We start from the raw sequence: 144,179 nt of genomic DNA on the forward strand, positions 1-144,179 counted from the left end.
CTGGGATAGTGAGGAGAGAGGAGGTAAATGGGCAGGTATTACACCTCCTGCGATTGCAGGGGAAGGTGCCCTGGGACGGGGACGAGGTGGTGGGGTAATGGAGGAGTGGACTAGGGTGTCGCGGAGGGAACGATCCCTTCGGAATGCTGACAGGGGAAGGGAGGGGAAGATGCGACTGGTAGTGGCATCACGCTGGAGGTGGCGAAAATGGCGGAGGATGATCCTTTGTATATGGAGGCTGGTGGGATGAAAAGTGAGGACAAGGGGAACTCTGTCACGGTTCTGGGAGGGAGGGGAAGGGGTGAGGGTAGAGGTGCGGGGAATGGGTCGGACACGGTTGAGGGCCCTGTCAACCACAGTGGGGGGAAATCCTCGGTTGAGGAAAAAGGAGGTCATATCAGAAGCACCGTCATGGAAGGTAGCATCATCAGAGCAGATGCGTCGGGGATGGAGAAACTGGGAGAATGGAATGGAGTCCTTACAGGAGGTAGGGTGTGAAGAAGTGTAGTCGAGGTAGCTGTGGGAGTCGGTGGGCTTATAATGGATATTGGTAGACAACCTATCCCCAGAGAGGGAGACAGAGAAGTCGAGGAAGGGAAGGGAAGTGGGACTAATGCCCCTCCAGATCCTCCTTCCGCTTCACTTCCCTCTGACCCCACCCCTTCTGATCTGACCCCTTGCCGTGTATTCACTATACCCTCTGACCTCCCCCTCTCTGATGCTGAGCGTTCTGTACTCAGCAAAGGTCTCAGTTTTATCCCCTTACGCCCCCACCTCAATGAATTTCGCGCTCGGCATGATGTTGAGCTCTTCTTCCGTCGCCTCCACCTCCGGGGGTCTTCGACCAGGAGTCCTCCCCCCGACCAGCAGACCCATTCACCCGCCTCCAGCATTCTCCCTCTACCTGGACCCCTCCCCCTGGCCTCTTACCCGCTCTTGATCTCTTCATTGAAAACTGTCGGCGAGACATTAGTCGTCTCAATTTCTCTGCCCCCCTCACTCACTCTAACCTGTCCCCCTCTGAACTTGAGTCACTCCGTTCTCTCAGGTCTAACCCCGACATGGTCATCAAACCTGCAGACAAGGGTGGTGCTGTTGTTGTATGGCGTACCGACCTCTACCTTGCAGAAGCTCAACGCCAACTCACAGTCACCTCTTCCTACCTCCCTCTGGACCATGACCCCACCACCGAACATCAAGCCACCGTCCAAAGGACTGTCACTGACCTCATCTCCTCTGGAGATCTTCCCTCTACGGCTTCCAACCTCATAGTCCCACAACCCCGGACAGCCCGCTTCTACCTCCTTCCCAAAATCCACAAACGGGACTGTCCCGGCAGACCCATTGTGTCAGCCAGCTCCTGCTCCACTGAACTTATTTCTTCCTATCTAGACTCTATCTTTTCTTCGCTGGTCCAGTCTCTTCCCACCTACATCCGTGACTCTTCTGACGCCCTACGTCATTTTGACAATTTCCAGTTTCCTGGTCCCAACCGCCTCCTCTTCACTATGGACGTCCAATCGCTCTACACCTCCATCCCCCACCAGGATGGTTTGAGGGCTCTCCGCTTCTTCCTGGAACAAAGGCCCAACCAGTCCCCATCCACCACCACCCTCCTCCGCCTGGCTGAACTTGCTCTCACATTGAACAACTTCTCCTTCAACTCCATGCACTTCCTTCAAGTAAAAGGTGTCGCTATGGGTACCCGCATGGGTCCTAGTTATGCCTGTCTTTTTGTGGGATATGTTGAGCATTCTTTGTTCCAGTCCTACTCAGGCCCCCTCCCCCAACTCTTTTTCCGGTACATTGATGACTGTATCGGTGCCGTTTCCTGCTCCCGCCCCGAACTAGAAAACTTTATCAACTTTGCTTCCAATTTCCACCCTTCTCTCACCTTTACATGGTCCATCTCTGACACTTCCCTTCCCTTCCTCGACTTCTCTGTCTCCCTCTCTGGGGATAGGTTGTCTACCAATATCCATTATAAGCCCACCGACTCCCACAGCTACCTCGACTACACTTCTTCACACCCTACCTCCTGTAAGGACTCCATTCCATTCTCCCAGTTTCTCCATCTCCGACGCATCTGCTCTGATGATGCTACCTTCCATTACGGTGCTTCTGATATGACCTCCTTTTTCCTCAACCGAGGATTTCCCCCCACTGTGGTTGACAGGGCCCTCAACCGTGTCCGACCCATTCCCCGCACCTCTACCCTCACCCCTTCCCCTCCCTCCCAGAACCGTGACAGAGTTCCCCTTGTCCTCACTTTTCATCCCACCAGCCTCCATATCCAAAGGATCATCCTCCGCCATTTTCGCCACCTCCAGCATGATGCCACTACCAGTCGCATCTTCCCCTCCCTTCCCCTGTCAGCATTCCGAAGGGATCGTTCCCTCCGTGACACCCTGGTCCACTCCTCCATTACCCCCACCACCTCGTCCCCGTCCCAGGGCACCTTCCCCTGCAATCGCAAGAGGTGTAATACCTGCCCATTTACCTCCTCTCTTCTCACTATCCCAGGCCCCAAACACTCCTTTCAGGTGAAGCAGCGATTTACTTGTACTTCTTTCAATGTAGTATACTGTATTCCATTTCAACACTCCCCCCCTGCTCTCATGCTCACATCTCTGTCCTGAGATTGCTGCAGTGTTCCAGTGAACATCAACGCAAGCTCGAGGAACAGCATCTCATTTACCGATTAGGCACACTTCAGCCTGCCGGACTGAACATTGAGTTCAATAATTTCAGAGCATGACAGCCCCCCATTTTACTTTCATTTTTAGTTAGTTTTTCTTCCTTTTTTCTTTTTTTACATTCTTTTTTACATTTTTTACAATCCTTTTTTTTGCATTTATTTCATTTCATCTTAGTTTGTTCAGTTTGCTTACCCACTGTTTTTTTCAGGTTTGCACTTGCTGCTGTTCAATATTCAGTGTATTTACACCTAATCTGTACTAATGCTTTGTCTTTCAACACACCATTAACATATTGTTTGCCTTTGCTCAGTGATCTTTTGGTCTGCTATGTGGTCTGGTCCAATCTAAACCTTCTCCTTTGTTATCTCTTGCCCCCACCCCCACCTCACTTGCTTATAATCTGTGACTTTTCTAATATTTGTCAGTTCCGAAGAAGGGTCACTGACCCGAAACGTTAACTCTGCTTCTCTTTCCACAGATGCTGCCAGACCTGCTGAGTGATTCCAGCATTTCTTGTTTTTGTTTTAAACACTCTGTGTTTTGAGCTCCCCCTTGGTGAATCTTTGTTCACCGCTTTCCAATTATAAGGCAAAGAAATTAGCACAAACAGGCTTTCTTAGGTTTAAAGAAGAAAGGTTGAAAATTATTAAACTTGCCTCTAAACTCTAATTTGGTTAATGCCAACAGATACATGATGTAACTCTGGTGGGTGATTCTAGTATTTGCATTTATATAGGAGGATGTGGGGTCTAATTTTTCACATTTTTCGGGTTGGTTGACTGGACAGTAGGGGTTTTCATCCGGGATTCCTCCCGGATTCCCTTTAACCTGCCCTCTTGGTTGCTTTTTCCCCTTCTCTTTCTAGCCTTTTGTCAGCCTTGTGCCTGCCTATCCCTTTATTCTCGGCGAGGGTCTCTTACAGTTCACCAGCCCTCTGCTGGACGGTCCTCCTAACACCGGTTCAGGACTTACAGGTGCAGGTTTCACTGCAGGTTGGGGTTTCCCTTCAACCTAGCACATGTGGCAACTCCTGCAGTACTCCACCACATCCTTGTGGAGTTTTGGCCAGTCAAACTGTTGTCTTATGCGGGCTTTGGTCTTTCGTATGCCAGCATGTGTAGCCACTATAATCTCGTGGGCCCTTCCTAATATATCTCCCGGTGCCTCTGTGGCACCACTAACTGGTGAACTACTGTTCACTCCTGTCCCTCAGGTCTGTGAGGAGGACTCTATTTCCTCATCAGTACCTCATTCTTTAAATAGTAGCAATCAGGGACTCCCTCTGCTTCACTTTCAGACTGGGCAGCCTGTGCTAACTCTTGCAATACTGGGTCGGCTCACTGAGCCTCAGCTAGGGAAAATCCATTTAATTCATTCCCTGGGTCTCCTAATTTTCCAAAGAAAGTCTCGGACAGGCAGACCTCATGGTCATCTACCTGCAGTGCCAATTCAGTCTCCTCTGGGGGAGCTGATTTGATCATGGCCTGATCCACTGCACATTCAGGGAAACTGCAGGGGTCCGACTTCTGCCACTGCCCTGTCTCTCTGACCTCCTGCGGTCTTTCTTTCATTACTGGAGGGGCTACCACCTTCAGCCCCGCCAGATCATTACCGAGGAGCAGGTCAACCCTGTCCACAGGCAAACTAGGGACAATCCCTATGGTCACCGGTCCTGAAACTGGGTCACACTCCAGGTACACCTGGTGTACAGGTACAGGCATACACTGCCCTCCAATACCATTCGCCACCATTTTGGTGTTCACTGCACTCTCTGGGGGAAAGGTCAGGCCTTTTCCCAGTAAAAGTGGCCCCTGTGTCCCTGAGAATTACTATGGGCTTGCTTGCCCCACTCGAGGGGTATGGATTACTTTCCTTTCAAACACAAAACCCTGATAACCTTCAGGAATCCTATTAATTTTTCCTGCACCGGCCGTAGTAAACTTCCTGGGTTGCACTCTTACTGCAGTTAAAGCTATAGCATGTTCTGTTGTGCTATCCTCCCGGATTCCTTCTTCACTGAGCGGATGTGTCCTGATTAACCCTACAGTTTTGCCCTTTGGTTTCCAACAGTCAGCCTTTAGATGATCTGCCTTCTTACAATGGAAACACAAAGGTCTCCGGGTCTCACTCCTGCTCACAGCACCTTGCTTTCTGGCGAGAGGAGGGCCCCTGTGTCTCCTGCTTTTCTTTCTCTCCCAGGACTGCTTGGGCTCCTATTACCTTCCCACCCTTTTGGATTTGTGGGGGTGATCAGGAAAGGTTCTTCCCCTGGGAAAATGACTTATAAATTAAAGCAAACTCATCAGCCTAAACAGCTGCTTGCCAGGCTCTCTGGACCTGCTGCTCCTCTACATGGATCTTTGTGGAGAGTGGGAGAGAGTCATAGAGTGCTGAAACAGGCCCTTTGGCTCACCGAGTCCATACCAACCATTTATATTAATCCTATCTTTCCCTCTCACATCCCCACCTTCCCTCAATTCTCCTACCATCTACCTACATTAGGGCAATTTTTAAAATGGCCCCAATTTACCTATCAACCCACAAGTCTTTGGCATGTGGGAGGAAACCCAAGCACCCAGAGGAAACCCACAGAGTCACAGGGAGAACTTGCAAACTCCGCACAGGTAGTACCCAGAACCAAACCCGGGGCCGCTGGAGCTGTGAGGCTGCGGTGCTAACCACTGTACTACTCTGCCACCCTTTGTTTAAATTCCTTTAACAGAATTACTTCTCTGAGATTTTCATAGCTGATCTGTACTTTAAGAGCCCTCAACCACTGATCAAAAGCCAGCTGCTTACTTCTTTTAGCTCCAGATAAGTTTGATTAGCTTGCTTCTTGAGGGTCTAAACTTTAGGCGATAGGCTTTGGGTACTAATTCAGATGTCCCTAGGATAGCACTTTTTGTCAGTTCATAATCTGATGAACTGTCATCTAGCAACAGGGAATAAACCTCATGGGCTTTTCCAGTTAGCTTGCTTTGTAATAAAAGAGGCCAGGTCTCAGCTGGTCATTTTAGCTGCCTTGCCAATTTCTCAAAGGACACAAAAATTCTTCTCCATCTTCTTCATTGAATTTTGGGATTAGTTGAGCTAGTTTTAACAACTCTGTACCCAACACTCCTCCATACTGGCCAAGCTTTCACTGGGTTACTATGTCACCCCCTAGTTAACTCAAGCCGCTTCAGCTCTCTCTTTTCACATTCCTTCTAGAATATTCTTTCTCTTTCTCTCTCCAGTCTCTCTTGTTCCTTCTCCTGTCTTTCTTTTTCTTCACATTCCTTCTGGAAGGCTTTCTCTTTCTCCCTCTCCTGCCTCTCTCTCTTTCTCTTTCCCTGTCTTCTAATGCAAGTTTCCTCTGTTCCAATTGTATCTTTGCTAGCAGTACCATCTCTGGGTCTGCTCCTAACTTTCTGCTTCTTCAGATTCAAGGGAAAAATGGTTGGCCACTAGTCTTAGGAGTTCAGACTTCCTAGCCTTGCCATGTACAGTGATCTCACACTGCTCAGCCATTTTCCTCAACTCCTCCAAAGACAGCGCTTTTAACTTATCCCAAGTTACTTCACCCTGGCGTGAAGAGATACTTGCTTCAGTTGCAGACATGTTAGTATTCAATCACAAATCACACACAACCACAAGAAAACCTGCATTGAAATCTTGATCTTTTTTGCTTGGGAACAATTTGGCTTCCCACTTCCAATTTCTCTCATTTATCTGTGGGTCAATCCCATATGCTAACACCCAAATTTCCATTACGACCAGGTGAGAAAGGTGTCTATGATTCCTCCTCAGCCTTCCACCTGGTCTCACCCTAACAGGGTTTAATTTTAAACACACCGTGTTTTTTAGCTCCCCCTTGGTGATTCCTTGTTCACTGCTTTCCAATTATAAGGCAAAGAAACCAGCACAAACAGGTTTTCTTAGGTTTAAAGAAGAAAGGATGCAATTTATTAAACTTAAACCTAAACTCTAATTCAGTTAACACCTACGGATACACAATGTACCCACGCTAGCATGCATACGCGATACACACATGCAGATAGAGACAGAAAAGAGCAGAAGAAAAATAAAGTGGAAAAGTTTGATGCAATCTCTGAAGAGGGTTTTTGTTATGGTTCTTTGAGCTCACTGTAGCTTGATTGGAGATAGATCTTGTTCTTCGTTGGGGCCCAATATTTCTCATAAACCTTGTTCGCTGTAGGAGACCTTTCTCTCTTGGGGTTCATGTCCCTTCAGTGGATTTGGAGTTATGTGAGAAAGAGAGGTAGAACCAGACAGGAGCGGTCTACTTCAGTCCTGGAACATACTGCAGTCTCTCAGTTCAAACTGATTGTACAATTCAGAAAAACCAGGTTGCCAAGCAGGCTAGTCACGTGACCAGCTGGTCTGACCACATCTGTTTGTGGATTCGGCCATCCCAGCAGTCATCCTGAAATTTGAGCTCCCTCACCTTCAATGTTTGGCGCTCACAGTCCATTGTGGGTTAAATTGGATAAGGGAAGTAATCCCTTTGTCTCCACAAGCACTGTCTGTTAATGTGCAAATGTCTTTCCAGCCAAGGGCCTGGTGATTTTTTTTAATCAAGTCCTTTCTTCACTTCAGCAACAGTTTTCAAATCAATGTTCATATGACAAAATTAATATGCCTCATTCTTGGCAGGTGGGGAGGGGTGGTCCGCATGACAATGTGACAATGACTGTTGTGAAACAGTTTTCAGGAGATGCAGCAGAACACACAACCCAAAAGGGCATGTCTTGTCTGGTGCACTCAACCTCTGGACCTTTGATCCTTGGTCATAATCAGGTTAAGCGATGTGGACTGGGGATTTTGAAGTGTTTCATTAGATCTCTCCCATTCAATTTCACTATGTCAATATCTGTAAAAGCTTGGATCACAGGGGTTGCATACAGTGAGCTCCCCCAACATTTCAAATCATCCAAAGCTGGCATTCAGAAAAAAGGAAAATGAAGTATTGCACGCAGATGTTTGCAGCTGCTTTTATCTCTAATGTGTGTCAAACATCTACGCCATTCAGTAACCAAGGATGTGAGGCACTCACAACAAGGATGTGAGGCACTCACAACAATCAATAGACACTTGCACTCTGCTTTTCATATAATTTTAGCAAAAAACAGACAAAAGGTTAAAGTTCACATGCATACCCTGCGCGAATATGAATACTGAGATCATACGGTCAATGACACCTGGAGTATTGTGTGCGGTTTTGGTCTCCTTGCCTAAAGAAGTACATACTTGTCCTAGAAGGATTGCAACGAAGGTTCACTAGACTGGTTCCTGGGATGAGAGGATTGTCCTATGAAAAGAGATTGATTAGACTAGGCCTAGTTTAAAGGAATGAGCACAAGATCGTTGCGATTGACTCTAGGTTTCAAAGAGATGTGAGGGTGAGGTGGAAGAAAGGGAAGAAAGGCCCTCGGATATATAGGGCTGGATTTTACCAAGCTCCCGACGTCGGGCTCCATGGCTGGTGGTGGGGAGGGGGCACGGAAGATTGTTCCGGCAGATGCCCGCCACAGAGTCCGATGCCAGGAGGGCGGACCCGATCTTCCTGGTGGCGAGGCTCCGTGGTGGCCACCCCCACCGCTGGGTGACAAGAACTGCATCTAAATATGTAAATGAATAAAATGAATACATTAACATGCAGTATGGCGGCCGGCATTCCCGCACCTTAACTTTGCTGTCTGGAGAAAGCAGGCATGAAACTGGTGGGGGATGGGCAGAGGGGTTAAGATTTTTAGTGCTGAGGGGGAAACAGGATCAAATAATCATCATGAGTGTAGAGGTTGGTGGGAAGGGATGAACTTTAAACCTTGTACAGTATGGGGGGGAAGGTCATATTTCAAAGGTAAGTGTTTAGACAGTGAAGGGCAAATATTTAATGTTATTAGTTTGGGGGGTGAGAAAGCGGTGATAGAATTTTTATTGCAACAGTGGGGGGTGGGGGGTGTAGGTATATTCACCGGCAGGGCTGGCTGCCCTTTAAAAATGGTGCCAGCGCCTGTGCACAGGAAAGTGGCGCCATTGCCGGAGTCGGACAGCTCACCCCCTCCTTGTGATGGGGAGGAGTGGGGGCAGGCCAACCCGGGTATTTAAATGCATAGCCCTGCAAATCTTTTTCTCTTCATATAATTATGCAGTTAGAACCTTAGAAAATTTACAGCACAGAAAGGGGCCAGTCAGCTCATTGTGTCTGCACTGGCTGAAAAAACTAGCCGCCCAATCTGATCCCACCTTCCAGAACCTGGTCCGTAGTCTTGCAGGTTACAGCACTTCAGGTGCACGTCCAGGTACCTTTTAAATGAGTTGAGGGTTTCTGTCTCCACCACCGTTCCAGGCAGTGAATTCCAGACACCCACCACCCTCTGGGTGAAAAAGTTTTTCCTTATGACCCCTCTAATCTTTCCACCAATCACCTTAAATCTGTGCACCCTAGTAATTGACCTCTCTGCTAGGGGAAACAGGTCCTTCCTGTCTGCTCTATCTAGGTCTCTCATAATTTTGAACACCTCAATTAAGTCACCCCTCAGCCTCCTCTGTTCTAAGGTAAACAACCCTAGCCAATCCAATCTTTCCTCATAGATGCAACTTTCAAGCCCTGGCAACATTCTTGTAAATCTTTTTTGAAAAGTTTTGGAAAAGAGATCAGATAGAAGAATTCAAAATTATGAAGGGATTTGAGAAGGTTGATAGGAAGAAAACATTTCCACTTGTGGGTAATTCCAGAACAAGGAGACATAAATATAAGATAGCCACTACCTCATCAATAGAACAAAGAACAAAGAACAAAGAAAATTACAGCACAGGAACAGGCCCTTCGGCCCTCCAAGCCTGCGCCGATCCAGATTCTCTATCTAAACATGTCGCCTATTTTCTAAGGGTCTGTATCTCTTTGCTTCATGCCCATTCATGTATCTGTCTAGATACATCTTAAAAGACGCTATCCTGCCCGTGTCTACCACCTCCGCTGGCAACGCGTTCCAGGCACCCACCACCCTCTGCGTAAAGAACTTCCCACGCATATCCCCCCCTAAACTTTTCCCCTCTTACCTTGAACTCGTGACCCCTAGTAATTGAATCCCCCACTCTGGGAAAAAGCTTCTTGCTATCCACCCTGTCTATACCTCTCATGATTTTGTACACCTCAATCAGATCCCCCCTTAACCTCCGTCTTTCTAATGAAAATAATCCTAATCTACTCAACCTCTCTTCATAGCTAGCGCCCTCCATACCAGGCAACATCCTGGTGAACCTCCTCTGCACCCTCTCCAAAGCATCTACATCCTTTTGGTAATGTGGCGACCAGAACTGCACGCAGTATTCCAAATGTGGCCGAACCAAAGTCTTATACAACTGTAACATGACCTGCCAACCCTTGTACTCAATACCCCGTCCGATGAAGGAAAGCATGCCATATGCCTTCTTGACCACTCTATTGACCTGCGTTGCCACCTTCAGGGAACAATGGACCTGAACACCCAAATCTCTCTGTACATCAATTTTCCCCAGGACTTTTCCATTTGCTGTATAATTGACTCTTGAATTGGATCTTCCAAAATGCATCACCTCGCATTTGCCCTGATTGAACTCCATATGCCATTTCTCTGCCCAACTCTCCAATCTATTTATATTCTGCTGTATTCTCTGACAGTCCCCTTCACTATCTGCTACTCCACCAATCTTAGTGTCGTCTGCAAACTTGCTAATCAGACCACATACTTTCCTCCAAATCATTTATGTATATCACAAACAACAGTGGTCCCAGCACGGATCCCTGTGGAACACCACTGGTCACACGTCTCCATTTTGAGAAACTTCCTTCCACTGCTACTCTCTGTCTCCTGTTGCCCAGCCAGTTTTTTATCCATCTAGCTAGTACACCCTGGACCCCATGCGACTTCACTTTCTCCATCAGCCTACCATGGGGAACCTTATCAAACGCCTTACTGAAGTCCATGGATATGACATCTACAGCCCTTCCCTCATCAATCAACTTTGTCACTTCCTCAAAGAATTCTATTAAGTTGGTAAGACATGACTTTCCCTGCACAAAACCACGTTGCCTATCACTGATAAGCCCATTTTCTTCCAAATGGGAATAGATCCTATCCCTCAGTATCTTCTCCAGCAGCAGTCAGGCTCACTGGTCTATAATTACCTGGATTTTCCCTGCTACCATTCTTAAACAAGGGGACAATATTAGCAATTCTCCAGTCCTCCGGGACCTCACCCGTGTTTAAGGATGCTGCAAAGATATCTGTTAAGGCCCCAGCTATTTCCTCTCTCGCTTCCCACAGTAACCTGGGATAGATCCCATCCGGACCTGGGGACTTGTCCACCTTAATGCCTTTTAGAATACCCAACACTTCCTCCCTCCTTATGCCGACTTGACCTAGAGTAATCAAACATCTGTCCCTAACCTCAACATCCGTCATGTCCCTCTCCTCGGTGAATACTGATGCAAAGTACTCGTTTAGAATCTCACCCATTTTCTCTGACTCCACGCACAACTTTCCTCCTTTGCCCTTGAGTGGGCCAATCCTTTCTCTAGTTACCCTCTTGTTCCTTATATATGAATAAAAGGCTTTGGGATTTTCCTTAACTCTGTTTGCCAGAGATATTTCATGACCCCTTTTAGCCCTCTTAATTCCTCGTTTCAGATTGGTAGACTATAGAAGGATACAGGACATGGTGGGAAGAGATAATTTGCGTGGAAGGATAGCTCAGCTGCACAGGGGGGGAGGAAAAGGAGTGGAAGGGCTATCGTGATAGGGGATTCTATCGTAAGGGGTACAGATAGGTGTTTCTGTGGCTGCAAACATGACTACAGGATGGTATGTTGCCTCCCTGGTGCTCGGGTCAAGGATGTCATGGAGCGGCTACAGGACATTCTGAAGGGGGAGGGTGAACAGTCAGAGGTCGTGGTACACATTGGTACCAACAACATAAGTGGAAAGAGGGATGAGGTCCTGCAGCAAGAATTCAGGGAGCTAGTTAGCAGATTAAAAAGCAGGACCTCAAAGGTTGCAATCTCTGGATTACTCCTGGTGCCACATGCTAGTGGGTATAGGAATAGGAGGATATAGCAGATGAATGCGTAGCTGAAGAGATGGTGCAGTAGAGGCTTTAGATTCCTGGATCACTGGGTCTGTTTCTGGTAAAGGTGGGACCTGTACAAGTTGGACAGGTTGCACCTGACCCGGAACGGGACCAACATCCTTGCTGGGAGGTTTGCTAGTGCTATTGGGGGGGAGGGGTTTAAACTAATTTGGCAGGGGGATGGGATACAGAGTGGAGGTACAGTAGGGGGTGATGCACAGCCAAATATAGAAGAGAAACCGAGTCAGTTTGGAAGGCAGAGCAAATATAGACCTGTTGAGGCACAAGTGAAAAATGCAAGGCTGGATTGCATCTATTTTAATGCAAGGAGTCTTACTAGTAAGGCAGATGGATTGAGGGCATTGATTAGCACATGGGAATATGATATTATTGCTATCACGGAGACAGGGTTGAGGGAGGGGCAGGACTGGCAGCTCAATATTCCAGGGTATAGAATCTTTAGGCGAGACAGGGGAGGGGGTAAAAGAGGAGGCGGCATTGCACTATTGATCAAGGAGTCAATTACTGCAGTAAGGAGGGATGATATCTTAGAAGGTTCCTCAAATGAGGCCATATGGGTAGAACTTAAAAACAAAAAGGGGGCAATCACTTGGCTGGGTGTGTACTACAGGCCTCCAAACAGTCAGGGAGAGATAGAGGAGCAGATATGTAGGCAAATCTCAGAGAGGTGTAAAAATAGTCAGGTAATAATAGAAGGGGATTTCAACTTCCCCAATATCAACTGGGATAGTCTTAGTGCAAAAGGCTTAAAGGGAGTGGAATTCTTAAAATGCATACAGGAGAGCATTTTGAGCCAGTACAGAGAAAGTCATACAAGAGAAGGGGCAGTACTGGACCTAATGCAAGGGAATGAAGCTGGACAAGTGATAGAAGTGTCAGTTCGGGGATAGTGACCATAACTCTGTAAGATTTAAGGTGTTATGGAAAAGGACAAAGACGGGCTGGAAATAAAGGGACTGAATTGGGGGAAGGCTGATTTCAATATGATAAAACAGGATCTGGCCAAAGTGGACTGGGAGCAGCGTCTTGTAGGAAAGTCTACATCAGACCAGTGGGAGTCATTCAAAGAGGAAATAGTGAGAGTTCAGGGCCAACATGTACCCGTTAAGGTGAAGGGTAGGACCAACAAGTCCAGGGAGCCCTGGATGTCAAGGGATATAGAGGATTGGATCAGGAAAAAAAAGGAGGCTTATGGCAGATTCAGAGCACTGAAAACAGCAGAGGCACTAGAGGAGTATATAGAAAGTGTAGGGTGGTACTAAAAAAGTAATTAGAAGAGCGAAGAGGGGACATAAAAAAACACTGGCGGGAAAGATAAAGGAAAATCCCAAGACGTTTTATCAGAATATTAAGGGTAAGAGGATAACCAGTGAAAGAGAAGGGACCACTATTGACCAAAGTTTGCCATCTGTGTGTGGAGCTGGAGGAAGTAGGTGAGGTTTTAAATGATTACTTTTCATCTGTGTTCACTATGGAGAAGGACGATGTAGGTGTAGAGATCAGGGAGGGGGTTTGTCATATACTTGAACATATTAGCATTGAAAGGGAGGAAGTATTAGCTATTTTAGTGGGCTTAAAAGTGGATAAATCCCCAGGCCCAGATGAGATGTATCCCAGGCTGTTATGTGAGGCAAGGGAGGAGATAGCAGGGGCTCTGACACAAATTTTCAAATCCTCTCTGGCCATGGGAGAGGTACCAGAGGATTGGAGGACAGTGAATGTGGATTATTCAAGAAAGGTAGCAGGGATAAACCAGGTAATTACAGGTCGGTGAGTCTAACATCAGTGGGTGAGAAACTATTGGAACAAATTGTGAGGGACAGGATTAATCTCCACTTGGGGAGGCAGGGATTAATCAGGAATAGTCAGCATGGCTTTGTCAGGGGGAGATCGTGTCTAACTAACTTGATTGAATTTTTCGAGGAGGTGACTAGATGTATAAATGAGGGTAAAGCAGTAGATGTAGTCTACATGGACTTCAGTAAGGCTTTTGATAAGGTTCCCACATGGAAGATTGGTTAAGAAGGTAAGAGCCCATGGGATCCAGGGCAATTTGGCAAATTGGATCCAAAATTGGCTTAGTGGCAGGAGGCAGAAGGTGATGGTCGAGGGTTGTTTTTGCGAGTGGAAGCCTGTGACCAATGGTGTACCGCAGGGATTGGTGCTGGGACTCTTGCTGTTTGTAGTGTCCATTAATGATTTAGACGTGAATATAGGAGGTATGATCAGTAAGTTTGCAGATGACACAAAAATTAGTGGTGTCGTAAATAGTGAGGTGGAAAGCCTGAGATTACAGGACTATATAGATGGGCTGGTTAGATGGGCAGAGCAGTGGTAAATGGAATATAATCCTGAGAAGTGTAAGGTGATGCATTTTGGGAGGACTAACAAGGCAAGGGAATATACAATGGATGGTAGGACCCTAGAAAGTACAGAGGCTCAGAGGGACCTTGGTGTACTTGTCCATAGATCACTGAAGGCAGCAGCACAGGTAGATAAGGTGGTTAGGAAGGCATATGGGATACTTGCCTTTATTAGCTGAGGCACAGAATATAAGAGCAGGAGGTTATGATGGAGCTGTATAAAACGCTAGTTCGGCCACAGCTGGAGTACTGTGTACAGCTCTGGGCACCACACTATAGGAAGGATGTGAAGGTGCAGAGGAGATTCACCAGGATGTTGCCTGGGCTGGAGCATTTCAGCTATGAAGAGAGACTGAATAGACTAGGATTGTTTTCCTGAGGGCAGAGAAGGCTGAGGGGGGACATGATTGAGGTATACAAAATTATGAGGGGCATTGATAGGGTAGATAGGAAGAAACTTTTTCCCTTAGCCGAGGTGTCAATAACCAGGGGGCATAGACGAGGGAGGAAGAGGGGGGAAGTTTAGAGGGGATTTGAGGAAATTTTTTTCACTCAAAGGGTGGTTGGAATCTGGAACGCACTGCCTGAAGTGGTGGTACAGGCAGGAACGCTCACAACATTTAAGAAGTATTTAGATGAGCACTTGAAACGCCATAACATACAAGGCCACGGGCCAAGTGCTGGAAAATGGGATTAGAATAGATATGTGCTTATTGGCTGGTATGGACATGATGGGCCGAAGGACCTGTTTCTGTGCTGTATAACTCTATGACTCTAAGGAGGCCTATGTGGAGTATAAACACTGGCAGAGACCAGTTGGGCCGAATGGCCTATTCTTGTGCCCTAGATTCTGTGTAATTCTATCCCAGTTTCTGATCATCCTGATACTTAAGGATTAGTGTATGTCCCAAGGTGTTGCTCCTGGTTGGTCCAGCAGTGTGGTGAATGAGAATTAATTTACAATTGCAATTTTACTCCATTGAAAGATAACCGTGATGGCAGTATTAACAGAGAAATGTTTCATCAGGAATATTGTTTGGATAACATTGGCATATCTGTTAAATAGTTGGTGAATAGAAATTGGGCTCTTTAAATAAGGAGGGAGAAACCAGGTAACTATAGATCTGTCAGTTTAATATCAGTTATGAGGAAGTTATTGAATTTATCATCAGGAACAGGCTGACTGAGCATTTGGACAAGTATGAGGTCATCAAAAAGAGTCAATATGGATTGTGAATGGTAGGTTATGTCTGACTAACATAGTTGAATTTACAGAACTTGAGTATTGCTGAAAATAGAGAAATGTGGTTGAAGCTTTTTGTCTTGCACTCATCAGGACAATTCGCAAGAATACCAGTGTAAGGGAAAACCTTTCACACCCCATACTGTACAAAGTTTAAAGTTCACCCCTTCCCACCATCCCTTACACTCATGACGATTATTTGATCCCGTTCCCTCCCATGCACTTAAAATCTTAACCCCCCACCCCCCCACCAGTCTCACGCCTGATTTCCCCAGATGGGGAAATGAAGGCACGGGGGTGCTGGCCGCTGCTCTGAACATCACTGCGGGCCCGTAATATCCCAGGTATGTGCATGTTAATGTATTCCTTTTATTCACTTACATATTTAGATGCAGGTCCCATCGCCCAACAATGGCCACCACAGAGCCTCGCTGCCACCTTGAAGATCGGGCTCGGCCCTCCCATGTTGGGCTCCATGGTGGGCATCTGCCGGAACAATCTTCCGCCCACCCCACCCCCACCGGCCATGGAACTCAATGTTGGGAGCTTGATGAAATCCAGCCCGATATATCCGAGGGCCTCTCTTCCTTTTCTTCCACCTCACCCTCACATCCCATAGAAACCTGGAGTCAATCTCAAAGATCTGGTGCTCATTCTTTTAAACTCCAGGGAATATAGGCCTCGTCTAATCAATCGCTCTTCATAGGACAATCCTCTCATCCCAGGAACCAGTCTAATGAACCTTTGTTGCACTCCCTGTAGGACAAGTATGTCCTTCTTTAGGTAAAGAGACCAAAACCACAAACAGTACTCCAGGTGTCATTGGCCATGGGATCTCTACATTCATATTCACACAGGGTATGCATGTGTGTTGTTGCTAAAATTATATGAAAAGCAGAGTGCAGGTGTTTACTGATTTTTGTGAGTGCCTCACATCCTTGGTTACTGAATGGCGTAGATGTTTGTTAAGTAAATATACACATATGAAGTGCATTTACCTGGATTGTACATGAACCTTTTTTGTACTAAAATGGTGTTGCAGTAGCCATACTTATGGCTAGTTTGCAATTTCTGTTGGACAACACTGAAGCAGAATAACTTCCAATTGTCTGGCTGGGTGGGAGAGATCATTCAGTCATTTTCCATTGAAAGCTAATGAAATACAGTGGAATTAACTTTCACCATTGTTTAGTGTGCCCAGATAACTTTGATAAGAAAATCTCACTTTCTAAAACACAAAGAAACCCTGCAAAGTCCTCCTTACTAACGTCTGGGGGCTTGTGCCAAGATTGGGAGAGCTGTCCCACAGACTAGTCAAGCAACAGCTTGACATAGTCATACTCACCAAATCATACTTTACAGACAATGTCCCAGAAACTACCATCTCCATACCTGGGTATGTTCTGTCCCACCGACAGGACAGACTCACCAAAAGTGGTGGCACAGTGGTATACAGTCGGGAGGAGTTGCCCTGGGAGTTCTCAACATGTACTCTGGACCCCATGAAGTCTCATGACATCAGATGAAACATGGGCAAGAAAACCCCCTGTTGATTACCACCTACCGCCCACCCTCAGCTGATGAATCAGTGCTTCTCCATATTGAACAGCACTTGGAAAGAAGCACTGAGGGTGGCAAGGGCACAGAATGTACTTTGGGTGGGGAACTTCAATGTTCAAGTGGCTCGGTAGCAGCACTACTGACTGAGCTGGCCGAGTCCCAGTGGGAGCAAAGCTTTAAAAAGTGCGCATAAAGGAACAGAGTCGGAGACAGAGAGGGTATTTTTTTTTAATTCATTCATGGAATGTAGGCATCGCAGGTCAGGCCAGCATTTATTGTCTATCCCTAATTGCCCTTGAACTGAGTGACTTGCTACGCCATTTTGAGGGCATGTAAGAGTTAACCACATTGCTGTGGGTCTGGAGTCACATGTAGGCCAGACCAGGTAAGGACAGTAGATTTCCTTCCCTAAAGGACATTAATGCACTTTTGAACTACAAGAAAGCCCCCAGCGATTTAACATCCGCAGCACTTAAAGCAGCCAGAAGTACTGCACAAAGAACAGCTAGGCGTTGCGCAAACGACTACTGGCAACACCTATGCAGTCATATTCAGCTGGCCTCAGACACCGGAAACATCAGAGGAATGTATGATGGCATGAAGAGAGCTCTTGGGCCAACCATCAAGAAGATCACCCCCCTCAAATCTAAATCGGGGGACATAATCACTGACCAACGCAAACAGATGGACCGCTGGGTTGAGCACTACCTAGAACTGTACTCCAGGGAGAATGCTGTCACTGAGACTGCCCTCAATGCAGCCCAGCCTCTACCAGTCATGGATGAGCTGGACATACAGCCAACCAAATCGGAACTCAGTGATGCCATTGATTCCCTAGCCAGCGGAAAAGCCCCTGGGAAGGACAGCATTACCCCTGAAATAATCAAGAGTGCCAAGCCTGCTATACTCTCAGCACTACATGAACTGCTATGCCTGTGCTGGGACGAGGGAGCAGTACCCCAGGACATGCGCGATGCCAACATCATCACCCTCTATAAAAACAAAGGTGACCGCGGTGACTGCAACAACTACCGTGGAATCTCCCTGCTCAGCATAGTGGGGAAAGTCTTTGCTCGAGTCGCTCTGAACAGGCTCCAGAAGCTGGCCGAGCGCGTCTACCCTGAGGCACAGTGTGGCTTTCGTGCAGAGAGATCGACTATTGACATGCTGTTCTCCCTTCGTCAGATACAGGAGAAATGCCGTGAACAATAGATGCCCCTCTACATTGCTTTCATTGATCTCACCAAAGCCTTTGACCTCGTCAGCAGACGTGGTCTCTTCAGACTACTAGAAAAGATCGGATGTCCACCAAAGCTACTAAGTATCATCACCTCATTCCATGACAATATGAAAGGCACAATTCAACATGGTGGCTCCTCATCAGAGCCCTTTCCTATCCTGAGTGGTGTGAAACAGGGCTGTGTTCTCGCACCCACACTTTTTGGGATTTTCTTCTCCCTGCTGCTTTCACATGCGTTCAAATCCTCTGAAGAAGGAATTTTCCTCCACACAAGATCAGGGGGAAGGTTGTTCAACCTTGCCCGTCTAAGAGCGAAGTCCAAAGTACGGAAAGTCCTCATCAGAGAACTCCTCTTTGCTGACGATGCTGCTTTAACATCTCACACTGAAGAATGCCTGCAGAGTCTCATCGACAGGTTTGCGTCTGCCTGCAATGAATTTGGCCTAACCATCAGCCTCAAGAAAACGAACATCATGGGGCAGGATGTCAGAAATGCTCCATCCATCAATATTGGCGACCACGCTCTGGAAGTGGTTCAAGAGTTCACCTACCTAGGCTCAACTATCACCAGTAACCTGTCTCTAGATGCAGAAATCAACAAGCGCATGGGTAAGGCTTCCACTGCTATGTCCAGACTGGCCAAGAGAGTGTGGGAAAATGGCGCACTGACACGGAACACAAAAGTCCGAGTGTATCAGGCCTGTGTCCTCAGTACCTTGCTCTACGGCAGCGAGGCCTGGACAACGTATGCCAGCCAAGAGCGACGTCTCAATTCATTCCATCTTCGCTGCCTTCGGAGAATACTTGGCATCAGGTGGCAGGACTATATCTCCAACACAGAAGTCCTTGAAGCGGCCAACACCCCCAGCTTATACACACTACTGAGTCAGCGGCGCTTGAGATGGCTTGGCCATGTGAGCCGCATGGAAGATGGCAGGATCCCCAAAGACACATTGTACAGCGAGCTCGCCACTGGTATCAGACCCACCGGCCGTCCATGTCTCCGTTATAAAGACGTCTGCAAACGCGACATGAAATCGTGTGACATTGATCACAAGTCGTGGGAGTCAGTTGCCAGCATTCGCCAGAGCTGGCGGGCAGCCATAAAGACAGGGCTAAATTGTGGCGAGTCGAAGAGACTTAGTAGTTGGCAGGAAAAAAGACAGAGGCGCAAGGGGAGAGCCTACTGTGCAACAGCCCCAACAAACAAATTTCTCTGCAGCACCTGTGGAAGAGCCTGTCACTCCAGAATTGGCCTTTATAGCCACTCCAGGCGCTGCTTCACAAACCACTGACCACCTCCAGGCGCGTATCCATTGTCTCTCGAGATAAGGAGGCCCAAAAGAAAAAAGAAAGAAAAGGACATTAATGAACCAGATGGGTTTTTACAACAATCGACAATGGCTTCATGGCCATCATTAGATTAGCTTTTAATTCCAGATTTATTAATTAAATTCAAATTCCACCTTCTGCTGGGGTGGGGTTCGAACACATATCCCCAGAGCAATACCTGGGTCTCTGGGTTATTAATCCAATGACAATACCAGTACACCACCGCCTCCCCCTATTTTAAGGAAGTAAAAACAGAGAGAAAAAAACAAAGAGTGACATCACAGGAAAAACATAAATTCATTGGTTGGTAAGTAATTGCTAGTTGAATTTCCTATTCTAAGTTGATTTCAGATTAAAGGTGAATAGGAGAAATATCTTACAGATTAAAAACTAAAGACCAGTCGGAAATTTAAAAAACAAATTAAAATCTAATTAAATAAAATAGAGATGCAGGGCCAGGTGATGTGTTGTACCTGCATGATGTGGGAGCTGGTGGACCCCATTGTGGTTCCTAGTGACCACATCTGTAGCAAGTGTTGGCTGCTCGAGGAACTCCGGCTCAGAGTATTTCAGTATTTCGGAAGGATAGGTAAGAAGGAAAAGGAGGTGGTGTAACTATGTTAGTGAAGGAAGAGATCAGTTGTGTAGTGAGAAACGATATAGGCACTGGAGATCAATACATTGAATCAGTCTGGGTAGAATAAGAAATAGCAAGGGAAAGAAGCCCCTGGTGGGAGTAATCTATAGGTCCCCAAACAGTAGTTCCGCAGTGGGGCACAGTATAAACCAGGAAATACTGGGGGCTTGTAAGAAAGGTACGGCAATAATCATGGGTGATTTTAAAATGCTTATAGACTAGATTAATCAAATTGGCAAGGGTAGCCTCAAGGGAGAGTTCATTGAATGTATTAGAGATTGTTTTTTTGTTGTGGAACCAACCAGGGAGCAGGCTATTCTAGATTTGGTATTATGTGATGAGGTGGGATTAATTATTGATCTAATTGTTAAGGATCCTCTAGGGAAGAGTGATCATAGCATGCTAGAATTTCAAATTCAGTTTGAGTGGATCCATTGGTTATAATATTCCAAAATTCCCTGGATGGTGGGAAGGTTCCAGTGGATTGGAAAAAAGCTAATATAACGCACTTATTCAAAAAGGGAGGGAGGCAGAAAGTAGGAAACTATAGACCAGTTAGTTTTACATCTGTCATTGGGAAATTGTTAGAATCCATTATTAAGGAAGTAATAACATGACATTTAGAAAATCAAAATGCAATCCATCAGAGTCAGCATGGTTTTATGAAGGGTAAATCGTGTTTGACTAATTTGCTAGAGTTCTTTGAAGATGTAACAAGCAAAGTGGATAATGGAGATCCTGTAGATGTAGTATATCTGGACTTACAGAAGGCATTTGATAAGGTGCCACACAAAAGGTTAATGCACAAGGTAAGATCACATGGGGTTTGGGACAATTTATTAGCTTGGATAGAGGATTGGCTAATCAACAGAAAACAGAGAGTTGGGATAAATGGGTCTTTTTCTGGTTGGCAAGTTGTAACTAGTGGGGTGCCACAGGGTTTAGTCCTTGGGCCCCAACTATTTACAATCTATATTCATGACTTGGATGCAGGGATAGACGGTACTACAGCCAAATTTGCAGATGACACTAAAATAGGTGGGATAGTAAGTTGCAACAAAGAAATAAGAAATTTACAAATGGATATGGATAGGTTAGGTAAATGGGGCAAGATTCGGCAGATGGAGTTTAACATGGATAAGTGTGAGGTTATCCATTTTGGTCAGAAGAATAGAAAGGCTAATCATTATCTAAATGGAGGGAAACTTCAGAGTGCTTCGGTGCAGAGGGATCTGGGTGTCCTCGTGCATGAATCACAGAAAACTAGTATGCAGGTGCAGCAGGTAATAAGGAAGGCAAATGGAATTTTGGCATTTATTGCTAAAAGAATAGAATATAAAAGTAGGGATGTGTTGCTGCAACTGTACAAGGCATTAGTGAGACCACACCTGGAGTATTGCGCACAGTTTTGGTCCTCTTACTTGAAGAGGGATGTAGTTGCATTGGAGGCAGTTCAGAGGAGGTTCACTAGATTGATTCCAGAGATGAGAGGTTTATCTTATGAAGAGAGATTGAGCAATTTAGGCCTTTACTCTCTAGAGTTTAGAAGAATGAGAGGAGATCTAATTGAGATATATAAGATGATTAAGGGGATTGACAAAGGAGACGTAGAGAAGATGTTCCCTCTGGTGGGGCAATCTAGAACGAGAGGTAATAGTTTTAGGAGAAGGGGTAGCAGATTTAAAACAGAGATAAGGAGAAATTACTTCTCTCAAAGGGTCGTGAGTCTGTAGAATTCACTACCCCAGTGTGTGGTGGATGCCGGGACATTGAGTAACTTTAAGGAGGAGATAGACAGATTTTTAATTAATAATGGATTGAAGGGTTATGGAGAATGGGCAGTAAAGTGGAGTTGAGGCCGAGATGCGATCAGCCATGATCGTATTGAATGGCAGAGTAGACCCGAGGGGATGAATTGCCTACTTCTGCTCCTAGTTCTTATGTTCTTATAGCTGCTCGACTGGGTCTGCGGCAGGTGGTGAGGGAGCCAACATGAAGGAAAAACCTACTTGACCTCGTCCTCACCAATCTACCTGATGCAGATGTATCTGTCCACAACAGTATTGGTAGGAGTGACCACTGCACAGTCTTTATGGAGACAAAGTCCCATCTTCACATTGAGGATACCATCCATCGTGTTGTGTGGCACTACCACTGTGGTAAATGGTATAGATTTAGAACAGATCTAGCAACTCAAAACTGGGCATGCATGAGGCACTATGGACCATCAATAGCAGCAGAATTGTATTCAAACACAATCTGTAGCCTCATGGCCTGGCATATCCCCCACTCTACCATTACCATCTAGCCAGGAGACCAACCCTGGTTCAAGAATGCAGGAGGGCATGCCAGGAGCAGCACCTAGCATACCTAAAATGAGGTGTCAGCCTGGTGAAGCTACAACACAGGTCTACAGCAGAAGCAGTATGTGATAGACAGGGCTAAGCAATCCCACAACCAACAGATCAGATCTAAGCTCTGCAGTCCTGCCACATCCCGTTGTGAATGGTGGTGGATAACTAAACAACTAACAGGAGGAGGTGGCTCCACAAATATCCCCATCCTCAATGATGGAGGGGGGGGGGTGGGGGGAAGCCCAGCACATCAGTTCAAAAATCAAGGCTGAAGCAACCATCTCCAACCAGAAGTGCAGAGTCGGTGATCAATCTCAGCCTCCTCCTGAAGTCCCCAGCATCACAGATGCCAAATTTCAACCAGTTTGATTCACTCCGCATGATATCAAGAAACAACTGAAGGCACTGGATACTGCAAAGGCTATGGGCCTTGACAATATTCCGGCAATAGTACGGAAGACCTGTGCTCCAGAACTTGCCGTGCCCCTAGCCAAGCTTTCCCAGTACAGCTACAACACTGGCATCTACCCAGTAATGTTGAAAATTGCCCAGGTATGTCCTGTGCACAAAAAACAGGACAAATCCAATCTGGCCAATTACTGCCCCATCAGTCTACTCTCAATCATCAGTAAAGTGATGGAAGGTGTCATCGACAGTGCTATCAAGTAGCACTTACGCAGCAATAACCTGCTTCCTGATGCTCAATTTGGGTTCTGCCAGGGCCACTCAGCCCCTGACCTCATTACAGCCTTGGTCCAAACATGGACAAAAGAGCTGAACTCAAGAGGTGAGGTGAGAGTGATTGCCCTTGACATCAAGGCAGCATTTGACCGAGTATGGCATCAAGGAGTCCTAGCAAAACTGAAGTCAATGGGAATCAGGGGGGAAACCCTCTGCTGGTTGGAATCATACCTAGCGCAAAGGAAGATGGTTGTGGTTGTTGGAGGTCAATCATCTGAGCTCCAGGAGATCACTGGAGGAGTTCCTCAGGGTAGTGTCCTAGGCCCAACCATCTTCAGCTGCTTCATCAATGACTTTCCTTCAATCAGAAGGTCAGAAGTGGGGATGTTCACTGATGATTGCACAATATTCAGCACTATTCGGCACAGTGGCGCAGTGACTACCTCTGCAGCCTCACAGCTCCAGCGACCTGGGTTCAGTTCTGGGTACTGTCTGTGCGGAGTTTGCAAGTTCTCCCTGTGACCGCGTGGGTTTCCGCCAGGTACTCAGGTTTCCTCCCACATGCCAAAACACTTGTAGGTTGATAGGTAAATTGGCGATTGCAAATTGCCTCTAGTGTAGGTAGGTGGGTGGTAGGGAATATGGGATTAATGTAGGATTAGTATAAATGGGTGGTTGTTGGTCGGCACCAACTTGGTGGGCCAAAGGGCCTGTTTCAGTGCTGTATCTCTAAATAAAAATAAAATAAATATTCGTGACTCCTCAGATACTGAAGCAGTCTGTGAAGAAATGCAGCATGACTTGGACAATATCCAGGCTAGGGCTTTTTTTTAAATTCATTCATGGGATGTAGGCGTCACTGGCCAGGCCAGCATTTATTGCCCATCCCTAATTGTCCCTGAGAAGGTGGTGCTGAGCTGCCTTCTTGACCTCTGCAGTCCATGTGGGGTAGGTGCACCCACAGTGCTGTTAGGGAGTTCCAGGATTTTGACCCAGCGACAGTGAAGGAACAGCGATATAGTTCCAAGTCAGGATGGTGTGTGACTTGGAGGGGAACTTGCAGGTGGTGGTGTTCCCATGTATTTTCTGCCCTTGTCCTTCTAATTGGTCGAGGTTGTGGGTTTGGAAGGTGCTGTCTAAGGAGCCTTGGTGCATTGCTGCAGTGCATCTTGTAGATGGTACACACTGCTGCCACTGTGCGTCGGTGGTGGAGGGAGTGAATGTTTGTAGATGGGGTGCCAATCAAGCGGGCTGCTTTGTCCTGGATGGTGTCGAGCTTCTTGAGTGTTGTTGCAGCTGCACCCATCCAGGCAAGTGGAGAGTATTCCATCACACTCCTGACTTGTGCCTTGTAGATAGTGGACAGGCTTTGGGGAGCCAGGAGGTGAGTTACTCGCCTCAGGATTCCTAGCCTCTGACCTGCTCTTGTAGCCACGGTATTTATGTGGCTACTCCAGTTCAGTTTCTGGTCAATGGTAGCCCCTAGGATGTTGATAGTGGGGGATTCAGTGATGGTAATGCCGTTGAATGTCAAGGGGAGATGGTTAGATTCTCTCTTGTTGGAGATGGTCATTGCCTGGCACTTGTGTGGCGCGAATGTTACTTGCCACTTATCAGCCCAAGCCTGGATATTGTCCAGGTCTTGCTGCATTTCTACACGGATTGTTTCAGTATCTGTGGAGTCACGAAAGGTGCTAACCACTGCACCACCCCCTTGATTATGGAAAATGACTATTTTGGAATCTGCCAATAAATGGTACCTATGAACTGTGTACATAATCGGCAATTGCCATTTAGCCTAACTATTTCATTCATCCTTTGCTGGTTTTGAGACTTGGTGATGCTCAAAATAAACATTAAAAAAAAATTCTCTGCATTTAATCCTGGTTTTTGAGCTGTATTTTTTCTTCTGACTTTTTCAGCTTTTGATGCCAAAAATAAAAAACTGAAAAACACCTGGAAAATCTTAGCAATAAAAACTAATTCTAATGGGTCCCTGTATATCCATTAGATTGGTTGATAAGTTCTGACCAATGGGTTTCAGCATGATCTATAAGGAGGTTCACTTTGAAATGTAGGAAATCACTGGCAACAATTAATAAAAGAAAACATTTTCTCAATGTACCTTGGGGATCAGTTCACCAATGTTTTTGTGTAAAATGTAACCTGTACAAACATCACAAACCATGTAGAAAGTATCTGAACACAAACAATATTAACATGAGCAACACTTAGGAAATATTTTATTGAATTGTGGCATTTAAATAACTCTAAAAATGTATTAATCTGTTTACATTTAGAACACAAAACATTTACAAAAGTCAGTGGTCCATTTCTTGAAACATTAAATAGTTCAGTTGATACATTACCAGTTATAAAACTGTACAAAAAAAATTCATCCAATGAATTCTTTAAGATCTTAGTTTCTCTTTGGTATTTCAAGTTAAGATGAAAAATGTACAAAAAAAACACACTTAAAAAATCTATGACCCCTATGCATCATAGATTACTAGATTTTTTAAAAATGTATCTGTTTATATACTTCAGTATTTACTAAAGGATTGGATCCCAACCCATCAAGTCTAGAAATGATGTAAGATGAAGTTTGGTCTTCAAAGCTGTTCAACTCCAACAGGTTTGCCTTTTTGCACTTAAAAGGCCACTAACTAAATTTCCTTGTGATTGCTGCAGTAAGAACTAAATAGTTCCCGAGCTCTCAAGATATTAAATAAGTACCCCAATACATCTTGATTGTATAGTGGGCCTTTACCTCCGCATGCTTTCAAGATCAGCTAAATGCCCCATGCAACAAGAAATGCAGCACAGCTTCAATGGGCATTATTATAAAATCTAGGGTCTGCTAGTGAACAGGCTACTATAGGCAGAAAACAGTAGGTTTTAGTGCTAAATAAGAACAGGGCCAATGCAAAATAGTGGTTAGCCACCAAGAACACTGTCTTATGTCTTTCTCACAACAGGAATAAATGCAGTTAAATGCTCCTGACTACTTATATCCCTATCAAATACAATAGTGTTACCTGAAAGAAATGGTCAGAAACAATTTAAGCTTTAAATTATAAATTTATTTATTTAAAAAGATTAATAAAACAAAACAGTGTTGAGGCTCCAAGACTTGTTCTCTTATTTGTTCCTTTTGTTTGTTATGTCAGTGTGGAGAGGGATATTCAAGTGTCAGACCAGGGATAGATGCATAAGGCATTTTGTATTTGCAAGGTGTGTAACATCAATGTCAGTGGTTTCAATGTACAGACATCTCAATATGGTTTTATTTGTTGTTGCTTTTTGCAAAGACAACGTGCAAAGGGATACTCAACTCAGTTAGTCACCAGGGACCGTTAACCACTACATTGCAGTATGTGACAGTTGTTACCACTGGCGTGAAAACAAATAAAAATGAAATAAACAAAATCATTTATATTTGCAAATAATAATATTACTGTATAGGGTTTGTAAACATGCAGCACGACCTCTAGTCATATTTTCACCTGAGCAAGAAAGGAGAGAGCAGACACAGGTACTAACACTGCTACGGGTTTAACAGAAGTTCCCTTCCTATCCCCAAAACCCCACACAAAACTGGCAAACAAAAAGTATAAAGTGTCTCTTACATCTTAGTGGCTAAAGCATATTCTTACCTTGGCTTATAATTTTAAAACCTACACTGTTGAGTCATAGCAATCTTTTCAACGAGTCTGAGACAGTAAGAAGATCCCACTGCTTATGCTTTTTTACTTTGCTGGGGATGGAGACAAAAAACAGCACAGAGAGGAAGACAAAGTAGTGCACTAGTAACCTTGAGTCTTACCAGCCTTAGAGAAAGCAGCCCCGCTTCCTTATGACTGAGTTGAGCATCTAACTGCAGTGTTGAATAACATTTATTAAGCAGAACAGAACTGTGCACTCAATTCTACAATAAACAAGATCATTCTCTCCATAACAATAGCTGTAATAGTTTGTCTTCTTTAATATTCTGGGAGAACCAAATAGAAATTCTTATTATTCTGTGTATTCTCACCAAGAATGACCTCAATACTAAAGCCGAGCTGACGGGCAAGGAGAAAAGGTGACTCATGTTTGGGTTTTCTGCTACATGCTGACCAGCCCCAGTTTCCCCGTCCTTTACAGTGAATGGGGAAAACTGTGGCTGAGAATACACAAGCAGAAAACCAGGGCCATCAATTTTTCCCTAGCAGATTCTGATTTTTAACTGACTATAGTTTCTTGGCTTCAACCATCCTGTCCCTTTCTAAAGTTTATAGTTTAATTAGGAAATGTAACTGTCACTGATATCTAGGTCCTGTTCAGAATATGGTGAGAAATACTAAACGTTTTGCTGAGAATTTGATGCAAGTGAAAGATATGATAATCTCAAACTTAGGCTGAATACAACATACATTAGAAAGTTGTACAGTTTTTTTTTAGGATGCTTCTACTTTTTCTGAAGCATCTCTCACAAGGACAAATACCACTAGGCAACTCACTGACATCTGTCTGTCTTCAGTGCTGTTATGACTTAAGCTGCTTGTATGTTTGAAAAACAAAAAAGAACAATGAACTGGCTGCACACATCATAACACAGCAATATAGAACTCATGGGAGTGGTCAGCCTACAATATAGGTCAAGTTATGAGGACCTGGTGTAGACAAAATGGAAAACGCCAATTCCAGAGCAAGACAAGTTAAGGGCAAAGTAAGTAACACAGAGGTACACTCGAAAACAGTACAAACTGATGAGAAGGCACCAAGGACAGAACAAAGCTGAGTGGAGAGAGATATTTATTATATGAAAATCTGTTTCTGATATACACGCTGGTCAGCTCTTCCTCCATCTCCCAACCAATCTTTCCAAGTTCAAAGCATCTACTGTATCTCAGCATGTCACCTGCATAGCCTAAGCACTACAGACATTATAACAGAGCATTACAGTGAAGGGCAATATAAGCAGTTTTGGGAGGGGTTGGAAAGAGAAGACAGAAGAACAGGAAACACTGCAATAAAAGCTCAAAACATACTGGCACCTTTAAATTTTGTTTCGCACCAAAACACAAGAGCTGGGGCATGGCAGACAACACACTGCAACATTCTGAGCTCTTACCATACTTCAGAACAGAGAAACAAAAATGGGTAAATGAATAGAATTAGTAAAGAGGGAGGGAAAAGATAAAAGGGCAGTGGAATGTCTGTTGGATAATGTAACAGATCATCTCAGTCAAGTAATCTCTCCCATAATCTGTTCCTTAAGCCTTTCGACTGCCTTAGTTATTCACACATCCTTCTGTAAACAGTTCTTTCTTTTACTTGACTGAAGTGCTCCAATACATAATTTGTTCATTCCACTGACTCCTCTCCCCAATTTGTTGGGCTGTTTGTTGTTTCCCTCTCCATTCCCCCCTTTTCCTGATATTAATATGCTGGTCTATCTCTTGCTTTTCCCTTCCCTCCAAAGGGAATCCCCTTTGTACTTGCTTAAAACCTGTTATATCTCTAACTTTTTCAAACTCTGATAAATGATCCGAAACATTAACTCTGCTTCTCTCTCCACCTCTGCTGCCTGACCTGCTGTGTATTTCCAGTGTTTTCTGTCAATCTTATTTTTCAGTTCTCGAAGGGTATGAGCCCAAAATGCCATTTCTCCACTTTTTCAAATGCTGAATGATCTGTGCGTTTCCAGCTTCTTCACTTTGTTTCAGATTTCAAACATTTGAGTTGTATCAGTCTTGATACAAAGTAACTTACATGTATATCAAATACATTTATGGATGTGTTCAAACAGAATTTCTTTGTAGCTTGTTCACTCTTGTTCTGTGACCTCTAGCATTCAAATGTCACCAGTTCCAGTTGAGCGAATCTTATAGTCAGTAAGTTAAAATAATTGAACATTACGTTGGAACAGAAGTCAAGTTGGAGAGAGGAAATAAGGAAAGTTTTTGAATTTTGCCAACTCAAGCGGTTAAGTATGTCAGCTTGGAACTTTTTCTGGATGTGAACACAGATCTTCCTGGAGCGGGCCAGTTACGTCAAATAAGACGAGTTGTTAAATTCGGAGAGGTATGGATACCCGTATTGACTTTAAATTTCATCAAACCGGGAATTGCATAGGATGTACTTGGGGCAAGGCAGCACCTACTTCTAACCCTCAAGACTTGAACTTTCAACATTCAAATGTCATCAAACTTGTGCTTCAAATAATCTTTCATGACTTTTGCAAGAGGAAGTTCATCCAGTCCTTTCAAATTCTGAAGGCCGATACACTGTCGGATCCTAATTCGGCACAGATCCTGTAAATTCCTAGGCTGTCCTAGAGAGGGAAAAGGAAATGAGAGAAGCATTACACTAATGTCTCATGACTGTCTTAATACATCAGATTAATATGAAGAGCCTCCTGTGTAGCCTTACAAGAAAGAATTAAGCCATCAGTAAGCATTAGATTTTCCTTGACTTAAGATCAGCTGAACAAATTTTAATGGCGGTAAATTAAACATGTCAGTTTGTTTTCTAGGATTTCCTGATTTCTTTTGTGGAGGTTGGAAGGGAGGGCTTGAGGCTTGCTAGTTGGCTGTAAGTATTTTCCAGGATCATGTCTACATTTAACAGTAACTTCAAAGATTCCACCAAACCAGTGTGTTAACTGCATTTTTCTAAATTTAAATAATTAAACTGCACATCTTCTGTGTGAACTGGCAATTTAGGAACTGAATATAAATTTCACATTTAATTGTACCTTTGCAGATTTTAAAAGGCTCGATTTTCCGTTGCAAATTTACAGTTAGTTGAAGGTATTGCTCCTTCACTTGTTTCAACCCCACACTGGAACTGAGACACACAATTTGAGAAATTCTGTAAGGATTGGTGAGAACAAACAAAATGTGTTTTGAAAACAGCAGTGGCACTTCTATTACATTACTAAATTATTAGAAGAGTTTGTGGATGTGTTCTACTCTCCCAGTGACTGTTACGACCACAATCTAACGGTTTCTTCAGGTGATCAGAGTATACACCATCGAGTCATTACGGCACAGAAGGAGGCCATTCAGTCCATCGAGTCCATGCTGACTCTCCGTAGAGCAACCAGTCAGTCCCATTCTTCCGCTCTATTCTTGTAGCTCTACAAGTTTATTTCGCTCAAGGGCATATCCAATTTCCTTTGGAAATCATTGATCGTCTCCGCTTCCACCAACCTCATATGCAACAAGTTCCAGGCAATTGTCACAAGCTGCGTAAAAACAGTTCTTCCTCACATTCCCCCTGCATTTCCTGTCCAAAACCTTAAGTCCTTGTACCCTCAGCTAATGGGGAACAGCTTTTCTTTGTCAACCTTATCTAAATCTGTCGTAATCTTGTACACCTCTATCAAATCTCCCCTCAATCTCCTTTGCTCCAAGGAGAACAATCCCAGCTTCTCCAGCCTAACCTTGTAGCTAAAATCCCTCATCCCTGGAACCATTCTGATAAATCTCCTCTGCACCCACTCAAGGACCCTCACATCCTTCCTACAGGTGACCAGAACTGGAGACAATACTCTAGTTGTGGCCTAACCAGAGATTTATAAATGTTCAGCATAACTTCCCTGCTTTTGTATGTATTTGAATGCTGGCTCTGGCACCCACTATGGAAGTGGTGCCAATTCACTTGTGTAAAGCCCAGATTGGTTGGTATAGAAAAATTGTGTTTTAAATTTATTAGACAATTAGAATTGACAATGCTGCAAAAATGTTTGTACAACTGGTGGCACAGAGCATACTTCAGTTGCATAAAACATTGCATTTCTGTGGCACACTACATATCTGGCTTTGTTTCAAAGAACTCAGGGAAAACAGAATCTGTTTTGGTAAATTAATAGTTCATAGTTTTAAAAAAGTGAATCCCTAGACAACTCTATAGGTTTTATAATGTCATAACCATAGAAATGAGAGGGCACCAGCCCATTTGTGCAGACAAAATTAACAGCTTTGGTTGTCCGAACTGAAAACAAACCCATCTTTCCAAGAGTCAGCATAGGCATGATGGGCTGAATGACCTCCTTTCCTGCTGCAAAGTTTCTCCGATTCGAGATTCCTAGGAACTCATACCACTACCTCTGAAATCTGTATCAAAAACAATGCAATAGTATGGGCGGCACAGTGGTTAACACTGCAGCCTCACAGCTCCAGCGACCCGGGTTCAATTCTGGGTACTGCCTGTGTGGAGTTTGCACGTTCTCCCTGTGTCTGCGTGGGTTTCCTCCGGGTGCTCCGGTTTCCTCCCACAGCCAAAAGACTTGCAGGTTGATAGGTAAATTGGCCATTATAAATTGCCCCTAGTATAGGTAGGTGGTAGGGAAATATAGGGACAGGTGAGGATGTGGTAGGAATATGGGATTAGTGTAGGATTAGTATAGATGGGTGGTTAACGGTCGGCACAGACTCGGTGGGCCGAAGGGCCTGTTTCAGAGCTGTATCTCTAAATCAAATCAGTATGCACTTCCTGGTTGCCATGCAACATTTCCAGTGTCAGGTACTTGGTAGATAATAAAAACAGAAAGTGCTGGAAATACAGAGCAGGTCTGGCAGCATCTGTGAAGAGAGAAACAGAGTTTCTCTGTTCTGATGACAGGTCACAGACCTGAAACATTAACTCTATTTCTCTCTTCACAGATGCTGCCAGACCTGCTGTGTAGTTCCAGACTTTGTTTTTATTTCAGATTTCCAGCATCTGCAGTATTTTGCTTTTTCTTTGCAGTTAAGGTTTGATATGCTCAAAATTTCATATTTTATAAATCATGACGCAGTGGCTCAGAAATGCAAACGAAATCTACCAAAGCAGAACTTGGACCAAATTACAAACAAAAATCCAAATCCTTCTATCCACAGCCAATGAGAACTCAGTAACAACTAGACTGAGCAAATTCTACCAAAAAAAGAACCAAAACTAAATTGTGCAAAATGTTTTTTGAGAATGTTTTAGTTCATTTTTCCCTCTGCCTGCCAGTACATCGACTTTTAAAAAGTACAATTTACAAAGTATGATATGAAGGCATCGAATATTTGCATATTTATTAATTTTTAAAATGCACCTATAAAATTGGCCAACTCATTTGGCATTCCTGATGACATTCTTTAGATAATTCTGCTTCTTTCCCACTCCTGACAGAATTATCAATAGGCAACTGGCAATTATCAACAAGCAGTCACCATGCCAGACACCAACTGTGTGAGGCACAGCCAATTTTAACTGCTTGGTATTTGATTGGCAGGTGGCCCAACTGATCACTGTGACAGGAAGCCTATCTACTTGTCCAGTAGAATTTGACATGAGCCTCATGGTGGCTCTTAAAACTGTAAATGCATGGATAAAATGGAAGTTGCATTCACATTACTGGAAATTGTCAGTGGCTTTGCTAGAAACTTCTTAATGTTGAAGATGAGTTGGAAGCAAGCCGTAACATTCGCAGATACATTGAGGATGTAAGGCACAGAGGGACATCCCGTTTCCATCTGGTGGAAAGAAACTACAGTCTTGGAGAAAAGTACCAGAGTTATGAGGCCAGATTTTCAAAGGGCCACAGGGTCAGGAACCAGAGCAGATGTGATTGAAAATTGTGGTCCCAAAGGTCGTCGCTGGAAACTGATGCTTATGATTTTCAATGTGAGGGCGGGGGGAAGGAATGGGGAAGCCACTCACCTCCAATTAAGGGCTCACGAAGTTCCTTTTGGAGACTGTTAAGGGGCCGGGGCATTTGGGAAGGCAATTTTCAATCATCATTTCAGCAATCCAGACCAGTCTGGCACATATTAGTGCACAGCTGTCGGGTCACTGCACAGCTAAATAAACTTTATTGGAAAGTGTGGTGGAAACAAATCTTAACGGTCAACTAGCGCCAGATTGAGCACTGTACCTTCACTTGGCCAAAGGTCACTTTCCATTCTTGTCACAGTCTTTCACGAACTGCCTGCAGTCCACTGCAAGGCAGCGGCAGCCCCCTACATGGCTATTACCTGCCTTTGCCGCAGGCCCCAGGCAAGCAGCTCTGCCTCCTGGAGACACTTGACTCCTCTAATTGGGTGCTGAGCTTGCCTCCTGCCCAATTAGGGTATCTGCATTTCAAGATCACGTCATGAGCGCAACGCAGCTGAAGTGCAGGGTCGGGACCTTGAAATGCTCCAGGTGTCGGGTTCCTGATCTTGGAACGACAATTCAACCCATGAACTCTTGAAGCAACGCTCACATCAGGGGCCGAAATTCAATGCAAGAAACGCTTCAATGACCTGACTGCAGCAGCAAAGGGGAGGTACAGATCTTCATATCCCCAGTTCTCTGCATTATACCTGACACCAGCAACCACGCCCCTCTTACTCCCAGCACTCTGAACACTTCCCAACACTGCACCAACATGTATGGCACTTGTGACTCAGGTGGTAGCACTCTTGCCTCTAAATCAGAACATTGTGGGTTCAAGTTCCACTCCAGGACTAGAGCACAAAAATCAAGGCTGACATTCCAGTGCAGCGTGAGGGAGTGCTGAAGTGTCAGAGGTGCTGAATTTCATGTGAGATGTTAAACCTAGGCTCTGTCCGCCCTCTCACGTAGATGTAAAAGATCTCATGGCACTAGAATCCTAGAATGGTGTTATGGCCACATGGTGTGATGTGAGTAATTCTCACTGCTCAATTCCCCACCTGACCACAGCAAGTGTATCTGTATTAGAGTTTAAGCCCCTTGGTGTTTTATTTCTCTATTAAACAGACAACAGGTTTTCTTGTAGGTTTTAAAAAATAGAAAGTCAATTGTTTATTGATAAATATGCCTTATCCTGAAATTGTGGCAACCACATTCACTCACACATGTGCGCGTGCACGGACACAGATACACACCACCCTCTCCCAACCCAAGAACAGACCGATAGAGAAGGGAAAAAGGAAGGTGGTTTTCAGTGGGGGGAAAGGTTACAATAAACCTTTTGAATTCTCTTGAGAATCAAGTTTTGGATGGATGTGGGCTTGAGATGAGTGTAGATGTCTCACTTGACTGAAGGTTCTGTTGAAGATGGTGTGTCACTTCTAACTCTCTCTGCTGTATATTGTAGATACTGGATTTTTTCAGCAGGGCACGTGCTTCCTGGCTTGGCTGGAACTTAAGTAGCTTCATCTTCTGGGTCAATCTCTCATGCTGTCTTTTTAAAAGATAAAACTGTGTCACTTCCTGGTAGGAGACATTGGGGAGGGTTTAAACTAACTGGGTAGGGATATGGGAACCAGGAGGAAATATCAGACAGGAATACCAAAGTGCACAGAATACTGAGAGAGATAGATAGCACTAGAATAGGGAATAGTAAATTATTTGATGGGATCAGAGTAAGGGAGAAAGTAATAAAGTCTCAATCAGGGCTAATGTTAAATGCACAGAGTGTTGTTAAAAGATTGATGAGTTACATGTGCAGATTGACATTTGGAAACATCATGATGTGGCTATAACAGAGACCTGGCTCAAAGGACAGGACTGGGTGTTAAATATTCCTAGATACCAGATGCTCAGGAAAGACAAAGGAAGAAAAGGGGGAGGAGTGGCAGTATTGATTAAGGAGAGCACTGCAGTGCTGGAGAGAGAGAATATCCCAGAGGAGTCAAGAACGGAATCTATTTGGCTAGAACTAAGGAACAAAAAAGGTTCAATTACATTGCTTGGTGTAGTCTATAGGCCACCAACTAGTGGAAAGGATGTAGAGGAACAAATTTGCAAGTGAGATACAAGAATTATAGAGTAGTTATAATGGGGGGACTTTAATTATCTAACATAGACTGGGATAGTTGTGGTGTAAGGGGAAGAGATAGGCAAGATTTCCTATACTGTGTTCAGGAAAATTTTCTACAGCAGTATGTTTCCAATACAATGGGAGGGGAGGCATTGCTGGACGTGGTTCTGGGCATGAGGTGGGCCAAGTGGATCAAATATCAGTAGGAGAACATTTAGGTGATAATGATCATTGTATCATAAGGTTTAGGTTGCTTATGGAAAAGAACAAAGAACAATCTAGAGCAAGAATGATAAACTGGGGGTAAGTCAACTTCAATAGGGTAAGAATGGAGCTGGGCCGAATAAATTGGCAATGAAGGTTGGAAGGAAAAACAGTAGCTAAACAATGGGCTACCTTCAAAGAAGTGATAGTTCGGGCACAGTCAAGGTATATTCCCTTGAAGGGGAAAGGTAGGGCAAATAAATCCAGAGCTCCCTGGATGACAAAAGAGATAGATAAGAAGAAAAAGTGTGCTTATGACAGATGTCAGGTAGATAATACAATGGAAAACCAGTCTGAATAAGGAAGGTTCAGAAGGGAAGGGAAAAAGCAAATAAGAGAAGCAAAGACAGAGTATGAAAAGAGAATGGCAGCTAACATAAAAGGGAATCCCAAAGTCTTCTGTCGGCATATAATAGTAACAAGTGCTAAGAAGTGAAGTAGGGCACTTTAGGGATCAAAAGAGGGATTTACACATGGAGTCAGGGCGAATAGCTGAGGTATTAAATGACTACTTTGTATCTGTCTTTACAAAGGAAAATGCTATCACCCAAGCCACAGTGAAAAAGTAATTAGTACACTGGAAGGATTTAAAATTGCTACGGAGGGGGTATTAGATAGGCTGTCTATACTTAAAGTGGATAAAGCACCAGGGCCGGATGAGAGGCACCCAAGAATACGAAGGGAAGTGAGAGTGGAAATTGTGGAGGCACTGGCTATAATTTTCCAGTTTTCCTTAGACTCAGTGGTGCCAGAGGACTGGAGAATTGCAGATGTTACACCCTTGTTTAAAAAAAGATGCAGAGATAAGCCCAGCAACTACAGGCCAGTCAGTTTAACTTCGGTAGTGGGGAAACTTCTAGAAACAATAATTCGGGACCAAATTAATAGTCACATGGACAAATGCCAGTTAGTTAATTAAGGGAAGCCAGCATGGATTTGTTAGGGGAAAATCATGTTTAACTAACATGCTGGAGTGTTTTGAAGAGGTAACAGAGAGGGATGTTGAGGGCAATGCTGTTGACGTAGTGTACATGGACCTCCAAAAGGCATTTGATACAGTAGCTACACAACAGACTTGAGCAAAACTATAGCTCATGGAATAAAAGGACAGTAGCAACATGGATGTGAAATTGGCTGAATGACATGAAACAGAGTAGTGGTTAATGGATGTTCTTTCAGCTGGAAGGAGGTTTGTAGCGGAATAAATGACCTAGACTTTGGTGTACAGGGCACATTTTCAAAATTTGCTGATGATACGACACTTGGAACAATTGTGAACTGTGAAGAGTATAGGACACAGAAAAGTTGGTTGAACGGGCAGACGAGTGACAGATGAAATTCAATGCGGAGAAATGTGAAGTCATTCATATGGTAGGAAGAGGGACCTGGGTGTACATGTGCATAAATCATTGAAGGTTGCAGGACAGGTTGAGAGAGCAGTTAATAAAGCATCCAGTATCCTGGGCTTCATTAATAGAGGCATAAAGTACAAGAGAAAGGAGGTTATGTTAAACTTGTAAAAGATATCAGTTTGGCCTCAGGTGGAGTATTGTGTCCAGTTTCGGGCGCCACACTTTAGGAAAGATGTGAATGCATTGGAGACAGTAGAGAAAAGATTCACAAGAATGCTTCCAGGGATGAGGAACTTCAGGTATGAAGACAGATTGGAGAGGTTGGGACTGTTTTCCTTGGAGAAGGCCAAGAGGAGATTTGATAGAGGTATTCAAAATCATGAGGGGTCTGGACAGAGTGAATAGGGAAAAACTGTTCCCACTCATGAAAGGATTGAAATGACAAGTCACAGATTTATTTCTTTCCACTAACCACAAGGCAACGATGCACCACCTCTTCTTCTCATTCCAATCACACACTCACTTCACTACTGCCCCCGCAACAGGCATTAACAGCATTCTGTTCTCACCTGATAGCAACTGGCAAACAACAATCTTCTCTGATGACTACTTTCTCACTTCACAGTCCAGTCACACTTTCCATTGAGCACTTCCTCATCCTACTTTCAACTTGCTCTTTCTCCCTCTCAGCACACACACCATACCAAGAAGCTCCAAACAGGCACAATGAGCCAAATTGCCTCCTCTGTGCTGTATCATTCTTTGATATGCAAATCCCTTTTTAACAGCAATTCACTAACACTCTCTCCACCACCCCCCACACCCCACCCTCTCTCTCAACAAAAAAGCTTAAATGCATAGGAGGGGAGCAAGACCAGGAAAGCAGCAACTAGCATTCAGGCTATCATATGGTTGAAACAGGCAGCCCCAAAGATAACATGGCCATCCAGAGCAAAGGGCACTGCAGGTAGCAAAGTTGGTGTGGATATTAAGCAGGTTGTATGTCTATACCTTGTATCAACAATGTGCAACAGCCCCGACAAACAAATTTCTCTGCAGCACCTGTGGAAGAGCCTGTCACTCGAGAATTGGCCTTTATAGCCACTCCAAGCGCTGCTTCACAAACCACTGACCACCTCCAGGCGCGTATCCATTGTCTCTCGAGATAAGGAGGCCAAAGATAGATAGTATGTCTGTTCCTTGTATCCTTCAATCAACCTCAAGAAATCGGACATTCAAGCAGCTTGGCAACTTGATGCTACATAGTGAAGCCCATCATATGCTACTATCTAGCCTGTCAGTGCCATACTAACTCTGATCTTTTTTCCCTTTTTCCAGCTCTTCAGCACCTAGACCCCTTCGTAAAGGATTCCAAGGAGGTGCTCCATCCCGTCCATGCACCAACATAGAGATTCGCACCCTGGCTGGATTAGTGAGTGCATTAGAGGGGTCAATACTTGGTGAAGCATTCAGCACAAATGAGTAGGAGCAGGGAAAGGTCAACTCAGGAGATGGTTTGTCAGGGATCCAGCCTTCAAAAGAAAGCTGTTTTTGGCTTAGATGCAGTTGTACGATGGAGTGGAAAGCCTGTTATAGAGTTACCATACTACTGGAGAAGCCCGCTTCTAGCTTGTTTTTTTGTTTTTGTTTTAGAGATACAGCACTGAAACAGGCCCTTCGGCCCACCGAGTCTGTGCCGACCATCAACCACCCATTTTATACTAATCCTACACTAATCCCATATTCCTACCAAACATCCCCACCTGTCCCTATATTTCCCTACCACCTACCTATACTAGTGACAATTTATAATGGCCAATTTACCTACCAACCTGCAAGTCTTTTGGCTTGTGGGAGGAAACCGGAGCACCCGGAGAAAACCCACGCAGACACAGGGAGAACTTGCAAACTCCACACAGGCAGTACCCAGAATTGAACCCGGGTCGCTGGAGCTGTGAGGCTGCGGTGCTAACCACTGCGCCACTGTGCCGCCCTTGTGTGGCATGGTATCAGCATTCTGCAGTCTACCTGGAGTATGACTTCACCATCATGGATGGCCCTCATACCAGCAGTCTATCTTACCAGCTTTTGCACTTTGTTGGAAGTTCAATTTGCTGCTATTCAGACTCTCGGCTCCAACTCTGCACGACCTTGGATCGGCTAATGGACCACATAGACAGGGGCTTTAAAAGGTGCCACTGATCGCTGAAGTCTTGCCTTGCCACAGTGCCAATGAGCTGCAGCCCCACAGAAGTAGCAATGGCACAACCAATGTGGCACATGTTGGCCTCTCTCAGGATGACAACACATCTGCTCCCTCAACATTCCCTTAACCAATGTTCACTAGACTGCCAAAAAGCCAGCTGGACCAGACTACCCTGGCAGCAGCCAAGGCAAGGTAGTTTGCAGCTGGGCCTTCTATACCTCCCAGATATCAACCAAGAGCATCTCAAGGATCCTCATGTGAGCAACAACACCCTTTCACCAGCTATGCTCAAGCCACTGAAGTAGCAGGACTAGTAGTAGGGCATTGAAGAAAGTGTCTGCAGATGCAATGGTGCATGAAGAGAAGCCTCTTTGCCTCTCACTCCAGAACGTCCATCCATTTATGAACAAGGCCCATGCCATCTATGAGCTTATTGTGAATGACTGCATCCTTGATAAAACTGGTCTCACAGGTGTTGGCATCTTCCCTCTTCACAAAGCCTCATCTACTATCTGGCTATACTTTCCATAATTTGCCCACCCAAACGATGTGGCCCTCATTACCAAATCACACCCTGGTCTGTCTCCCTACTCCTCTGGCACCTTCCCCTCCTTCGAGCATCTCACTTGCTGTACCCCTCGTTAAAATCCTCGTTCTCTACTGCCCAAGTACCACACCAAGTTTCTCAACAAGATATTGTCACTGTTTCCCTTCCACGGGCTCTGCAACTTCTCATGTTTCGTGATCTACACTTCCACCTCAACTGTTCATATCTTCTCTCCTGAGTTCACTGCCCTATCTTCCCTTAATCAGTCCCTCTATATAAACCCCACCACCCATATGCATGGTAACCCTCTCAATCTTGCTCCCTCGTGACCTTTATTCCCATTGTTAATTACCAATAAGATGATCTCTGATCACTTCCTTGTATTGCTACCACCCAGCCCATCTCCCAACCATTTCCTTCTGTGTCCATCCTAGGGGAAAAAACTCACCTCCAAGTCATTCCCAATGTCTCGCTTTGTTCCTCTATTCTTTATGGTATTTCTCCAACTATCAACCTGCTCAATCAGACTTTCACCTCCATCATTGATGCCGTTGCCGAGTAAAGTCTTTACTCTTTCTCACCCTGGTTGTTCCACTTGGTATGGCCCCCACTTCCACTCCATTAAGTACAAGGCCACAGACTTGAACATTTATGGCGAACAACTGGTTTAGCCATTCTTCGCCAGATTCGGCACTATTGAGTACTGCTCTCCCTGCAAATAACTGCTCACCATTCCAGGAGCATCGTGAAATGCAAAGATAATTCCCAGCTTCTCTTCTCGACCACAAATAGTCTTCTTAAATCTCTCCCTCCTGCCTCCTCTACCCTCACATACAACAACACAAGAAATAGGAGCAGAAGCAGACCATATGGCCCATTGAGCCTGCTCCGCCATTCAATATGATAATAGTTGATCTGGGGCTTCAATTCCACTTTCCTGCCTGCTCCCCATATCCCTGGATTCTCTGCGAGACCAAAAATAGATCTATCTCGGCCTTAAATGTATTCAATGATGGAGCATCCATAACCCTCTGGGGTAGAGCATTCCAAAGATTCACAACCCTTTGAATGAAGTAATTTCTCCTCATCTCAGTCCTGAATGATTGACTCCTTATCCTGAGACTGTGCCCCCGTGTTCTAGATTCCCAGACCAGTGGGAACAATCTCTGAGCTTCTACCCTATCAAGTCCTTTCAGAATCTTGTATATCTCAATTAGATCACCTCTCATTCTGCTAAACTCCAGAGAATATAAGCCCAATTTACTCATTCCTTGTACGAGTACCCCCAAGTCTCTCTGAATATCAACATTTACCAGTTTCACACCTTTTAAAAAATATTCTGCTTTCCTATTTTTACGACCAAAGTGAACAACTTCACACTTCCCTACATTATACTCCGTTTGCCATCTTGTTGCCCACTCACTTAACCTGTCTATATCTCTCTGCAACCTCTCTACATCCTCCCCGGAGCTTATCTTTCCACTGAGCTTTGTATCATCAGCAAACTTAGATACATTACTTTCTGTTTCTTCATCCAAGTCATTAATAGAGAGTGCAAATAGCTGAGGCCCCCGCACTGATTCTTGTGGCACTCCATTATTCACTGCCAATTTGAAAATGCCCCATTTGTGCTCAATCTTAGCTTCCTGTCTGTTAACCAATTCTCTATCCATGCTAATATATTACCCCCAACATCATGAGCCCTGATCTTGCCTATTAATCTTTTATGTGGCACCTTATCGAATGCCTTTTGAAAATCCAGGTACATTACATCGACTGGTTGCCCTTTATCTACCTTAGTAGTTACATCCTCAAAAAACTCTAATAAACTTGTCAAACACAATCTCCCTTTAGTAAAAGCATGCTGACTTGTACTAATCATATTCTTTTCCAAATGCAACATTAAGACTTCTTTAATAGTTTCCTGCATCTTCCCAATGACTGATGTTAGACTAACTGGCCTGTAGTTTCCCGTTTTCTCCTTATCTCCTTATCTCCTTTCTTGAAAAACGGCGTAACATTTGCCAACTTCTAATCTGATGGGACCATTCCTGCATCTAAGGAAAATTCTGGAAAATCATAGCCTGCGCATCCACTACCTTTGCAGCTATCTTTTAGAACCCGAGGATGTCGGCCATCTGGTCCTGAAGACTTGTCAGATTTTGGTCATTCATGTTTCTCCAATACTTTTTCTCGACTGATATCAATCTCCTTAATTTCCTCATTCTTTCTAGCCCCTAGGTTACTGCCTATTTCTGGTATCGAACTTGTCTTCTACTGTGAACACAGACACAAAATATTTGTTCAATGCCTCTGCCATTTCCTCATTCCCCATCATGATTTCTCCTGTCTCTACCTTTAAGGGACCAACATCTACTTTAGCTACTCTCTTCCTTTTTATATACTTATAAAAGCTCTTGCACTCTGTTTTTATATTGCTGGCCAGTTTATTCTCATTCCATTTTTTCCCTTAACTTTTTGGTTGCCCTTTTCTGGTTTCTAAAACACTCCCAATCCTTAGACTTGCTACTATTTTTTGCACCATTGTAAGCCTCTTCTTTTAGTCTAATACTCTACTTAACTTCCTGAGTGAGCCACGGATGGGTCTTTCTGGACGAGTATTTGTTTCTGAACGGAATGTTATTTGTTGAACCCTTTGAATTGTTTCTTTAAATGTTTCCCACTGTTCATTTACCGCCATACCTTCTAGTCTATTTACCGAATTAACCTTAGCCAGTTCTCCCCTCATACCTTCGTAATTGGCTTTAAGTTTAAGATTCTTGTTTGCGATTGAAATGTGTCACTTTCAAACTTAACATGAAATTCAATGGTATTATGATCACTATTTCCCAGTAGATCTTTTACGATGACATTGCTCATTAACCCTGCTTCATTACACAATACGAGATCTAAGATAGCTTTATCCCTAGTTGGTCCACAACACATGCAGAGTTCAAGGACTTCTTTATCACCAAAATTGAGATTCTGTTCAGCTGACTCTTCCGCTTCCCTCCCTTCCGCATTACCCACTAAGCCAAACTTGCCCCCTTTCCCCATGACCTAAGCTTGAACTCTCATCATGCTCCAGTTTCCCTCCCATTTCCCTCATGCTCTCTTTGAGCTCATCTTGTCCAAGAGATCCAACTCTTGCTCACTTGATCCTATTTCCACCAAACTGCTTACCACTCAACTTGCTTTTCACAGAACACACACTCAGATGAGCTGATCTTGTTAAACTGTCCCTCTCCTTAGGCAGTTTCCCTCTCCTTCAAATCTGCCATCATCACACCCTCCTCAAAATTATGCCTTATCCAATATTGGATGAGCAAAAATTTCCTGCAATTAAACAGTGGGAAGACTGAAGTCAGTAACCCCCCACAAACTCCATTCCCTGACCACTGATCCATTACTCTCCCTGGCCACTGTCTGAGGTTAAAACATTCTGTTTGCAACCTTGGCACCCTATTTTCCTCAAGTTGAGCTTCTGAATCCATATGCTGCCCATCAGCAAACCTCCCCTCTTCCTCTGCCTCAGCTCATCCTTAACTGAAACCCTCAACCATGCTCATTACCTCGAGAATTGATTACTCCAATGATCACTTGGCCGGCCTCCCATCTTGCACTCTCTACAAACTTAAGTTCATCCAAAACTCTTGCAGCGAATCCCATTCACCCATCACAAGGGCAGCACAGTGGTGCAGTGGTTAGCACCGCAGCCTCACAGCTCCAGCGACCCGGGTTCAATTCTGGGTCCTGCCTGTGTGGAGTTTGCAAGTTCTCCCTGTGTCTGTGTGGGTTTCCTCCGGGTGCTCCGGTTTCCTCCCACATGCCAAAGACTTGCAGGTTGATAGGTAAATTGGCCATTAGCAATTGACCCTAGTATAGGTAGGTTATAGGGACAGGTGGGGATGTGGTAGGAATATGGAATTAGTGTAGGATTAGTATAAATGGGTGATTGATGGTTGGCACAGACTCGGTGGGCCGAAGGGCCTGTTTCAGTGCTGTATCACTAAACTAAACTAAACCTCTGTGCTTGCTAACCGACATTGGTTTCCAGTCTGGCAAGCCCTCTAGTTTTAAATTCTCACGCTTCAGTCAGATTTCTCCACGGCCTTGCCCCTATCTCTGTAACTCCCTCCACCGTACAAGCCTCATATCTGTGCTCCTCCAATTCTGGCCTCTTGCACATTCCTGCTTTTCATCAATCCACCATTGGCAGCTGTGCCTTCAGCTGCTTAGGCCCTAAGCTCTGAAATTGCCCCGCTAAACCTCTCTGCCTTGCTCTCCTCTTTTAAGCCCAACCTTTTGACCAAACTTTTAGTCACCTGTCCTAATCGGCCATTATGGAGTTTGTGATAAATTTTGCCAGATAATGCTCCTGTGAAGTACATTGGGACATTTTACTACGTTAAAGACACTATACGTTGCAAATTGCTGTTGTTGACTGTTACGGCCACGTGGTGCGATGTGGGTGGTTCCCACTGTTCAACTCCCCACCTGACTGCAGCAAGCGTTTTGTTATTAGGTTTAACCCCTTTGGTGTTTTATTTTTCCAAATAAACAGACAGCGACAGATTTTGGTATGGGTTTTAAAAAACAGAAAATCAATTGTTTATTGATCAATACGTCTTATCCTGAAATTGTTGTAACCGCATCCACTCGCACAGACACAAGAAGAAACAGACAGAGAAAACCAGGAAGGTGACTTTCAGTGGAGGCAGGGGGAGGGGATCCGGGGCAGTAGGGAACTCACGTCAAACCTGCTGAATTCTCTTTGAAGTCAAGTTCTCGATGGGTGCGGACCCGAGATGATTGTAGATTTCTCTCTTGATTGAAGGTTCAGTTGAAGACAAAGGGACACTCTGGTTCACTGCTGTTTAATGTAGATGTAGGATTTTACAACAGGAAATGTGTCCTCTGGCTTGCTGGAACACAAGCTGTTAGATGTTGCTTCTCTCTGTCTTTCTGTGGCTTTAGGCCGTCTTTTTTTAAGGTAAAGCTAGGTTCCTTCTCACCTCCCGGTAGGAGACATTCTCATCTCTTCCCCATGGTGATTGCACTATGGCCCAGGATGTGACTACTTCATACATCCTTTGTTACAAAAGACGACATTCAATTCTGGAATGTTTTTAGGATTGGGTGCAATTGGCGCTTTGAAGATTTTTTCAGTCAGTTTGAATAAACAAAGGCCAATCCCTTTGGCAGCCATTTTGGACCATTGTTCACTTTTTAAAAGAAAGGTTCATTTTTTAAAAAGTGATTTTAACTTCCATAATATTGACTGGGACAGCCTTAGTGCTAAGGGATCAGATGGGGAAGAATTTGTTAAGTGTGTCCAGGATATGAATGAATATATATATATATATATATATATATATAATGTGAAGGGGCGACATGATAGAGGTTTACAAAGTTATGAGCGGCATGGACAGAGCGGATAGTCAGAAGCTTTTTCCCAGGGTGGAAGAGTCAGTTACTAGGGGACATAGGTTTAAGGTGAGAGGGGCAAAGTTTAGAGGGGATGTGCGAGGCAAGTTTGTTTTTTTTTTTTACACAGAGGGTGGTGAGTGCCTGGAACTTGTTGCCAGGGGAGGTGGTGGAAGCAGATACGATAGCGACGTTTAAGAGACATCTTGACAAATACATGAATAGGAAGGGAATAGAGGGATATGGGCCCCGGAAGTGCAGGTGCTGTTAGTTTAGGCAGGCATCAAGATCGGCGCAGGCTTGGAGGGCTGAATGGCCTGTTCCTGTGCTGTACTGTTCTTTGTTCTTTGATAGTTTTCTGAAGCAGTTTATGGATGGCCCTACGAGATAAGGGGCAACACTCAACCTCTTCTTAGGAAATGAGGCTGGGTAGGTGGTTGATGTGTCAGTGGGGGAGCACTTTGGGACCAGTGACCATAACTCTATTAGCTTCAAGATAGTTATGGAAAAGGATAGGACTGGTCCTCAGGTTGAAGTCCTAAATTGGGGGAAGGCTAATTTCAATGGCATCAGACAGGAACTCTCAAAAGTTGAATGGGAGAGGCTGTTTACAGGTAAAGGGGCATCTGGCAAGTGGGTGGCTTTTACAAGTGAGATAGGAAGAGTTCAGGGCCGGCTGGTTCCTGTTAGATGGAAAGGCAAGGCTGGCAAGTTTAGGGAACCTTGGTTGACGAGGGATATTGAGGGTCTGGTCAGGACAAAGGAGGCATATGTCAGGGATAGGCAGCTGGGATTAAGCGAGTCCCTCGAGGAATATAGGGGATGTAGGAGTACACTTAAGAAGGAAATTAGGAGGGCGAAAAGGGGCCATAAGATTTCCCTGGCAGATGAGATAAAGGAGAATCCTAAAAGATTCTATAAGTATCTCAAGAGTAAAAGGGTAGCTAGGGAGAGAGTAGGTCCTCTTAAGGATCAGTGTGCTAATCTATGTGTAGAGCCACGGGAAATGGGCAAGGTCTTAAATAAATATTTCTCGTCTGTATTTACCGTGGAGAAAGTCATGGAAGCTAGTGAGTTCAAGGGAGGGAACAGCGATATCCTGGAGCATATCAACATTACAAAGGAGGTGATGTTGGAGGTTTTGAAGCGCATTAAGGTGGATAAATCCCCAGGGCCTGACCAGGTGTATCCTAGGATGCAATGGGAAGCAAGGGAGGAGATTGCTGGGGCCCTGGCAGAGATTTTTGTATCATCGTTAGCCACGGGTGAGGTATTGGAAGACTGGAGGATAGCTAACGTTGTGCCTTTATTTAAGAAGGGCAGCAGGGATAAGCCAGGGAACTACAGGCCGGTGAGCCTTACATCAGTGGTGGGAAAGTTATTGGAAGGGATTCTGAGACAGGATTTATATGTATTTGGAAAGGCATGGTCTGATTAGGGAAATCATGTCCCACAAATTTGATTTGAGTTTTTTTGAGGTCACCAAGAGGATTGACGAGGGCAGGGCGGTGGACGTTGTCTCCATGGACTTTGGCAAGGTCTTTGACAAGGTCCAGCATGGTAGGTTGGTCCAGAAGGTTGGAACACATGGGATCCAGGGTGAGCTAGCCAATTGGATACAAAATTGGCTTTGTGATAGGAGGCAGAGGGTGGTAGTGGAGGGTTGTTTCTCAGATTGGAGGCTGGTGACCAGTGGTGTGCCGCAGGGATCGGTGCTGGGCCCTCTGTTGTTTGTCATATATATGAATGACTTGGATGTGAATGTAGGGAGCATGATTAGTAAGTTTGCAGATGACACCAAAATTGGTGGTATAGTGGACAGTGAAGAAGGTTGTCTAAGGTTACAACAGGATATAGATCAACTGGGAAAGTGGGCAAGGGATTGGCAAATGGAATTTAACGCAGACAAGTGTGAAGTGATGCATTTTGGGAAGTTAAACCAGGGCAGGACATATTCAGTGAATGGCAGGGCCCTGGGGAGTGTTGTTCAGCTGAGAGACCTTGGGGTGCAAGTACATAGTTCCCTGAAAGCGGTAACACAGGTAGACAGGGTGAAGGCGGCATATGACATGCTTGCCTTCATCGGCCGAGGCATTGAGTACAAGAGACGGGACATGTTACAGTTGTACATAACGTTGGTTCCGTGCACTTGGAATATTGTGTGCAGTTCTGGTCGCCGCACTACAGGAAAGATGTGATTAAGCTAGAGAGGGTGCAGAAAAGATTCACAAGGATGTTGCCTGGTTTGGAGGGCTTGAGTTACAAAGAGAGACTGGATCGGCTGGGTCTGTTTTCCCTGGAACGAAGGAGGCTGAGAGGGGACATGATAGAGGTATTTAAAATTATGAGATGCATAGATAGGGTAGATAGCCAGAGTCTGTTTCCCGTGGTTGGGGTGACTAAAACTAGAGGGCATAGATTTAAGGTGAGAGGGAGGAGGTTTAAAGGGGATCAAAGGGGTAAATTTTTCACACAAAGAATAGTGGGTATCTGGAATGAGCTGCCAGAGGAGGTGGTGGAGGCAGGAACAGTAGCAACATTTCAGAGGCATCTGGACAGGGACTTGAATGAGCAAGGCATAGAGGGATATGGAATTAATGCAGGCAGGTGGGATTAATATAGATAGGCATTATGGTCGGCATGGACGCGGTGGGTCGAAGGGCCTGTTTCTATGCTGTACGACTCTATGACTCTATAAAGTCAGTTTTTCATAATTCGTTGGAGTTAGTCCATAGTTTGTATCATCACACTTCTGGTGTGTGTGACATGACACATGGGTAACAAAAGAGGTTAACCATTAAAAGGACTGTCTTTTCCTAAGGTACATTTATATGCAGTGTAGCTTTGTAGGATATTATGAGTTTGCAAAGTCAGGATAGCAGTTGCATTATAGTTGGTTCAAATGGTTCTCTCCGTATTATAGAGTTCAAGGACTGGCAAAGGAGGTAACAAGGACAGTTAATGTGAGGGGGAAATTGGGGAATGTTCAATGGCAAAGAGGTTAACTGAAGAGTCATGCAATCAATTGGGCCCTGGCATCTCTGACTAAGGTAGTGTCGGGGCCCTCGCTCTTCTGTTCCTTGTTCACTTTCAATCAAATCTTCCTTATTAAATGAGGGGAGGTCCTCTTGCTGTTCCTCCTTCATGTGCATGTGAGCCTCGATGGATTGCAAGGCTACGTAACACATAGCACACTACAACAGTGCACGAGGCTCCCGTGTGCTGTATTGAAGCGAGCTCCTAGCCGTATCCAGACACCGAAGCCATTGCTTCAGGGACTCAAATAAGTGCTTGATGATCATCTTGGTGGTCCAATGGCTCTGCTTACCTAATTCATGTGGGCATGCTGGGGTTACAGAGGGTTATCATAAGCCATGTGTGCAGGGGGTAGCCCTTGTCCTTTGCAGCCATCCTGCAGTGTTGTGAGAAACATGGAAATAATGAGGGGATAGTTGACTGATGCAAAAGAAAGGAATTATGACAGCTGTCAGGAAATCTAGCACAGATCTGTATTATTCTGGGGTGGCATCACTAGTTAGCTGAACACAGATGGAATGAAATCTTTTCCTGTTAAGAAATGCTCTCTGCTGGTTTTCTGGTGCTCTAATGGTTACATATATGAGGGAAATGGAAGCATAGTGGTAATGTTACTGGACTAGTAATTCAGAGGCCCGGAGTAATACAAATCCCACCACGGTAGCTCTGGAAATTTAAATTCAATTAATTAATAAATCTGAAACAAAAATCTAGTCTCAGCAATGATGATCATAGTGCAAAGACTCATCTGATTCACAGATTTCCTATCTTGAAGGACATTAGTCATACTTAACTAGCCCAGCCTACACGAGACTCCTGACTACAGCAATGTGGTTGACCCTTAACTGCCCTCTGAAACGGCCTAGCAAGTCACTCAGTTGTATCAAATCGCTACAAAAAAGCCAAATAATAATAAAACCGACAGACCAGCTGGCATCAACCTCGGCACTGGAAACGACAAAAGTATACCCTGTCCAATTGAACTCCCTCCCTAACTGCACTATGGATGTCCCTAAACCACATGGACTGCAGTGGTTCAAGAAAGTGGCTCGCCACCATCTTTGCAAGTGCAAGTAGCATAGACATTATATGCTGGCCTTACAGCAACACACACATCCCATGAACGAATATAACAAACAAAGTACACAGTCAATAACCTCTTGCACTTGAGGGAAACTAAGTACTGCAACAAATCCCAAAGCCCTTTCATTCTGGCATCCATTGGTCGTGGCAATGAGGGCAACTGCTTGATGCAATTATGAATTGCAGACAGAGATGCAAAAAAATATCTCCATGAGCACCCTGGAAAGAGCCTAAGACAAAGTGGCTAAGGGTGGTGACAACTTTCACTGCCACGCACAGACACGACTCAGCAAACAATACGACTTCTTGCAGGAGACTAAAGAGATCAGTGACCGCCTCCTTGTGCACTGCCCCTCAAACAAAACCAGGAAACTCACTTCAGGCCTTCCATGCTGTGAGCTGAGTAAGGCCTTCGAGCAGCCCCCATCACATGTCGTCTCCTAACAAAAGCAACTGCTTCCTCCTGATAGGGCAGGCTACTGCTCTTCTTCACGCAACTGCTGGGACACTGCTGTGTGAAAATTGGATGCTGCATGTCGACAGTGACTGCACTTCTAAAATAGTTGTTTGGGTGTGAAACACTTTGGATGCCCTGAGAATGTGAAAGAACCTGATCGAAGGCACCAGCAGTAGGCAATAAGAGAGAGAGTGGGGGAACAGTGCAGACCTGATCAGAGACAGCAGACATGGCAGAGAATATGAGAGAGTGAGAGAGAGCGCAAAAGCGCAAGCAGGGAAAGAGGGGGCCTGATCGGAAAATTCCAAAAAAGTAAGGAGTGGTATCACAGGACACCAGGTAGGTGATTGGTTGGTGAGTTTTAAGGTTTTATTTTTCTCTAAGCTAGAGCAGCGGTTTAAACCAAGACCAAGAAACTATACAGTATTGTATTAAATTTACAGCTTAGGAAGTTAAACTAATTAAGAAAAATTTCAGAGTATGTATAACAGTAATTGTCAAGTATTAGCCCAGAACAGGTCTAGAGGTATTAAAATCAATAAGGAACAAGGTACTAATTAGATTCTAAAAGTTCCTACCATGTGGGGAACTTCAGGACACTGCATGTGTCTGGGGGGACCACATGTGAGGCAAGTGTCTCCAGCTGCTTGAGGCTGAGCTCAGGATTTCATAAATTGAGTGGCAGCTGGAGTCACTGCAGAGCATCAGGGAGGCTGAGTGTTTCCTGGATCGTATGTTTTAGGAGGTGACCACAACACAGACATACAGAACAGTAGGAAAAGGCAGATTCCTGTACTTCCTTCGGGGTATGTGCCACTCTCAAAACGGTACTCAGCATTGGAGACTGTGGGGAGTGACGACACATTGAAGGAGTGCAGTCCAGATTATGGCACCAACAGGCAAGGGACTGCACGGGAGGGAACAGCAAAGAGCAGAAATGCAGTCGTTGTAGGGGATTCCATAGTTAAGAGGACAGATAGGCATTTCTGACAGATAGGCATTTCTGTCACCATTATCCTGTGAGTCCTGCATGGTGTGTTGCCTCCCTGGTGCCAGGGTAAAAGACATCACACAGAGAGTGCAGAATATTCTGCAGCAGGAAGGGAGTGAGCCAGACGTTCTGGTATATGTTAATACCAATGACTTAGAGGGGGCAGGTACTGAGGTCCTACAGTCAGATTTTGAGGACCCGGGGAGAAAGTTAACAAGTAGGACCTCAAAGTAGTAATCTCTGGATTACTCCCAGTGCTGTGCTCTAGTAAGAGTAGAAATAGAATAGAGAGGATCAATGGGTGGCTTGAGGCAAGGCGCAGGAGGGAGGGCTTCAGATTCGTAGAGTCATACATTAGAGTAATTTGCGGCAAAGAATCTGAATCTTGGGTCATTGAGACCAGTTCTGGGGCAGAACAGCTATTCAAAAGGGATGGGTTGCACCTCAACAGGACTGGGACCAATGGCCTCGTGGCAATGTTCACTAAAGTGTGGTTGGGGAGGGTTTAAACTAAATTGGCAGGAGGATGAGCACCAACATACAGAAGTAGTAAAAGGAACAAGGTGCACAAAGTGAGAGTGTTGCAGTAGTCGAGACGGAGCAAGCTAAGAAGGACTATGAGGAATACAAAAACAGGTTTAGAATGCACGTACGTGGACGCAAAAGTGTGGTGAATAAGGCTGGTGAGCTACAAGCACAAGTACCCATGTAGGAATATGATCTAGTGCCAATAATAGAAGAGAAAGGAACAATCTAAAGTAAAATTTCTAAGTTGGAAAAGGGTTAACTTAAAAGGGATGAAAGGAGATCTAGCCAGAATAAAATGGAACCAAAAACTGACAGGAAAAATTGTAACTGAACAACAGTTGATCTTTAAGGAGGAGATGTTTCAGGTACAGGGTAGGTATATTCTAACAAGAGGAAAAGGCAAGGGAAACAAAGCCCTTCCTTGGATGAGGTAGATAAGAGAATATGATGAAACAGAAAAAAAAAGAGGGTGTATGTTGCATGTCAGGACAAATAAAATAAGTTGAGAGGGAAAGTGAAGAGGAAAATAAGACTGGTAAAGAGACTATATGAGAATAGAATGGCAGTTAACATAAAAGGGAACTCAAAAATCTTCTACCAAATAGTAAATAGTAAGCAGGTAGGAAGAGGCAGGTGGGTGCTATTAGGGACAAAGAGGGTGATATATTCTTGGAGGCACAGGGCAAGGCTAGAATGCTTGAGTACTCTGTATCGGTGTTTAATAAGGAAGAGGATACTGACAAAATATTGGTAGAAGTGAATTTATTAGAAGTAACGAATGAGGTGGAAATTGATCGGAAGGCTGTACTGGAAAGGCTGGCTGGATAAGTTGCCCGATCCGGATGGCTTGCATCCCTGGCTGCTAAAGGAAGTGGGAGTGGAGATAGTGGATATGGGGGAGATGCCAGAAAATTGGTAAGATGCAAATCATAGAATCACAGAAACATTATAGTGCAGAAGAAGCCATTCAGCCCATTGTGTCTGTTCCAGCTCTCAATGAACAATTCACTGAATGCCATACCCCCTGCCATCTCCCAGTGAACCTGCACATTCTTCCTTTTCAGATAACAGTTGAATTCCCTTTTGAATGCCCCAACCTACACACTTCTTCAAGAAAGCTGTAAGGACATTCCTAGTAACTACAGGCCAGTCAGTTTATCATTGGTGGGTAAAATATTTGAAACAATAATCGGGGAAAGAAATTTACAGGCACTTGGAGATGTTTGAGTTAATTAAGGAGAGCCAACACAGATTTGTAAAAGGCAGATCGTGCTCGACTAATCGAATTGAATTTTTTGATGGACAGAGAAAGTTGAAGGAGGATGGATGCTACCTATATGGCTTTTAAGAAAGTGTTTGACAAAGTACCATATAATAGGCTAGTTAACAAAATAGAAGCTCATGGAAAAGGAGGGTCAGTATCAGCTTGGATAAAAAGTGGCTTAAGGACAGAAAACACGAGTCATAGTAAATGGTTGTTTTTCAGACTGGAGGATAGTAGACAGTGGTGTTTCCCAAGATTCAATATAAAAAAAATGACTTGGATATTGGAATACAGTGTAAAATTCCAAAATCTGCCAAACTTGAAGGTATGGCAGGCAGTGAGGATGATACCAATCAGCTGCAACAGTACGGAGATTGGCTGTCAGAATGGGCAGACAAGTAGAAGGAATTTAATACAGAGAAATGTGAAGTGATGCATTTTGGCAGACAGTCTCGGGAGAGGCAATATAGACTTAATGTCACAGTTGTAAAAAGTGCACATCTCGGCCTCCTCCTGAAGTCCCCAGCATCACAGATGTCAGTCTTCAGACAATTCGATTCACTCTGTGTGTTATCAAGAAACGGCTAAAGGCACTGGATACTGCAAAGGCTTTGGGCCCTGACAACATTCTGGCAATAGTACTGAAGACCTCTGCTCCAGAACCTGCCATGCCCCTAGCCAAGCTGTTCCAGTACAGCTACAACACTGTCATATGACTGGGTACGCTATGCCGGCATCCACCCGGCAATGTGGAAAATTGCACAGGTATATCCTGTCCACAAAAAGCAGGACAAATCCAACCTGGTCAATTACCGCCCCATCAGTCTACTCTCAATCATCAGTAAAGTGATGGAAGATGTCATCGACAGTGCTATCAAGCGGCACTTGCTTAGCAATAACCTGCTCAGTGATGCTCAGTTTGGGTTCCACCAGGGCCACTCAGCTCCTGACCTCCTTACAGCCTTGGTTCAAACATGGACAAAACAGCTGAACTCAAGAGGTCCGGTAAGAGTGAATACCCTTGATATCAAGGCGGCATTTGACCGAGTAGGGAATAAAGGAGCCCGAGAAAACTGGAGTCAATGGGAATCAGGGGAAAATCTCTCCGCTGGTTGGAGTCGTGGTTGGAGATGGTTGTGGTTGTTGGAGGTCAATCATCTGAGCTCCAGGACATCACTGCAGGAGTTCCTCAGGGTAGAGTCCTAGGCCCAACCATCTTCAGCTGCTTCATCAATGACCTTCCTTCAATCATAAGGTCAGAAGTGGGGATGTTCGCTGATGATTGCACAATGTTTAGCACCATTTGTGATTCCTCAGATACTGAAGTAATCAGTGTAGAAATGCAGCAAGACCTGGACAATATCCAGGCTAGGGCTGTTAAGTTGCAAGAAACATTCGCGCCACACAAGTGTCAGGCAATGACTATCTCCAACAAGAGAGAATCTAACCATAACCCCTTGACATATAATGGCATTACAATAAGTGGGGAATTCAGCATCAACACCCTGGGGGTTACCATTGACCAGAAACTGAACTGGAGTAGCCATATAAATACCATGGCAACAAGCGCAGATCAGAGGCTAGGGATCTGGCTGAGAGTAACTCACCTCCTGACTCCCCAAAGCCTGTCCACCATCTATAAGACACAAGTCAGGAGTGTGATGGAATATTCTCCACTTGCCTGGATGGGTGCAGTTCCAACAACACTCAAGACGCTCAACACCATCCAGGACAAAGCAGCCCGCTTGATTGGCACCTCACCCACAAACATTCACTCCCTCCAACACCAACGCACAGTGGCAACAGCATGTACCATCTAAATGATGCACTGCAGCAATGCACCAAGGCTCCTTAGACAGCACCCTCCAAACCCGGGATCTCTACCACCTAGAAGGACAAGGGCAGCAGATGCATGGCAACACCACCATCTGCAAGTTCCCCTCCAAGTCACACACCATCCTGACTTGGAACTATATCGCCATTCCTTCACTGTCGCTGAGTCAAAATTCTGGAACTCCCTTCCAAACAGCACTGTGGGTGTACCTACCCCATATGGACTGCAGTGGTTCAAGGTCGCTCACCACACCTTCTCAAGGGCAATTAGGAATGGGCAATAAATGTTGGCTTAGCCAGCGGACGCTCACATCCCATGAACCAATAAGAAAAACAAGGATAGAGGGACGTGGAGGTTCATGTGCATTGATCTTTGAAGGTGGCAGGACATATTGGGAGTAGTTGGTAAAGCATATGGGATCTTAGGCTCCATAAATAGAGGTACGGAGTACAAAAGCAGGGAAGTTATGCAGAAACTTATAAAGCCTTGGTTAGGCCACAACTAGAGTATTGCCTCCACTTCTGGAGGCACTTTTAGATGAATGTGAGGGTCTTTGAGAGGGTGCAGAGGAGATTTACCACAGTGGTTCCAGGGATGGGGGATTTTAGCTACAAAGTTAAGTTGGAGAAGGGGGGTTGTTCTCCTTGGAGCAAAGGAGGTTGAGGGGAGATCTGACAAGAGGTGTACAAGCTTATGACAGGTTTGGATAAAGTAGACAAAGAAAGGTGTTCCCATTTGCTGATGGTACAAGGACTAGGGGACACAGATTTAAGGTTTTGGGCAAGAGATGCGGGGGTGGGTGTGGGGAAGAAGTTTTTTATGCAGTGAGTGGTAATGAACTGGAACTCGCTACCTACAAGTGTGATGGAAGAGATGATGATCAATGATTTCAAAAGGAAATTGGATGGTCATTTGAGGGACATAAACTTGTAGGGTTACAGGGATAGAGCATGGAAATGGGACTGATTGGATTGCTCTACAGAGAGCCGACATGGATTTGATTGGCTGAATGGCCTCTCCATGCCGTTGTAACCCTATGACTCTACAGGAGTGTAATTTCTTTCTCCTTTACTCTATTTTTTGCTGTAATTTGTGAAATTGCTTTGTTTGCAAATTAAATGGAAAATTCTAAGTAGCATTTAAAAAAAAAACTCATTTCTTGTTAATTTACTCCTGCAATTTAGTTTAAATAAGATACAGAACAGGACACTCAAGATATGCCGGAGGTGTATTTCCTGATTTAATCTATCAAACCCTAAAAATGTCAAAAAGAATGACTTACTTGTAACTTCCTGTAAGAAATCCAGGCAGGGTCTGCTGGTTCCAGATAGACTTACAGAGACGGCCAGAGGGGTCTGTCCCTCATAGTTCCTTGTGTTGCAATCTGCACCATAGTTATGTAACATCCGTGCACATAGCACATCGTCCTTTAATGCAGACAAGTGTAATGGGGTTTGTCCATCCTCCAAACGGCCAAGATTTGTGTCTGCCCCTCTTTGAAGAAACATTCGACAGTATGAGTGGTTGCTTTTGATCACTGCGTATCGCAGCAGGAAACCGTTTTGAATGTCGATGTTGGCATTGTGATCCAAAAGAATTTTCACACAGCTTGAGCGCTCTCTGATAATGGCCAGCTGAAGTGGTGTGGTGCCTTTATCGCTGAGTGGGTCGACTTCAGCTTTAAACTCCAACAGCAGTTTGACAAATGAGTCTCTGCCATAATGGGCAGCCACATGCAGAGGAGTCCATCCATCATTGCTTTTAGCATTAATAATATCAGGTCTGTGTTCTGATTCCAACATCAACCGTGCAATCCGTGCTCGGCCATGCATAGCTGCATAATGCAAAGCAGTGAAACCTCCAATTAAGTCTTTAACGGTGGGATCAGCTGGAAAAGATCAAAAACAATTAAAAGGAGACAATACCAGGAAATGATTTTTGAGAAAAAAAGTCTCAATACCTAATTAATTGGTAAGACTGTAAAATTATATAAACGAAAATTTTAAGAAAGGCTTTAGATCTTTCTAAGGGATAGGGAACAACTTTCCTCTCTCCCTAATGAATTCTAGGTTGCACCTTGGGAATTTTGAACTCTCGTATTCACTTTAGCCTCTGCAGCCACCTTGTCAAACAGCTGATCAATCATTAGCTGGGGCCTTACTCATCCAAAGCCTCATTTTGAAATCTCCTTCATATTGTTGCAGTTCCAAGTCCAAACTACACTCTTATATACTACCTGTGATAATAAACAAGATTTTAAAAAAGCAGTACCCCTTCATTTAATCTATACAGAGTTAACATAACCTATACAATAACTTCATCTGGTAATAAACACAAGTCTGGAGGTAGAGGAATTCATAAGTTCAGCCATAGCTCAGTGGTAGCACTCTTGCCTGAGTTAGAAGGTTGTGGGATCAATTCCCAATCTAGATCTTGATCATAAAGTCTAGACCAACAACTCAGTGCCTTATTGTGGGAGTGCTGCACATTTAGAGGTTCTGCCTTTCAGATGACATGTCAAAGCGAGACTCGGCTACCCTCTCAGTTAAACATAAAAGGTCCCATAGCAGTAGTTGAAGAGCAGCAGAGGAGCTCCTTTGGTCGATATTTAGCCTTTAACCAACACCTAAAACAGACGATCTGGTTATTTTTTCATTGCAATTTGTAGTGCCTGATGTATGTAAATTGGCTGCCTTATTTCGTACATCTATAACTATAGAAGTAAAGTCTTTGGGGCGTTGTGAGGTAGTATATTTCATTATTAAATAAAAACCTCCAAAACAAAGCTGCAGGACAGTACTTGGCCACATAATCCAGGCTCATACGGTTTATACAGGGCAGCGTGGCAATGCTGGAGCTTTCCAGTAGGATGTTAAACTGAGATCTTCCTGTTCAGTTGAATGGACAAAATCCAATAGCACTATTCAGAAAACAGCAGAGTTCTCCCTCCTGTCCTACCCAGTATTAGTCCCTCAGCCAACTCATTTTGTTTGTGGGACCTTGCTGTATGTAAATTAGCTGGCATGTTTGTCTACATAACAGATACTAATCTTCAGGAGTTATTCATTTGAAGTGGTGCACTGGGATGTGCCGAAGCTGTGACAAAATACTACATTAAGGCATATTTTGCATTTCTTTGACAGTGATCACTTGTTGGAATAGGTGCTGATTGGTGAATAAAAACCATTATTTTTAAGTTAACAGTCTAATAATAGAGGGATGCCAGGCCACCTCGGTCTCGTGGAATGCACATTCTGTGACATGTGGGAACTCCAGGACACTTCTTGTGGCCTGAACTACAACATGTACAGGAAGTGTCGTCAGCTAGAGAAGCTCGAGCTCTGGGTTTGGGAGCTTGAGCAGCAGCTGGTGTCACTGAGTACATCCACGAGGCCGAGAGCTACTTCTGGAGGTGGTCACCCTGCAGCTTAAGACTGTGCAGACAAAGACGGGATGGTGATCACCAGAGAGTAAAGGGGGCATGGGGCATAGAGGGGAGGCCTCTGTGGGGCACAGAGGGGAGGCCTCTGTGGGGCACAGGGATCCCAATCAGGAGGGGCCCCCCCAACCTGCCAGGAGGCTGCCAGGTTTAACTCGGCAGCCTTCTGTGGAGCCTAAGGTGACCAACGGCCTCTGATAAAATACCAGCAGCAGCAGGAGGAGGCCCTTAAGTGGCAGTTAATTGGCCGCTTGATTGGCCTGGGGCAGGCAGGTAATTTCTCACCACTGTTACCCCTGGTAAAATTGTAGTGGGGGTGGAAAGGCGTCAGGAATAGCAGCCCCTGCTTCCCACTCAATTGTATTACACCCCTGCCCCGCCGTCACCAGCCTGCTCCCGTTTGGGGGCGGGGGTGCGCGGAGGGGAAGACATAAAATTCCGGCCATAGTGCATCTCACTCTCCAACCAGTATACAGTTCAGACAGGCATTTCTGCGGCTGCAGATGTGATTTCAGCATAAGTTGCCTCTCTGGTACCAGGATCCAAGATGTCACTGAATGGCTGCAGAATATGCAGAGGGGCAAGGGTGAACAGCCAGATGGCATGGTCCACATTGGTACCAACGGCATAGGTAGCAAGAGGAATGAGGTACTACAGGCAGATTTTAGGGAGCTAGGAAAGATATTAATAAGCAAGACCTCAAAAGTCTTTGAATTGCTCCCACTGTCACCTGCTGGCGAGTGTAGAAATATGAGGACAGAGCAGATGAAAACACAGCCAATAGTGGAGGAGGGAGAACTTTAGATTCCTGGGACATTGGGACCAGTTCTGGGGGAGGTGGGACCTCTATGTGCTGGGTGGATTGCACCTCAACAGAGCCGGGACCAATATTCTCAAGAGCAGTTTGCTAGTCTGTTGGAGTGGGTTTAAACTAACTTGGCAGTGGGATGGGCAGCAGGATGTAGCTTTAGAAAGGAGAAACAAGGCTCACAAAGGATTGGGAGAGACACAGCACTAGAGCGACAAATAATAAGCTTTAGGTGGGCCAGACTAAGAGGGAATACAAGCAGGACTAAATTAGGTTTACAGTGCATGTGTGAAAATGTACGAAGCATGGTAAATAAGGCTGATGAAGTGCAGGCGCAAATCGCCACATGGGAATATGATGCTGCTGTAATAGTGGAGAGCTGGCTCAAAAAATGGTAGGACTGGGAAGATGCTGAATCTTTATAAAGCTCTGGTTAGGCCACAACTAGAATACTGCATCCAGTTCTAAACACACTTTAGGAAGGATGTGAGGGTCCTTGAGCAGATGCAGATGAGATTTACCAGAACGGTTCCAGGGATGAGGGACTTTAGCTACAAGGTTAGGTTGGAGAAGTTAGTGGTGTTCTTTTTGCAGCAAAGGAGATTGAAGGGAGATCTGATAGTCATGTACAAGATTATGATAGGTATAGATAAGGAGGACAAAGGATCCCATTAGCTAATGGTACAATGACTAAGGTTTTGGGCAAGAGGTGCAGGGGGGAATGTGAGGAAGAACTTTTTACACAGGGTGTGGCAATAACCTGGAACATGCTGCCTACGGGGGTGGTGGAAGGGGAGATGATGAAAGATTTCAAAAAGAAATTGGATGGGCATACGAGAGAAATAAACTTGCAGGCCTACAGGGATAAAGCAGCAGAATGGGACTGATTTGATTAATTAAGGAAAGCTAGCACAGATTTGTTAAGGGCAAAATTGTGTTTTAACTAACTTGGTTGAGTTTTTTTGATGACGTAACAGACAGTCGATGAGGGTAATGTAGTTGACATGGTGTAAATGGACTTCCAAAAGGCATTTATTGATTAAAGTGCCACATAATCAGCTTGCCAGCAAAGTTGAAGCTCCTGGAAGAAAAGGGACAATAGCAGCAGATATGAAGTTGTCTGAATGACTGGAAACAGAGAGTAGTGGTGAAAAGTTGTATACAGTAGTGCATCCAGAGGTTGATATTAAGACCACTGCTTTTCTTCATATATAATGACCTAGACTTGGGTGCACAAGGCACAATTTCAAAATTTGCAGATGACACAAAACTTGAATGCATAGTGAACTGTAAGGATAGCGATAGACTTCAAAAGGACAAACAGGCTGTGGAATGGGTGGACGTGACAGATAAAATTTAATGCAATATAATGCATTTTCATCAGCAGAATGAGGAAAGGCAATATAAACTAATGTATACAACTCTAAAATGCAAGAACAAAGACACGTGGGGGTATATATGCACAAATGGTTGAAGGCGGCAGGGCAGGTTGAGAAAGTGGTTAAAAAGGCATGTGGGATCCTGGGCTTTATAAATAGAGGCATAGAGTTCAAAGGAAGGAAGTTATGATGAATCGTCAAACACTTTTTCAGCCTCAACTGGAGTATTATGTTCAATTCTGGGCACTGCACTTTAGGAAAGATATGAAGGCTTCAGAGAGGCAGAAAATATTTACAAGAATGGCTCCAGGGATGACAGACTTCGGTTATGTGGATAGAGTGGAGAAGCTGGGATTGATAAAGGTATTTAAAATCTTGAAGGGTCCAGACAGAGTAGAGAGAAACAGTCCCCAATGGCGAAAAAGTTGAGAACCAGAGGACACATATTTAAAGTAGCTGGCAAAAAAAGCAAAGGTGACATGAGGAAATTTTTTATATATAAATACACTAAGTGGTTATGATCCACAGCCTGAAAAGGTAATGGTAGCAGACTCAATCGTGGCTTTCAAAAGGGAATTGGATAAGCAGGTACAGGGGAAACAATTGCAGGGCTATGGGGAAATGACATTATAAAAGCGTGTAAAGATTGGCTCCTGTTTTATCCTTCACCATCAGGCTTTCTGGAAAGTAACAAGTAGGAGCTGCAGCTAAAAAATTGCTCTTGCAGAGAGCCAGCACGGGCTTGATGAGTTAAATAGCCTCCTTCGATGCGATAACCATTTCATGATTCATTCTATGACTGGATCATCATCAACAGCTTGTACTTATATTGCATCTTTTACATAATAAAAAATCCGACAGCTCTTCACAACAGTATTATAAAGCTAAGCCACATAAGGTAATATTAGGGTAGATGGCCAAAAGCTTGGTATGTTTTAAACAGCATGTTAAAGAAGGGAAGAAAGGTAAAGAAGTGAAGAAATTAAGGGAGGGATTTCTTTTTTATTCACAGGATTTGGACATTACTGGCAAGGGCAGCATCTATTGCCGTCCCCAATTGCCTTTGAAACGGTGATGGTGAGCCGCCGCCTTGAATACAATTGAGTGGCTTGCCAAGCCATTTCAGAGGGCAGATAAGAATCAGATAGCTCTGGTTCTGGAGTCACATATAGGCCAGACTGGGTAAAGATGGCAAATTTCCTTCCTTGAAGGACATTAGTAAACCAGATGTGTTTTTATGGCAATCTGAAAGTTTCATGCTCACCATTACCGACACTAAATAAATACATTTGGAACAAAAAGCTAATGAATTTAAATTCCCCAATTACAGTGGTGGGATTTGAACTCAAATTCAGACCATTAGGCCTCTGCATACTATTCCAGTAGCATAACCACTATGCTACCATACCACATCTTGAGGCCTTGGTAGCTGAAGACACAGCCAACAATAGAGGAGCAATTAAAATCAGGGATGCTCAAGAGGCAAGAATCCGAGAACAGAGCATGGGACTGGAGATTACAGGGATAGGGAAGTTAAGACCATGGAAGGATTTGAAAACCAGGATGAGAATTTTAAAATTGAGGTGTTGCTTAACTGACAGTAATTGTAGGCCAGCGTGCACAGAGGTGATGAGTGAATGGGACTTGTTATGAGCAAGGACATGGGCAGCAAAGTTTTGGATGATCTCAAGTTTACAACGGATAAAATGTGGGAGAACGGCCAGAAGTGTGGTAGAGTCAAGTCTAGAGGTACTAAAGGCATGGTTTTAACAGCAGATGAGCTGAAGCATGGATGGAATCAGGTGATGTGACGGAGGTGGAAATAGGCAATCTTAGTGATGGTGCAGATATGTAGTAGGAAGCTCATTTTGGGGTCAAGGTTGTGAACAGTCTAGTCAGCCTCACAGTTGCCAGTGAGAGTGATGGAGTCAGTAGCAAGGTAACAGAATTTGTTGTGAGGACCAAAGTCAGTGGCTTCAGTTTAGTTGGGGGAAATTTCTGCTCATCTAGTACTGGATTTTGGACAAGCAGTCTGATAATTTAGCGACTATGGAGTTTAGAAAACTGGTTGTGAGGTAAAGCTAGGCGGTCAGCATACTGATGCTGTGTTTTTGAATGAGGGGCAGCAATTAGATGAGGAACAGGAGGCGGTCAAGGGTAGATCCTTAGGGGACACCAGAGATAACTATGCAAGAGTGCCAAGAGACACCATTACAGGTGACATTCTGGTTATGATTAGATAACTAAGAATGGATCCAGGCAAATACAGTTCCACCCAGCTGGATGATGGTGGAAAGGCACTGGAGAGAGGATGGCGCGGTCAATGTATCAAAGGCTGCAGACAGGTCGAGAAGGATGAGGAGGGATGGTTTACCTTTGTCAGAGTCATATCGTGATCTTGATCAGGAATGGAACCCTTGGCAAATTTGCTCACCCCATCCAGCCCATTGGCTCCTGAGCCCAATGTGTGTTACCACAATTGCTAAATAGCTGAGATTGGCTAACTCAGCACAGACCAGAAATCAAACTTAGTACCTTCTAGTCTGTGCGCTCAGTATAGTACAAGCTGTTGCATGTATCCACAGCCTTAAACATCTTTTCAAACAAATTGTAGAACAATGCCTAATTAATGTGGCTAACTGAAAACAGCACGGCTCCAGATGAGCTCATTATGCTTGTTTTTAAAGTCAGGTCTTATCTGTAAACTTCCAATGAAGTGTAGTGTAATAAAAAAGGTACAGTAGCCTAGTAGTTATGGTACTGGGCTTGCAATCTGGAGGATGTGAATTCAAATCGCACCACTACAAATTGTGAAAACGAAGTTCAATGGATCTAACAATTGGTGGGCCAGCATCAGAAAATGAACATGAAACCTCTGGACTGTCATTAAAACCCAATGGTTCACTAACATCCTTCAGGAAAAGGATCTGATCCCCCTACCCAATCTAGCCTAGCTTTGACTCCAATCGCACACTATATCATTAATCCTTAATAACCTCAGGGCAACATCTTAAGAACATCTTTATATTATACACACACGCACATTATATATATATATATATGAACTCCTTCATTTAAAGGGAGAACACAGTTGTATGATGCTTTATGTCTTAGATGGCCCAAAGCACTTCCCATAGCATAAATGTTAAATATGACGACTTATGTAGGTAATGCAGCAACCATTTCTGCACATAGCAAGATCCCATGAATAAATGAATTACCAGTGAATTTTTTTTTTAATTTGTTTTGGCTGAGGGAGGAATGTTGGCCAAGTACCCAGTTCTTCAAATAGGGTTTTGGATCTTTAGTTCCTCTGAACATGCAGATTGGACCTGGCTTTAGCATCTCTTCTGAAAGTGCGGAACTCCCTCAGTAAGGCACTGAAACGTCAGCCTAGATCATGGGCTTAAATCCTAGAGCGAGGTTCGAATCCACAAAACATCTGACCTGGATGCTTCCATTTAATTAAAGCTGGCACTGGACAGGGTTTCTGTCTAGACAGATACAGAATGCAAGTTAAAGCAATTTTCTAAAACATTGTATGAACAAGTTGGTTTGGTGGCAGTCTATAGTGAGCTCTACTCCTGCACTAAAGTCACGTGGGCTATGTTTTTGGAATATGGTTGCAACACTAGAAACTCAGTGTAAGTCAATCAAAAAACTATAAAATTTTCACTTTTACCATGCTCGAAACTATTTGAAATTCAAACTGACATGCACACAGCAGAGATATTGCATTTGATATTGCTCAAGTACAGATCAGTTTTAAATAGAACAAACTGTCATGTCACACTATACAAATCGTCAGTGAGTATACTTTTCAAAACATTATGCAAAGTGTGGGATTACTTGATTCCCGAAGAGGAATCTAGAAGTGATTCATTACTTCAATGGCTTACACTGCCACCTAGTGAGTTGTAAAAGCATCAAAAAACAGACAATTAAAAGTTAAAGTCAAGATGCACTGCATAGAGTGATCAGTGCTAGATGATGTGACAAACTGCAGAAAATCATAGTAAACTGAATGGAAAAAACAGCAAGTCACATTTGAGAGGGTCACAGAGCTAGGCCTAATTAAAGAGCGCTACTAACAGGAGCAAGGTATGCAGACTAAAGGAGCATAACCATTTGTTACGTAGGAGAGAACACGAAGGTGACATTTTCTATTACGAGTTGGCTATCACTAAAATATACCACCCGCATTATTCATAGCTTGGTGTCCACATTTGGGACAAACGTGTGCAAGAAACAAGAGAAGCACTTTACCTCAAAGTTTAAAAAAAAATATCAAATAAACGAAGACCTCATCCTGAAGTATTTCTTCAAGAAGGAGGGATAAAACACAAGATAATACCTTCTACCATATAGGGTGAAGATAGAGAGGTCGAGGCCTGGGTGGGGAGGTGGAGTGGAAGCGACAGGGTGGAGGTGGAGTGGAAGTGTCCAAGGGGGCTAAAGTACGTGTTGGGGTGGGGGAATAGACAAGTATCCAAGAATGGCAGGGGGGGGGGGGAGAAAAGAGAGGGGCAGAGAAGGGGGGCTGGGTACAAGGACAAAGATTGGGACAGTGCTCTACCCTCTAAAATTCCATTGCTGTTGTCTTCTACACCTCACCCAACCACTGCACTATAATAATCCCTTGTGGTTCTCTACTTGCCATCACTTTACACTCTCTCAAACTCTGCTCCAGAAGGTGGCCATGCTAAAGATCACAACAGTGTTCCAGACTGCAGACTAACCGTAAGCAACAACGAAGGAGTTCAGGTAAAATGTGCATGATCATGTGGCTATGATTAATGTGGGGAAGAAGTTAAATAGTCTGGTTGGAGTTAAATAAGAACAGGTAGACAGCTCATCAACTGGAAGCTGTGCTGAGCAGATAAAAGTAGATGACATTAGGAGTTGAACAGTTAATAATATTGTAATAATAGTTAATATTAATCAACCCAATATTAACCGGGAATGGAAACACAGCAAAAGAATACAAACTGGTAACCAGAGTGCAAGGCGGGAGCTTGACATAATGCATCATTGGGAGAAACTCTCATCTAAACTTGGTTCTTGTGAGGGTGGAATCAACAATTTAGCAATAATGAAACATCTGGATTGGAGGTGACCTGGCAATCAGCACTAGCAAGGACCAATACAGGAAGATAGGTTTTCAGAAAATCCGATGTTATTGGAATGAGGGATCCACTGCTTAGAGGGAGAAAGGAGCGGAACAAAAATCAAAAACATTTAAAACTACAGAATATTAAATATACAAGATAGATATATAAACCAGACACAAATAAGTGAGTGCCAAACAAGCAGTCTCCCAAACAGGTGAGCAAACAAACTTAAAAATAACTAATTTTGAAAGAATCCAAGAAAATGTTAAAACAGATTTAAAAAGGCATCAATGTGCATAAAGAGAATGAGGGAGAAATCGAACAAAGGGTGTTATGCAGAATGAAATAGTAAAAAAGACTGGTTAAGGATAGAGTTAGGGGCAAATTTCCCTGGTTTGTTAATGGCACAAACTGGGCAGACAGGGGAGAGGCATATATCTTGACAAATACATGAATAGGACGGGAATAGAGGGATACGGACCCCGAAAGTGCAGAAGGGTTTAGTTTAGACAGGCATCAAGATCGGCGCAGACATGCTGTACTGTTCTTTGTTCTTTATCTCCACCGAAAATATGGGTAACAGCATTACAACAGGATGCAAATAACGTTTTCCTTAGCCAAGTTGGCTACAAGGCACGTATTTGTTCCTGACGCCCAGCATTGCTATAGACCACAGAGAGATGTGTTAAAATTAAAGAGAATACGTTGTACAAGTTGAAACAGAAAATTGTAAAATTTGGAATCATAGAACCATAGAATAATACAACGCAAAAGGAGGACATGTGGACTATTGAGTCTGCGGGGATAAAAGTTTTTCCCTCTTTAACCGGCACCTTCAGCAACACTAGATCGTGGCAAAGGATTGTGCAAGTTTCCCTCCTCATCTAAGGCAGGTGCAAGAGTAGCATCATAAATGGCCGCTTCACCAGCAACCACACCTGTAAAAAATCCTGACCTGGGTAAGGCTGGAGCTAAGTCCAATCCCTATTGCGACCAACAAGAAAACCGAAGTTTAAAAAGATACATGGTGGAATTTTTGATTTCATGAAGAATTTAGAATTGCTTAAAGTTGTTATTATATAGAAGTGCTCCCTGGGGGAAAAAAATTATTGGTTCACTATCCAATTAGTACAGCACAACAAATGCATTTTAAAATCAGTGAGCAGGCAGTACTTTGAATTAAAAACACTGTAGAGTAAAAAATCCTCTGGAAAATGGCATAATTCCTTCAGCTTTGAAGACAACCAGGAACAAAATTTGTTGGAGAAGTACCTTTATAACAATAATGTTAGTGCAGTTGCAGGAGTGGGAAGTCCAACTTGGCATAACTACTCAATTCTTTGAAGGCATTACAAATAAAATAGATCATGGAAGTTTCTATCACACAATTTATTAGGACTCAGGAAAAGTCCCAATAGAAAATAAAGTAATGAAACTAATACCCATCAAGCAAATCAGAGACAAGGGACATAGAAAACATAGTACTTAGTGCCAGAATGAGAGGGGTGCTGAGTGTAGTATCACAGGGGTCAGTACTTAGTCTGTTGTAGTTTCTTATTTACACAGGATCTACAGCAACAAAACAGGCCATTTGGCCCAACTGGCATAATCTGGTGTTTAAACATGAACCTTCTCCCACTCTGCCCCCATATTCTCTTCTCCATCGTGTATGCTTCAACCTCCCCTTAAATGTGTCAATGCTATCTGCTTCAACCACTCCAAGTGTCAGTCAGTACACCTTCTCACAACTCTGTGCAAATAAATTTTTCCTAAATGCTTTATTTGATGAGTTAGTGCCTACTTTATATTGAAGCCCCCTTGTTCTACACTCACTGACATGTGGAAATAGTTTCTCCACATCCATCCTAAAGAACCCCCTCATAACTTTAAAGTCCTCTATCAGATCTTCTCTTGGTCTTCTCTTTTCACTGAAAAAGGGCCCCACCCTACTCAATCTTTCAGGATAGTTGCATCCGAAGCAAATCTAATGTACATGCTAAGCTTGTGGTTTCCTGGAAATAAACAAGCTAGGCCTAGCTCCTACCATATCTGATGGGTGCCTAATTAAGAATGTCCATTAATACTTTTAACTCAGTTTCCCACTCCTTTAATGGACTTCTCTGCAGTCACTACATTCAATACCTGGAAGAAAACACACCTTTAGCTTTCTCATTTAATTAGTTTATGGATGTATTGCAATAGATATCTTGTAAATGCTAAATTCAAAAATTGCAATCTCAAAACAAGCATTGCTGTTACCAAGTAACATCTTCAAATCATGCAGAATTTGAAATATGGTCAGCACTACGTACAGTTCCTTTATCCTGAATAAATGTACTTCAGTTGCTACCATGGTCTCATGGTAAATAATCTGGATACAAAATACAAAGACTGGACTATTCAGACATGATTTTTCACCTCCTGATACAGTTACAGTTCAAACTTAAATGGCCAATTAATTATCTAGTTAATAACCAATACAGAATTTTCAATTTCTTTACTTCCATACCTCTCAACATGTCTTCACTGGTACCATCACTTTAATCTACAATTTCTAGATGACCGGACTGTACCCAACCAACAAGTAGATGGTTACAAAAAGATAATTTTTGCTAATTAAAGACACCAGCAATTCCAAATAAATTATCAAGAGTGTAGATTTGAGGCACTGCCTTCACTTACCTCCGTGCTCTAAAAATACTCGAACACATCTTTCTTTGCCTCTAGCTGCAGAGAAATGGAGCAGTGTCCATCCATTAGCATCTCGACCATTAGGAGAATAGCCTTGCTCCAGCATCTTGCGCACTGTATGAACATCACCAGCTGCAACAGCATTTTGGATTTGCAGTTCCTGCTGCAGTTCTGGGTTTCTTCTACAGTGATGATGGAACATGCTAGTGAGTCACGTTGTCACAATAGATGCATGAGGTCAATGTTCTACACCTTCATCAAACTTCAACAAGAATTCACAAATTAGTTAGACGTAATGGCAATCTCCAAACCATTTTATAAAAATTAAACCCTCTAATAGAATTCGTAATTGAAAAAGACCGGGTGGTAGGTTCAGCAAATCCATCAATAAATAGAATGAGGGAATCTGTTAGAGGGTCTGTTTAACAATAACAGGCTTTATTTGCACTATGAATTTCCAACAACAGACATTGTAAAACTAAAGGGCCTCCTCATGCCATTCCCCTCTTTTTAAAAAAAAAAGTCTATTCGTCTATCACAAGTTTGATACTAAACAGACTAAAGCATTCCCAATGTCCACTGCAGGAAAATAGTTCAAATTTTCTAAGGATCTTAAACTTCAAGCACAGTTTGCACGCATCCCCCTTCCCCTCAAAGATATCAAAATTGAAGGCAGCCCATCAGTGCCTCTCTTCTAAATGAGGCTCCACATTTACAGCCTGGGTAATTGTAAATTAACAGAATGAACATGTGTAACATAAAATTTAAAGCGGGAATTACCAATCTAAATAAACATAAAGATGTGATTAACAAATTCAACAAGACAATCGTTCACATAGGACATCTTATGTCTTTCTTCCTGCCATTTAGCTGTAAAATGTACTCTATGTGTAGCATGTTGTGCTGTGTACCACACAGCACATTAGTAGGTCAAAGAAAAATCAATTTAGACCTAATGACACCAACATAGTTTTGATGCAAATTTCAGTTACTACCTATTAAAATTCATATTCTTCTTGAGCTAACCAATTACCTCAGAATTCAAGAGACTAATAAAGGATTAGATTAATCAAACTTTTCTGGATTAATTATGTATACTATATTTTTTGTCAGGTAATGACAACCACATCAGAAACCCCCAAGATTATTTCAAATGGCTGAACCAAAAGATGAGTCGAGTCTTAAGTTCACTAGTGAACTTGACCGAACTGATGACCCAGCTCATAACAAATTTCTAGTCCAGATCTGCAGATTGGTTATATTGCAGCTGCTTCACACAGGGAGTAGCACCGACATTCAAATTGAGAGTTCTAAAATGATAGACCACCACCTTATAGGGTCTGGTTTCATTGGCTGGATTTTATTTGGTCAGTGGCCAAGCAATGGCATTTGCCAGACCTTGAAGAAAGCTGTCCACAAAAATCTAGCAATCTCTGTGGCGCACTTTTCCCCCTTCCCAACAACAGTTTAATTCTGATGCCAAGTCATGGGGATGGGTTGGCGTACAGCAGCAGTGATGACAGCAAGCAGGTAAGCAGCCAATCACATTGATGTATTCACACACTGCAGATCAGGATGTTAAAAGCATTCACTAGCCTTTATCTTGGATTTAAAATTTCAGATAGTGAAATAAATATGATTGGGTTAACATAGAAGCTAAAACAAAGATAAACAAACTTTCTTTTAAAAAATTAATTGAGTTTTTTTTGCAGTGAACAAATTTGACATTCTACAAATATAAAATTAGCTTCACAGGGTCAATGAGGGTGTTTAACAGTGATGTTAGTATGCTGTTTAAGATCTAATTACAGCTCATTCAACAAGGTGTAACTGTGTCAAGAGGTTTTAGCGAGACCAACAGAATGAAGGGGAAAGTTCTTGTCAATTTAATTGTTTGCAGTCTGGGAATAGAATCACTGAGCGCAATTTCTGGATTTCTGTGCTTGTGTGGAGTACAGAAGTTGCTGTCAGTTTCAGTGGGTTAATGACAGTGCATGCTGACAGTTTCATTACCACCCCAAAATCTGGGCCATTATTTAAATGACATGCCACCTGCACTAAGTGTAGGAGTAAAGCACAATAGGTAGAGAAAGCCCTATCTTGCACACCTGTAAAAAAAAAGTTTGCTATGCACATTGTCCCCTACTTGGATATCCTATCAGGTGCCAGGACCTACACATAGAAACATAGAAAATAGGAGCAGGAGTAGGCCACTTGGCCCTTCGAGCCTGCTCCGCCATTCATTATGATCAGGGCTGATCATCCAACTCAGTAACCTGTTCCCGCTTTCTCCCAATACCCTTTGATCCCTTTGGACCCAAGAGCCAGACTGCTGGGATTCTAACGAGCAAACATCACTTATGCCCCTGGAAACATGCAAGAGGCCAGCCAGCACCTGCGGACAGAACATAGAGAATGTTTTGGGCTTGTACCACGCATCAAAAATAAAAGAGATGAAATAGTACAATAATTAGACTAGAAAAGGGGAGTAGGGAGGAAAAAAGAAAGCAAAAAGCATGAATGGAGTGAATTAAAAAGTGATTGAAGCAAGTAGCATGCAGTCCAGCTCCACAGAGTACTTCAGAGAAGTAAGAACAGTACAGCACAGGAACAGGCCATTCGGCCCTCCAAGCCTGCGCTGATCTTGATGCCTGTCTAAACTAAAACCTTCTGCACTTCCGGGGTCCATATCCCTCTATTCCCATCCTATTCATGTATTTGTCAAGATGCCTCTGAAATTTCGCTATCGTACCTGTTTCCACCACCTCCCCCGACAGCAAGTTCCAGGCACTCACCACCCTCTGTGTAAAGAACTTGCCTCGCACATCCCCTCTAAACTTTGCCCCTCACACCTTAAACAATGTCCCCTAGTAATTGACTCTTCCACTCTGGCAAAAAGCTTCTGACTATCCACTCTGTCCATGCCGCTCATAACTTTGTAAACCTCTATCATGTCGCCCCTCCACCTCCGTCGTTCCAGTGAAAACAATCCGATTTTATCTAACCTCTCCTCATAGGTAATACCCTCCAGACCAGGCAACATCCTGGTAAACCTCTTCTGCACCCTCTACAAAGTCTCCACATCCTTCTGGTAATGTGGCGACCAGAATTGTACACAATATTCCAAGTGTGGTCTAACTAAGGTTCTGTGCAGCTGCAGCATAACTTGCCAATTTTTATACTCTATGCCCCGACCGATGAAGGCAAACATGCTTATGCCTTCTTGGCTACCTTATCCACCTGCGTTGCCACTTTCAGTGATCTGTGGGCCTGTAGGCCCAGATCTCTCTGCCTGTCAGTACTCTTAAGGGTTCTGCCATTTACTGTATACTTCCCACCTGTATTAGACCTTCCAAAATGCATTACCTCACATTTGTCTGGATTAAACTCCATCTGCCATTTCTCCGCCCAAGTCTCCAACCGACCTATATCCTGCTGTATCCTCTGACAATCCTCATCACTATCCGCAACTCCACCAACCTTTGTGTCGTCCGCAAACTTACTAATCAGACCAGCTACATTTTCCTCCAAATCATTTATATATAGTACAAACAGCAAAGGTCCCAGCACTGATCCCTGCGGAACACCACTAGTCACATCCCTCCATTCAGAAAATCACCCTTCCAATGCTACACTCGGTCTTCTATGACCGAGCCAGTTCTGTATCCATCTTGCCAGCTCACCTCTGATCCCGTGTGACTTCACCTTTTGTACCAGTCTGCCATGAGGGACCTTGTCAAAGGCTTTACTGAAGTCCATGTAGACAACATCCACTGCCCTTCCTTCATCAACCATCTTCATCACTTCCTCAAAAAACTCAATCAAGTTAGTGAGACACGACCTTCCCTTCACAAAACCATGCTGCCTCTCGCTAATAAGTTCATTTGTTTCCAAATGGGAGTAAATCCTGTCCCGAAGAATCCTCTCTAATAATTTCCCTACCACTGACGTAAGGCTCACCAGCCTGTAATTTCCTGGATTATCCTTGCTACCCTTCTGAAACAAAGGAACAAAATTGACTATTCTCCAGTCCTCTGGGACCTCACCTGTAACCAATGAGGATACAAAGATTTCTGTCAAGGCCCCTGCAATTTCCTCCCTTGCCTCTCTCAGTATTCTGAGGCAGATCCCATCAGGCCCTGGGGACTTATCTACCATAATGTTTTTCAAGACGCCCAACACGTCCTCCTTTTTGATATCGACATGACCCAGACTATCTACACACCCTCCCCTTGACTCATCATCCACCAAGTCCTTCTCTTTGGTGAATACTGATGCAAAGTACTCATTTAGTACCTCGCCCATTTCCTCTGGCTCCACACATAGATTCCCTCCTATGTCCTTGAGAGGGCCAACCCTTTCCCTAGCTACCCTCTTGCTCTTTATATACATATAAAAAGTCTAGGGAATTTGGTGAGTGAGGGAATTCAACCCAGTGAGGGTTCTGGTCTTTTACAAAACAAGGAGCAGTCTGAGCGAGGGAGCAGGAGACAGCGAGACTCAGTAAGTGTTTCTAGATAACAGTCTAGAATGTATAGACATGGCAGGGAACCATAGTCCCATGTAATGCACATCCTGCGCCATATGGGAAATGCTGGATGCTTCTCATGGCCTGGACAGCATCTGCAGGAGGAGGTGCTGCCAGTTAGAGTAACTCAAGTTCCGGGTTTTAGAGTTTGAGCGGTGGCTGGAGTCAGTCTGGAGTATCCGCGAGGCTGAGAGCTTCAAGATAGCATATTTCTGGAGATGGTCACCCTGCAGCTTTAACAAGTGCAGAGAGGGAAAGGGTGCCCAGCAGAAGGGCAATGAGGACCACGGCAGGGATTGCACAAGTGCATCTCACTCTCCAACCAGTTTTCAGTTGTGACTATTGGTGAGAGTGATGGTTCCTCTGGGGATTGCAGGCACAGCCAAGTCCACCACACCATGGATGGCTCAGCTGCACAGGGCGGGAGGAAGAAGAGTAGAAGAGCAATAGTGGTAGGGGATTCGATAGTGAGGGGAACAGACAGGCACTTCTGCAGCCGCAATTGTGATGCCAGAGTGGTATGTTGCCTCCTGGTGCCAGGGTCAAGGATGTCACTGAGTGGCTGCAGATCATTCTGAAGGGGGAGGGTGAACAGCCAGAGCTTTGGTCTACATCAGCACCAATGACATAGGCAGAAAAAGGGATGCGGTCCCGAGGGCAGAGTTTAGGGAGCTTGGAGAGAGATTGACAAGCAGGACTTCAAAGGGTAGTAATCTCCGGATTACCCTCCAGTGCCTCATGCTCATGAGTACAGAAATAGGAAGATAGAGCTGATGAATATATGGTTGGAGAGATGGTGCAGGAAGGAGGGCTTTAGCTTCCTGAGACATTGGGAGGGCTTCTGGAAGAGGTGGGACCTGTACAAGCCGGATGGGTTGCACTTCAACAGGGCCAGGACCAATATCCTCACAGGGGGTTTTGCTAGTGCTGTTGGGGAGGGTTTAAACTAACTTGGCAGAGGGAATGGGAACCTGAGAGTAGATTCGGAAGGGAAAGAAGAGAAGTTGGAATGGAAGGCAGAAAATTAGTAAGCATGTTCGGAAGCCAGAAGAAACAACAGTTATAAAATAGACAAGGAAGTTTGGCAGTGTTAAATTGTATCTATTTCAATGCAGAAAGTCTAGGGAGTAAGGTAGATGAGCTGAGAGCACAGATTAACATGTGGGAGTGTGATAGTACAACCATTACTGAGACATGGCTGAAAGAGGGGCAGGAATGGCAGCTCCACGTTCCTGCTTAGTGTTTTCAGACAAGATAGAGAGGGGGATTAAAAAAAAAAGAGGTATCACAATATTGTTTAAAGAAAAAATATAGCTGTGTTCAGAGCAAGTATATTCCCTGGAAAAGAAAATGGGTGGAACTAACAAATCCAGAGCCCCATGGATGTCAAGGAGCTTGAAGGAAAGGATAAAGAAATAAAGGGAAGCTTATGACAGATACCCAGGGCTCAATACTGCAGAAAACTTAGGAGTATAACAAGCGTAGGGTTGAAACTAAAAAGGAAATTAGGAAAGCAAAGAGATGGCATGAGAAAATATTGGCAAGTAAAATCAAAGACAACCCAAAGATGTTTTATAAATGCATAAAGAGCAAGAGGATAATTCAAGAAAAGAGTAGGATCTATTAGAACCATAAGGGTAATGTGTGTGTGGAGGCGGAGGGCGTTGGTATGATTCTTAACGAATATGCTGCAATCTTTTGTGAAAACAGATGCAATCAGGGAGTAGGAGTGTGAAATATTAAATGAAATTAACAGTGAGAGAGGGGGAAAGTATTGAAAGTGGATAAATCCCCAGGCCCAGACAAAATGTATCCTGGGCTGTTAAGGAAAGTAAAAGAAGCAATAGTGGAGGCTCTGACCATCATTTTAAAATCCTCTCTGGCCACAGGTGAGGTGCCAGAGGACTGGAGGACAGCTAATGTCATATTATTGTTTAAGAAGGGAAAAAGGGATAGATTGAGTAATGACAGGCCAGTCGGCCTAACCTCAGTGGTTGGAAAATTATGGAAAAATTCTGAGCAACAAGATATCCGGATTAATCAACAGTCAGCATGGATCTGTTAAGGGAAGCTTGTGTCTAACATGATTGATTTTTTTTTGAGGTGGTAACGAGGGTTGATGAGGGTAATGCATTTGATGTAGTCTACACGGATTTTAGCAAGGTTTTTGATAAGGTCCCACATGGCAGACTGGTTACAAAGGTAAAACCCGATGGGATCCAAGACAAAGTCACAAGCTGGATCCAAAATGGACTCAAAGGCAGGAAGCAAAGGGCAATGGTCGATGGGCGTTTTTGTAACTGGAAGGCTGTTTCCAGTGGGGTTCTGCAGGGCTTAGTAATAGGTCCCTTGCTTTTGTGGTACATATCAATGATTTGGACTTGAACGTAGGGAGCATGATTAAGAAGTTTGCAGACGATGCAAAAATTGGCCATGTGGTTGATAATGAAGAAGAAAGCTGTAAATGCAGGAAGGTCTCAACAGATTAGTCAGGTGGGTGGAACAGTGCAAATGGAGTTCAATCTGGAGAAGTATGAGGTAATGCATTTCGGGAAGGCGAACAAGGCAACAGAATACAGAATAAATGGGAGGATACTGAGAAGTGTAGAGGTACAGAGGGACCTTGGAGTGCATGCCCACAGATCCCTGAAGCTGGCTGGACAGGTATAAGTTGGTCAAGAAGGCATACAGGATACTTGCCTTTATTAGCTAAGGCATAGAATACGAGAGCTGGGAGGTTATGTTGGAACTGTATGAAACACTAGTTAGCCACAGCTGGAGTACTACTCAAGTTCTGTACTACTAAACGACTAATTGTAGTTATGAGGAAAGATTGGATAGGCTAGGGTTGTTTTCCTTGGAATAGAAGAGGCTGAGCGGAGATCTAATTGAAGTGTATAAAATTCTGAGGGGTCTAGGTAGAGTGGATAGGAAGGCCCTATTCCCCTTGGTTGAGGGGTACATAATCAGGGGGCAGAGAATGAGGTAAGAGGTCGGTGGTTTAGAGGGGATTTGAGGAGAGATTTTAATTTACCCAGAGGGTGGTGGGAGTCTGAAACTCACTGCCTGAAAGGGTGGTAGAGGCAGAAACCCTTACAACATTTAAAAAGTACTTGGATATGCACCTGAAGTGCCGTAGACTACAAGGCTCAAGAGCTGGACAGCCACTTGTTAACCAGTGTGGACATGATGGGCTGAATGGCCTCCTGCCTTGTTGTAAATTTCAATGAATTTCTGAGACACCGACAAACCAAATCCCATACCACCAGCAATGCCTGCAAGAAAAATGGCCTCAAGTCTGAAATTACTGACGTCAATAGTCAGAAGAGGGGGCAGAGAGCTCAGTAAAAAATACACTGTTTTTGAAGTAAAAAGAAGAAATACTGGAAATACTCAGCAGGTCTGGCAGCATCTGTGGAGAGAAGCAGAGTTAACGTTTCAGGTCAGTGACCCTTTTTCAGAACAAATATTAGACATGTAAGAGGTTTTAAGCAAGCAAAGTGGTTGGGGGGTGGGGGTGCGGGGGGGAGAGCAAGATATAACGAGAGACAGTATTGATAGGACAAGGTCACAGAGAATAACTGACCAGAAGGTCATGGAACAGTATGTTAATGGTAATTTTGCTTTTATTTTATTGTTTCTGAAGCTTTTGTTAAGTCTTGTTGGAACAGTTTGAGAGGCTGAGGTCAGAGTGAGCATGGGAGGAGTAGTCTGGGGTCACACCTGTGAACAAAGTGGTCACCTAATCTGCATCTCATCTCCACAAAGTAGGGGGGGGACTGTACCATAAGCAGTGAATAAAGTAAACCAAATTCAGGGAAAAGCACACAAATTGCTATCTCACATAGCAGAGTTTTGGAGTCTGGATAATGCTGTGGAGGGAGTGAATGGATAGGGGTAGAGATCTCTGCCAGAGCAGCTTTGATACGTCTGTACCTCTCCGTTGATCTGTTCTACCTCCTTTTTGGAACAGGTAACATATTGTACTTTGCCATCAACTTTTGTTCAAATCTCAAATTCATTTGAACTTCAAAGCTGGGAGTAGTTTCCGCTCAGTTGCGCTGACTGCTGAATTTTTTTTTCAGTGCAATTCACCTGAAATGTTTAAACCAGCACAAAAAGATCACAGAATTTTAAGTGCAAATTATGTTCAGCACTATTTGAGTTTCTGTAATCTTTTGTGCTAGTTAAAAAAATATTGTGGTTAGAAGGAGGCCCTGCTGACAAAACTGTCCGCACCCCCAAGATGAATTAATCACCATTGGGAGTTTCCACTAATTGAGCTTATTTACAAACCATGGAGGTGACTCTAAAAATCAAACTGGTTCTTTTGCACTTGAGGGCACTAAAAGTGCATTTTTAATGTAATTTTTCTCATTTGCTCAGAAACTGACTACTGTACCCCAACATAACTAGCAAATGGTAATGATATGCACACATTCTTTGTTCCTTTTATGCTTGTTTCCAGTATTTGATTGAGGATGATCAATTACATCATCCAGCAATCATTCCACTGGCACTTCCACTCTTTATGCACATTTATTTTCCAATCCCCCTTTTTGGATTTTATTAACACACTTGCCCATCCCTTATTTTCCAGTTGTTTCAGTGGTGGCTCAGTTGTTTACACTCTCACCTGAGTCACATGGTTCGGGGTTCAAGTCCCACTCCAGGGTTTGAGCACAAAAATAAGGGCTGACACTCCAGTGCAGTACTGAGGGAGCGCTGCACTGAAGGAGCTGCCGTCTTTTGTTTTTAGTTTTTTTTTTAGAGATACAGCACTGAAACAGGCCCTTCGGCCCACCGAGTCTGTGCCGACCATTAACCACCCATTTATACTAATCCTGCACTAATCCCATATTCCTCCCATATCCCCACCTGTCCCTATATTTCCCTACCACCTACCTATACTAGGGGCAATTTATAATGGACAATTTACCTGCCAACCTGCAAGTCTTTTGGTTTGTGGGAGGAAACCGGAGCACCCGGAGAAAACCCACGCAGACACAGGGAGAACTTGAAAACTCCACACAGGCAGTACCCAGAATTGAACGCGGGTCGCTGGAGCTGTGAGGCTGCAGTGCTAACTACTGCGCCACTGTGCATGAGATGAGATGTGGATGAGACATTAAACCAAGGCCCTATTTGCTTGCTCGGGTGGATGTAAAATATCCTGTTTCAAAGAACAGCAAGGGAGTTATCCCTGGTGTCTTGACCAATATTTATTCCTCAATCAACATTACAAAAACAGATCTGGTCATCATCACATTGATGTTTGTGGGGCTTGCAGTGCACATACTGATGACACCATTTCCTGCATTACAACAGTGACTACACTTGAAAAAGTACTTCATTGGCTGTAAAGCACTTTGAGACGCTCAGTGGTCATGAAAGGCACTATATAAATGCAAGCATTTCTTTTTTCTTTCTCGGTTCACTTCTGAAGAATGGTACAAGCCTGAGGCATCGACTTTCTATTCTCTCCACATATGCTGACTGACCTGCTTTGTGTTTCAAGCCTCTTCTGTTACTTCAAATTTCCAGCATGTCGCCTTTTGTTTACACTGCTGCAGGGCCTTGTGGAGTCTGGAGGAGGCATCATTTGAGAAATAAAGACCCATCACAGCAATTATCATTCTTCTTCATTAAACAGCTTTCATGCACTGTTGGAGAATACCAAAGTGGTACACTTTAGGAGGGGAGGTGTCTGAAGAGGAACCATACCAGCAGTAGTTAAATCTAACATAAGTGTTTCCTCAGTTGATACAATAGGTTCATGCCAGCTTTTGTTATAGGCTTCAAGTACTGTGTAATATATAACAGGCCATCCACGATTGCTGGTGGGCAATCACCAACTACCGAAACATGCATGGAAGTTTCCATGTGGTAGTCAGAAGTCCTCAGCAAAGCCCAATTATGAATGATGGATACAGAGGTCAACAAATCTTAACTTGTAGTATTTGATTTGCCCTCAATAATGCACCACATATGGTTCAAGTTATCTTTATGAATATAATGTGGCATACAACGGTCATATTTTGGCAACAAAATGTATGCATTAACTGTGCCCCAGCAGCAACCATGAATGGAATATCATATTTTGCACAGTATTCATAGCCTTGGACAGAAGCTGGCATCAACATTTGGTCCTAACTGAGGAAGCACTTATTTTGTTTAAGGGCAAGCAATAAATTACATGGGTCAGAGTTAGCAACTGTATCAGCTCAACAAGAGCCCAGTTGGGTAGGTTCAACACAGAGTAAATTGCAGTTGTGTGTCCTGGCCTCCTTCTGCACTTGCAATGCCTACTAGCAACATCAGACAACTTTGACACATAGCTCCGCCTCAGGATCTACATTGACATTGTGTGGAAAATCTTAAATGTAAAATATTTGCAAGATCTAAGGAATCAGATCATAGGCAAAGCTACAAGATAACAACCTCAACAAACGGTACTAAATATAATCAAAGACCTACAAATTTAACAAACTCACTGACAAATGCATACCAATTTTTCTCTACGCATGGGGCTTCCGCTTGAAATGAGCAGCAATTACCTAGGTGAGGAAGTTTAATGTTAGAGCTGAAAGCATATGGCATCAAAAAAAGGGTGTATTTAACCTGATATCACTAAAAGCAACCATGAAACTGTTGAATTGGGTCATAAAAACCCAAATGCTTTAACCAATCCTCTTTAGGTGAAAGAAACCGGTCATCTTTAGCTGTTCTGATTTCTGTGACTCCACTCCCACATGAAGGGGGTTCATGCTTTACTATTTTTTTTTAAAAAGAGTATTCATTCACAGCATGGGAGCATTGCTAGCAATGACAGCATTTATTGCTCATTCTTAATTGCCCTCAAGAAGGTGGCAGTGAGCTGCTTCCTTGAACTGCTGCAGTTTGTGTGGTGAAAGTATTCAGAGACAGAGTTCAGGATTTTGATCCAATAAAAGAAAAGCAATATATTTACAAGTCAGCATGGTTAGCGACTTAGAAGGAAACTTGGAGGTGGTTGTGGTATTCCCATACGGTTGCTGCTCTTGTCCTTCGCTGGTTTGGGAGGTGCTGTTGAAAAAATCTTGGCAAGTTGCTGCAGCACATCTTGTAGATGGTACACACTGCTGCCACAGTACACTAGTGGTAGAGGGAGTGCATGTTTAAGGTGGTGGATAGGAACACAGGAACAGGAGTAGGCGATTCAGCCCTTCGAGCCTGCTCCGCCATTCTAGATCATGGCTGATCGTCTACCTCAAAACTTTATTCCCGCACTACCCCCCTATCCCTTGATGTCATTAACAGCTAGAAACCTATTGATCTCTGTCTTGAACTTACTCAGTGACTGAGCTTCCACCACCCTCTGGAGCAGAGAATTCCAAAGATTCACCACCCTCTGAGTGAAGAAGTTCCTCCTCATCTCAGTCCTAAATGGCTTGCCCTTTATTCTGAGATTGTGTCCCCCGGTTCTAGACTCCACAGCCAGGGGAAACATCCTTTCTGCATCTACCCTGTCTATCCCGATGGAATGCCGATCAAGCAGGTTTCTTTGTCTTCGATGGTGTTGAGTTTCTTGAGTGTTGTTGGATCTGTATTCATCCAGGCTTGTGCCTCATAGACGGTTGAAAGAAGTTCAGAAGTCAGAAGGTGAGCCACTTGCCGATAATACTTAGCCTCTAACCTGCTCTTGTAGCCATAGTATTTATGTGGCTGGCCCAGTTAAGTTCCTGGTTAATGGTGACCCTCCCCCCGCCCTGCATCCTGTTATATTCTTATTGTACATTGTTGAATCGCTTTGGAGCAACTGAATGATTTGCGAGGCCATTTGAGAGGGAAGTTAAGAGTCAACCACATTGCTGTGGGTCTGGAAAAAGACATTAAAATGTATGGATGTCTGATTTCTTTTCTATAAATAAAGGATCAATCAGATGGGCTTTTATGACAATTTGGTAGTTTCATGGTCACCATTACTGATACTAGCTTTTTATTCCAGATTTACTTAATTAATTTAAATTCCCCAGCTAGCATGGTGGCATTTGAACTGATATCTCTGGATGAGGCCTCTGAATTACTAGTCCAGTGACACAACCACTATGCCGACTGCCCTCTGAAGTGGCCCAGCAAGGCTGTTTCTTCAAATCTCTAAAATGCAGCAGTTTAAGAAAGAAATCTTAAGGTCAACCAGGGCTGGGTAATAAATGGCCATTAATGCCCAAATTCCAAGAATGATTATTAGGAAAAAACAGGCAATACAGCAAGAAAAACTTGGAATTTTTATAGCGCCTTTCACAATCACAGAACATCCCAAATGTACGCCACATTTCAGCCAAAGAAATATTTGAAATTGTAGTCAACTGCAAGGTCCCAGAAATGGCAATGACCAGATAATCTGTTTTTGTGATGTTAATTGAGAGATAAATATTGTCTATGACACAGGGGATAACTCCACTGCTCTTCTTCAACATCGTATCATGGGATCTTTTATGCCCATCTGAGAGGGCAGACAGACCCTCAGTTTAACATCTCATCCAAAAGACAGCACTCCATCACTTGTGCTCAAGCCCGGGAGTGGGAATTGAAACCACAACCTTGACTCAAAGGCAACCGTGCTACCAACTGAATCATAGCTGATGCAAGTAAACCTATATGCAACCACAGCCGTTTAAAGCTTCCCAACCAGAGGAAAATGTCTTTCGTTATTTACTACCTAAAGAATTTGTAATTTTAAAACCTCTATTAAATCTGTTAGCCTTCTCTGCTTCAATGGAATTCGTCCTAATATTGCATGTCTCGCCTCATAACTAATTTCTCTGGCATCATCTTAGCTTAAGTTGTCTGTGGCTTTAATGTTAAAGGACTTTGGACAGGAAAGGGAGGCTGGAGTTGGGATGGTAGTTTGCAAGGACAGTGGGATCAATGGGTGTTTTTTTTTTTTTGAGAAGAGGGGCAATGACTGCAGATTTTAAGGAGAGAGGGACAGCACCTGAGGAGAGAGAACTGTTAATAGTTGCTAACATGGGGATCAGGAGGGGAAGCTGGGCAGTCAGCAGCTTAGTGTGAATAGGATTAAAGGTGGAAGTGAATTTTGGATTAGCTCAGAATGGGCACGAAGGGAGATAGGAGTGAAACGAGTTCAGGGCTAGGGCAGGAGGGGAACTTTAGAAGAAGTTTGGTCCAGTGGGCCAGTGGAAGGGAGAGAAGCAGCAGATGCAGCTGATCAAAGGATCTTAGTGAAAAAGTAGTCCATGAGCTCCTTGCACTTATTGTTAGTGAGGGTAGAGGAGACAGGGGCTTAAAAGATGGTTTGCATATGACAGATGTCAGGTTGATAATACAAGTGAGAACCAGGCTGAATACAGAAAGTTCAGACAGTAAATGAAGTAAGAGAAGCAAAGAGAGTATGAGAAGAGACTGGCAGCAAACAGAAAAGGGAATCCAAAACTCTTCTACAGGCATATAAATAGTAAAAAGTGGTAAAAGGAGGAATGGAACCGATTAGGGACCAAAAAGGGGATTTACGCATAGAGGCAAAGGGTATGGCGAAGACACTGATTGAGTACTTTGCATCTGTCTTTACGAAGGAAGATGCTGCTAACGTCATAGTGAAAGAGTACATAGTTGAGACACTGGATGGGCTGAAAAGTGATAAAGAGGAGGTTGTGCTGAAGTTGATTAGTCATCAGGACCAAATCAGATGCAGCTTAGGATACTGAGGGAAGTAAGGGTGGAAATTGCAGACACACTGGCCATAATCTTCCAATCCTCCTTAGATACAGGGGTTGTGCCAGAGGACTGGAGAATTGTAAATGTTACACACTTGTTCAAATATGGGTGTAAGGATAAGCCCAGCAAATACAGGCCAGTCAGGTTTTACCTCAGTGGTGGGAAAGAATTTAGAAACGATAATCCGGAACACAAAGTTAATAGTCATTTGAACAAATGTGGATTAATTAAAGGAAAGCCAGCACAGCAAATCCTGTTTAACTCACTTGAATGAGCTTTTTAAATCAGGTAACAGAGAGGGTTGAAGAGGGTAATGAGGTCGATGTGGTCTAAGTAAACTTCTGGGATTTTTGATAGGGTCCCACATAGCGAGCTTGTCGCAGGGTTGGAGCCCATGAAATTGGGGGTGGTAATGTGTGCGCAAGGTTGGCTGAGTGGCAGGAAACAGACAGTAGTGATGAACAGCTGTTTTCCAGACTGGATGAAGGTACAGAATGGGGTTCCCCAGGGGTCAGTATTAGGATCACTGTTTTTCTTGATCTATATTAATGACATAGACTTGGTTGTGCAAGACATAATTTCAAAATTTGATGACAAAACTTGGAAGTATGGTGAACTGCGAGGACAATCGGGCGGCACAGTGGCGCAGTGGTTAGCACCACAGCCTCACAGCTCCAGCGACCCGGGTTCAAGTCTGGGTACTGCCTGTGTGGAGTTTGCAAGTTCTCCCTGTGTCTGCGTGGGTTTCCTCCGGGTGCTCCGGTTTCCTCCCACAAAGCCAAAGACTTGCAGGTTGATAGGTAAATTGGCCATTATAAATTGCCCCTAGTACAGGTAGGTGGTAGGGGAATATAGGAACAGGTGAGGATGTGGTAGGAATATGGGATTAGTGTAGGATTAGTATAAATGGGTGGTTAATGGTCGGCACAGACTCGGTGGGCCGAAGGGCCTGTTTCAGTGCTGTATCTCTAAATCGAAATCTAAAGACAGTGATAGACAGGCTGGTGGAATAGGCAAACATGTGGCAGATGAAATTTAATGCAGAAAATTGAGATACATTTTGGTAGGAAGAATGAGGTGAGGCAATATAAAGGATACAATCCTAAAGGTGGTATAGAGGAGGAGAGGGTATATGTGCACAAATCATTGGAGTTGGCAGGGCAGTTTGAGAAAGTAGTTAGTCAGGGTTTTATAAATAGAGACACAGCATACAATAGCAAGGAAGTTATAGTGAACCTTTACAAAACACAGGTTCGGCCTCAATTGGAGTAGTGTGTCCAATTCTGGATACCACACTTTAAGAAGGCTGAGAAGGCATTAGAGAGGGTGCAGAAAAGATTTATGACAATGCTTCCAGGATAGACTGAAGAAGCTGAGGCTATTCTCCTTAGAAGATTGAGAGAAGTGTTCAAAATAATGAGGGGTCTGGACAGAATAGATAGGGAGAAACTGTTCCCATAGGCAGAAGGGTCGAGAACCAGAGGACATAGATTCAAAGTGAATGGCAAAAGAACCAAAGGTGACATAAGGAAAACTTTTTTTTTATGCAGCAAGTGGTTAGGATCTGGAATGCACTGCCCAAGATTGTGGTGGAGGCAGATTCAATCGTGGCTTTCAAAAAAGAATTGGATAATTATCTGAAAAGAAAATAGCTGCAGGGCTACAGGGAAAAGGTAGGGTAGTGGGACCTGCTGAGTTGCTCTTACAGGGAGCCGGCACGGACACGACGGGTTGAGTGACCTCCTTCTGTGCTTATAACCATTCTATGATTCTGTCATTCTAAATTACGTCACCAAACATTTCCCAGTTATCTCCCCCGACCCTCAACAGCACCATCAGTGGAGTGACGCATAGCTTGGGAAGTCACTATTACACAGAGGCTGGATTAAGCCAGTCAAATCAACACTGTGGCTACAAGAGCAGGGCCAAGACTGGGTACATTGAGCAGTGGCTCACCTCCTAACCCCTCAAAGCCACTCCACCAGCTACAAGTTTCAACTCAGAAGTGTGATGGAATACTCACCAAGCACTACAGCTCGCAATTTTATAACACCTTCTTAAAGTACAACAGCCAAAGGCACTTCACAGGTGCATTTCACAAAATCTGACACTAATCCATATAAGATGATAATCAGACAGGTGACCAAAATCTCGGTCAAAGAGATAGGTATTAAGGAGCATCTTAAAGGAGGAGAGAGGAGTAGAGAGGCGAAGCAATTTAGGGAGGGAATTCCAGAGCTTAGGGCCTAGGCAGTTGAAGACACAGTCACCAATGGCGGGGAAATGGAAAAATGGAAGTTGGGATGTGCACGAGGGCATGGAGGGATTTGAAAACAAGGATGAAAATTATAAAATCAAGGCGTTGCTGAATTGGGAGCCAACGTACATCAGCGAGCACAAGGGTGATGGGTGCACAAGAGTTCGTATAGGCTAGGATATGGGCAGCAGAGTTTTGGATGAGCCTAAGTTTATCGAGGGCACAAGATGGGAGGCTGGCCAGGGGAGCTTTGGAATAGTCAAGTCTAGAGATATCAATGGCATGGATGAGGGTTTCAGCAGCAGATGAATTAAGGCAGGGGCAGAGATGGACAATGTAATGGAGGTGGAAGTAGGCAGTCTTGGTACTGGAAAGAATATGGGTTTAGAAGCTCAGCTTAGGGTCAAGTGGGAAAAGCTAATGTTAGAAATGTCAACAACATTCAAGAAGCTCAAGGCAATCCAGGACAAAGCAGTTTGTTCAATATCCAACCCCTTCATCACTGGTGCACTGTGGATGCAATATGTACAATCTACAAGACGTATCACAGCATCTCATCAAGATTACTTGACAGTATCTCCTCAGCTAACGCGACCAATGTAGGTGGTGTGGCTCTTAACACCAACTCACCACGGTCTGTCGCCCTGCTCCTCTGGCACCTTCTCTTCCTTGAAGCATCTCACCTTGTTCCACCCTCTCACCTCCCATTTAAAATCCTCATTCTCTACCACCCACCCAAGTATCAAGCCAAATTTCTCGAAGATATATTCACTGCTTTCCTCCCTTAGGCTCTGCACTGAGCGACTTCCCATGGTCTGATTTCAACCTCCATCTCAACTCGGTCTCTCTCCTCTCATTCACTGTTTCCCCTTTTCCTCCCTTAATCTTTCCCTTCCTATGAGCTCCCCTATTCATATTCACAGTCACCCCCTTGAACTTGCGACGTTTAAGAGACATCTTGACAAATATATGAATAGGAAGGGAATAGAGGGATATGGGCCCCGGAAGTGCAGAAGGTGTTAGTTTAGGCAGGCATCAAGATCGGCGCAGGCTTGGAGGGCCGAATGGCCTGTTCCTGTGCTGTACTGTTCTTTGTTCTACTCTCACTGCGTCAATCACAGATGAGATAATCTCTGATCACGCCCTTGTGTCGCTCTCCAACCACATCACTCTTCCCCTTCCCAACCATAATATAGGAATACGAGTAGACCATTTAGATCCTTGAGCCTGTGCTGCCATTCAATATCATGGTTGATCTACAATCTGGCTCCATATACCCATCTTTGCACACATCTAATACCTTCAATTCACAAAAGATTATCAATCTCAAATTTTAAAATTAGCAACTGCTGCCGGTGGAAGAGGTTTTCAAACTTCTACCACCCTTTGCATGCAGAAGTGCTTCCTAATTTCACTTCGGAAAGGTCTGGTCCTAATTTTTAAGACCACGCCCCCTAGTCCAAGGCTCCCCAGCCAATGGAAATAATTTCTCTCTACCGCCTTGAATATGTCGAGAACTCACTCACCTTGATGCCATGTGGGACACTCAATCCTACTTACAAAGGATATTTTCCATTTTCCTAATTATTGAATCCCAATTCAACTAAGGGAATACCTGAGGGAGTAAACCCGAACAGAAAATCTGGAGCGGAACCCCGAAAGCACTCGTGTCACCTTTTGCATGTTTCCAGCAGTTCCTGCAGCCATACCGGTGCCAAATGTCATGCCCTGCACTCCTTTGGACCCCATTAGGAAGGCCAAGAGGGGGGTTTTGACACTTGGACAACTCACAACCTCCATACATCCGCCCAGGCATGCGCCATGGAGAGGTCACTCCATAGTCGCCTCACAGCGACCAAAATAACACAGAAGGCAGCAGTTATGGTTTATAAGACCAGCTCAATTGGCGTAGAGATTGGGCGCCACGGGTTGCCTTTGTTGGTGGGAGAGGTCATCGCATCTCACTGGACAGCTACCGCCCGCCTCAAACCGGGCAACCCCCGGTCAGTAAGGTTCTGTTCCACCATAGTCGACCTGCTTCAATGGGTGCTTGGAGCTCAGGGTCATTGCCCGACAAGCGGACTGTAACACCGCACCAAACCGCATGACAAAAAAAATGAAACAAGGTACTGGCCCTTTGTTTTGTAAGCTAGATCAGAACTATGTGTCCTGGCCTGTCAGAAGACCTTACACAAATCAATGATTCTCAGAAGACTGCCATAATTAACAACGAGCTCAGTAGACTCAATGTGGACATTGCAGCACTTCAGCAGACACGCCTCCCTGCGAGCAGATCTCTAAGAGATCAAGACTACACCTTCTTCTGGCAGGGTAGGGATCCTGAAGAACCAAGACAGCATGGAGTGGGCTTCGCCATCAGAAACTCTTTGATCAGCATGATAGAGCCACCTTCAAATGGCTCAGAACGCATACTGTCCATCTGACTGCTCACTGCCTCTGGTCCAATACACCTACTCAGCATCTATGCTCCAACACTCTGCTCCCCAACTGAAGTTAAAGACCAGTTCTACGAGGAACTCCATAATATCATTAGTAACATTCCCAACACCGAACATTTGTTACTGCTGGGGGACTTTAACGTCAGGGTTGGGGCCAACCACGACTCATGGCCCTCCTGCCTTGGGTGCGATGGCATTGGTAGGATGAATGAGAATGGACAGAGACTGCTGGAGTTGTGTACCTATCACAACCTCTGCATCACCAACTCATTCTTTCATACTAAACCCGGTCACCAGGTTTCATGGAGGCACTCAAGATCACGTCGTGGGCACCAGCTGGACCTCATCATCACAACAGTGTCCAAATCACACGCAGCTTCCACAGTGCGGACTGCGACACCGACCTCTCCCTGGTGTGCAGCAAAGTTAGAGTCAAACCAAAGAAGCTAAATCACTCCAAGCAGAAGGGCCGCCCACGCATTGACGCTAACAGAATTTCTTATCCACAGCTGTTACATAAGTTTCTAAATTCACTTGAAAAAGCCCTTCAAAACACATCCTACAGGGGATGCAGAGACCAAGCGGGCCCACATCAGAGACGCCATCTATGACTCAGCAATGACCACCTATGGCAAACATGAGAAGCAAAATGCAGTCTGGTTTCAATCTCACTTTGAAGAGCTGGAATCTGTTGTAGCCGCTAAGCGCATTGCACTGTTGAACGACAAGAAAGCCCCCAGTGAGTTAACATCCGTAGCACTTAAAGTAGCCAGAAGCGCTGCACAAAGATCAGCCTGGCGCTGTGCAAATGACTACTGGCAACACCTATGCAGTCGTATTCAGCTGGCCTCCAACACTGGAAACATCAGAGGAATGTATGAAGGCATTAAGAGTGCTTTTGGGCCAACCATCAAGAAGATCACCCGCCTCAAGTCTAAATCAGGGGACACGATCACTGACCAACGCAAGCAAATGGACCGCTGGGTGGAGCACTACCTAGAATTGTATTCCAGGGAAAATGTTGTCACTGAGACCGCCCTCAATGCAGCCCAGTCTCTGCCAGTCATGGATGAGCAGGACGAACAGCCAACAAAATCGGAACTCAGTGATGCTATTGATTCTCTCGCCAGTGAAAAAGCCCCTGGGAAGGATGGCATTACCCCTGAAATAATCAAGAGTGCCAAGCCTGCTATACTCTCAGTACTCCATGATCTGCTTTGCCTGTGCTGGAATGAGGGAGCAGTACCACAGGACATGCTCGATGCCAATATCATCACCCTCTATTAGAACAAGGGTGACCGCGGTGACTGCAACAATATCGTGGAATCTCCCTGCTCAGCATTGTGGGGAAAGTCTTCACTTGAGTCATTTTAAAAGGCTCCAAAAGCTGGTTGAGCGTGTCTACCCTGAGGCACAGTGTGGCTTTTGAGCAGAGATCCACCATTGACGTGCTGTTCTCCCTTCGCCAGCTACAGGAGAAATGCAGTGAACAACAAATGCCCCTCTACGTTGCTTTCATTGATCTCACCAAAGTCTTTGACCTCGTCAGCAGACGTGGTCTCTTCAGACTACTATCAAAGATCGGATATCCAAAGCTACTAAGTATCATCACCTCATTTCATGACAATATGAAAGGAACAATTCAGCATACTGGTGCCTCATCAGACCCCTTTCCTATCCTGAGTGGCGTGAAACAGGGCTGTGTTCTCGCACCTACACTGTTTGGGATCATCTCAACCCTGCTGCTCTCACATGCGTTCAAGACTTAAGGAGGAATTTTCCTCCACACAAAATCAGATGGCAGGTTGTTCAACCTTGCCCGTCTAAGAGCGAAGACCAAATTATGGAAGGTCCTCATCAGGGAACTCCTCTTTGCTGATGATGCTGCATTAACACCTCACACTGAAGAGCGTTTGCAGAGACTCATCGACAGGATCGTGGCCGCATGCAATGAATTTGGCCTAACCATTAGCCTCAAGAAAACGAACATCATGGGACAGGATGTCAGAAATGCTCCATCTATCAATATCGGCGACCACGCTCTGGAAGTGGTTCAAGAGTTCACCTACCTAGGCTCAACTATCACCAGTAACCTGTCTCTCGATGCAGAAATCAACAAGAGCATGGGAAAGGCGTCTGCTATGTCCAGACTGGCCATGAGAGTGTAGGAAAATGGCACACTGACACGGAACACAAAAGTCCGAGTGTATCAAGCCTGTGTCTTCAGTACCTTGCTCTACGGCAGCGAGGCTTGGACAATGTATATCAGCCAAGAGCGATGTCTCAATTCATTCCATCTTCGCTGCCTCCGGAGAATCCTTGGCATCAGGTGGCAGGACTGTATCTCCGACGTAGAGGTCCTCGAGGTGGCCAACATCCCCAGCATATACACCCTACTGAACCAGCAGCGCTTGAGATGGCTTGGCCATGTGAGCCGCATGGAAGATGGCAGGATCCCCAAGGACACACCGTACAGTGAGCTCTTCACTGGTATCAGACCCACCGGCCGTCCATGTCTCCGCTTTAAAGATGTCTGCAAACGCGACTTGAAGTCCTGTGACATTGACCACAAGTCATGGGAGTCAGTTGCCTGCTCTCTTCTGCTAAAACTTCTCACTATTCCAGAATCACCCTGGCAACTGACTCCCATAAAGTTGGGGCTAAAGAGTGGCGAGTCGAAGAGACTTCGCTGTTAGTAGGTAAAAAGACAGAAGTGCAAGCAGAGCGTCAACTGTGTAACAGCCCCAACAACCAATTTTATCTGCAGCGCTGTGCAAGAGTCTGTCACTCTAGAATTGGCCTTTATAGCCACTCCAGACGCTGCTTCACAAACCACTGACCACCTCCAGGCGCTTACCCATTGTCTCTTGAGACAAGGAGGCCAAAAAGAGAAGAGAAGAGGAGAAAGAGAATTCAACTACCTCATTATGCTTCCTCTCTGTGTCCTCCCCACTTTGTCCAGCATCTTGCTCCAAAGTGTCATGGTGAGCATTCTGGCTGTTTTTCCAACAGTCCTTACCCTCACAGGTAGCATGTACTTCGTACCTGTCGAATAAGACTGGTTTCTGCAGCTTCTCATTCTCTATCTCACCTGTGTAGGGCTGTAGATGTCATATACATGGACTTCAGTAAGGCGTTTGATAAGGTTCCCCATGGTAGGCTGATGGAGAAAGTGAAGGCGCATGGGGTCCAAGGTGTACTAGCTAGATGGATAAAGAACTGGCTGGGCAACAGGAGACAGAGAGTAGCAGTGGAAGGGAGTTTCTCAAAATGGAGACGTGTGACCAGTGGTGTTCCACAGGGATCCGTGCTGGGACCACTGTTGTTTGTGATATACATAAATGATTTGGAGGAAAGTATAGGTGGTCTGATTAGCAAGTTTGCAGACGACACTAAGATTGGTGGAGTAGCAGATAGTGAAGGGGACTGTCAGAGAATACAGCAGAATATAGATAGACTGGAGAGTTGGGCAGAGAAATGGCAGATGGAGTTCAATCAGGGCAAATGCGAGGTGATGCATTTTGTAAGATCCAATTCAAGAGTGAACTATACAATAAATGGAAAAGTCCTGGGGAAAATTGATGTACAGAGAGATTTGGGTGTTCAGGTCCATTGTTCCCTGAAGGTGGCAACGCAGGTCAATAGAGTGGTCAAGAAGGCATACGGCATGCTTTCCTTCATCGGACGGGGTATTGAGTACAAGAGTTGGCAGGTCATGTTACAGTTGTATAGGACTTTGGTTCGGCCACATTTGGAATACTGCGTGCAGTTCTGGTCGCCACGTTACCAAAAGGATGTGGATGCTTTGGAGAGGGTGCAGAGGAGGTTAACCAGGATGTTGCCTGGTATGGAGGGCGCTAGCTATGAAGAGAGGTTGAGTAGATTAGGATTATTTTCATTAGAAAGACGGAGGTTGAGGGGGGACCTGATTGAGGTGTACAAAATCATGAGAGGTATAGACAGGCTGGATTGCAAGAAGCTTTTTCCCCAGTGGGGGATTCAATTACTAGGGTTCACGAGTTCAAAGTGAAAGGGGAAAAGTTTAGGGGGAAATGCGTGGGAAGTTCTTTACGCAGAGGGTGGTGGGTGCCTGGAACACGTTGCCTGCGGAGGTGGTAGACGCGGGCACGATAGCGTCTTTTAAAGATGTATCTAGACAGGTACATGAATGGGCAGGAAGTAAAGAGATACAGACCCGTAGAAAATAGGCGTCATGTTTAGATAGAGGATCTGGATCGGCGCAGGCTTGGAGGGCCGAAGGGCCTGTTCCTGTGCTGTAATTTTCTTTGTTCTTTGTGTTCCCCTTACTCTGTACACCCCATTCTGATCCTGCACTTCTCTATGAGGTGTGACTGAGGTCTGGAGCTAACTGTCCAGATACTTCTCCCCCTCACGTGTCGGAGGGTCTCCAACTCTCATCCAGCTCAATGATTCTGAGCCAGAGACACCTACTGCAAATGCGTTCACTCAAGACAGTCTCGCTGTTCACAAAATCCCACATATTGGAGTCCAGACACACAACCTGTTCAGCATATATTCGTCTCGATTACTTGTATTATTTATATCTACTTTATAGTTTCTTTTAAATCTTTTTTTTGACACGCTAACTTGCATGAAGCTCTAAAACACTAGACTACATTTCAAATACTTACTGCCTCAAGCTTACACAAACCATTCTATGTTCTGGAGGCAAAAAGTAGCATGTTCTTTCCCCTCTGCACTGAATTCCCACTTTCAACAATTCCCAACCTTTACACTCTGCTACAATGCAGTCAATTTATGACCACTCTCAACTATATTCTCTTCTGCGTCCGCCACGGAAAAAACACGCTCTCCCAATTCACTTGCAATTGCACTTTCAAAATCCCAACCGGCCCTCCAGTCACCATAACATTTCTGCAGCTGTTAATCTGCTCAATCACACCCTCACTTCCATCTTTGATACCCTAGTCCCTATTAAAACCATTACTCTCACCTTGATCATTCTCCCAATACGGCCTTTATCTCCACTCCCTAAAGTCCAAGGGATAAAGACTTAAACAGATACGGTGGACAACTGAAATGAGGACAGAAAGTGCCGGAAATACTCAGCAGGTCTGGCAGCAGCAAATGGCAATCTCCAATTGCCTTTTATTCCACGACATTCGTCATTTAATCTCTCCTGCCCTCCGTCCCATCACAGACCTTCCCTTTTGTTCTTCTTTCTCTCCTCGCCAACTTTCACTTGATCAAAGACTGTTACATTTCTAACGTTTGCCAGTTTTGATGAAAGGTCACAGATCTGAAATGTTAACTGTTCATCTCTCCACAGATGCTGAATATTTCCGGCACTTTCTGTTCTCATTTCAGTTACAGCATCTGCACTATTTTGCTCTTATTATGGTGAACAACCAGTTTAGCCATTCATTGCCAGACCTGATTGGACCACATGAAGCATTAGAGTCCAGCTCTCTTCTGCAAAGACTTCTCACTATTCCAGAATCACCCTGGAATGCAAAGACAACCCACCTACAAGCCATCTTCTTAATCTCCACCTCCCCTGCCTCCTCCATTCTCACCAACAAATGCAACGATCTCATGGAAACTTTGTCACTAAGATTGACATCATCCATTTAGCTGCCTCTGCCACTTCGCCCCCATCTTCGAGGCTTCCGGCTCAAACATCCTCCAAGGTCCCCCCACTCCCCTAGTCCTAAACTCGCATATTTCTCTAGTTTCTCTCATCTCCCATCGTGCCCACGAGACCCACCTTCTGCTCCCCCGACCCTAGTCCCAATAAATTGCTGACCACCTAACTATCCTTCTGGTCCCCATGTTAGCTGATAACGTTAATTTTCTTTTCTCAGTTACTGTCCCCTTCCTCTTCAAATTTGCCGTTACCATCCCTCTCCTCAAAAGACCAAACACACGGCCCATCTGTCCCTATAAATTACCACCTTAAATCCAACCTCGCTTTCCTTGTCAAAGTCCTTGAATATAATTTTTGTCTCCCAAATCCGTGCCCATTTTTTCTGAAACTACATGCCTGGATTCCTCCAATCAGGGTTTCACCCTGCCACAGTACTGTAATGGCTCTTATCAAAGTCATAAATAACATCCTATATGATTGTAACCTTGGCAAACTATCCCCTCTGATCCTTCTTGACCTGTCTGCAGCCATCATCACACCATCCTCTTCCAATGACTCTCCTTCAACATCCTCTGGGTGGGACTGCACTCACCTGGTTCAATTCCCCTCTACCTAGTTGCAACCAGAGAATCACCTGTAATGGTTTCTCTTCCTACTCCCATACCCTTACATCCGAAGTCTCCCAAGGATTTATCTTTGGTCCTCTATTTCTCATCTACATGCTGCTCCTCAGCAACATCATCTGAAAACAGAATGTCAGGTTCCACATGCAAACTGATTACACTCAGCTCTACCTCCCCACCAGCTCTCTTGGCTTCTGCACTATCTTTAACTGTTTGTCAACATCCAATACTGGATGAGCAGAAATTTCCACCAGCTAAATGTAGGGAAGACCTAAGCCATTGTCTTCGGTCACCGCTGTAAACTTTGTTCCATCGCCAATGACTCCATCCCACTCCCTGGCAATTGTCTGAGGCTGAACCAGACTGTTCCCAAACTTTGTTCTACATTCTACACTGAGAGGAGATTCTGAGCACATATATATGCTATCACTAAGACTGTCCATTTCCACCTCTGTAACATTGCCCAACTTTGCCCCGCCTCAGTTCATTTGCTGCTGAAACCCTCACCCATGGCTTTGTTACCTCTAGACTTGACTATTCCAACACATTCCTGGCTAGTGTCCAATCTTCCATCCTCCATAAACCTCAGCTCATTCAATCTCTGCCACCCATACCCTAACTTGTACCAAGTCCCATATGCCCATCCTTCTGTGTTCACTGACTTACACTGGTGCCCGGTTGAGCAACACCAAAAAACTACAAGAAAAGCGGGTGCTGCAAATCTGAAAGAGAGTCATACAGCATAGAAACAGGCCCATTGGCCCACCACGTCCATGCCGACCATAATGCCTATCTATACTAATCCCACGTGCCTGCATTATTTCCATATCCCACTATGCCTTGCTCATTCAAGTATCTGTCCAGATGCCTCTTAAATGTTGCCACTGTTCCTGCCTCCACCACCTCCTCAGGCAGCTCATTCCAGATACCCACTATTCTTGGTGTGAAAAATTTACCCCTTTGATCCCCTTTAAACCTCCTTCCTCTCACCTTAAATCTATGCCCTCTAGTTTTAGTCACTCTTACCATGGGAAACAGACTCTGGCTATCTACCCTATCTATGCCTCTCATACTTTTATATACCTCTATCATGTCCCCTCTCAACCTCCTTCGCTCCAGGGAAAACAGACCCAGCCTATCCAATTTCTCTTTATAACTCAAGCCCTCCAAACCAGGCAACATCCTTGTGAATCTTTTCTGCACCCTCTCTAGCTTAATCACATCTTTCCTGTAGAGCGGCGACCAGAACTGCACACAGTACTCCAAATGCGGCCTAACCAACGTCATGTACAACTGTAAAATGACGTCCCAACTCTTGTACTCAATTCCTCGGCCGATGAAGGCTGGAATGCCATACGCCTTCTTCACCACCCTGTCTACCTCTGTTGCCACTTTCAGGGAACTATGTACTTGCACCCCCAAGGTCTCTCAACTCAAGAACACTCCCCAGGGCCCTGCCATTCACTGTATATGTCCTGCCCTGGTTTAACTTCCCAAAATGCGTCACTTCACACTTGTCTGCATTAAATTCCATTTGCCAATCCCTTGCCCTCTTTTCCGGTTGATCTATATCCTGTGTAACCTTAGACAACCTTCTTCACTGTCCACTATACACCAATTTTGGTGTCATCTGCAAACTTACTAATCATGCCCCTTACATTCACATCCAAGTCATTAATATATATGACAAACAACAGAGGGCCCAGAATCGATCCCTGCGGCACACCAATGGTCACCGGCCTCCAAACTGAAAAACAACCCTCCACTACCACCGTCTGCCTCCTATCACCAAGCCAATTTTGTATCCAATTTGCTAGCTCACCCTGCATCCCACGTGTTCGAACCTTCTGGACCAGCCTACCATGCGGGACCTTGTCAAAGGCCTTGCTAAAGTCCATGTAGACAATGTCCATCGCCCTGCACTCGTCAATCCTCTTGGTCACCTCCTCGAAAAACTCAATCAAATTCGTGAGACATGATTTCCCACGCACAAAGCCATGCTGACTATCCCTAATCAGACCTTGCCTTTCCAGATGCATATAAAACCTGTCTCTCAGAATCCCTTCCAATAACTTTCCCATAACTGATGTAAGGCTCACCGTAGTTCCATGGCTTATCCCTGCTGCCCTTCTTAAATAAAGACACAACATTAACTATCCTCCAGTCTTCCAGTATCTCATCCGTGGCTAACAATGATACAAAAATCTCTGCCCGGGCCCCAGCAATCTCCTCCCTTGCTGCCCATAGCATCCTAGGATACGCCTGGTCAGGCCCTGGGTATTTATCCACCTTAATGCGCTCCAAAACCTCCAATACTTCCTCCTTTGTAATGTTGATATGCTCCAGAATATCGGTGTTCCCTCCCTTGAACTCACTAGCTTCCATGATCTTCTCCACGGTAAATACGGACAAGAAATATTCATTTAAGACCTCGCCCATTTCCCGTGGCTCCACACATAGGACGCCACACTGATCCTTAAGGGGACCTACTCTCTCCCTAGCTACCATTTACTCTTAATATACTTATAGAATCTTTTAGGATTCTCATTTATCTTATCTGCCAGGAAAATCTCATGGCCCCTTTTCGCCCTCCTAATTTCCTTCCAAAGACTTGCAGGTTGATAGGTAAATTGGCCATTATAAATTGCCCCTAGTATAGGTAGGGGAATTGAGGGAAGGTGGGGATGTGGTCGGAATATGGGATTAATGTAGGATTAGTATAAATGGGTGGTGATGGTCGGCACAGACTCGGTGGGCCGAAGGGCCTGTTTCACTGCTGTATCTCTAAATAAAAAAAATAAAGTGTAGTCCTACATCCTCTATACTCGAGGGACTCACTCAATCCCAGCTGCCTATACCTGACATATGCCTCCTTCGTTGGCCAGACCAGACCCTCAATATCCCTCGTCAACCAAGGTTCCTTAAACTTGCCAGCCTTGCCCTTCCAGCTAACAGGAACACGCTGGCCCTGAACTCTTCCTATCTCACTTTTAAAAGCCTCCCACTTGCCAGACGTCCCTTTACCTGTAAACAGCCTCTCCCATTCAACTTTTGAGAGTTCCTGTCTGATGCCATCGAAATTAGCCTTCCCCCAATTTAGGACTTCAACCTGAGGACCAGTCCTTTACTTTTCTGTAACTATCTTGAAGCTAATAGAGTTATGTTCACTGGTCCCAAAGTGCTCCCCCACTGACACATCAACCACCTGCCCATCCTCATTTCCTAAGAGGAGGTCGAGTGTAGCCCCATCTCCAGTAGGGCCATCCACATACTGCTTCAGAAAACTATCCTGGACACACTTAACAAATTCTTCCCCATCTGATCCCTTAGCACTAAGGCAGTCCCAGTCAATATTAGGGAAGTTAAAATCACCTACTTTTACAACCCTATAATTCCTACACCTATCTGTGATTTCCCTACATATATGCTCCTCCACTTCCCTCTGACTATTGGGGGGCCTATAGTATAATCCCATCAAAGTGATCCCCCCTTTCTTATTTCTAAGTTCTACCCATATGGCCTCGCTGGACATTCCCCCCCGGGATATCCTCTCTAAGTACTGCCGTGATGTCCTCCCTAATCAATAGTGCAACTCCCCCTCCTCTCTTACCTCCACCTCGGTCATGCCGGAAGGATCGGTAGCCCGGAACATTGAGCTGCCAGTCCTGCCCATCCCTCAACCAAGTTTCCGTAATAGCTATAATATCACAATCCCATGTACCGATCCATGCCCTGCGTTCATCTGCCTTACCTGTTTGGCTTCTTGCATTAAAGTAAATGCAGTTTAGCCTACCAGATCTTCCACACTCCCTGTCCTGCCTACTGGACTTGCTTGCTTTAATCTCTACATTTGCCTCAACTATCTCATCTGAGAGATGACTACTTTGGGTCCCACCCCGCTGCAAGACTAGTTTAAACCCTCCTGAGTAGTACTAGCAAACCTCCCCGCAAAGATATTGGTCCCCTTCCAGTTTAGATGCAACCCGTCCTTCTTGTACAGGTCACCTCTTCACCAGAAGAGATCCCAATGATCCAAGTAGCTGAAGCCCTCCCGCCTACACCAGCTCTTCAGCCTAATCCTCCTATTCCTACTCTCACTAGCACGTAACGCAGGGATTTATCCTGAGATTACAAAATCAGAAAATGCTGGAAATATTCAGTCGGTCAGGCAGCATTGGAGAGAGAAACAGGGTAAATGTTTCAGGTTTGTGACCTCTCATCACAACCCGATTCAATAGATTGGTCCCTGGGATGAGGGGGTTGTTCTTTGATGAGAGGCTAAGTAAATTTTGGCTGTCTTCTCTGGACTTTAGAAGAATGGGAGGTGTTCTCATTGAAGCATATGAGATTCTAAAGGGGCTGGATAGGGTAGACACAAAGATTATCTCCACTGGTTGGGGAATCTAAAACACAGGGGTGCAGTCTCAGGATAAAGGGCTGATCATTTAGGACGGAGATGAGGAGAAATTATTTCACTCAAAGGTTTGTGAATCTTTGGAATTCTCTACCCCAGATGGTTGAGGATGCTCCATCATTGAATACATTTAAGGTTGAGATAGATGGATTCTTGGTCTCTCAGGGAATCAATGGGTATGGCGAGCGGGCAGAAAAGTGGAGTTGAATCCTACAATCAGCCATGATCGTTCTGAACGGCGGAGCAGGCTTGATAGGCCATATGGTCTGCTCCTGCTCCTATTTCTTGTGTTCTTGTGGAAGGATATACTTTCCCTAGAGGGAGTGCAACAAAGGTTCACTGGACTGATACAAAAGCAAAATACTACAGTTGCTGGAAATCTAAAATAAAAACAGAAAATGCTGGAAATACTCAGGTCAGGCATCTATGGAAAGAGAAACAGAGTTAACATTTCAGGTCTGTCACACTTCATCAGAATAGGCAAAAGATAGAAATGTACTAGATTTTGAGCAAGTGGGGGGGGGGGGTGGAAGAACAAAAGGGAAGGTCTGTGATAGGGTGGTGGGCAGGAGAGATCAAATGACAAAAGGTTTCATTACCACTCTTTTTGGCCTTGCAACATGAAACATTTTGGCATTTAATTGCTCCTGCCCATCACAGACCTTCCCTTTTGTTCTTCCCACTCCACCCCTTTCACTTGCTCAAAACTGATTACATTTCTAACTTCTCCCAGATCTGATGAAAGGTCACAGACCTGAAACATTCACTCTGTTTCTCTCTCCACAGATGCTGCCTGACCTGCTGAGTATTTCCAGCATTTCTTGTTTTTATTTCACATTTACAGCATCTGCAGTATTTTGCTTTTATTTATCACAATAACATTTAGGGATTGGGATGGACAGGTCACTAGAATTGTTAGTACTGTGTTCACAGGCATTTAAAGCAAGCAAAATGCTGGAATGTAGTGCTAATAGTGTAAATTAAGAGACAATTCTAAAATTATATCTGGCCACATCTACAGTACTGCATTCAGTTTTATTTATTTATTTAGAGATTAAGATTTTAAGTTATTCAAGGAAGTACTCAGCAAGGCTACTAGATTGACTCCACAATTAAGATGATAAATTTAGGAGAGGTTGGCTACAATGGGACTTCTTTCTTTCTTCAGATGATGACTGGTAATGTAAGCATTTAAAAGATGGAGATGCAAATATATTTTTCTGCCAGTTATCATATTTAACAGCAAAGGATCACAGTTTCAAATTAAGGAAAACAAAGAAAAATGGAAAATTCAGGTAATATTAACTTTCTCTTTTTCAAGCAAAGTTCTAATTGCCTTTCACAGATAAAATTCAATGGTCTGTGGCAATTCGTCTAACCTGGATGTATAGGTTAGAATACCCATAGTTTAATCCTGCTTCAATATGATCATGTTCCACCTTGTGGTTTCAAATGTCCATGTTCTACTTTACAGGTACAACGTGCTGTCCTTATTTTTAAAAAGTGCATACTATTGTCTACCTGTGAGCACCAGACAATGCCTGCTTGGCCAAAATAAATGATAAGACACAAGTTATTCAATTGCAAAGAAAACTATGAATTCTATTTGCACTTTCTACTAAAGTTGATGGCAAAATGACAGAAAATCAGAAGAAACATTCTAATTCTTTCCTGTTCTAGGATATATATATGAACAGTTTAAGTAGAAGAATCCCAAATCAAGTTATGTTACATGCCTGCAGAGAACGATCAAGCTGTAAAATGTTCAGTAGCTCGATTACTTTTTTTGGTGCTTATTTTCTACCCAGCCGAATGGATTGATTCACGCTGGAGTAAAAGTCAATGAGCAGCAGCAACCCTCCGATACCTTGTCCTGTTCCTGTTCGTTCTTCACATGTGACCCTAACTAGCAAGATGCCACATGTAATGCGACCATGATGACTTATCACAGCTGAGCTCATTGAACCCTTACCTAACATGCAGAAGCAAGTATTTCCCAGCAGAAGTCACTATCCTGCAATTAGGAGCTTAAAGTCTTACTGATTTTACCCCAATGGTACGAGGCCAGTCCTAGTACTCCAGTATTGCCTTGGCTGAAAACAGATAATACAACACAAACCAAGTGGCACATTTCATCAGGCTGTATCTGATTTATAAATTTACCAGCAAGTCCAGTTTCAAAAGGCAATAAGAGAGTTAATAATACAAATCCCTTGCCAATCATTTAAGGAACAAGCATGGATAGGTCAAAGCTCCATAACAATCAATTGATTATTTATCATGCTTTCTGCCATTATGTCACAAGTTACACTTTGAGCTTTATTCCAACACACTTTCTCACTGCAAAAGGCAATCTTCAAAGAACAGAACAGCACAGGAACAGGCCATTCGGCCCTCCAAGCCTGCGCCGATCTTGATGCCTGCCTAAACTAACACCTTCTGCACTTCCGGGGCCAATAACCCTCTACTCCCTTCCTATTCATGTATTTGTCAAGATGTCTCTTAAACGTCGCTATCGTATCTGCTTCCACCACCGCCCCTGGCAGCAAGTTCCAGGCACTCACCACCCTCTGTGTAAAAAACTTGCCTCGCACATCCCCTCTAAACTTTGCCCCTCGCACCTTAAACCTATGTCCCCTAGTAACTGACTCTTCCACCCTGGGAAAAAGCTTCAGAAACAGATCTGCATCTTCCATGAACTGAAGTTTGCAATCTTGCGTATGAGGTGAATGGGATATTATGCAACCAAGAATTACAATTTTACCAAATGCATAGCCTATTCAGCTCTCCTGTTCATTCACAGAGGTGTTGAACATCACACTGTCAGACCTTAACATTTAGTGTAAAACTGGTCAAAATGATTTACAAGTTAGATAGCTACACAGAAACAGAAAAAAAACACAAGTTACTGATTGTACAAATACATATAAAAACAAAGATTGAATAAATGTATAAGAGTTGATATACATCCTCTAGAGAGTGAGGAGGGAAATTTGGAGAAATGTCAAGCAGAAACAGACCACGTGATGCCTGCTACAGGGAATAGGCAAAAGGAAAACAAGTGAAACAGGAAGATGTAGGCTATAGGGAAAGGGAACAGAAGTGCAATTAGTCCTGGACGCTTCAGCAAAGAGCTGGCCCTTATCCTGACTGAGCAAATGTTTACCACTTGCTCAAAAATAATCCAAGATGTGGACATCTAATTCTTCCAGAACACAGAATAAATAGGTAATGACTAAATGGTCAACTGAACCCCATATGGCTAGCATGAACTTTTATTACAAAAAATGCTTTCTGAAGAATTTTATGTAGAATACAAGTCATCAAACACTTTCAAGTGACATGCAGCAAACCACAGCTCACTGGTAGGTAATACTGACTGGAATCAAAATGCAGTGCAATTTATTGGAGGTAAGAGGATGTAATACTGAACAAGTACTTTTATCCTCATGGAGCAGGATAACTGTGGGATGACCTTAATCAGTGAAAACTACATACAAGCCAGGGAGTAAAATACCAACTTAGCACTGATGTGGTCGGAGCTCGGAATGTTCTGACATACCTATAGACACACATTATAATATCTATAAATACATGCGCGCACATATACATGCACACACAAAACACGCACACACAACACACTTGAATTACCATAGAGAGGTTGCAGCAAAGATTTGTTAAGCATCTTGTCCTTAGTATTATCTTTAGTTATGAACAGAGACTGCATAAAGAACTAGAACAAAGGCTAAAAGAAGATCCACTAAAGATGTTCAAAATTTTGAGGGGTTTAAGATAAGGTTAACAGATGGAAATTATTTCCATTGGTCAGTGAAGCACCAACTCGAGAACACAAGTCCAATCATTAAAAGAATGATAAAGGAGGTTAGGAACAATAGATTCTAAAAACACAAATGGTTCATCGAATGCCCCATCAGAAACTGATAGAAGCAGAATCCACTATAACAGATGAAAAATGGATAAATATTTGGAGATTTACAAGGTTAAGTGGAAAGAGCTGGGAACAGGAATAAGTGGATATCTCTTTCAGACAAGTGGCGTAGACATGATGGATGAAGTGCCATTGTGTGTTGTAAAATTCTTTAAGTTTTGCTGGAAGTGGTGAAGCCAGAGAAAACATTTATTGCCAACATCAAGTAATAAGTCAGAGATTAAAACACTGATACAAAATACATTTTCAAGGAAAGTGCAAATTTTCTAAGCACCATTATCAAAATCCCTACCAAGATTTGGAATGTCCATAAAGGAGTCATAGAGAGATACAGCATTGAAACAGACCCTTCGGCCCACCGAGTCTGTGCCGCCCATCAACCACCCATTTGTATTAATCCTACACTAATCCCGTATTTCCTACCACATCCCCACCCACCTTCCCTCAATTCTCCTACCACCGACCTATACTAGGGGCGATTTACAATGGCCAATTTACCTATCAACCTGCAAGTCTTTGGCTGTTGGAGGAAATTTAATCAAAAATTGTACAGTTCTAAAGTTCTATTTAATTATGGAACTACCAAGTTGCTAGTAACCTGTTGCAGGAATATTTGTAAGTATCACAAATTGGAGTGAAAAAAATTAGTAGTTACAATAAGGGAGCTTTATTGTAACGGAGAGGGCTGATAAAGGTTGAGGTTGTGTACATGGACTTTAAAAAGGCATTTGATAAAATACCACACAATAGACTAAATAGCAAGATTTAAAGCCCACAAGATCAAAGGGGCAGTGGCAGCATAGATACAAAATTGCTTAAGAGACAGAAAACAGAGATCGTGAACGGTTGTTTGCAGACTGGAGGGAAGTGTAGAGGTGCAGGAGCAGAGGGACCTGGAGCTGTATGTACAAGAATTTTTGTAGGTGGTAGCAGAAGTTGAGAAGGCTGTTAAAAGAGCATATGATATCTGAGGCTTCATAAACAAAGGCACAAAGTACAAAAGTATGGAAGTTATGTTAAACCTTTATACAACACTGGTTACAGCCCAGCTGGAATTGCGTGTTCAATTCTGGGCATCACACTTGAGCAAAGACGTCAAGGTCTTAGAGAGGATGCAGAAGAGATCTGCTCAAATGGTACCAGGGATGCAGACTCCAGTTATGTGGAAAGGTTACAGAAGCTGTGGTTGTGCTCCTTGGAGCAGAGGTTATGGGGAGATTTAATAGCTGTAATCAAAATCATGAAGTGTTTTGATACAATGAATAAGCAGAAACTGTTCCCAGTGGCAGAAGGATCAGTAAACAGAGGTCACCAATTTAAGGCAATTGGCAAAAGAACCAGAGGTGAGATGAGGAGAAAAAATTTTATGCAGGTAGCTATGATAACCTGGAACACACTGCCTGAATCGGTGGTGGAAGCAGATTTGACAGTAACTTTCAAAAGGGAATTGGATAAGTACTTTAAAGGGAAAACTTTGCAGGTTAGGGAGAAAGGGCAGGTGAGTGGGACTAATTGGATAGCTCAAAGAGTCAACAGTGGCACAATGGGCCAAGTGGCCTCCTTCTGTGCTGCATCATTCTCAGATTCGATTGTTACCTGCTGCTGTTACTGTTGATATATTTTTGCCCACAGATAGCTGATGTAAAAACAGCACACAAATAAAGATTACGAGGAGAAAGTGTAGGCCTAAAATACATCTTTGGCAACAGCCTGGGCACCTGTTCGCCCTTTAGGCACTACGTTGTACAGAGCCTTGGTCAGACCCCATCTGGAGTACTGAATTCAGTTGGGCACCAGACCTCAAGAAGGATATTTTGGCCTTGGAGTGAGTGCAATGCAGATTCACCTGAATTATACTGGGGCTTAGAGGTTTAAATTATGAGGACACATTGCATATACTTGGCTTGTATTCCCACAAGTATAGAAGATTAATAGATGATCACATTGAAGTGGTTAAAATGTTAAAAGGATTTGATAGTTACTCTATTTTCTCCGGTGGGGAATCAAGAACAAGGGGACATAATCTTAAAATCAGAGCTAGGCCATTTAGAAGGAAAATCAGGAAGCACCTTTTCACAAAAAGGGTAGTTGAAATCTGGCATTCGTTCCCCAAAAGACAATGGTGCCTAGACAACTGGAGTTTTCAAGATCGAGATTCATAAGATTTTTGTTAGGTCAGGCTATCAAGAAATATGGAGTTGAGGCACAGATTAACCACGATCTAAAGGAATGGCAGAACAGGCTCGAGGAGTTGGAACAAACAAAGAACAGTACAGCACAGGAACAGGCCATTCGGCCCTCCAAGCCTGCGCCGATCTTGATGCCTGCCTAAACTAAAACCTTCTGCACTTCCGGGGTCCGTATCTCTCTATTCCCATCCTATTCATGTATTTGTCAAGATGCCTCTTAAACGTCGCTATCGTACCTGCTTCCACCACCTCCCCTGGCAGCAAGTTCCAGGCACTCACCACCCTCTGTGTAAAGAACTTGCCTCGCACATCCCCTCTAAACTTTGTCCCTCTCACCTTAAACCTATGTCCCCTAGTAACTGACTCTTCCACCCTGGAAAAAAGCTTCTGACTATCCACTCTGTCCATGCCGCTCATAACTTTGTAAACCTCTATCATGTCGCCCCTCCACCTCCGTCGTTTCAGTGAAAACAATCAATCAGAGTTTATCCAACCTCTCCTCATAGCTAATGCCCTCCAGACCAGGCAACATCCTGGTAAACCTCTTCCGTACCCTCTCCAAAGCCTCCACGTCCTTCTGGTAGTGTGGCAACCAGAATTGCACACAATATTCTAAGTGTGGCCTAACAAAAGTTAGCATGACTTGCCAGTTTTCATACTCTGTGCCCCGACCGATGAAGGCAAGCATGCCGTATGCCTTCTTGACTACCTTATCCACCTGTGTTGCCACTTTCAGTGACCTGTGGACCTGTACGCCCAGATCTCTCTGCCTGTCAATACTCCTAAGGGTTCTGCCATTTACTGTATACTTCCCACCTGCATTAGACCTTCCAAAATGCATTACCTCACATTTGTCCGGATTAAACTCCATCTGCCATTTCTCCACCCAAATCTCCAACTGATCTATATCCTGCTGTATCCTCGGACAATTCTCATCACTATCCGCAACTCCACCAACCTTTGTGTCGTCCCCAAACTTACTAATCAGACCAGCTACATTTTCCTCCAAATCATTTATATATACTACAGACAGCAAAGGTCCCAGCACTGATCCCTGCGGAACACCACTAGTCACATCCCTCAATTCAGAAAGGCACCCCTCCACTGCTACCCTCTGTCTTCTATGACTGAACCAGTTCTGTATCCAGCTTGCCAGCTCACCTCTGATCCCGTGTGACTTCACCTTTTGTACCAGTCTGCCATGAGGGACCTTGTCAAAGGCTTTACTGAAGTCCATATAGATAACATCCACTGCCCTTCCTTCATCAATCATCTTTGTCACTTCCTCAAAAAACTCAATCAAATTAGTGAGACACGACCTTCCCTTCACAAAACCATGCTGCCTCTTGCTAATAAGTTCATTTGTTTCCAAATGGGAGTAAATCCTGTCTCGAAGAATCCTCTCTAATAATTTCCCTACCACTGACGTAAGGCTCACCGGCCTATAATTTCCTGGATTATCCTTGCTCCCCTTCTTAAACAAAGGAACAACATTGGCTATTCTCCAGTCCTCTGGGACCTCACCTGTAGCCAATGAGGATGCAAAGATTTCTGTCAAGGCCCCAGCAATTTCTTCCCTTGCCTCCCTCAGTATTCTGGGGTAGATCCTATCAGGGCCTGGGGCCTTACCTACCTTAATGCTTTGCAAGACACCCAACACCTCCTCCTTTTCGATAATGAGATGACTGAGGCTATCTATGTTCCCTTCCCTAGGCTCATCATCCACCAAGTCCTTCTCTTTGGGGAATACTGATGCAAAGTACTCATTTAGTACCTCGCCCATTTCCTCTGGCTCCACAGTTAGATTCCCTTCTCTGTCCTGGAGTGGGCCAACCTAGTTACCCTCTTGCTCTTTACATACGTATAAAAAGCCTTGGGATTTTCCTTAATCCTGTTTGCCAATGACTTTTCATGACCCCTTTTAGCCCTCCTGACTCCTTGCTTAAGTTCCTTCCTACTGTCTATATATTCCTCAAGGGATTAGTCTGTTCCCAGCCTTCCAGCCCTTACGAATGCTTCCTTTTTCTTTTTGACTAGGCTCACAATATCCCGCTTTATCCAAGGTTCCCGAATCTTGCCAAACTTATCCTTCTTCCTCACCGGAACATGCTGGTCCTGGATTCTAATCAACTGACATTTGAAAGACTCCGTCAGATGTTGATTTACCCTCAAACAGCCGCCCCCAATCTAAATTCTTCAGTTCCTGCCTAATATTGTTATAATTAGCCTTCCTCAAATTTAGCACCTTCACCTGAGGACCACTCTTATCCTTATCCACAAGTACCTTAAAACTTATGGAATTATGGTCACTGTTCCCGAAATGCTCCCCTACTGAAACTTCGACCACCTGGCCGGGCTCATTCCCCAATACCAGGTCCAGTACGGCCCCATCCCTAGTTGGACTATCTACATATTGTTTCAAGAAGCCCTCCTGGATGCTCCTTACAAATTCTGCCCCATCCAAGCCCCTCGCACTAAGTGAGTCCCAGTCAATATAGGGGAAGTTAAAATCATCCACCACTGCAACCCCGTTACCTTTACATCTTTCCAAAACCTGTCTACATATCTGCTCCTCTACCTCCCGCTGGCTGTTGGGAGGCCTGTAGTAAACCCCCGACATCGTGACTGCACCCTTCCTATTCCTGAGCTCCACCCATATTGCCTCGCTGCACGACCCCTCCGAGGTGTCCTCCTGCAGTACAGCTGTGATATTCTCCTTAACAAGTAATGCAACTCCCCCACCACTTTAACATCCACCTCTATCCCGCCTGAAGCTTCTAAATCCTGGAACATTTAGCTACCAATCTTTTCCTTTCCTTAACCAAGTCTCTGTAATAGCAACATCATAGTTCCAAGGTTGAATGGCATCATCCTGTTCCTAATAATTGGCATATCATACAAAGATACAGTACAGAAGGAGAGGAAGCTATTTCATTCATTGTATCTGTGCTGGCACAGGAATACAGAACAAGCTATAATTTTATATTCCGAAGAAGTTCCGAAGAAGGGTCACTGACCCAAAACGTTAACACTGCTTCTCTTTCCACAGATGCTGCCAGACCTGCTGAGTGGTTCCAGCATTTCTTGTTTTTATATTGTATTATATATTTATAATTTTACATATGATGGACAGTCGTGGAAAATTAAAGGAGCTTAAATGAAAGTGACACCCTTGTTCAAGAAAGCAACTAAGGACATTCCTATTAACTACAGGTCAGTCACTTTAACAGCATTGGTCGGTAAGGTTTTAGAAATAATAATCAAGGAAAGATTTAGTAGGCACTTGGAGAGGAGAGTCAGCACGGATTTGTAAAAGGCAGATCAAATTTGATTGATCAAATTGAATTTTTTGATGAAGTAACAGACGGTTGATGAAGGGAATGCAGTGGATATTATCATGGATTTTACAAAAGCATTTTACAAAGTACTATATAAAAGGCTGGGTAACAAAAGTGAGACTCATGGAAATGGAGGGTCAGTGTCAGCTTGGATTAAAAAAAAATTGGCTTAAGGACAGACAACAGAGTGCCCGAGTAAATGGTTGGTTTGCAGAATGGAGGACGGTAGACAGTGGTGCTCACCAAGGGTCAGTGCCAGGACCACTGCGTTTTTAATATATATATGACTTGCATTTTCGAGCAGAGTAAAATTTCAAAATTTGCTGATGATACCAAACTGGCATGTGCAGCAGTAAGGATGATACCAATCGACTGAAATAAGAAATAAACGTGAGATGATTCATTTTGGTAAAAGGGAGAGGCACTATAGACTTAATGGCACCGTTCAAAAGAGTGTACAGGAATACAGTGACCTGTGAGTTCATGTGCATAGATCTTTGAAGCTAGCCGGACATACTGAAAGAAGCATATGTGATCTTAGGCTTCATAAATAGAGGCACAGAGTACAAAAACAGGGAAGTTATGCTGAACCTTTATAAAGCTTTGGTTAGACCACAACGACAGTATTGCATCCAGTTCTGTTCCCCACACTTTAGGAAGGATATGAGAGCCCTTGACAGGGTGCAGAAGAGATTTACCAGAAAGGTTCCAGGGATGAGGGATTCTATCTACATGGCTAGGTTGGAGACATTAAGGCTGAGGGGAGATTTAATAGAGGTGTACAACCTTACAACAGGTTCATATAAGGAATGTACAAGACCTAGAAGGCACAGATTTAACGTTTTAGGCAATACATGAAAGGGGATGAGAGGAAAAACTTTTTTCAGCAGTCGCAGTGGCGCAGTGGTTAGCACCGCAGCCTCACAGCTCCAGGGACCCGGGTTCAATTCTGGGTACTGCCTGTGCGGAGTTTGCAAGTTCTCCCTGTGACCGTGTGGGTTTTCGTCGGGTGCTCCGGTTTCCTCCCACAGCCAAAGACTTGCAGGTGATAGGTAAATTGGCCATTGTAAATTGCCCCTAGTGTAGGTAGGTGGTAGGGAAATATAGGGACAGGTGGGGATGTGGTAGGAATATGGGATTAATGTAGGATTAGTATAAATGGGTGGTTGTTGGTTGGCACAGACTCGGTGGGCCGAAGGGCCTGTTTCAGTGCTGTATCTCTAAATAAATAAAATAAAAATTGGTAATGTCCTGGAACTCGCTGCATACAAGGCTGGTGGAAGCGAAGACAATGAATGACTTCAAAAGGAAATTGGATGGACACTTGCAGGGCTATGGTGATATAACAGGGAAATGGGACTGACTGGATATCTCTACAGAGACCCACATGGACTCAATTTGCCAAATGGCCTCCTTTTGTGTTGTTAGGACTCTATGACGGCAATATGAGGAGATTCAGAATTTTTAAAAATTCATTCGTGGGATCTGGGCATCGCTAGCCAGGCCAGCATTTACTGTCCATCCCTAATTGCCTTTGAGAAGGTGGTGGGGAGCTTCCTTCTTGAACTGCTGCAGTCCTTGTGGGGTAGGTACACCCGCAGTGCTGTTAGGAAGGGAGTTCCAGGATTTTGACCCAGCGACAGTGAAGAAACAGCAATATAGTTCCAAGTCAGGATGGTGTGTGGCTTGGAGGGGTACTTTCAGGTGGTGGTGTTCCCATGCATTTGCTGCCCTTGTCCTTCTAAGTGGTAGAGGTCGTGAGTTTGGAAGGAGCTGTGGTGCATTCCTGCAGTGCATCTTGCATACTGCTACCACTGTGCGTCGGTGGTGGAGGGAGTGAATGTTTGTGGATGAGGTGCTAATCAAGCGGGCTGCTTTGACCTGGATGGTATCGCACCTCGAGTGTTGTTGGAGCTGCACACATCCAGGCAAGTGGAGAGTATTCCATCACACCCCTGACTTGTGCTTGTAGATGGCGGACAAGAATTGGGGAGTCAGGAAATGAGTTATTATTTACAATTTATATAGATGATTTGGAGTTGGGGACCACGTGTAGGGTGTCAAAGTTTGCAGATGCCACTAAGATGAGTGGCAGAGCAAAGTGTGCAGATGACTGTGAAACTTTGCAGAGGAACATAGATACATTGAGTGAGTGGGCAAAGGTCTGGCAGATGGAATACAATGTTAATAAATGTGAAGTCATTCATTTCGGTAGGAGTAACAGTAAAAAAGATTATTACTTGAATGGTAAAAAGTTGCAGCATGCTGCTATGCAGAAGGACCTGGGTGTCCTTGTGCATGAATCGCAGAAGGTTGGTCTGCAGGGACAGCAAGTAATTAGGAAGGCAAATGGAATGTTGTCCTTCATTGCTAAAGGGATTGAGTTTAAAAACAGAGAGGTTATGTTGCAGCTGTATAAGGTACTGGTGAGGCTGCACCTGGAGTACTGTGTGCAGTTTTGGTCTCCTTACTTGAGAAAGGATGTACTGGGACTGATGAGGGTGCAGAGGAGGTTCACTAGGTTGATTCCGGAGTTGAGGGGGTTGGCTTATGAGGACAGACTGAGTAGATTGGGATTATATTCATTGGAATTCAGAAGAATGAGGGGGGGATCTTATCGAAACATATAAAATTATGAAGGGAATAGATAAGATACAAGTAGAGAGGATGTTTCCACTGGCAGGTGAAGCTAGGACAAGAGGGCACAGCCTCAAGATTAGAGGGAGCAGATTTAGGACTGAATTAAGAAGGAACTTCTTCACCCAGAGGGTTGTTAATCTATGGAATTCCTTGCCCAGTGAAGTAGTTGACGCTTCTTCAGTAAACGTTTTTAAAGCTAAGGTAGATATCTTTTTGAACAATAAAGGAATTAAGGGATACGGTGAGAGCACGGGTAAGTGGATCTGAGTCCACGAAAAGATCAGCCATGATCTTATTGAATGGCGGAGCAGGCTCGAGGGGCCGGACAGCCTACTCCTGCTCCTAGTTCTTATGATCTTATGAGCTACTCGCCACAGAATTCCCAGCCTCTGACCTGCTCTTGTAGCCACAGTATTTATATGGCTACTCCAGTTCAGTTTCTGGTCAATGGTAACCCCCAGAATGTTGATAGTGGGGGATTCAGATGCTAATGCCATTAAATGTCAAGGGGTGATGGTTAGATTCTCTCTTGTTGGAGATGGTCATTGCCTGGTACTTGTGTGGCACGAATGTTATTTGCCACTTATCAGCCCAAGCCAGGATATTGTCCAGGTCTTGCTGCATTTCTACATGGACTGCTTCAGTATCTGAGGAGTCACGAATGGTGTGGAACATTGTGCAATCATCAGCGAACATCCCCACTTCTGACCTTATGATTGAAGGAAGATCATTGATAAAGCAGCCGAAGATGGTTGGGCCTAGGACACTACCCTGAGGAACTCCTGCAGTGATGTCCTGGAGCTGACTGAGATGCTTAACCTCCAACAACCACAATCATCTTCCTCGTGCTAGGTGTGACTTCAACCAGCGGAGAGCTTTCCCCGATTCCCATTGACTCCAGTTTTGCTGGAGTCCTCCTTGATGCCATACTCAGTTAAATACTGCCTTGATGTCAAGGGAAGTCACTCTCACTTCACCTTGAGTTCAGCTCTTTTGCCCATGTTTGAACCAAGGCTGTAATGAGGTCAAGAGCTGCGTGCCCCTGGCGGAACCCAAACTGAGTGTTACTGAGCAGGTTATTGCTAAGCAAGTGCCGCTTGATAGCACTGTCAATGACACCTTCCATCACTTTACAGATGACTGAGAGTAGACTGATGGGGCGGTAATTGGCCAGGTTGGACTTGTCCTGCTTTGTGTACAGGACATACCTGGGCAATTTTCCACATTGCAGGGTAGATGCTAGTGTTGTAGCTGTACTGGAACAGCTTGGCTAGGGATGCAGCAAGTTCTATTCAGTGCTATTGTCGGACTATTGTCAGGGCCCATAGCCCTGTATCCAGTGCCTTCAGTTGTTTCTTGATATCACGCGGAGTGAATCAAATTGGCTGAAGTATGGCATCTGTGATGTTGGGAACTTCAAGAGGAGGCTGAGATGGATCATCAACTCAGCATTTCTGGCTGAAGATTGTTGCAAATGCTTCAGCCTTATCTTTCGCACTGATGTGCTGGGCTCCCCCATCATTGAGGATGGGGATATTTGTGGAGCCACCTCCTCCAGTTAGTTGTTTAGCTATCCACCACCATTCATGGCTGGATGTGGCAGGACTGCAGAGCTTAGATCTGATCTGTTGCTTATGGGATCGCTTAGCTCTATCTAGCGCATGTTGCTTACGCAATTTGGCATGCAAGTAGTCCTGGGTTGTAGCTTCACCAGGTTGATACCTCATTTTGAGGTATGCCTGGTGCTGCTCCTGGCATGTCCTCCTGTCCTCTTCACTGAACCAGGGTTGGTCTCCCAGCTTGATGGCAATGATAGAGTGGGGGATATGCTGTGCCACGAGGTTACAAATTGTGGTTGAGTACAATTCTGCTGCTGATGATGGCCCACAGCGCCTCATGGATGCCCAGTTTTGAGTTACTAGATCTGTTTGAAATCTGTCCCATTTAGCACAACGGTAGTGCCACACAACACGATGGAGGGTATCCTCAAAGTGAAGGCGGGACTGTGTCTCCACAAGGACTGTGCGGTGGTCACTCCTACCAATACTGTCATGGGCAGATGTCTCCGTGGCAGGCATATTGGTGAGGATGAGGCCAAGTATGTTTTTCCCTCACCACCTGCCGCAGACCCAGTCTAGCCCTTTCGGATCAGAGTCCTTTAGAACTCGGCCAGCTCAGTCTGTAGTGGTGCTTCCAAGCTACTCTTGGTGATGGACAGTGAAGTCCCCCACCCAGAGTACATTCTGTGCCCTTGCCACCCTCAGTGCTTCCTCCAAGTGGTGTTCAACATGGGGGAGTACTGATTCATCAGCTGAGGGAGGGCCGTAGGTGGTAATCAGGAGATTTCGTTGCCCATGCTTGACCTGATGCCATGAGACTTCATGGGGTCTTGAGTTGATGTCCCAGGGCAACTCCTTCCTGACTATATACCACTGTCTCTGCTGGGTCCGTCCTGCCGGTGGGACTGGACATGCCGGTGGGACTGGACATACCCGGGGACGGTGATGGCAGTGTCTGGGACATTGTCTGTAAGGTATGATTCCGTCAGTATGACTATGTCAGGCTATTGCTTGACTAATCTGGGAAAGCTCTCCTAACTTTGGCACAAGCCCCCAGATTTTAGTAAGGAGGAATTTGCAGCGTCAATAGGGCTGGGTTTGTCGTTGTCGTTTCCGGTGCCTAGGTCAATGCCAGGTGGCCTGTCAGGTTTCATTCTTTATTGACTTTGTAGCAGTTAGCTACAACTGAGTGGCTAGCTTGGCCATTTCAGAGGGCATTAAAGAGTCAACCACATTGGTGTGGGTTTGGTGTCACATGTAGGCCACACCAGGTAAGGACAGCAGATTTTTCCCCCCCAAAAGGACATTAGTGAACCAGACGGGTTTTTACAACAATCAGCAATGGTTTCATGGCCATTAGACTAGCTTTCAATTCCAGATTTATTAATTGAATTCAAATTCCATCTTCTGCTTTGGTGGGTTTCGAACCCATGTATCCAGAGCAATAGCCTAGATCTCTGGATTACTAGTCTAGTGACAATACCACGACACCATTGCCTCCCCATTATTGTGCTTCATCAACATGACAATGTAATTTTGAAATAAAAACAAGAAATGCTGGAAATACTTAGCAGGTCTGGCAGCATCTGTGGAGAGAGAAGCAGAGTTAACAATTCAGGACAGTGACCCTTCATCAGAACTGTAATTGGTAAAATGTAATTTTGATGTTCACAATGTAGGAACATCCCTTTGAATGGTAAACAAAAAAACAATCCAACATCTTGTCTGTAGTGTTCCCTTTTCACATGGTAACTTCTAGATGCAAATAAGCAGGCAAATCTGTCACACAAAATCAAATGGAGCACAAGCTGAAGTTGTGAAACAAACAGAAAATGGTAGAAACACATAGATCATCAGCATCTCCAAAAATGGAAAGGACAGGTTAACATGTTAGCTGTTAACCCCTACTCGGTTCTCCTTGCAGACCTGCTGTGTGTTTCCAACATCTGCAGTTAGTTGCGGATTCTAACATTTTGCAGCTATTCCTTTATATTTGTGAAGTTATAACAATCACTGACTTAAAACAATTTTATAATCACCTTGCTAAAGACTGGGTTTTTTAAAAAAAAAGCAAACTTCGCCTGTCAATTGAAATAAGTGAGTAGAGGGAGGGAAGGAAGGCTGCCTGGAGTTTGGGTGCAATGTTTGGAGTTATCGCCCTCCTGGCCAGCACGGGAAGGGAAGGCCTAGGGTCGAAGTTGAGGTCGGGGGAAAGCCCGGGGGCCAACTACTGTGGTGGCCCAGGTGTGTCGCGCCCTGCCCCTCATCATGATGCGGCAGATCAGGTGGGAGCTACTCCGCCGCCTCGGTGCACACTTACATCACTCCGGCTGTCCCTCGACCTCCCTTTTCCCCCTCATTGCTCCATCTCCTTCTCCACGCATCCTCATAGGGAGCGCCCAGGACTAACACTGCACCATGCCGGCTGCTTCACAGGAGGGCCTCGCCGCGGGGCCACCTGCTCCACTCCTACCTACTGCAAGCGTACGAGCGGGGGCTGAGCAGGCCCCAGATGCCAGGTGCGGGCCGTACGCAATTTCCTGGGGAACTTGTTGCTGCGGAGCCATCTCAGGCCGAGGGAGCCGGGCAGCGCCTCGACCCCCGGGCGCGCATGCGTGGAACCGCCCCGCCCCCGGCTGATGCCCGCGCATGCGCGGCGCTGAGCGCGCGGCAAACGGACGGTGGGGGGCGGGAGAGAGGGGGGGCGGGAGAGAGGAGGGGCGAATGTTCCAGAAAGTTTGCTGGTCAGTCCGAGTTTGGGGGTCGCACCTGCGAAGAAAGGCTGGAGAAGCTGCGACTTTTATCCCAGGAGCAGGATGGGATTCAGGGTTAGCAGAGACTGTGAAGTGTTTTCTGTTTAGGGTAATCATTAGTGGATGGGGTACAACAGTATCTTGACAGATTGCCCTATCGATATTTCCCCAGTGCCCTGTTCCCCCTTCCGTCAACCCATTCACTGAGGTGGCAGTGAATTAAATAATAATGAATTAAACTTTGTGATAAAAGCAAAATACTGCGGATGCTGGAAATCTGAAATAAAAACAAGAAATGCTGGAACCACTCAGCAGGTCTGGCAGCATCTGTGGAAAGAGAAGCAGAGTTAACGTTTCGGGTCAGTGACCCTTCTTGGGAACTGACAAATATTAGAAAAGTCACAGATTATAAGCAAGTGAGGTGGAGGTTGGGCAAGAGACAACAAAGGAGGTCTAGATTGGACCAGGCCACATAGCTGACCAAAAGGTCACGGAGCAAAGGCAAGCAATATGTTAATGGTGTGTTGAAAGACAAAGCATTAGTACAGATTAGGTGTTAATACACTGAATATTGAACAGCAGCAAGTGCAAACCTGAAAAAAAAGTGGGTGAGCAAACTAAGATGAAATGAAATAAATGCAAAAAAAAGATTGTAAAAAATGTAACAAAGAATGTAAAAAAAGGAAGAAAAAATAACTAAAAATGAAAGTAATATGCCACTATCAGTCGCATCTTCCCCTCCCTTCCCCTGTCAGCATTCCGAAGGGATCGTTCCCTCCGCAACACCCTGGTCCACTCCTCCATTACCCCCACCACCTCGTCCCTGTCCCATGGCACCTTCCCCTGCAATCGCAGGAGGTGTAATACCTGCCCATTTATCTCCTCTCTCCTCACTATCCCAGGCCCCAAACACTCCTTTCAGGTGAAGCAGCGATTTACAAGTACTTCTTTCAATGTAGTATACTGTATTCGCTACTCACAGTGTGGTCTCATCTACATTGGGGAGACCAAGCGCAGACTGGGTGACCGCTTTGCGGAACATCTCCGCTCAGTCCGCAAGCAGGACCCTGAGCTTCCGGTTGCTTGCCATTTCAACACTCCCCCCTGCTCTCATGCTCACATCTCTGTCCTGGGATTGCTGCAGTGTTCCAGTGAACATCAACGCAAGCTCGAGGAACAGCATCTCATCTACCGATTAGGCACACTACAGCCTGCCGGACTGAACATTGAGTTCAATAATTTCAGAGCATGACAGCCCCCCATTTTACTTTCATTTTTAGTTATTTTTTCTTCCCTTTTTTACAATTTTTTTTTGCATTTATTTCATTTCATCTTAGTTTGTTCAGTTTGCTTACCCACTTTTTTTTCAGGTTTGCACTTGCTGCTGTTCAATATTCAGTGTATTAACACCTAATCTGTACTAATTCTTTGTCTTTCAACACACCATTAACATATTGTTTGCCTTTGCTCCATGACCATTTTGGTCAGCTATGTGGCCTGGTCCAATCTAGACCTCCTTTGTTATCTCTTGCCCCACCCCCACCTCACTTGCTTATAACCTGCGACTTTTCTAATATTTGTCAGTTCCAATGAAGGGTCACTGACCCGAAACGTTAACTCTGCTTCTCTTTCCACAGATGCTGCCAGACCTGCTGAGTGGTTCCAGCATTTCTTGTTTTAATTAAACTTTGGGACCTGGCTTTAAATTTCAGCTCAGCCTGTCGCAATAGAGCTTCTGTTTGTTGCTTGTGAGGGTCCCAGTGTGAAATTAGTGAACACATCTTCAGGTAAACACAGCTTCAGGTAAAGATGAGCCACAACGCTAACTTCCACTTTACTCAAAGTCCAGCAGGTTGGTCACAGGGAAACTTAAGGGAACATTATGGTGAACTACAGGGCTCTGAGTCAATGCATGTTCTTCTCAAGTTCACATTCTTTGCAAATTAGTGTGTTACTGTCTCTAGGACAACTATATGATCATTGCCAATCCTACCCTCCAGACTTTGTTTCATTTATCCAAAGTCTTGCAGTCTAATTTTCATTCCCAACACGTGCGAAATCCACTTTTTTAAAGTAAAAGATACCTTCTGAATCTCTAATGGCAACACTCAGAAAATAAGATGTAAATATTTGAGGGAAGTGAGAAATCGACATTATAATTGAACTAAAAACATTTCAAGTATAATACCAAGTGTTAAGGCCAGGTGAGGAGGCTCCTCTCTTGCCCTTCCTCTTACTTGACCTCAACAGGGTTTATTCCTTTTTAAACAGTGGTTGTGCTTACCACCTCAGTGAGTGTTTTACCTTTAATGTGATCATGAAAGAACGAATCGGACAGGTTTTCTTGAGTTTAAACAAGAGGTGGGTTTATTATACTTAACAATCTAAACCCAATCTAAAAAAAAGATATACATTCACACGAGAATCTCTCACACAAATAGATTACAGAGTGAAAAGTAGATTTTGTGGTTGGATTAGATAAATAAAAATTAAATATGCAGTCTGTGAGGTTGGATGATTTGGTAGCCTTCCAGCTGAAGTTGTATTCTTGAAGTCTTTGGCTGGTCAAAGTGCACTTTATGGCTGGCCCACTTGGCTCAGGGTTTTCTTGGAGGCAGACTTGTAGGTGGCTGTCTTCTCTGTTCTCTGTCTGTAGCAATCTGTAGGCTTGGAGGGTCCACAGGCGTAGCTGGTTTTCAAACTTGGGTGCTATCTGGAGAGAGAGGAAGTCACACAGGCTTTCTGCTGCTTCACAGTCTGAGTTACTCCTTGTCTCTCTTTGTTCAAGGAAACTCCCAGCTTTCACAGAGATGGACAGAAAGTCACATGACTGCCTCAGTGCATTCTCTGGAACCTTCTCAGGAGATTCAAGGTTCGAAATTGGCTCCCCAGGATCCCAATATTTACACTTGGAGGGGTTTGCTCTTTCAAAGGCAAGGTCTCAGGATAGCCTTGATTGCCGTGCTTATGAAGCAATCTTGGGTAAGTCAATCACTTAGAGCAAGCCTTTGATCTGGGTCCCTGCCCATCAGACATATGTCTCCTGTTGGAGACCTTGGAATGTGAGAAGGTATTTCAGATGCAAATTGTCGTGGCCATCTTGGGCTGCCAGTTTTTTAAAAGTTAACTGCAGGATTTTTTCCATTAAAAGTTTAATGTAAGTTTCCAGCTGATGAATTAAAGTTCCTCATTAGGCATATCATTTTTCTTGACACCAAGTTTTTTTTAAAAAAAGTAGCATGAAATCAAACATTAAAATATAGAGAAGCTAGCTGATGCATTTTGGTAGGAAGGAAAAGGAGTCCATGAAGCTTAGAAAATAAGAGTTTGAATGGGATAGAGAAGCTAAGGATTTAAGTAGAGTCATAGAACACTGAAGACACAGAAGGAGGCCATTCGCCCATCGAGTCCATGCCGGCTCTCTATGGAGTAATCCAGTCAGTCCCACCCTACCGCTCAATTCCTGTAGCCCTGCAAATTTACCTCCTTCAAGTGCCCATCCAATTTCCTTTTGAAATCATTGATTGTCTCCACTCCCACCACCCTCATGGGCAGCGAGTTCCGGGTCATTACCATTCGCTGTGTAAAAAAGTTCTTACTCACATTCTCCCTGCATCTCTTGCCCAAAACCTTCAATCTGTCATCAGTTAATGGGAACAGCTTTTCCTTGTTGAACTTACCTAAGCCTGTCATAATCTTGTACACATCTCCCCTCAATCTCCTTTACTCCAAGGAGAACAATCTCAGCATTTCCAATCTGACCTTGCAACTAAACTTCCCCATCCCTGGAACCATTCTGGTAAATCTCTGCACCCTCTCAAGTACTCTCATATCCTTCCTAAAGTGTGGTGACCAGAATTGAATGCAATTCTCTAGTTGGGCCTAACCAGAGCTTTATAAATGTTCAGCATAACTTCCCTGCCTTTGTACTCTATGCTTCAATTTATGAAGCTCAAAATCCCATATGCTTTGCTAACCACTCTCTCAATCTGTCCTGCCACCTTAAAAGATCGATGCACCCCTCTGTTCCTGCACACTCTTTAGAACTGTGTCGTAAGAAATACACAGATCATTAAATGTAGCAATGCAAGTTAAGCTCATTAAAAACACAAACAAAGCACTGGGTTTCATTTCTGGAGAAATATAATTGGAAAGCTGGGAAGATATGTTAAACTTATATAGAACCTTGGTTGGAACACACTTAGTGTACAGTTCTGGTCTCCATATTACACAAAGGATATAGAGGAACTGGAGATAGTGCAAAAATGATTTACAAGGCTGTTACTACACTGAGAGGTTATAACTGGCAGGAAAAACTTACTAGGCAGGGACTGTATTCTCTAGAAAAATGACTGAAATTACTTTAAATTATGAAAGGGTTTGATGGGGTCGATGCAGATAAGATGCTTCCATTTGTGGGGGGAGTCCAAAACTAGGGGCCATAAGTATAAGATAGTCACTAATAAATCCAATAAGTAATTCAAGAGAAACCTCTTTACCCAGAGTGGTTAGAATGTGTAACTTCCAACTACAGGGAGTATTTAAGGCAAACAGCATTGATGCATTTAAAGAGAAGCAGATCAATACTTGAGGGAGAAAGTTATAGAAGGATATGTGGATTGGGTTGGATGAAATAGGATGGGAGGAGGCATGTGTGGAGCATGGCTAATGGCCTATCTCTTTGCTGTAAATTCTATGTAACTCTATCCTTGTATATAGTTTATTCACTTTATGAAATAAAAACAGGAAGTGCTCAAATTACTCAGCAGGTCACCTTTTGGGTCACAGACCGAAAAACATTAACTCTGCTTCTCTCTCCACAGATGCTGCCAGACCTGTTGAGTATGTCCAGCACTTTCTGTTTTTATTTCAGATTTCCAGCATCTGCAGTATTTTGTTTTTATTCACTTTATGCAGTTTCAATATCCTTCTTGCAGTGTGGAGCCCAGAACTGCATAGAGTGGTCTAATGAAGGTTCTATATAAACTTACTGTTATCCCTGCTAATATATTCTATTCCTTTAGAAGTGAATCCCAGTACATTTTTACTCTTTAAAGTCTTATCAATAAATGTGATTCACTTCATTGTAAATGCTGTGTAATTCTATGTGAGGAACCCTGAAGTTCAGTGAAATATAGACATGGATGGAGGTGGTTCGTAGTTGATCTGATAGATTACATGTAGGAGATTGATAAATATGAAAAAGTGAAGGGAGGAAAAGGGAAAATAAGAGAAATAACAGTGCAGATATAAAATTAAATAGAACTGTAGTAAGAAAGAACTTTCATTTATATAGCAATTTTTACACGCTCAGGCCACCCCACCGCCAGTAAATTATGTTTCAACTACAATTACTGCTTTTGTAGGCAAACATGGCAGGCAATTTGCACACAGTAAGGTCTCTAAAACTTCAAGTGGAAAACATGAACAATTAGTGTTTTAGATTGTAGCCAGAGAATCACCTGCAATGGCTTCTCTTCCCACTCCTACACCATTATCTTTGGTGATGCCAAGGATCTATACTTAGCCCCTGCTATTTCTTATTTATGTGCTGCGACATCATCCGTAAACAGCATCAGTTTCCACATGTACACTGACAACATCCAGCTCTACCACTCCACCACTTCCCTCAACCCTTTCACTGCTGCTAAAATTGTCAGACTGCTTGTCTGCCACCCAGTACTGGCTGAGCAGAAATTTTCTCCAACTAAACTTTGGGAAGATCAATGCCATTGTCTTCAGTCACTGCCTCCATCCCTCTCCCTGGCAACTGTGAGGCTGAACCAAACTGTTCACAACCTTGGATCATATTTGACCTGGAGATGACCACATATCCATGCCATCACCAAAACTTGTCATTTCCATCTGCATAACATCACCTGACTTCGCCCCTGTCCATTCACAACCTTGTCATATTTGACCCTGATATGAGCTTCTGACCATAAGAATGCCAATTTCCACCTCTGTAATATCGACCAACTCCATTCCTGTTTCAGCTGCTGAAACCCTCATCCATGCTTTTGTTGCCTCTAATCTTGACTATTGCAATGCACTCCTGGCCGGCCTCCCACTTTCTACCTCCGTAAACGTGAGTTCATCGCTGCTAATTCCTAACTCACACCAAGTCCTGTTCACCTATCAATCCTGTGTTCTCTGACCTACATTGGCTCCCAATTAAGCAATGCCTCAATTTTAAAATCCTCATCCTTGTTTTCAGATCCCTTCAGGGTCTTGCCCTACCCTATCTCTGTAATTTCCAGTCCGAGAATCATCCAGGATATCTGCACTTCTCCAATTCTGCCCTCTTGAACATCCTCAATTCTAATCACTCCACCATTGGTGGCCATGCCTTCAGCTGCCCGGGCCCTAAGCTCTGGAATTCACTCCCTAAACTACTCCACCTCTCTAGCTCTTTCTCCTCTTTTAAGACAATCCTTCAAACCTACCTCTTTGACATATTTTCACCATCAGTCCTACTTTTTCTTTATGTGGATCAGTGTCAAATTTTGTTGATGTTGGTTGAGGGAAGAATGGTGGCCAGAATTTTGGAAGAAGTTTGTGTGTGCATAGTATAGGGTGGTTGAAAATTGTGTGGCTGGGATGTTTGTGGTGGGTTGGATTGTTCAGGGAATTTTTGTAATTATAAACAGTGAAAAATAGAAAACTTAAAAAATTGAAGAGCAATGAAACAAAAAACAAGGCATGTAACAATCTAGGTACAAAAATAAAAACAAGAAGTGTTGGAAATACTCAGCAGGTCTGGCAGCATCTGTGGAGAGAGAAGCAGAGTTAAAGTTTCGGGTCAGTGACCCTTCTTTGGAACTGGCAAATATTAGAAATGTCAAAGGTTATAAGCAAGTACTTGTTGCCCGTCCCCAATTGCCCTTGAGAATGTGGTTGTGGCCTTCTTGAACCACTGCAGCCCATCTAGTGTAGGTACATCCACTGTGCTGTTAGGGATGGAGTTCCAGGATTTTGATCCAGCGACATGGAAATATATAACCATTCCTTCAAGGTCAGGATGGTGTGTGGCTTGGAGGAGAATTTGCAGATTCTGGTGTTCCCACGTGTCTGCTGCCCTTGTCCTTCTAGGTGGAAGAGATCACGGGTTTGGAAAGTGCTATCGGAGGCGGTGTGGCGGAGTGCATCTTGTACATGGTACACACTGCTGCCACTGTGCATCGGTGATGGAGGGAGTGCTTGGTTAAGGTGGTGAATGGGGTGCTGATCAAGTGGGCTGCTTTGTCCTGCATGGTGTCGAGCTTCCTGAGTGTTGTTGGAACTGCACTCATCCAAGCAATTGCAGCGTATTCCATTGCACTCCTGACTTGTGCCTTGTAGATGGTGGACAGGCTTTGGGGAGTTAGGAGGTGGGTTACTCGCGGCAGAATTCCCAGCCTCTGACCTGCTCTTGTCGGCACAATACTTATGTGGCTGCTCCAGTTGAATTTCTGGTCAATGGTAGCCTCCAGGATGTTGATAGTGTGGGATTTAGTGATGGTAATGCCATTGAATGTCAAGGGGAGATGGTTAAATTCTCCCTTGTTAGAAATTGTCATTGCCTGGTACTTATGAGGCGCGAATGTTACTTGCCATTTATCAGCCCAAGCCTGAATGTTGTCCAGGTCTACCATCTACCAAAATTCAAGTATACAGAGCGGTTGTCATCATCACCCTTTTGTATGGGTCAGAATCATGGGCTTTGTACAGAAAACAGATGAGACTGCTGGAGTGCTTCCATCAACATTGTCTTCAATTATCATGAACATCAGATGGCAGGACTACATCACAAACATCGAAGTTCTCAACAGAGCCATTCTGCCTAGCATTGAATGTATTCTCTTACAATGCCAATTGTGCTGGACATGTGTCACGCATGGAGAATTCCAGAATGCCAAAAACAGTGCTTTATGGTGAGCTATGCTGCGGTAAGCGAGATTGAGGTGCATTTTGCCAAAGCTTCAAGACCAGCTGACAAGACAGCTCTCTCTGGCTGACATTGACATGTCAGCTCTCTCTGGCTGACATGTGGGAGCAGGAGGCTGCCGCCAGAGACAGTTGGCAAACAACAACTAGAAAAGAAACCTACAAATGTGAAACAAATTGACGTGAGGCTGCTGAAAGGCTCAGACAATAAGAGTAGGGAGGTTATGCTGGGATGATACAAAACATTAGTTCGGCCACAATTTGAGTACTGTATCCAGTTCTGGTCCCCTCATGACAGAAAGGATGTAATTGCACTAGAGAGGGTACAGAGGAGATGTACAAGGATGTTGCCAGGATTGGAAAATTGCAGCTATGAGGAAAGATTGGATTGGCTGGGGTTGCTCTCCTTGGAGTAGAGGAGGCTAAGGGGAGATTTGATTGAGATGTACAAAATTGTGAGGGGCCTGAATAGAGTGGATGGGAAAGGCCTATTTACCTTAGCAGAAAGGTCAGTGACTAGGGGGCATAGATTTAAAGTAATTGGTAGAAGGACTAGAGGGGAGATGAGGAAAATCTTTTTCACCCAGAGGGTGATCATAAGATCTAGGAGCAGGAGTAGGTCGTCCGGCCCCTCGAGCCTGCTCCGCCATTCAATAAGATCATGGCTGATCTTTTCGTGGACTCAGATCCACTTAACCGCGCTCTCACCGTATCCCTTAATTCCTTTATTGTTCAAAAAGATATCTACCTTAGCTTTAAAGACGTTTACTGAAGAAGCATCAACTACTTCACTGGGCAAGGAATTCCATAGATTAACAACCCTCTGGGTGAAGAAGTTCCTTCTTAATTCAGTCCTAAATCTGCTCCCTCTAATCTTGAGGCTGTGCCCTCTTGTCCTAGCTTCACCTGCCAGTGGAAACATCCTCTCTACTTGTATCTTATCTATTCCCTTCATAATTTTATATGTTTCTATAAGATCCCCCCTCATTCTTCTGAACTCCAATGAATATAATCCCAATCTATTCAGTCTCTCCTCATAAGGCAACCCCCTCAACTCCGGAATCAACCTAGTGAATCTCCTCTGCACCCTCTCCAGTGCCAGTATATCCTTTCTCAAGTAAGGAGACCAAAACTGCACACAGCACTCCAGTAGGGGTCTGGAACTCACTGCCTGAAATGGTGGTACAGGTAGAAAATCTCATCTTATTTAAAAAGCTGCCTGGATGTGCACCTGAAGTGCTGTAACCTGGGCTATGGACCAAATGCTGGAAAGTGGGATTAGGCTGGGTGGTTCTCATTTTTTTCAGCCAGCTGGGCCAAGTGTCTTTCTGTGCCATAAACTTTCTAAGATTTCGACAATGGAAGGACTCTGCTAGAAGTCCCTTCAAACTAGGAATTTTTGTGCCCCAACTGCTCAGGAATTGGCCTCTCAGTCACCAGCTACCACAGAGCCATGTTTTCCCATAATCTTCTTTCTTCTTTGGCCTCCTTGTCTTGAGAGACAAGGTCTTGAGGTAAGCGCTTGGAGGTGGTCAGTGTTTGTGAAGCAGCGCCTGGAGTGGCTATAAAGGCCAATTCTAGAGTGACAGACTCTTCCACAGGCACTGCAGGTAAAATTGGTTGTCGGGGCTGTTACACAGTTGGCTCTCTCCTTGCACTTCTGTCTTTTTTCCTGCCAACAGCTAAGTCTCTTTGATTCGCCACTCTTTAGCCCCGCCTTTATGACTGTCCGCCAGCTCTGGCGATCACTGGCAACTGACTCCCACGACTTGTGATCAATGTCACAGAACTTCATGTCGTGTTTGCAGACATCTTTAAAGCGGAGACATGGACGGCCGGTGGGTCTGATACCAGTGACGAGCTCGCTGTACAATGTGTTCTTGGGGATCCTGCCATCTTCCATGTGGCTCACATGGACAAACCATCTCATGCGCCGCTGGCTCAGTAGGGTGTATATGCTGGGGATGTAGGCCCCCTCGAGGACTTCTGTGTTGGAGATATGGTCCTGCCACCTGATGCTAAGGATTCTCCAGAGACAGTGAAGATGGAATAAATTGAGACGTCGCTCTTGGCTGACATACGTTGTCCAGGCCTCACTGCCGTAGAGCAAAGTACTGAGGAAACAGGCTTGATACACTCGGACTTTTGTGTTCCATGTCAGTGCACCATTTTCCCATACTCTCTTGGCCAGTCTGGACACAGCAGCGGACATCTTTCCCATGCACTTGTTGATTTCTGCATCAAGAGACAGGTCACTGGTGATAGTTGAGCCTAGGTAGGTGAACTCCTGAACCACTTCCAGAGCGTGGTCGCCGATATTGATGGATTGAGCATTTCTGACGTCCTGTCCCATGATGTTTGTTTTCTTGAGGCTGATAGTTAGGCCAAATTCGTTGCAGGCAGCTGCAATCATATCGATGAGTCTCTGCAGACACTCTTCAGTGTGAGATGTTAATGCAGCATCGTCAGCAAAGAGGAGTTCCCTGATGAAGGCCTTCCGTACTTGGGTCTTCGCTCTAAGACGGGCAAGGTTGAACAACCTGCCATCTGATTTTGTGTGGAGGAAAATTCCTTCTTCTGAAGACTTGGATGTATGTGAGAGCAGCAGGGAGAAGATCCCAAAAAGTGTGGGTGCGAGAACACAGCCGTTTCACGCCACTCAGGATAGGAAAGGGGTCTGATGAGGTGCCGCTATGCTGAATTGTTCCTTTCGTATTGTCATGGAATGAGGTGATGATACTTAGTAGCTTTGGTGGACATCCGATCTTTTCTAGTAGTCTGAAGAGACCACGTCTGCTGACGAGGTCAAAGGCTTTGGTGAGATCTATGAAAGCAACGTCGAGGGGCATCTGTTGTTCGCGGCATTTCTCCTGTAGCTGACGAAGGGAGAACAGCATGTCAATGGTGGATCTCTCTGCTTGAAAGCCACACTGTGCCTCAGGGTAGACATGCTCAACCAGCTTCTGGAGCCTGTTTAAAACGACTCAAGAGAAGACGTTCCCCACTATGCTGAGCAGGGAGATTCCACGATAGTTGTTGCAGTCACCATGGTCACCCTTGTTCTTATAGAGGGTGATGATATTGGCATTGCGCATGTCATATGGTACTGCTCCCTCATTCCAGCACAGGCAAAGCAGATCATGGAGTGCTGAGAGTATAGCAGGCTTGGCACTCTTGATTATTTCAGGGGTAATGCCGTCCTTCCTCGGGGCCTTTCCACTGGCGAGAGAATCAATGGCATCACTGAGTTCCGATTTTGTTGGCTGTTCGTCCAGCTCATCCATGACTAGTAGAGACTGGGCTGCATTGAGGGCGGTCTCCATGACAACATTTTCCCTGGAGTACAATTCTAGGTAGTGCTCCACCCAGCGGTCCATTTGCTTGCGTTGGTCAGTGATCGTGTCCCCGATTTAGACTTGAGGGGGGGCGATCTTCCTAATGGTTGGCCCAAAAGCTCTCTTAATGCCATCATCTGATGTTTCTGGTGTCGGAGGCCAGCTGAATACGACTGCATAGGTGTTGCCAGTAGTCATTTGCGCAGCGCCTAGCTGTTCTTTGTGTAGCGCTTCTGACTACTTTAAGTGCTATGGATGTTAACTCGCTGGGGGCTTTCTTGTAGTTCAACAGTGCAATACACTTAGCGGCTAGACAGGTTCCAGCTCTGCAAAATGAGATTGAAACCAGTCTGCATTCTGTTTCTCACGTTTGCCATAGGTGGTCATTGCTGAGTCATAGATGACGCCTCTGATGTGGGCCCACTTGGTCTCTGCATCCCCTGTAGGAGTGTTTTGAAGGGCTTTTTCAAGTTAGAATTTAGAAACTTGTGTCACAGCTGTGGATAAAAAATTCTGTTAGTGTTGATGCCTTTCTGGTTGGAGTGACGTAGCTTCTTTGGTTTGAGTCTAACTTTGCTGCACACCAGGGAGTGGTCGGTGTTGCAGTCCGCACTGTGGAAGCCGCGCGTGATTTGAACGCTGTTTAAAGAGGCTCGCCTTGTGACGATGAGGTCCAGCTGATGCCAACGACATGATCTTGTGTACCTTCAAGAAACCTGGTGACAGGGTTTAGTAAGAAAGAACGAGTTGGTGATGCAGAGGTTGTGATAGGAACACAACTCCAACAGTCTCTGTCCATTCATATTCATCCTTCCAATGCCATAGTGCCCAAGGCGGGAGGGCCATGAGTCATGGTCGGCCCCAACCCTGACGTTAAAGTCCCCCAGCAGGAACAAATGTTCGGTATTGGGAATGCTACTAATGATATTATGGAGTTCCTCGTAGAACTGGTCTTTAACTTCAGGTGGGGAGCAGAGTGTTGGAGCATAGATACTGAATAGGTGTACTGGACCAGAGGCGGTGAGCAGTCGGACGGACAGTATGCGTTCCGAGCCATTTGAAGGTGGCTCTATCATGCTGAGCAAAGAGTTTCTGATGGTGAAGCCCACTCCATGCTGTCTTGGTTCTTCAGGATCCCTCCCCTGCCAGAAGGTGTAGTCTTGCTCTCTTAGAGATCCGCTCGCAGGGAGGCATGTCTCCTGAAGTGCTACAATGTCCTCATTGAGTCTACTGAGCTCGTTGTTAATGATGGCAGTCTTCCGAGAATTGTTGATTTGTGTAAAGTCTTCCGACAGGCCAGGACACATAGTTCTGACGTTCCAGCTTGCAAAATGAAGGGCTGGTACCTTCTTTCCTTTTTTAGTTGTGCTGTTTGGTGCGGTGTTTCAGTCCATTTGTCGGGCAATGACCCTGAGCTCCAAGCACCCATTGAAGCAGGTGGACTGTGGCGGTACAGAACCTTACTGACCGGGGGCAGCCCGGTTTGAGGCAGGTGGTAGCTGTCCAGTGAGATGCGATGACCTCTACCACCGACAAAGGCAACCTGTGACGCCCAATCTCTACGCCAATTGAGCTGGACCTGTAACCCGTAACTGCTGCCTTCCGTGTTGTTTTGGTCGCTGTGAAGCAACTCTGGAGGGACCTCTCCATGGTGCATGCCTGGGCGGATGTATGGAGGTTGTGAGTTGCCCAAGCGTCAAAACCCCCCCTCTCGGCTTTCCTTGTGGGATCCAAAGGAGTGCAGAGCATGACGTTTGGCACCAGTATGGCTGCAGGAACTGCCGGAAACGTGCCAAAGGTGACACATGACCGCCTTTGGGGTTCTGCTCCGGATTTTGTGTTAGGGTTTACTCCCTTAGCCTTGGTCTCTCCCGAGACACCCACAAGGCAGTGGGGTTGGTAGGGTTGCTCAGGGATAGGAGCTAACACATAAGCTGTGTGGCTTCATGGAGGGAGAGGGAAGGAGGGAGTGGTGCGGGGGGAAGGGGGTGCGGTGGATGCTAGAGGGAGGAGGTGGGGGGAAGGGGGTGCGAGGTGAGGGGGTGGAGGGAAGGGGAGGGGAGGGGTTGGAGGGAAGGGGGTGCGAGGGGGAGCTGGGAAGGTTGTCTGAGGGGGGTGAGCTGGGAGGGGGGTGCGGGGGATAGGGGAGGAGCTGGGAAGGGAGGGGGAGGGGGTGCGGGGTGAGCTGGGGAGGGGGGAAGGGGGTGGGGGGTGCGGTGGGGATGGGATGGGTGGAAGGGGGAAGTGGGGGGCGTCCGGCGGGGGCCGCGACCCTGGCGAGCGAGCCAGCCCACAGCCTGCACAGCCTCCTCGATATCAGTGTCCTCCAGGCTGATGCTGCACTCGTGCTCGCCATCCAGCTCACGATGGAGCTTCTTTCCCGGCTCCCAGCAGTGACGGCGGAAGGATGACCAAGGCCGATTGAGGCCTTGAGAATCGGCGACCGCCTCATGGGCACTCATGATGCCGCCTTTCACATCCCTGGCCAGCGCCTTCCAGTTGGGCGCGTCGTTCACGTAGTGGCCACATCAGGACGAGTAGAACTCCATAACCCAGATACTAACAATAGCTGGTGGGAATCCTGCACGCAGTTGGTCCTTCTAGTGAGAATTGTAGCTCCACGAGCCAGGTTGACCGTTCCTGAACCTCCTTCTCGACTGCAGTCCCCACAGTCCAAACCCGTTCAAGATTTGACTGAAAGACTTACAATCATCCACACAGCTAGTCATTACCAATGACGATTGTAGGCCTGGCCATAATCTTCACCTGCAAAGAATCTGCTAATATCACATTTGTATCCCAGCTTAGAGTGAATACAACTTAATAGCTAATAAGCTATTAATAAGCCCTTCACTTCCTTTCTTGTCTATCTTTCCAGTGTCCCCTTTGGATTTCTCTGCCCTTTCCTCCACATCACTAGTTTTTATGTTAATCCAGTTTCTCTTATTTCCCCCGCCCACTGCATGGTCTGGCTCCTCCCATTTCCCTTCCCGTCACCCAACTGTGCCCCTCCCACTCTGGCCCCGCCTCTCTTCCTCTGGCCTGGCTCGCGCACGCGTCTGTTAGTGTTTGCTTTCCTTCGGCTTCGTACTGGATTCATTTGAAACGTTGCGACGTGCGTCTTCGCAGAGTTGATTGCTGCCCAGGTTTTTCATGCGGGGGTTGGGCCCGGTATGGGCCGGGGGAGGGGGCGAGGCGCAGTGAGGGCCGGGGGAGGGGAGGGGAGGGGACGGGACGGGACGCAGAGGGCCAGGGGAGGGGGCAGGATGCAGTGAGGGCCAGGGGAGGGGACAGGGCGCAGTGAGGGCCGGGGGAGGGGGCAGGATGCAGTGAGGGCCGGGAGAGGGGAGGGGACGGGACGGGACGCAGAGGGCCAGGGGAGGGGGCAGGATGCAGTGAGGGCCAGGGGAGGGGACAGGGCGCAGTGAGGGCCGGGGGAGGGGGCAGGATGCAGTGAGGGCCGGGAGAGGGGAGGGGACGGGACGGGACGCAGAGGGCCAGGGGAGGGGGCAGGATGCAGTGAGGGCCAGGGGAGGGGACAGGGCGCAGTGAGGGCCAGGGGAGGGGACAGGGCGCAGTGAGGGCCAGGGGAGGGGACAGGACGCAGTGAGGGCCGGGGGAGGGGAGGGGAGGGGACGGGACGGGACGCAGAGGGCCAGGGGAGGGGGCAGGATGCAGTGAGGGCCAGGGGAGGGGACAGGGCGCAGTGAGGGCCGGGGGAGGGGGCAGGATGCAGTGAGGGCCGGGAGAGGGGAGGGGACGGGACGGGACGCAGAGGGCCAGGGGAGGGGGCAGGATGCAGTGAGGGCCAGGGGAGGGGACAGGGCGCAGTGAGGGCCAGGGGAGGGGACAGGGCGCAGTGAGGGCCAGGGGAGGGGACAGGACGCAGTGAGGGCCGGGGGAGGGGGCAGGACGCAGTGAGGGCCGGGGGAGGGGGCAGGATGCAGTGAGGGCCGGGGGAGGGGACAGGGCGCAGTGAGGGCCGGGGGAGGGGACAGGACGCAGTGAGGGCCGGGAGAGGGGACAGGGCGCAGTGAGGGCCGGGGGAGGGGACAGGACGCAGTGAGGGCCGGGAGAGGGGACAGGGCGCAGTGAGGGCCGGGGGAGGGGACAGGACGCAGTGAGGGCCAGGGGAGGGGACAGGGCGCAGTGAGGGCCGGGAGAGGGGACAGGACGCAGTGAGGGCCGGGGGAGGGGACAGGACGCAGTGAGGGCCGGGGGAGGGGACAGGACGCAGTGAGGGCCGGGGGAGGGGACAGGGCGCAGTGAGGGCCGGGAGAGGGGACAGGACGCAGAGGGCCGTGGGAGGGGACAGGGCGCAGTGAGGGCCAGGGGAGGGGACAGGGCGCAGTGAGGGCCAGGGGAGGGGACAGGGCGCAGTGAGGGCCAGGGGAGGGGACAGGGCGCAGTGAGGGCCGGGAGAGGGGACAGGACGCAGAGGGCCAGGGGAGGGGACAGGGCGCAGTGAGGGCCAGGGGAGGGGACAGGGCGCAGTGAGGGCCGGGGGAGGGGACAGGACGCAGAGGGCCAGGGGAGGGGACAGGGCGCAGTGAGGGCCAGGGGAGGGGACAGGGCGCAGTGAGGGCCGGGGGAGGGGACAGGACGCAGAGGGCCGTGGGAGGGGACAGGGCGCAGTGAGGGCCAGGGGAGGGGACAGGGCGCAGTGAGGGCCGGGGGAGGGGACAGGACGCAGTGAGGGCCAGGGGAGGGGACAGGGCGCAGTGAGGGCCGGGAGAGGGGACAGGACGCAGAGGGCCAGGGGAGGGGACAGGGCGCAGTGAGGGCCAGGGGAGGGGACAGGGCGCAGTGAGGGCCAGGGGAGGGGACAGGACGCAGTGAGGGCCGGGGGAGGGGGCAGGATGCAGTGAGGGCCGGGGGAGGGGACAGGACGCAGAGGGCCGTGGGAGGGGACAGGGCGCAGTGAGGGCCAGGGGAGGGGACAGGGCGCAGTGAGGGCCGGGGGAGGGGACAGGACGCAGTGAGGGCCAGGGGAGGGGACAGGGCGCAGTGAGGGCCGGGAGAGGGGACAGGACGCAGAGGGCCAGGGGAGGGGACAGGGCGCAGTGAGGGCCAGGGGAGGGGACAGGGCGCAGTGAGGGCCGGGGGAGGGGACAGGACGCAGAGGGCCAGGGGAGGGGACAGGGCGCAGTGAGGGCCGGGGGAGGGGACAGGACGCAGTGAGGGCCAGGGGAGGGGACAGGGCGCAGTGAGGGCCGGGAGAGGGGACAGGACGCAGTGAGGGCCAGGGGAGGGGACAGGGCGCAGTGAGGGCCGGGAGAGGGGCCAGGGGAGGGGACAGGGCGCAGTGAGGGCCGGGGGAGGGGGCAGGATGCAGTGAGGGCCGGGAGAGGGGCCAGGGGAGGGGACAGGGCGCAGTGAGGGCCGGGGGAGGGGGCAGGATGCAGTGAGGGCCGGGAGAGGGGCCAGGGGAGGGGACAGGGCGCAGTGAGGGCCGGGGGAGGGGACAGGACGCAGTGAGGGCCAGGGGAGGGGACAGGGCGCAGTGAGGGCCGGGAGAGGGGACAGGACGCAGTGAGGGCCGGGGGAGGGGGCAGGATGCAGTGAGGGCCGGGAGAGGGGCCAGGGGAGGGGACAGGGCGCAGTGAGGGCCAGGGGAGGGGACAGGGCGCAGTGAGGGCCGGGGGAGGGGACAGGACGCAGTGAGGGCCGGGGGAGGGGACAGGACGCAGTGAGGGCCGGGGGAGGGTGCAGGATGCAGTGAGGGCCGGGAGAGGGGCCAGGGGAGGGGACAGGGCGCAGTGAGGGCCGTGGGAGGGGACAGGACGCAGTGAGGGCCAGGGGAGGGGACAGGGCGCAGTGAGGGCCGGGAGAGGGGACAGGGCGCAGTGAGGGCCGGGGGAGGGGACAGGGCGCAGTGAGGGCCGGGGGAGGGGACAGGGCGCAGTGAGGGCCGGGGGAGGGGACAGGGCGCAGTGAGGGCCGGGGGAGGGGACAGGGCGCAGTGAGGGCCGGGGGAGGGGACAGGACGCAGTGAGGGCCGGGGGAGGGGACAGGACGCAGTGAGGGCCGGGGGAGCGGACAGGGCGCAGTGAGGGCCGGGGGAGGGGACAGGGCGCAGTGAGGGCCGGGAGAGGGGACAGGGCGCAGTGGGGGCCGGGGGAGGGTGCGATGGGCGGCACAGTGGCGTAGTGGTTAGCACCGCAGCCTCACAGCTCCAGTGACCCGGGTTCAGTTCTGGTTACTGCCTGTGCGGGGTTTGCAGGTTCTCCCTGTGACCGTGTGGGTTTCTGCAGAGTGCTCCGGTTTCCTCCCAAAGCCAAAGACTTGCAGGTTGATAGGTAAATTGGCCATTGTAAATTGCCCCTAGCGTAGGTAGGTGGTAGGAGAATGGTGGGGATGTGGTAGGGAATATGGGGTTAATGTAGGATTAGTATAAATGGGTGGTTGTTGGTCGGCACAGATTCGGTGGGCCGAAGGGCCTGTTTCAGTGCTGTATCTCTCTGACATCTATGAGGGGCCAGGGGAGGAGGCAGGGCGTGATGAGGGCCGGGAATCGGAGTTGTGTGTTGCTGCGCTCGGATCTGGCTGTTATTTACTGTGTTTCATGTGTTGATTTTTGCTGATCCAAAGTTGTATCAACACGCGCTAAAGATCGCATGCCCCCAATAGCCTACCTCTCTAGCATCTTTCTACTGCCCTGCTTGGCAAACTATTACAAATAATTAACGTTCCTTGAGTACAGAAAGAACATTTCACGAATACATGCTTTATATTTAATTTTCAGTGACTTGTCTTCTCAATCCAACTTTCCTAGCTTAGTTTAAAGTAATCTGAGTTTATTTTAAACTAATATTTTATGTATCTCACTTATGTAATCTCACTTCCAAATTGTAGATCTGGAAGTTCTTAAAACTTTCCTCATATTTCACCTCTTTTGCAATTGGAATCAGTTTTGATTGTCTTCTCTGAACCCCTTTTTTAAAATGTGTATGCTTTTCTGCATTTAGTGATCAGAATTGACCATATTACAAGTATTGGCTGACCAATACCTTGGCTTAACCTTCTGAGACTGGTACAAGTTGCTATTTTATCTGTCCTGGCATTCTTATTCCTCCAGCATATTGCACAGGCACTGAAACTGATGAGTCTGTTGTTGCTCTCTGGTTCCTTTCTCATTTTCCATGTGCTAGTTAAATCCCATTCATTGCTTATCATGTATATGTTTAGCAGTGTTAAATTTTATTTGCCATCTTTCTGCTGTATTTCCTAAATGATCTGAATACTGATAAATCTTTTGCTGCTTCCACTTTTGCCACTTCTCTCCCTATTCGAGTATCAGTAAATTTGACAAGCTTTCATATTTGTGTATCCAGGCTATTAAATATAGGTCAGAAATAACAAGTCTCTTGTGCGTTTTCAACTTTTCCCAGTTGAATGTACACATCCAATGATACTCTGTTTTCTCTTTTCCCACTTTCAGCCTGAATCCTGTTTGTGGGATGGTCATCGAATGATGCAGAATGATAGGGAAGTATTTGCTATGTCTTCATCAGTTCTACAGGGAGTTGTTGGCAGGAGAGAGGCCAAGCAAGGGCAGTCAGGAACTGGCAGCTTTCCTTTCTCCCAGTATGTGCATGGAAGATTCAAACATTTGTGTGGAAACCAATGAATCTACTGAAAAAATTAATCAGGTTTATCATTTCCATGGGAGCACATTACCTGCGGATAATCATGGCATCCCACCTGAGAACCACTCCCCCACAAATTGCAGTCAGAATGAAATCCTGTTGCTTCAGATGTCCCTGATTCAGATGATGAGTTCTAAAGTTGTAAAGCATTTTGAAGTATTGGACCAAGATGTCAGAGAAACATACATGAAGACTTTAAGAATTCTGTTGGAAGATATGGAAATTTTATCTAAGCTGGTGAGCGTGACTGGGTATTCCAATTAAAAATCGTTCTTTTATATTTTACGGCACAGAAGCAGGCCATTCAGCCCAACCAATCTATGCCAGTGTTTATGCTCTGCACAAGCCTGCTCCCATTCTATTTAATTCATTTCACCCCATCAGCATAATCCTATGGAACAATGGGTTATCTTTAAGGAAGAGATGCTTCAGATACAGACTAGGAACGTTCTGACAAAGGTGAAAGGTAAAGGTAGGCGGACCAAGAACAGGGCTCCTTGGTTGACAAGGGAGATGATGATGAAACAAAAAAAGATGGTGTATGATGCATCTCAGGTGAACTCAACTGAGAACCAGGCCATAGACAATAAATTGAGAGGGGAGGTGAAGAGGAAAATAAGACTGGCAAAGAGAGAATATGAAAATAGAATGGCAGTCAACATAAAAGGGAACCTAAGGATCTTCTACCGGCATGTAAATAGAAAGTGAGTAGTAAGAGGAGGAGAGGGGCCTATTGGGGACAGAGAGTGTAATATATGCTTAGAGGCATAGGGCAAGGCTAATATACTTATTGAATACTTTGTGTGTCAGTATTTACTAAGGAAATGGAGGCTGACAAAATATCAGTAGAAGCAGTGAGAGTAGAGGCAATGGATGGGATAAAAATTGAGAGGGGGGAGGTACTTAAAAGGCTGGCTATGCTTAGGGTAGATAAGTCTAGATGGCTTGCATCCTAGGTTACTAAAGGAAGTGGGGGTGGAGATGGCAGAAGGGCTTGCCATAATCTTCCAATCTTTCCTGGATATGGGGGAGGTACCACAGAATTGGAGAGTGGCAAATGTGCCACCCTTATTCAAGAAAGGGTGTAAGCACAGTTCTAATAACTACAGGCCAGTTAGTTTAACATCAGTGGTGGTAAGGTTTTATAACAATCAGGTAAAATATCAACAGACACTTAGAGAGCTTTGAGTTAATTAAGGATAGCCAGCATGGATTTGTAAAAGGCAGATCATGCTTGACAAATCTAATTGAATTTTTTGATGACACCAAACTTGGAGGTGCAGCAAACAGTGAGGATGTTATGAACTGTCTGCAACAGGACAAAGGTGAGCAGAATGGACAGAAAGGTGGCAGATGGAATTTAATACCGACAAGTGTGAGATAATGCATTTTGTCAGAAGGAATAGGGAGAGGCAATATATACTTCATGGAATAGTTCTAAAGCGCGTGCAGGAACAGAGGGATGTGGGGGTGCATGTGCAAAAATCTTTGAAGGTGGCAGGACATATTGAGAGAGTGATTAGTAAAGCAGAAAGGATCTTGGGATTCATAAATAGAGACATTAAGTACAAAAGCAGAGAGGTTATACTGAACCTTTATAAATCTCTGGTTAGACCCCAACTGAAGTATTGCATCCAGTTCTGGTCACCACACTTCAGGATGGATGTGAGGGTCCTTGAGAGGGTGCAGAGGAGATGTACCAGAATGGTTCCAGGGATGGAGAATTTTAGTTCCAAGGTTAGGTTGCAAAAGCTGGGTTTGTTCTCCTTTGAGCAAAGGAGATTGAGGGGAGATTTTATAGAAATGTACAAGATTATGACAGGCTTATATAAATTAGACTAGGAAAAAACATTTACAAATGGTGCAAGGACTAGGGGACACAGATTGAAAGTTTTGGGCAAAAGATGCTGGAGAATATGAGGAAGCACGCAGAGGGTGGTAATGACCTGGAACTTGCTGCCCACAAGGGTGGTGGAAGCGGAGACTATCAATGTCTTCAAGAGGAGTTTGGATGGCCTGAGAGAAGTAGACTTGCAGGGCTACAGGGATCGAGCCTGGGAGTGGGACTGACTGCATTGCTCCATGGAGAACTGACATGGACTCGATGGGCCAAATGGACGTCTTCTGTGCCGTAAATAAATGTCTTTATTCCTTTCTTTATCATGTACTTATCTAGCTTTCCCTTAGGTGCATCTATACTGTTCGCCTCAACTTCTGCCTGTGGTACTGAGTTCCATACTCATCACTCTGAGTAAATTTTCTCTTGAATTCTTTATTGGATTTATTAGTGATTGTCATGTATTTATGACCCTTAATTTTGGCTAACCGCAAGTGAAAACATCTGTACATACAAGCTATTAAATCCCTTCATAATTTTAAAAACCTTCATCAGGTCACCTCTCAGTCTTCTCTTTTCTAAAGAAAAGAGCCTCAGTCTGTTCTGTCTTTCCTGATAATTGTACCCTCTCAGCTCTGGTATAATCCTTGTAAATATTTTTTTCTTCTTTCTAGTCTTGTCTATGTCCTTTTTTAAAATGGAGAATAGAACTGTGCACGGTACTGCCAAGTGTGGTTATATTGTGTGCATTGTTTGCAGTATTCATTATTTGAAAGATTGTGTTCAGTTATTTTCATGTATTGTTTATATACTTTCTGTGGCTAATTGCTTCAGGCTGGGGTTAGAGTCTACTACTGATCTGTGACTTAGCTACGCTTTGCACTCCACAGTTGACAATAGATTCATTCTACTGTCGGCTGCCACTCCAAGAGAGTGCCAGGAGAGCTCTCTGAATGTGGCTATTCTTGGCCTTGAATCCATTAACTTGGCTAGCTACAATCTCAAGATTAATCAGAGATTGTGAAACTTTGACAACTTGCTTGACCCCAGACTCAGCTCCCTTTTTCTCTGCTTGACACCAAAAATCCATTCTTTCACCAAAACCACATTCTTTGAGCTCTGCAACGTTTTCCACCTCTGCCTCTATCTCCCTACCCACTGAAACTCTTCATGCATTACGAACATACGAATTAGTAGGCCACTCGGCCTCTTGAGGCTGCTCTGCCATTCAACAAGATCGCTGATCTGATTGTAACCTCAACTCCACATTCCCACCTACCCTGATAACTTTTCACTCCTTGCTTGTCAAGAATCTTTCCAAAGACTCTGCTTCCACCACCCTTTGAGAAAGAGTTCCAAAGACTCACGACCCTCTGAGAAAAGAAAATCTCCTCACCTCTGTCTTAAATGGGTGACCCCTTATTTTTAAACAGTGGTCCCTAGTTCTAGATTCTCCCACAAGAGGAAACATCCTTTCCACATTCAGCCAGTCAAGACCCCTCAGAATCTTATACGTTTCAATCAAGTCACCTCTTACTCTTCTAAACTCATCATCTTAAGGCTGGACTTCCTAAGCTAACCTCCCTGCATTAACTATCTAAGCTTCAACTCACCAAAAACACATCCTTACTGTTGCTAAGTTCCGCACTCCCATCACCCATTTTCATTATGCAATTCCAATTTCTTGCTCTTGTTTTCTGATGTCTTCATGGCCTTGGTCCTCCCTTAAAGATCTCCTTTTATCTTTAGAGTCACAGAGAGATACAGCACCGAAACAGGCCCTTCAGCCCATCAGTCCGCGCCGACCATCAACCACCCATTTATACTAATCCTACATTAATCCCATTTTTCCCTCTCACATCCCCACCTTCCCTCAATTCTCCTCCCACCTACCTACACTGGGGGCAATTTTTACAGTGGCCAATTTACCTATCAATCCGCAAGTCTTTGGCATGTGGGAGGAAACCCACGTGGCCACAGGGAGAACTTGCAAACCCTTAGGAGTATTGACCGGCAGAGAGATCTGGGCGTACAGGTCACTGAAAGTGGCAGCGCAGGTGGATAAGGTAGTCAAGAAGGCATACGGCATGCTTGCCTTCATCGGTCGGGGCATAGAGTATAAAAATAGGCAAGTCATGCTGCAGCTGTACAGAACTTTAGTTAGGCCACACTTAGAATATTGCGTGCAATTCTGGTCGCCACACTACCAGAAGGACGTGGAGGCTTTGGAGAGAGTACAGAAGAGGTTTACCAGGATGTTGCCTGGTCTGGAGGGCATTAGCTATGAGGAGAGGTTGGATAAACTCTGATTGTTTTCACTGGAGCAACGGAGGTGGAGGGGCGACATGATAGAAGTTTACAAAGTTATAAGCGGCATGGACAGAGTGGATAGTCAGAAGCTTTTTCCCAGGGTGGAAGAGTCAGTTACTAGGGGACATAGGTTTAAGGTGAGAGGGGCAAAGTTTAGAGGGGATGTGCGAGGCAAGTTCTTTACACAGAGGGTGGTGAGTGCCTGGAACTTGCTGCCGGGGGAGGTGGTGGAAGCAGGTACGATAGCGACGTTTAAGAGGCATCTTGACAAATACATGAATAGGATGGGAATAGAGGGATACGGACCCCGGAAGTGCAGAAGGTTTTAGTTTAGGCAGGCATCAAGATCGGCGCAGGCTTGGAGGGCCGAATGGCCTGTTCCTGTGCTGTACTGTTCTTTGTTCCGCACAGGCAGTACCCAGAACCGAACCCGGGTTCCTGGAGCTGTGAGGCTGCGGTGCTAGCCAGTGTGCCGTCCCTTTGTTGGTCTAATGGTAGACTTCTACTCGTCTTATACTGCATTATCTTTCAGCCACTACCCTGCTGTGCTCTGAAGCTTTCTATCTAGCTCTATCCACTTTGATACCTCTCTGCTTTCAAAAATGTCTTCAATCATGTTGTACCCTATTCTAGCCTTTCCATTCTCCTCCCCTTTCCACATGCTCGATGTCTATCTTACCACTTTTCTCTTGTCAAGTGCTCTGAAACAATTTCTGTTCATGAGCAGCGCAGTGTAAATGTAACTTCTTTATGTCTGTATCGAGGACAAGAAAAGACTATCGGGCCCATAAATACTTGTCCCATCCTTCAGTTCATTTCATCCCCATAGATCAATTTGCCCTTTCCCCCCCCCCCCCCCCCACCCCCCGTCAACCAGTCTGTCAAACATTTGCCTTGTGGATGATCCGGCGAGTCCCAGGAGGCTGCACATTGTTGGTTATTTTCCTTCATGATTTATTTGTGCTCCACAATTATCATGTTTACAGAGGTCCATCTATCACTTTGAAGGACTGTAAAGAGGCAGTCTTCACTACTTCCTCTGGGATCCTGCTCCACAGGTCAGTCAACCTATGAGGAAATGGAAAACATCTGGATTTATAAACCATAGCCACAGCTTCCTCTGTTTTTATACCCAGCCTCCATCTTCTCAAACAAACTATCTATTTACGTGAAAGTCAACGCCTTTAATAATTTTTAATATCCAGTCAGTTCCCCTCTAGATGTTTGTCTCTAACGGGTAGAAATCCAGGACATTAAGGCTATCCTCATGATTCAATGAATTCAATCAATGCCGGATTATCCTTGTTACCCCTCTTGAGAGTCACAGTTTGCCCCCTGAAGTGGGGAGACCAAAACTGAATGCAATGTTCCATAATTTTGGAGAGTTGGGCAGAGAAATGGCAGATGGAGTTCAATCAGGGCAAATGCGAGGTGATGCATTTTGGAAGATCCAATTCAAGAGTGAACTATACAGTAAATGGAAAAGTCCTGGGGAAAATTGATGTACAGAGAGATTTGGGTGTTCAGGTCCATTGTTCCCTGAAGGTGGCAACGCAGGTCAATAGAGTGGTCAAGAAGGCATACGGCATGCTTTCCTTCATCGGACGGGGTATTGAGTACAAGAGTTGGCAGGTCATGTTACAGTTGTATAGGACTTTGGTTCGGCCACATTTGGAATACTGCGTGCAGTTCTGGTCGCCACATTACCAAAAGGATGTGGATGCTTTGGAGAGGGTGCAGAGGAGGTTCACCGGGATGTTGCCTGGTATGGAGGGCGCTAGCTATGAAGAGAGGTTGAGTAGATTAGGATTATTTTCATTAGAAAGACGGAGGTTGAGGGGGGACCTGATTGAGGTGTACAAAATCATGAGAGGTATAGACAGGGTGGATAGCAAGAAGCTTTTTCCCAGAGTGGGGGATTCAATTACTAGGGTTCACGAGTTCAAAGTGAAAGGGGAAAAGTTTAGGGGGGATATGCTTGGGAAGTTCTTTACGCAGAGGGTGGTGGGTGCCTGGAACGCGTTGCCAGCGGAGGTGGTAGACGCGGGCACGATAGCGTCTTTTAAGATGTATCTAGACAGATACATGAATGGGCAGGAAGTAAAGAGATACAGACCCTTAGAGAATAGGCGTCATGTTTAGATAGAGGATCTGGATCGGCGCAGGCTTGGAGGACCGAAGGGCCTGTTCCTGTGCTGTAAATTTCTTTGTTCTTTGTTCTATATGCCAAACTGGGCCTGCATTAGGTGGCAAGGAAGCCAACAAAAGGAATTAATCTACATGACCTTGTCCATCTTGTCACAGGCATGTCTGCCTATCATAGCACTAGTAAGATTTGTGAAGACAGTTTTATCTCCACTGTGAGGGCTTTGTTCATTGAATGATATGGCACGACTGCTGTTTTTGTTTCTTTTTTGGAGCTTTACTCTGTATCTAACCCTTTTTTTTCTTTTAAGGTGGCCTTTATACCCCAGGCCCCTTTTATATATTTTATGTCTAGGGGGCCTTTATTCCTCAGGGCCCCTTTATATACATATTTTTAAAAATAACTTTATTAAAATCAAATAAACAAAAAAACTCAAATTAAAATGCCATTCTCGGCGTCGACAATGCACTCCAGTCCCTGCAGTGCCCACCGGTCGCGGAAGGCCTCAAGCTTACCGGTGGACACCACATGCTCCTTCTCGAGGGACACCTGGGCGCAAACGTAACCGCAGAAGAGGGGCAGGCAATCAGGGAGGTCGGACCCCCCCCCAACCCCTGACGGCCCACAGTCTGGACCTGTGAATTGCCACGGCCAGGCCCAGGAGCAGACCGACAAGGAGATCCTCCTCCCGGCCCATGCCCCTCTGCACTGGGTGCCCAAAGATCAGGAGCTTGGGACTGAAGTGCAGCCAAAACTTGAGGAGCAGCCCCTTCAAATACTCAGAGGGGCTGCGACACGACTGCTGTGTGCAAACTAAAGATAGATCTGGCAGCCCAAAATTGGGCATCCATAAGATGTATGAGCCACGAATGTATTGGACACAGCAAAGTTATAGGCCTTGATAACATGCCAGCTATAGTGCCGAAGATCTGCACAGCAGTTTACTTGAGCTGTACCAGTACAGCTATGATTGTGGTGGTTGGAGGCCAATCATTCACAGATCAAGAACGTAGCTGCTGCCATTTCTCAGTGAAGAGTACTTAGCGCAAACATCTTAGCTACTTCATTAGTGACCCTACCTCCACCATAATGCCAGAAGTGGGGCTGATTGATGACAGTCCCGTAGTGTTTATCACAGGAGTTGCAAGTGGGACTAATGAAGCAGTCTATACTATCCTGCAGCAGGATCTGGATAATATCAACGTTTGGCGGGCGATTGGCAAGTAACTTCTCGCAGCACATGAATCCCTGGTGATGATCGCTTCCTCACCCTGATGGTCAACCTCATTGCTATTGCTCAGTCCCCCACCATTGGAATCTTGGGAGGAGTCACTCACCAGAAGCATAACCGGACCAGCCATATCAGTACTGGCTGCAGGAGAAGAGGTTGTGTTCTCTGCAGAGTGGCTCACTTCCTGATCTTTCATAGAATCATGGAAAGTCTAAGGCACAGAAAGAGGCCACTGGGCCCATCGTGTCTGTGCTGGCTGAAAAACGATCCACATATTCTATTCCCACCTTCCAGCATTTGGTCCGTAGTCCTGTAGATTATGGCACTTGAGCATATCCAGACTCCTTTTGAATGAGTTGAGGGTTTCTGCTTCAACTACCCTTTCAGGTAGTGAGTTCCAGACCTCATCACCCTCCGGGTGAAAAGGTTTTACCTCATCTCTTTAGTTTTTCTCCCAATCACTTTAAATCTATGCCTCCTCGTCACTGACCTCTCTGCTAATGTGAATAGAGCCTTCACCTTCACTTTATCTAGGCCCTACAAAATGTTGTACATTGCAATCGGATCCCCCCTCTGCCTTCTCTGTTCTAAGAACAACCCCAACCTCTTCAATCTTTCCTCATAGCTGCAATTTTTCCAGTAAATCCTCATAAATCTCCTTTGTACCCTCTCTAGTGCAATTATATCCTTTTTGTAATGAGGTGACCGGAACTGTACACGGTAATCAAGTTGTGGCTTAACCAGTGAGTTATACGGTTCCAGCATAACCTCCCTGCTCTTATATTTTATACCTCGGTTAATAAAGGAAAGAATTCCATAAGCCGCCTTAACCACCTTATCGACCTGTCCTGCTACCTTCAGGGATCTATGGACATTCAGTCCAAGGTCCCTCACTTCCTCTGCATTTAGTATTTTCCCATTAATCATGTATCCCTTTGCTTTGTTTGGCCTCCCCAAATGCATCACCTCACACTTCTCCAAGTTGAATTCCATTTGCCACTTATCTGCACATCTGACCAGACCATCAATATCTTCCTGCAGCCCACAGCTGTTGTCCTCGCTATCTACCACACGGCCATTCTTTGTGTCTGCAAACTTTTTGATCATGCCCCCTACATTTACACCCAAATCATTAAAATATACCAGAAAAAGCAGGGGACCCAGTACTGAGTCCTGCAGAACGCCACTGGAAACAGCCCTCCAGTCACAAAAACACCCGTCAACAATTACCATTTGTTTCCTGCCACTGAGCCAATTTTGTATCCACCTTGCTGCATTTCCCTGGATCCCATGGGATTTTATTTTTTTAACCAGTCTGCCATGTGGGGCCTTGTCAAAAGCCTTGCTAAAATCCATGTAGACCACATCAACTGCACTCCCCTCATCTACCTTGTTACTTCTTCAAAAAATTCAATCAAGCTGATCAGACAAGATCTTCCCTTAACAGATCCATACTGACTAATCCTTGATAAACCTGTGCCTTTCTAAGTGACAGTTTATCGTGTCTTTCAGAATAGATTTCAATAATTTGCCCACCACTGAGGTTAGACTGACTCGCCTATAATTATTCTGTCTATCCTTCGCTCCCTTTTTAAACAGGTACAACGTTAGCAGTTCTCCAATCCTCCGGCACCACACCTGTATCTAGTGAGGACTGGAAAATGATGGTCAGACCTTCTGCTATTTCCTCTCTTGCTTCTTTTAACAGCCCATGGTACATTTCATCTGACCCTGGTGCTAATCCCATTAATACTTCCTCTCTCCCTATATTTATCACATCAGTCAGATTGTGTTCATTGTGCTGACCTACCATCGCCCTCAGTTGGAGAGAGTGAGAAATGCTGTATAATGTGCAGTTACCATGTGCGATCATTAGGAAGAGGATAGAGGCAGCAGAAGTCTTGCCTTACTCATTGTGGCATTGTAGCTCCGCATTCTGTTTTCATCCCGTCCATCTATCTTTCAGTCTCCCTCTATGTAAATGTGTCCACATATTTTTCTTCAGTGTGTAACTTACTTCTCTTGAGAAACTGCCCTCGCACTGAAATTGATTGTTGACCATGTTCAAGTTGCTGGCATAGATATAGCCATCTCAGCATCAAGGGGGAGCTACCCTGGCCCAAAGTTAAGACTATTCCCTCCCACTAATGAATCGGCACCCACCATCTGGAAAATGGGTGTTTGGAGCTAAGCTCGCCTTTGGTTAGTAAAGAGAATAAGGAAATGCGCAAAATTGATCAGCTTCGTTTCAAAAGCATTGCATTGTTGTTAAATCCTTTGTCTGGAGGATGACCCTGGTTGATAACGCAGTGATCTTTCAACGCATGTTTTTGCAGTGATCCATCCCCCACCATGTCTGTGGTGAAGCCAATGTGCAAAACTTGGAAAAGCTGACAGCCCCCAAAATGCTGGCAGCCATATATTCTTTTTAAAAAGCATGTCCTGTTCCTGCCTGCTGTTTACTCCCTGATGAATGACTGACTTTTGGCACCCACATGACTCCAACCTCTTGCATTCTGTTTACCATGTCACTTCTTGTTTTCCTATTGTACTGTTCCCTTCCTTTTCAGCCATTAACCCTTAACCCTTTCTGCATTCACACTTTCTTCTCTTGCTTCACTCATTTATTTGGATGTGGGGACCCAATGTAATATTTCCAAGTTTGCTGATGACACAAAACTAGGTGGGAATGTGAGTCGTGAGGAGGATGCAAAGAGGCTTCAAGAGGATTTAGACAGGCTAAGTGAGTGGGCAAGAGCATGGTAGATGGAATATAATGTGGAAAAATGTGAAGTTACCACTTTGGGAGAAAAACAGAAAGGCAGAGTATTTCTTAAATGATGAGAGACTGGGAAGTGTTGATGTCCAAAGGGACCAGGGTGTCCTTGTTCATGAATCACTGAAAGCTAACACACAGGTGCAGCAAGTAGTACGGTATATTGGCATTTATTGCAAAAGGATTTGAGTACAGGAGTAAAGGTGTCTTACTGTAATTATATAGAGCCTTGGTGAGACCGCAGCTGGAGTGTTGTGTACGGTTTTGGTCTCTTTACCTAAGGAAGGATATACTTGCCATAGAGGGAGTGCAACAAAGGTTCACTGGACTAATTCCTAGGATGGCGGGATTGTCCTATGAGGAGACATTGAGGAAGCTGTATTCTCTGAAGTTTAGAAGAATGAGAGTTGCTCTCATTGAAACATACAAAATTCTTGCAGGGCTCGACAAAGTAGATGCAGGAAGGATGTTTCTCCTGGCTGGGATGTCTGGAACCAGGGGATACAGTCTCAGAATAAATAGGACTCAGATGAGAAGGAATTTCTTGACTCAGCGTGGTGAATCTTTAGAATTCTCTACTCCACCATACGGTGGAGGCTCAGACATTGAGTATGTTCAAGGTAGAGATCAACAGAGTTTTTAATAGTAAAGGCATTAAGGGATATGAGGGTAGTGCGGGAAAATGGCGTTGAGATAGAAGATCAGCCATGATCTAATTGAGTGGCGGAGCAGGCTTGAGGGGCCAAGTGGCCTATTCTTGCTCCTATTTCCTATGTTCCATTACCCCTCCTGACTTTTGTTCAGCACGCCTTTGCCATTTCCTATTCCTCTCCCCTTCTCTTCCCTTATCATTTCAGTTTTCTTCTCTGCTTCTCACTCACTTAACAGTTCCCTCTTCTCTTTCCCCCCCCCCCCCCCACCTCCCCATTTTGCTTCCTTTCTCTGCTGACCCTCACCATTCCTCTTTTGCTTCTTCCTAAACTGTTCCCACCAGTTTTTCCTCCCGCACATTCTACTCCTCCTCTCGTCCTTTCTTCCTGGCTCCTTGATCAAAGCTTCAGTTTTCCTCTAGGCATTTTGCCCATGGCACCCTTCAGCTAGATGGTTACTCTTTGCAGCTGGAAAACCTGGTCAATCTTTAAAGCACTCATAAAACATTTGCTGCGTAGCTTTTACTTTGACGGATGTGAGGGTTTTAAAATTAGCCAGCAAGTATCCCAGTTGTAAAGAACCTGGGGAGTGGTGATGATAAAAGTGACGTTAGTATTTTGAAATCCTGAGATGGTGACGTGGCAAACTTGGGGTGGGGGGTCGCATGGAAGAGGAAGGGAGACTGCGACTGTCCTACTGCTCCTAGGGGTTTTGTGCTGGGACTTCTTTCTTTACTAGAGGAGAGTCGGCCAGATCTAGGCAGGCCATTTGAGGAACCATGTTGCAGAAACAGGACAGCAGCCCAAAAAGTGAGATGTCCACTCTTCGCAAACAATTGGCAATTGTGCCCTGC

The 144,179-nt window shown here is 45.2% G+C and overlaps 2 protein-coding genes across 14 annotated transcripts in view; one reads left to right on the forward strand and one right to left on the reverse strand.

Moving 5' to 3' along the window:
- Positions 1–25,470: 25,470 nt before the first annotated feature.
- Positions 25,471–113,335, reverse strand: asb7 (ankyrin repeat and SOCS box containing 7). Of its 8 annotated transcripts, XM_068017679.1 has the most exons (5): positions 113,033–113,335; positions 77,440–77,601; positions 67,402–67,672; positions 55,265–55,870; positions 25,471–29,563 (listed from the first exon to the last, which is right to left on the reverse strand). In XM_068017679.1, exons 3-5 carry the CDS (start codon positions 67,610–67,612, stop codon positions 29,424–29,426), a joined length of 957 nt encoding a protein of 318 aa, XP_067873780.1. In that variant the 5' UTR covers positions 67,613–67,672; positions 77,440–77,601; positions 113,033–113,335; the 3' UTR covers positions 25,471–29,423. The 8 variants fall into 8 exon arrangements, with proteins under 8 accessions (XP_067873780.1, XP_067873784.1, XP_067873778.1 ...); XM_068017683.1 differs by lacking the exon at positions 77,440–77,601 and having other exon boundaries at positions 67,402–67,592; XM_068017677.1 differs by lacking the exon at positions 77,440–77,601.
- A 14,401-nt stretch (positions 113,336–127,736) lies between these two features.
- lins1 (lines homolog 1) overlaps positions 127,737–144,179 on the forward strand; it is a 66,815-nt gene continuing 50,372 nt past the window's right edge. For 2 of the 6 annotated variants that reach the window (XM_068017686.1, XM_068017690.1), the window contains exons 1-2: positions 127,752–127,841; positions 132,168–132,612. In XM_068017686.1, the coding sequence (XP_067873787.1) occupies positions 132,208–132,612 (405 nt within the window). In that variant the 5' untranslated portion in view covers positions 127,752–127,841; positions 132,168–132,207. Of the gene's footprint in view, positions 127,873–130,895; positions 131,026–132,167; positions 132,613–144,179 lie in introns of those variants that run through there. The other 4 variants (XM_068017688.1, XM_068017687.1, XM_068017689.1 and 1 more) reach the window with 4 other exon arrangements.

Source organism: Heterodontus francisci, chromosome 38 (assembly GCF_036365525.1).
Source record: "Heterodontus francisci isolate sHetFra1 chromosome 38, sHetFra1.hap1, whole genome shotgun sequence".
In the NCBI taxonomy this organism is placed as follows: domain Eukaryota; kingdom Metazoa; phylum Chordata; class Chondrichthyes; order Heterodontiformes; family Heterodontidae; genus Heterodontus; species Heterodontus francisci.

What these genes read in the sequence shown, in the direction of transcription:
- asb7 (XM_068017677.1), bottom strand. Translation starts at nt 67,612, where the DNA reads ATGTTCCATCATCACTGTAGAAGAAACCCAGAACTGCAGCAGGAACTG. An exon ending in AGTATTTTTAGAGCACGGAG is followed by an intron (nt 55,871 to 67,401) that starts GTAAGTGAAGGC and finishes GATCTTTTCCAG; the next exon opens with CTGATCCCACCGTTAAAGAC. An exon ending in TTTCTTACAGGAAGTTACAA is followed by an intron (nt 29,564 to 55,264) that starts GTAAGTCATTCT and finishes TTCCCTCTCTAG; the next exon opens with GACAGCCTAGGAATTTACAG.